This window comes from Rhipicephalus sanguineus, chromosome 2 (genome assembly GCF_013339695.2).
Source record: "Rhipicephalus sanguineus isolate Rsan-2018 chromosome 2, BIME_Rsan_1.4, whole genome shotgun sequence".
NCBI lineage: Eukaryota > Metazoa > Arthropoda > Arachnida > Ixodida > Ixodidae > Rhipicephalus > Rhipicephalus sanguineus.
The window spans coordinates 105,779,341-105,923,519 of record NC_051177.1 but is presented as its reverse complement, the minus strand read 5'-3'; the positions used below and the strand labels follow the sequence as shown (position 1 = coordinate 105,923,519).

Here is a 144,179-nt window from a genome sequence, read left to right as displayed (position 1 = left end):
GACACTGGTTTTGTTCGTGGTTATAGAGCCATCCGCTTGATGTCAGAACGAGAGGTCTCGGTGCATAAGGCTGACCGCAAGCGCCAGCTGCAAAATTTTATATATTTACGCGATCGACCTCATTCTCGGTGTAAAACTTGCAGTTATATACGCGCAGACGCAGGCAGAGAACGTGATAAGGGCAGGTGTCGCCTGCAAGAAAATGTCGTACAATCAGCGAAAAAGAGTGGGCACTAGCTTGCCGCGAATAGCGAAGAAATGGACTCTCCTTGAATTTTTAAACATATGTAATCCTTCGGAGATAAAATGTCGATGATGATTGGGGTAAACGTGAGATTCTGAAAGTCATATTCGTACCAAAGCACTCGCAAAGCTGCTTTTATTTTAGAGGGAAGCAGTTCTGCCTCAGTCTCCTCTTTCGCGCTCCTCTCCGCAATGGAGGAAATAATATCTGCGAAAACACATCAAGTAAATTAACGTGGAGCAAAAGGTTTTTTTTTCTAGTGTCAATATTTTCTCTGCTATCGAAAGAAGCGCCCCCGTAAATGAATTACAAATTTCATCTGGCCGCGCCGTCGTCGCCTCACGTTCATTCGCTAGTTCCACGACAGAGGCAACGTGGAGGTGGCAATTTTTTTAAACAAACGCCACGCAACCTTTATCTTATTTCGCGCGAACCCTCGCTTCAAGCTCAATCAATTTCGAGGAACAATTCAGCTGTCATTCCGCAAGCGAGAGAAATTAATTTACAAAAAAGAAAAAGCGCGTTGATTGCGCTACATCTGTATCTGCCTCGAAAAGTACACGTTCTCACGCACACAGCGAGATCAGTGGGCTGCCGTGGTTCACGGTCAGCGAGGAATTTTCTAAATGAAGCGCAAGCATATACGTGCAGGCAAAGCGAACGATTTAATGAGCATTCCTGCGCGTCGAACGTTGTTTCGTTATACAACAACAGATGCGTGCAACGGCAAACTTTCAATTTTACAAACGGCGACAGTATCCGCCGTGGTACAAGTGCGAGAAGAAACTCGCAGACTGGGCGCTTGTTGCGCAATGGAAATAACGAACGCGACGCTATCACGTGCGCCCCTGTACGGTTCCCGAAAATATACCATCGGCAGCAAATGAAAAGCGTAGGGACGGCGCCTCATTTAGCTTGCACTGCTGCAGCAGTGCATACGAAATACACGAGCAACCCCCCTGCAGCTGCTCGTTAATATTTTGTTTCCATATTAATTTTGTCTGAAGTGTCCCACAGCGATCATACGCTTGCTCGGAAGGCTTTACCAGGAACGCTCAGATGAAATTTATGCGCGCGGCGTGCGCGGCAGTCATTTCGCTCGGATATGTTATTGCGGCATTTTCGTTTTGCGTGTAAGCATGCTTCGGAATAATTAAGTGCTGGAAGAACTAGTCCACGAAATAATTACGCGGTAAATATAAAAAAGAAACAGGGAAATATTTTCTGTTAGAGAAATATGACCATGTTCGCACATGCTCTTAAGCCTAACAAATGTAAAGTGTAGCACATGTCGGGATTCATGGCATGCGCAATCTAAACAAAAAATTGGCCGCGTATCTGCGTGCTTCGCTGCAAATGTCGTCTAAAGACGATAGAAGAGGTGCTGCGTGGATATATGGACGCCATCTGGCAATACGTCGGGAAACATGAGTGCTGTGTTGCGGGCTGGTAGTCCCGGCGCAGCAGCAGGCAAAGACCGGGGGTGACCAGCGCGACTGGCGGGGACTCCAGCCAGCCCGAACACGCGGTTTGGCGCGAAGCGCTGAAGCAGAAGAAACGTCCGCACTCAACGAGTACTCTCCACACACTCTTTTATTTACACGTCGCCTGGGTAAAACAGGAATGCCAGAGCGGCGCCCCATGGCATTCGTACATTGCAATACATAACCGAAACCGAAACACAAATATGAGCTCGTTCAGAGGGCACGGAGGAAGGCAAGTTTCAGCGCAGCCGCATTTTCAGCGCAGCTTAAGAAACTAGGGTCTTTAGAATTACGTATGTATGCATTTTCTACTAAAGGAACACACCACCTAATACTTACCTAGTGATGTTGCGCCTCAGATATGCGTAATGTTTGCTTTTTGATCAACAATGTACACAAGTATGAACCTAGTCAGCCGTTCAAGATGGCTGGCCCTTGGGCAAGTAATTCAACTTTGGCCGAGTGGCTGAATCGAGTGACGTGCCGACAAACAGAAAGACAGAAAGACAGACCGAAATTTCTCCGTTTAAGTATCCCAAGAAAGACTATCGTCTTTAAAAAAATGCAGGTTATAAATGTGAGCTGGACGAATGAGACCTAATCCAGCACGGACGCAGAGTACATCTGTGGTTTCCATGATGCAGTGTTAAGTAGCATATGACGCTAAGTGCGCGTGCAGGTACACAAACTATAGCAACCATAACAAGGCCTTTCAACATTTTTCGAACATCTTTTAATTAGGTATACTGCAGTGAGCAGTTGCGTTACATATATTTTTTTTTCTTCCTGCATCCTCCACTAATTTTGTCGGGTAACAAACCAGGTACAAGCTGGCTAAAGTTCCAGCCTTTATTTGCGCTTTCTTTCTTTCTTTCTTTCTTTCTTTCTTTCTTTCTTTCTTTCTTTCTTTCTTTCTTTCTTTCTTTCTTTCTTTCTTTCTTTCTTTCTTTCTTTCTTTCTTTCTTTCTTTCTTTCTTTCTTTCTTTCTTTCTTTCCTATGACCTGCCGCGGTGGTCTATACCGGCCATGGTGCTCGTCTCCTGATCCGCAGGTCGCGGGATCGAATCCCTGCCGCGGCGCCCGCATTTCGATGGAGACAGAATTCTGGAGGCCTGTGTGCTTAGACTGAGGCGCACATCAAAGAACCCCAGGTGGTCGAAATTTCCGAAGCCCTCCACTACGGCGTCTCTCATAATCATATTGTGGTTTTGGGATGATAAGACCCACAAACAAATTTCGTTTCCATTGTTTACCTCTATCGACCTGAAACATCTATATCGACCTCACTAATGTAATTCACATTGACGCTGCAATGAGCGTAAAAGGTATGTCGGAAAAAACTGTTATGTATGGTACAAAATGAATTGATCCCAATGTAGTTCTCTTTGAAACACTGTACGTAATAATACCCAAAATCAAATGGTTTTTATGGATTCTTTTGAGCATGTCTGCGCTCAAGGAAGTTACACAGATAAAATGAACGGAAAGCCGCCTCAAGTTACTAAAACGTGTACAATTTCCGGACTGGATGAGACGCTAGCCTTGAACCAATATGTTACTGTAAGCTCAGCAAGGCATGATATTCCTCCTGGACATGGCCGTTGAAAATTACGGAAAATAAAAGTACGCTAAGAGGCAAGAGAGAGAATAAGAATAAAAGAAAGGCGGGGAGGTTAACCAGGGCTGGGACCCGGTAGGCTACCCTGCATTGGTGAAGAGGGGAAAGGGAATGAAAGCTAGAGAGGAGGAGAGAAAAGTCACTCTTTCAGCCGACGTAACAGTTCCGCGTTTGACATCACAAACGGCGAATCAATCAAGGCAGCGAAATGCCACCAACAGCTTACGTACGAAATTGTCAAGCTTCATCGCCGCGTCAAAGAAAAGGTTAGGAGGTTGATTTTCAGTGGTTACCTGGTCATTGCGGGATCAGTGGCAATGATGTGGATCGCACATCCCACCAAGAAGAGCACACCATTCCGGTTCCTCTTTCAAGGACAGACGCTGCGAGGCAGCTTCGTCACCTGGCAAGTAGTCTCCGTCTGGCGAAGTGGACACGCCAAGTATAAGATATACGAGACTGCACCAAGTAGACCCTGCACTGGAGCTCTGCCCTCTATCCCGACTTCGTCGACGTGAAGCTGCGCTCCTTTGTCGGCTTTGGTTGGGGGTTGCCTTCACGAACGCATAGCCAACATTAATTGGAGTGACCGACAGTGCCGTATGTGAGGTCTGCAGCACCGAAGAAGACATTGATCATTTTGCTATGCCACTGCCCTCGATTCGCCTCTGAAAGACGAACACTTTCTGGTGCGTTACGACGGTTGGACGATCGGCCGCTTTCTGTGCAGATGCTGCTAGAGGACCGTCCCCATCGCTCGTCGGCTCTCAAGGCAGTTAAAGCACTTTTGTGCTTTTTAAGCACTACGGGTTTGCGTGAACGCCTTTGATTATTGTGCAGTGCTGCCGTCACATCGCGAACTTATTGATCCTTTCCTTCTTTCCTTTCCCTTCTCTCTCTGCCTCATCTTTCCACTGTCCTTTCCCTTTCCCCCAGCGTAGGGTAGCCAACCGGACATGTGTCTGGTTAACCTCCCTGCCTTCTGCCATTTGTTTTCTTCCTTCCTTCCTAAGGATAATTAGAAGCTCCGCCCACAGCCATCACTGTCCCACCAATAGAGAATTTGCATAGACGTTCCATCCAATCACATCTGCTCATTTCACGTGACGTCAAGGTCTTTTTGCGTAATTCAGATAGTTGTTGTACCCATACTGGCACATATTCCTATCGTTTGTTTTAATGGCAAATTTCATCAGATATTCTGACATCACTGCTTAGCCAAAGGTCGTATTTTAGTGTATTTGTTGGGCTAATTGGTGCATGGCATCCAGGAAATATGTCGAGCCAAAAACAGACGAACACAGACAACGGTCAAGGAGACAGGTGTGCTGGATGTATTTACCCAGAGCTAAGAAAGAGTTGCATAGGCCAGACGGTTCGTTGTGTGAATACTAAAACCTGGGAACACTTTAAATCATTAGAAAAGGGTACAGGCTCGAATGAGGCGCTCCATTGTAAAGTGTGCAAATGTAAGCCTGTGCTTACCGAAATTTGAATTTTAGGCAGAAGTCATGACAAAATTCCACGTGAGATACTTGAGGCACTTCACACTGCAAAGAATGGCGATGAATATTGCAGTGAAAGCTCTGTGGCGTTGCACAGAAAGGAACAAGATTTACTGCAATAATTGTTTTTTGTAATAACGAAGATGACACACTGTATTTTTACGCCAGTTTTGCATTATGCCTTTTTAGTTGCTTAGGTTGATGTGAAGGAGATCGTGAAATGACCATGTGGCCGCGTGAGTGTATATATTTGAGCCTCGCTTTGGTGGTTAAAAGAGTTGGTAGTCTAGCCGCTTTCCTGCCTCCTTCACCGTTTTCTGTGTTGGTCTGTTTTTGGCTGGATATATTTCCTGGATGTCGCATTTTAAGTAGGAACGACGAAACTTTAGTTTTCGGTATGCGTAGTATTTACATTAGCACAGAAGAAGTACTTATGGCTCAAAAGAAAACTAGCCTGCATGACTCTCTTATACAGGTAATTTCGCAATCTTGGCGGATCTTGTGTTTGTTCTTAGGTAGGTTGTAAGTGGCTATAGCAACCAAAACACGAAGAGAAAGCTCTACAGATTTTCCACCCGAGCCATGCACTCGATCACCGCTGCCTAAAAAAAAAGAAGGACAACGCCCACCGCTCCGAAATTTTGATTACCGTAGGTAGCCCTTCAGAAACGTTCTTATTGACCAGAGACGATATAAACTACGAAGGAACTTCCCGGTGCTGAGGTTTAACCTTCTCGTGAAGTCCATAGGGACGTGAAAAACAGAACATGTGCACATCGTCATACGTGCTCGTTTTGGGCCTGACGCCCACAAAAAGAAGCAGTTATTTTCCAGTGAGGTCAATAGGGTAGGTCCGTTCTACGCTTAATATTCTGAGTGCTTTAAAAAAATGCTGAAACTATTTAAAGCGTGAGGCTCAACTTTTTTCTCGTAAACGGTCATTAAGAGAAGAATTTATAGCGTTCCTTGTACTTATGATGATCGGCTAGATATATTATGGGAGCTTCATAAATAAAAAGACCGAAAGAATATTGTTATCACTAAGCCGTCTGTTATTACCAGAAAATGATTTACATTTTCTATCGAAGTCTTTCGAAATGAGCCTTCTGGAAGATGATTCCTATCCCATTTTGCTGCGTAATATTAGCAATAACAACAAAAATAAAGAAATAATAATAATAATAATAATAATAATAATAATAATAATAATAATAATAATAATAATAATAATAATAATAATAATAATAATGCGTAAACACACAGGAGTTCTTGCTGTTCCGTTTAAAAACTTTCGCGTAAATTCGGTATTCGGTTTACCTTGACAGCTTCCATTTATTATGAAAGATTAAAAAGGAACTTTCACTTGTTAACGCACCGTTGATTGTCTCGGCCATATTCTGGCGCCATTTACAGCCAACGTAAGCTAAAGACCGAACGGAGTGCGTCTTGACAAATTTTCCTCAAAATCATACCGTGCTTAACTAAAGGGGCCTGATGATGAGACGTTTAACTGATTTGCCGTATTCGCTTAGTTAGAAACTCACTAGCAAACGCCGGGAGAATGAATGCGAGTGCTACATACGTCTGTTAGGTTCGTTTATTAGAAGCACACTGAGAATAAATGAAGTCAACGGGTCTGTTTTTCGGGAGAGGATAGCGTGCCTTCGGCGCATGCACTGCTGCTCGGCCCTCTGGCGGTGGAATCTCTTCTGGCCTAAACCGAAACTCGCGCACAACACGGAACCCGAAACTCACGAACACCACGCATCCCTCCCCACCCTGTCTGACTCACCACTGATCTTAGTAACGGTCGGGGGGACGGCTGCGTCTCGGAGGCCGCTGTCCTGGTCCTTGCAGAGCGTCGTCGGATGGGAGTGGCGCTGGCGTGGCACAGCAACCTGAAGCGCCTGCAGTCGGCGCCTCTTGCTGATTGTCAGCCTGGCTGTCTGGGAGGAAAAAACGGAAGCAGCGAAGACTGGCGGGGATTTCCCGATGACTCTGTTGTAGAAGCGTTGTCATGGGTTGCTTCTTGTCTCGTAGTCTGGGTATGGCTTTTGTGTCGTCCCACGACACCTCTGTCTGTGCTGACCAACCAAGACCGACGACCCACCTGTTTGATGATGGTTCCTGCCATCGATGCCGGGTAGCCTGCGAAGTTCTTCACGTAGACGATTTGACTTTTGCGAATGCGCCGTTCGTCCTTTCCTTCCTAGTGCATGAGCTGGGAGTCTGAGGGCTTGAGATATGTCAATGCGGTCGGGAGTTCACGACCAAACATCATCCTGGCGGGTGTTTTCCTCGTGCCGGTATGCGTCGTCGTGTGCTGCTTTAGAAGAAAACGCGAAAGCCGGTGTGCGATAAGGACGCCTTTCTCTTTTGCAAGCGCTTGCTTGAGTACGAAGACCATGCGTTCCACTTCACCATTCGTGGCAGGATGGTATGGAGCGCTCGTGACATGTTTCACTCCATTTCGCTTGAAAAAACCGAGACAAACGGCCCGTTGTCAGTGATTTTTTTTTCGCGGTACCCCAAAGGTTGCCAAAAGGCTCTTGCATTCCTTGATTAGGTGTTTTGACTGAATGCTCGTCACTTGCCGTACTTCAAGCCATTTGCTGAATGAGTCAACGGCAAGCAAGAACATGCTACCCTCAATGGGTCCTGCAAAATCCATGTGAATTGTCTCCCATGGTTGTGCTGCCCTTGGCCATTCTGGAAGCGGTGCCTTCGCTGGTGCCCTTCGGTTTTCCTGGCATGGTCTGCATTCTTGAGCAGTCCTCTCTATGTCTTTGCTGAGGCTAGGCCACCAAAGGTAACCTCTTGCGTAGGCTTTCATAGCGACGATGCCCCTGTGCCCCGAGTGAATAATCTTTAACGCTGCGGGGCGAGCTGCGATCAGAATTATTACACGAGAGCCCCTAGGTAAGCATCCCTGGAGCGTCGACAGCTCGGGCGCTAGCTTCACATAAGGTCGGAAGTCGTCGCCTTTCATTACTCGTAGCTTCCCTTGCTGGGCTGCCTGAATAACTGCCGAGAGAGTTTTTTCTTCCCGCGATAGCTCTGCAATGCGCTTGGGTGAAAGTTGGGGATCAATCGCACATTCTAGCATCAGAACATCGCCAGGAGGGGACGGCTCGTCGTTGGGTAGCGTGCCTTCGGCGCATGCGCTGCTGCCCGCGACCCTCTGGCGGTGGAATCTCTTGTGGCTTAAACCGAAATTCGCGCACCACACTGAACCCGAAAATCACGAACACCACAGCGAAATGTGGACGTTGTGAAAATGAGTGAGTACAGGGTCGACCTTAGGTGAAGGGCTGTGGCTGAACGACTTCCTGAGTAAGCGAAGGCATGCATACTTGGGCTGTATTAGCTTTGACTTTCACTCAATTCGCAATCTTCTACTGCATGTAAGTTGTCGTATACTATAGTTACTGCCCCGATGTCTGTGTTGTCGTAACTTAATTCGGAATTGCCAGAATCTTAGTTGACATTTTTGAAGCGATGGTTTGGAGGTACCGTAAACACGAGGACAGTCGTACTCTTCGCTGTATAATTGATATTCTCACACCTCCTTTTCTAGTACCTATTAAATGACCAAGAACTTTAAGAGAAACTTACGCCTATCACGTAAAATTCGACAAATTATTGAACAGGCAGGGCAAGGCAGGCGCCTAGGGAAAGGCATGGGAGGTCAACCAGAATTGTAGCATCCGGTTTGCTACCCTACATTAGGGGGAGAGGGAAAGAGAAAGAAAGATGGAAAGAAGAGTGAAGATTAGAGCAGGCGCGCCAAAACAAACGAAATAAAAAAGAGGAAGGTGTGGAGCGGGAGTGCCATAATCTATCCAATAGGCCACTGCCACGCATAAAGTTCAAGGTCTAGGATCTTCACTGTAACTCCCTTGTTGTCTTAAATCAGGCGTCATAGAGAAACGACCTCAGAGGCGAAAACTGATCAGTATAATACCACGCTTAGTTTCCGCATGACACACAGTACACGTCGCTTTAAGCAAGAGGTTGATGCTGCCTTTTATGCGAGAAGCCTGCGAACGCATTTACAGTCAGTACGCACGCTGCCGTTGCTTTCGTAGAGTAAGCATTTTTTTTTTACTTTTACCTCTTCGTCATTCGTCAAAGTGTTGATGAAATAAACGAAATAGATGGAATCACATTTTCGCCGCTTAACGAACTCGCTTGTCAGACGAGAGCGCATGAATGAGAGGTGCTGTAGCCTCAATTCCGGGCCGTGCACGTGACGGAAATGTTCGTCCACTCTGAGACGTTAGAAGAATAAAATAGTAGCAAATACGAAATGGGGACTTTGGCTATTTTTGAAGTTAGTATATAGGCAGCACTAAGGGACAAGAACGCAGCAGATGGATGCGTTCAAAAAAGCTGCCAGGATTTCAGTAGTCCCTGTTTTCATCAGTATTCAGGAGAGGCTAATTTTGGATAGAGCTGCCTATATTGATTCAATCGAAAAACGGGAAGAAGCCGTTTACGGATAAGGCAGACTCATAAATACAACAAAGGTGGCGAAATTCAGGCACGGCTATCTTATAGAGTTTTTTTTTTTTCGTTTACGTCAAGCTACATTTAGATAGAGGCAGAATGCTACAGGCCCGTGTGCTTAGATTGAGGCGTGCATTATAAACTCCCGGAGCTCTCTACTACGGCGTCTCTCATAACCATATCGTTGTTTTGTGACGTAAAATCCCCAACTATTATCAACTATTATAAATATAGATATTAAAGGTTCCTGTATATATATATATATATATATATATATATATATATATATATATATATATATATATATATATATATATATATATATATATATATATATATATATATATATATAACAGAACTGGAGCTTCCTGCAGTATATGGTGAGGGCGCCCCGATAAGCCCGTGTCCTCGAACTGTTAGCGGATACCACTTTTACCTACCGCATAAGTTGAGCTACTGGAGTACTCAGAAATGCTGCGGCCACAATTATCCTTCAGATCTCTTTTCTTCGCTGAGGCCCTTTGCTTGAAAATTTAATTTCATGCTTGTGAAGTTCTCTGCCCTGTCCCGATAGGCCCATTGATTTGTGCCCATAATAATCATTTAAGAGACTAACTGAAATGTTTCTGTGCTTGAGAAAGAAAGAGAGAGAGAGAAAAAAAAGAAAGCAGAAATGTCAACCAGACACGAGTCCGGTTTTCTACCCTGCACCGGCATACTGGTGCAAGTATCGGACCAGGCACACGAAAAAACCCCTAATTCCATGAACACGTACCATGTGCTGTGCATAGTGATGCAGAACTATCGGTAAATTGACTATCGATAGTATCGATAGCTTTTTTTGAAACTATCGACAGTGTAAACAAACTATCGATAGTGCTACTGTCGACAAACTATCGATAGTGCCATCTTTATTATTACTAGCGATATTACTGCCACGCGTGTTTATTGCTTTGTTTTGACGTATTCGTGTTCAGTTACCCACAAAGACTGTTGGCAATGTTTGACGCGGACCGTTATTTCAAGTATTTCAAGACCGTGCCATAATGTTTGAGAAGCTTCACATTTTTTTTAGATAATTCTGTTAAGACTACGCGCCGAACGCGAATAGTCAAGTTTATTCGAGAGCTTACGCGAACACCAGCAATAAAGCTGGAAGCTTTGATGACTTATGTATAAAGGACGACGCGTTCCACCGATGATCAGATTACTCAAAGGCTGACGACTGCTCCCGCCACTATCAGTGCGCAGCATATGTATCGCTTGTATTTTGAGTTTTGATTTTCTGGGCACAAGTTCGCCCAAATAAAGAGCTCCGTATTTCTCAGTCTTGCTGCAGCATTCTCCACCGTCACAACCACTTGACAATACTATCGATAGTGGTGTGAATAATGATGATGTTGCTGGCCGACCATATTGCCAAAATACTAGCGATAGCCTTACCACCTTCGCTTAATTTGTGAGCAATTTTTGGCAAAGAAATTGATTATTTCCGCCGTGAAAATGGCGGAATATATCCATCAATAAACTCGCATCCAAAAGCAACCAGTTACACCTTACAATTACCTTCTCGACATTTTTTTTTATTTTGAAATCAGAAAATGCAATATCAATTTGAAGCCGCGCAGTCCCACCACATGTAAAGGCTTCCTTTCCGCTACATCTGAACAGTCTGACTTTATGATCATGTGTGAGCAAAGCACTCTGGTGAAGAATACAACCATGTCCACTTTCTTTCCCTTCAGCCTGCTCCTACCGCTACACAATGTACCGCGCGCGCGGGGAACCAAGTTTATTCTGCAGGGAGTCCGCGCTGTTGATTTTATACTATCGATAGTACCATCGAATTTCTTACTATCGATAGCGCTATCGATAGTATTTTTCGCCATCGATAGTTCGATAGTGACTCAGCTATCGATAGTATCGATAGTACCATCGATAGTTCTGCATCACTAGCTGTGCAGCGCTTTCCCACCTTTCGAAAAAAAAAAAATAAGATGCCACGCATAGTTGCCTTCCTTAATTATCAGTGCGTACCCGCAACAAATAAAACGACTGCAAAAGAATAGCAAAAAAGGAAAGGAACGTGTGAGAACTGACGCGCAGCGACACGTACAAGATCGAGTCATTTTCAGGCCAGAGAGAATCGAGGTGGTGCAGCTTCAGCGGGAAGGTCAGGGGAAAAAAAATCTTCCGCTTCCCGCGGAGGTGCGCATTTTTATTCAGTTTTGTTTTTATTGATCGATGGATGGAGGGCCCATCGCCTTGCACCGACGCTAGAAGAGACCGAACACAGCTTCCTCGAGCTGCTTCGGAGGAGAAGAAGACGGGGAGCTGTTTCTTTACCGCGACGGGGGTTCGGAAGAAGGCGAGAACCGGAGGAGGAAGCAGCCCGGTACCGGCTATTATTGGTGAAATCAATCAGAGCTGGGAACGACTTCCGTGGGGCCCCCCTGCAGCACGTCCACACGTCTTCGAACTCGCCACGGCGGCACTAGAAATGGCCGCGAGAGACGTTGCCGGGGCCAGAATTAAGTCATCGCTCAGCGGTCAGTTCACTTCTCAAAGGGCGTCGTTCCCGATGTTCTGGCGCGTCTGTATCGTCCCTTACTTCATCTTTACTTTTTCATCGATGTTGCTTTGTCCTGTGCCATAGGGGATACCAACCGTAGCGTTCTGGTTCTCTTTTATTTTCAGTCGAAATGCGCCGTGTATGTACGTTTGTGGAAGCGGGAGTTTGTGGCGGATCGAGAGATTTTGTGTTTTTGCTTGACCGATGCTGCAATGCTTGAACGGAACGCGGGGGCCACGGGCCATTTAGTAACCTTTGTGGACCGCGCTGGGGTGATTTATGAATGTCCCTCTGTTGGTGACGCGCAATGAATGCACAAAAACAAATTCGATACGTAGGAAGATATATACATGCAGATATATATAACCATAGCTGTATAACAACGATGCGTGCCAAAGAACTTCAACACAAGGAACCAGGGTTCGAAGGGCTGTCAAAAGATCGGGCTATTGTGAAGAAGGCGAGACAGTGAACGGACCTGGATTGTGCTGTGCTGTAACTAGAGTTCAAGGACCGAAACGACGAAACGGAACCGCGAAATGCAAGATGTGTTGCAGATAGACGCTTGAATCGTTACTTGAACGAAATTTCAATATCAGCAGCAACAGAGACTGAAGGAAGTATGACAATGCTGAATTCTGAAGAAGTTGAAATTGTGTATGTAAAACTCCCCATGTTTTTTGACACCGTACTTTTATAGGTTGTTTTACGACAATATGGCGTGAAGGCGATAATTAGCACAAGCACAGAAAGCCCGACTTCACAGCCATAGTATTATTTGTAGGCTACGCAGATACTTAAGCCGATTGCCAGACAGACGCGAGATTTTAATCTACGGTGCTTCGCAACAGTGGCTACTTCATTAAACCGCACACCAGGTGTGTGTTTCTGTATGTGCGCTTGTGTGACACCATAACAGCCAGCTCTTGTAACATTTATTTATTATTGCGATAGCAATTATATGGACTCTCTCAGCAGATTTTTGCCGTCGGGTCATGTCCCGTATATGTATATGCATGCATATAGACATAAAAGCCACAAATAAAAGTAATTCTGAAGAAGAAAAATTCCGAAGCGCGCGACCGGGGAATCGAACCGGTGACCCCTCGCTCCGCAGCCTTTGAGAATTACGCCATGCATCATTTTTTTTCGTTATTACTGGAACGCCATGCGTCATTCGTGCTCGAGAATACTAACAGCAGAATACAAACGCACGCGGCGTTGTATGAAAAGCGCGGGCCGCCACACGTGGCTAAATTAAAATTATGCGAGACGTGGGCCACGCTTCATCGTTGCCCACGCTGTGTTTTCGTCGTATCGCTGGCGACCCACGCTAGTTTTCCATTTTGGGGTTGTAGCGCCGTGCCACTCGTGGGCACTCGGCAAGGGAAAAAGAAGAGCGTCTCGTGGCTCGTGATGGTGCGAGCTAGTGGGAAGGCTTTGCTTCTTGTAGGCCTATGCAATAGGAGGGAAGAAACGAGACGGCTGAACAGTGGCGTAGCCAGGGGGGGGGGGGAGGGGGAGGGCATAGCGGGCCGGGGCCCTCTCCCCCCTCCGAATTTTTTTTTTTTTTGCCATGGCATACAGAGCTCAAAATGAAGCTCGATCACATCTGCCTGCCCTACCCCCACTTCAGATCAAAGAGGGGCCCCCCTCCTCTCGAAAACAATTTCTGGCTACGCCCCTGCGGCTGAACCAGAATCACACTATATATTACGCCGTGACCAGATTACTGAGGCTAAAATTACAGCGCAAATGCACAAGACACCAACATAGAAAAGAAGCGCACGACACAAGCGCTGACTAATAACTGATTTATTCTTTCATACACCAATGCATATTAAGCCCAAGGCAATCTTACCGCACATGCGCAAACAACAATAGCTCTAAACCAAAACGTGTAACAAGGATGACAGTGTATTAGATACGCGAAGACATGAAATCATATTCAGATGGGTGCAGGGACAAAGAAGTAAAGAAGGAGTAAGAAGCACAAAGAGTGCGTTTGAGCTGTAATTTTAAACTCAGGAATATGTACCAACTAGACCCAAGTGAAGTTTTATTGTAGCGACGAGAATCGACGCCAGCGGGGAACGCGAGCCGTGGCTTCACGTGCCACTGCCAAGCGCCGTCTTTCTTTTCTTCTCTTGAGGTCGCGCGTTCTCCGGTTTTGTGCGCCGCCCAAAGCAACGTTAGCCCAAAGGAGCGTGCTACAGGGCCTTGCGACAACGTGAGCGCAAGAGTCCGAGAGTGGCTTGCTTTCTGCGCATGCGCCCTAGCGGATCGCAAATTTCTTGAGTCCGCAATTCTAAAGCTCTCTCGTCTTTCGCCGGAGTTGGGATGTGCGCCTCCGACTTGCACTTGGCATACAGGGCGTTGTCGACCGTGCTCGCCCGCTTATCTCATGAGGGGGAGTTTTGTACGTCTTGTGTTTTCACCGCAAAGTTTGCGTCGAAGCTGTAGACCGCCCGAAGGTCACTTTGCTCGCTGCAGCGGCCGCGTTTGCGAAAGGAGTGAGTTGCTAGCTAGAAGAGCCAAAGTAGGGTTAGTTGAAGTAACAGCTGTGACAGCTCTCGCTCGTCCTGTATATACCTGTGCGTTCTTTTCGTGCGTCCTTCTTTGTGGTTGAGCTGCGCGCTGTAAGTGTCGAGCTGTGAGAGTTGTTAATTCGCACTCGCCTCATGTGTTTTCTTTTCCTGCGTCCTTTGTGCATGAGCAGCGCGCAGCAAGTTTCTATCTGCTTGACGTTCTTGCTGTGAGATTCCAGTTTCTTGCTATCGCATTCATTGCTTCGCCCTTGAGACGAAACTGTGACTTTTTTTATTTAGTTTTTATTTTTTTTAAAGTAGATGCAAGCAATGTTGACCTCTTTATCAAAGTCCGAAATACTAGTTCAGTGTGAGAAGGCGAAGCTCCCGTGTTATTCACACAGTCGTATAGGTCTTTTGCGTACATCTGGTGGTTTCCGCGGGCGTTCAGCAACTTCATACCAGATGCGTCCGTATGTAATCGATGAATAACATGAATGAGTAAGTTAGTAAAACAAGGCATCAATGAATTATGGACCCAGTTCACAATTTCCAGGATCTCAATATACTCTAAGAAAAAAAGAAGAGTCATCTTGCTCTGTTTTTGTGTCATGACTTACCACGTATAAGACTCTCTATATTAAGAGACGTTAACTTTTATTATGGTTCCACGACACCCCGAAGAGTATAACGATGTCGGGAGAATGCACGTGTCTCTTCAAAGAGAGTCATATACGTGGAAAGTCAGGACTCACGAAAAAGAGTCAAAGGACTCTTTTTTTGTCTTGTGTATTTTGCACTGAAGGCGCCCCTGCTTCTGGGACGTAACAAAGCGCCAGAGAGACGCAGACGCACGTTGTCTCAGCAGTTCTGCACAAAGCCGAGTGTCGCAGCCGCCACACAGACTGCGCACACGCCAAACGCAGAACATCTGCGATGCGCCAGTCAAGAGCTTAACGCTGCACCGCCTGCGCCAGCAGGGCGGAAGAATCGGACACAAGGGGCGGGAGAACGGCTGTCACACCATCGCGGACAGGCACGAATCGCAGACAGGCTGCCAATAAAAGCGGTCGACTTCAAGTGTAGCACAGGGACGGGCTTAGACGCAGCGGCCGAGCTTCAGCGTCGGCTTCGGGATCCTTTCGATTGACCGAAGTGTGATTGTCCCCTCGGCAACCCTCAGCTGTAGCCGCCGTGAGTGGCCGCTGTCGTCTGAACTGGGGGAGGTGCGTGGTTCGATACCCTGACGTTGGGCTAATGTGATACTCAGGAGCATGCATACGGGAACGGTCGCGTGCGGTATCAAATCAGTTAACACGACCAAAGAAGCACGGATTGTGCACTGACCGTTGACGCATTAACTGTTTCTCAAAGTGGTGGAAAACCGCTTTCGATGAAAGTGCAAAAAAAAAATTGAAAAAGTACTTGTATTTCTAGTCACACAATTTTGTGTAGTGGTATTCTTTGGAAACTTAGGTACTGAAATGTACATCATAGTTGAGTACATGGTTGGTTTTATTGCAATAGTGTAAAGGCAAATGTCCACGAAAGAACCATTGCCTGAATTAATACAGAGTCACCCATTACGGCGTGGCTTATAATCGTGCTATAAGTTGTGTTTATCGTGATTGATGAGTGCTGCCGCACACCGCACAGAAGTCACTGAGCGTGACTGAATGTGAAGTTGTGTATGTGCTCCCCGTCTTTCTCACACTCGCTTTGCGACCTTAAATTTCAAACTTTCTCCGCCATTTATTTACTCAGTACAGGATAGCATACATACCGGTTTATTCGAAACTTGTTAACCTCCCCGCCTCCTTGCTCAGTCCCTTTTTTCGCGTCTTCTTGGTACGTAAAAGTTAGGAATTAAATTTTTTGCACACTTCACTTTAAATGTTCCCGCTCTCCAAATGTCTAAAAATACGCGTTCACATTTCCCTCAGCTTGCAAGGCGTATACGAGCCAACTTTCATTCCGCTACAGGAACCGATATTATGCATTTGCTTGCGTTTCTCATTGCGAAGGTCATTTGCCGTTGCTTTCTCATGGAAGAAGATCGCGTTTTTTTTTTCAATATTTATTTTCCTTGCGAGAACGAGGTTCAGCATGCGCTACTGTAGCGTGCGAACTGATATATGGAAGCGGCTTAGGCGACGGAGGCGCTATTGTAGGCGCCGGGCACTCACACGAACAGCGATGAAAGCGGATCTAGAAAGAGAAATCAATGAATAATAAATAAAAAGAAAAATAACGGAAAGGGCAGTGTTCTTTTAGTTACGTAGATCAGTCATTTCGTAGTCGAAGAAACGATCTCGAAGTTCAATTCGAAGACACGCTGTTTCAGAATCGATAGTCGAGACGCGCAGAAGCTCTTGCGCGCGGTTTAATGGGATGCGGGTAGGCATTCATCTTGATTTATTTGTATTTGCATCAAAAGAACAAGATTCCTTTTCTTTCTTTTTTTGCGAAAAGGGAACAGAGAAAAAAGGGCAGATGGACTATATTTCGATCAGTCTAGATGGAAACGATTTTTGTGGCCCCTTTCCCTGTCTCGCCCCGCACCATTCAGTACGAAAGTTTTGTTCTTTACTCGTCCTTGCCGAGGCCTTGAACAAAGAAGCTTGCTTTGTCAGTGCACTTTATCACCGTCGATATATGTATATGCGCACTTGTGAACAATCTTCGCAAAGTGGTACAGTCATAGGCATTGTTTGTTTGTTTCATGCCGTATATTCGTTTCTGTGTGTTTTATTGGAAGAGGGGGGAGGGTAGAGGGTGAGAGGAGGGAGGGGGTGACGACAGTTTCTTTCCTTCGCATAAAAAGCAAAACGGGTACGGATTTCGCATTGCGAGAAATATTTTTTTCCTATTATAACGTCCTCGCAAACGCCGTACTAAGCGAGTGCAAGAATACGAAGTAGCATTTTTTTTCTTCTCACATTTCAGAAGTGGAAAGGGCCTCGAAACAAAAGAGTGAAGCACTTCGCTTGAAAATGTTCAAGCCTCCGTTACACTGTAAATTGAAGAACTAACAATTTAACAATTACCTTTAAACCCGAATACTGGCCTCCTAGCCTTGCGTATACTAACGAAGAATACGCTGCTGAGACGAAAAACAACAACAAACAACTTAATCACATTAGTGAAACCTTATGTCCGTATATACAGTTGGCAACCTGTGAGAAACAGCCACTCGGGTTTTATACTGCGTATTTTAACATGTTTGAGAAATAGCGAATAAGTCTCGCGTAAAACGTGAACGAAAGTGTAACAGGCATGTTGTAGCCTGGTGAGTGGAGAAACGTTTCAATAGGATCGGCCTTGTTGTGAAGTGATTCCGATTCCGCTCAGTCATGCTCTGCCTAATCTCCATATCTCTACCTAATCTCAATCTAATCTGTAGTCATATTCTGACTGAAACAAGAAGTTGCGTTTTAAAAAAATTGGCCGCGTATCTGCGTGCTTCGCTGCAAATGTCGTGCAAAGACGATAGAAGAGGCGCTGCGTGAGATATGAACGCCATCTGGCAATACGTCGGGAAACGTGAATGCTGTGTTGCGGGCTGGTAGTCCCGGCGGAGCAGCAGGCAAGACCGGCGGTGACCAACGCGACCGGCGGGGACGCCAGCCAGCCCGAACACGCGGTTTGGCGCGAAGCGCCGAAGCAGAAGAAACGTCCGCACTCAACGAGTACTCTCCACACACTCTTTTATATTCACGTCGCCTGGGTAAAGCAGGAATGCCAGAGCGGCGCCCCATGGCACTCGTACAGTGCAATACTGAACTGAAACCGAAACACAACAATGAGCTCGCGCAGAGGGCACGGTGGAAGCCAAGTTTCGGCGCAGTCGCATTTTCAGCGCAGCTTAATAAACTAGGGTCTCTAGAATTACGTATCTATGTATTTTCTATTAAAGGAACACACCACCTATTACTTATCTAGTGATGTTGCGCCTCAGATATGCGTAATGTTTGCTTTTTGATCAACCATGTAGACAAGTATGAACCTAGTGAGCCGTTCACGATGGCTGGCCCTTGTGCAAGGGGTTCAACTTTGGCCGAGTGGCTGAATCGAGGGACGTGCCGACAAACAGAAAGACAGAAAGACAGACAGACCAAAATTTCTGCGTTTAAGTTCCCCAAGAAAGACTATCGTCTTTAAAATGTTATTGATATGCGTGTGAACATAGCGCAATATTATTTTTAGGTCCGCAACACCAAAACTGCCCAAAGACGTAATCACTTTTGAAGACGGTTCGTAAAGTTGCGAGCGTAAGAAACATTTTTTTAATATAAATGCCGCTCTTACATGCAAGAAGCAGTGCCTTCGTTTCGAGCAAAAGTGATCGTCTCCTGTCGTCACATGCAAATTGTAAGATATGCTTTGCTTTTGATTAGTAGCAGATACATATACATGTATGCATTACTGGGTGGTCGGTTGTCATGTACACGCTGAATCCCTAATTTAACCTTATCCCGAGGTTTCGAAAACAAGATTCGTGGTTTCTCGACGCTGTCTGCGTCTACACAATAGCCCATGACAAACCTAAATATCCATTTGTCTCAAAACATGACGGCAAGAACGTGATAACACCACTTTCTACAGTTCTGCGAGCATCTGTCATTAAAACAGCTGTTAAAATTGGCACCCACGCTTATTTCTTTTATTTTAATGTGATCGGTCTTCACCCACCAAAACCTGTTACCACTGCTCCTCGCACGACGCGCCGAAATGTTTGGAAAACTCTTAGATTGTTTGGTTAAGATTACACGCAGGACACGAGTAACCGAATTTATTCCAGAGCGAACGCAAGCACCAGCGATAACGTCGGAAGGTTCGATCAGGCATGTTCGATAAGGAAGCTTCGATATTTCATAGAATTTCACGAATTTTGTAGACGAGCAGATTACCAACGGCAGACGATCTACGGCAGCCGCTATCAACAGCAGCCGCTTTCAGTGCACAGAGGGCACTGCTTGTACTTAGAGTTAGCTTTCTGGGCACAGGTAGGACGAATAAACACTTTCGTCTCTACCAGCGTGACTGCCGTCTTCACCCTCACTACCCCGTGACAATATGTTACGCGACGACGTTACTTATTTTGTTCCTATGCATGCCAACTTGACTCTGTCGAGACGAAGCCACCTGGTTATGACTAGGAGTGGTTTTTACAAAGTATTTCGTTTTTCGAGTTCAAATGTCTGAAAAAGCCTTATGTGATGATGAATGTAGTTACGACGAGGCCATTTACCCTTTTATCAGTTAATTTTTATCGCTACAACGTAGGGAGATGAACTCTCTCATTGACTGCAGACTATTTTTTGAGAGTAAACCTTTTTGGAATGCCGCCCATCAGAGTTGATGCTGATTAAGGCACTGCTATGCAGTCTTAAAAGGGAACTCCGGGTATTTTTCGATATTCACCGATTTCAATTAAACTTTCAGCATATGTTTTCGTCGGTACCCTGATGATATGTGCCAAATTATACAACCGTAAGTCATTTAGTGTTTTAGAAAACGAATTTTAAAATTGGTAGCCAATTCCGGGATCACGCCTGTTAACGCGGGCCACCCTGTGTATGTGACGTAACGTGCCTACTCTTTTCCGACCCCGCCTCGCCCAGCAGACGGTTGCAGCACGCGCTTTCTGCCACGAGGCGGCGACGACGCGAGCAAAGTTGTTCGGCTTTGTTAGCTGCATTGCGTGTTAGTCGACTCGATCGTCGTTGACATCGGGTCTTACAGTAAGCACGCACAATATTGAGCAACGAGGAGATCGATGCGGGGCACGTCAGCTACTTCACGCGCCTGCGGATCGAAATCAAAGGACGATGTTTCCGCGCTCATATAGTAGCTGCAATAATCGCCGAACTCGTCACTGGTAAGTTGAGACGGGTTGCCACAGCTTGATTCCGCGTCGTATGACATCGCCAGCTTGCTTTTCGCGTGATAGATGAAGCGTGTGTGCTATGTTTACAACCTGGCCAGCCGTGGAGGCGTGTAGCGCACTTCGTGAAGTCATCGCATACCCAGCATGGAGCAACGCAGCTCCCTGTTTCGGTTTCCACTCATCGTTTATTGCTTATTTGAAATTATTGACGAGTCTCTCAGCAAAATGAACCACCCTTGCTTTTACAAAACTGTTAATGCTATTTGAAAACAGCATTATCTCAATATGGTCGAAAATGTACCAGAGTTCCCCTTTAACGAAGATGAAAATCTGTACAAAGGGCTGCAGTTTGAATTGGCGTTCATTGCGCAGCCCATGACCCTGCTCTGGGATGCAGTGCGGTGACCGACTGTGATCGCCTGTGTGCGCTCCAGATCTCTCGCTACTTTCATGTCTTTCAATTCCTCGCCTTTTAATGTGTAAAGTAGCGAACTTGCTTCGCTGTCCTGTTTAAAAAAGTCTGAAGGCAGTGTGAAATATGGTGAACAAAATATCACGGAAGGATATCACTATTTAGTCCACTTTAAGCGAACCGTTAGTACTCAGAAAAACTTTTTAACTCACTTGAAAACTGATAACAAGCAGATTACATGTAAAAGAAATAAATTGGTGTGACGAAGTCAAAAACGAAATTTAATTCCCTTAGTGTAACTCTGTATGTACAGTCCCCTAGGAAACTTCGAAACGCGATGTTATGAGTGCACACACAGTAAAGAAAGAGTTACACGAAGAGCCATGCACGATTACAATGTTAAATATCGTTTTCTTTGGCCCACAGAAACACAGTGAGAAGCTAACGATAAACTAAGAGCCTCCGATAGAGAAATAAAGGGATCTCAGAACAGAGAACGGTCCCACGAAGAAAGAAGAGTGCTATTCGGTGCCACTCCACAAATGGATCCGTTTCTCACTCGTCTTACTTTCGCTGATTGTGCTATCAATCTACCTGAGCCTCTTGGCGGACGCGTTGTCTGCTGTATTTCTTTTGGTTCAAATGGCTCATTGTACGAAAGAGTTAAGGCAACGAGGGAAGCCGCAAATAAACCAGGCGCTACTTCATTTCATCTTGTAAACGCTTCCTCGCAACGAATTTTCACAATCCAGAATGTTGACGCCTTTTCGGCGCGCCTTCTCTAGTTCCGTATCTCGATTAATGCCATATTTTGTTGTTTTTCATGCATTAAGAGTAGTTATCGTGGGTACCCGAATCTCAACATGGTTTAGAGATAGATTCTTACGATAAATAATAAAAAGAAGCTATAGAAACAAACTGTGCTATGACGTACGTCGCCAAACCAATGGACATTTGATTTGAATGCCACAAAACTTGCTGTGACGTTGCCTCTGTGCTAATGGCCTTCCGTGTAACATTACATTCGAACGAATGGTGTTCGATTTCTCACATATTAACAAAGACTCCTTTATATTTTTATGTTCAGTGTGTATTTATATAAAAATCTGGTGGTGACACTAATCCTTGACTTAAGTCTCTGGCAGTGGCTCTCGCATGTCGGCGTTGGTCTGCCCTGGCGTATCCCTAGCTTTAACTCTGTGTTTCGCGCGCTGTCGAAGCGGATCTCAGGGGTCACATAGAAAGAAGCACGTGGTTGAGATCTGCTCCGCCAGTAGCAGATCTCAACCTTTCGTTCAATGTACTCAATCAGTTAACGTTCATTAATTATTCTGACTGTTACTTGAACCTCACCTTAAGTGTTATGCTCCGATGTCATGTGCATTCAATATAACTCTTAAAGGGGCCCTGCAACACTTTTCCAAGTAATCATTGAATGGCTTCATTAAAGAACTTTATTGCCTCAAGAATCGACTGCCGCGAATATTTTTTTAGAATCCGTCAAGTACGAGTGGTGTTGCAGGAATTTGTCGCACGCTCTATGGGCTCTGTCTCTCATTTCATACGAGCGAGCGCTCTGAAAAAGCTACGCAGGGGTGGGTGACGGGGGGGGGGGGGGGGGGCAACAAGCTTCGTCAGTTCATCAGCGCGCGTCGTGACCTTGAGCATTTTTTTTTTCTTCGAACGAGCGGCTTACTTTCAGTCTGATCTCCAGCAAACGCACGGGCACGTAGCGGCATCTCGCGGTGGCCGCTGCAACTATGCAACTCACGATGCTCAAATCAGCCAATGGCCGTGGACTTCGGATTTATGGCGCGGTCATTTGGGTTCATGGCATCATTTGTCGAGAGAAGAGCGAACGATTGTTAGCTGACTTTAACCATTAATTAAAAATAGGGTGCGTGTTGCGCTATAATGCTTGACTCACATGCATGTGTTCGGAAGCCTCGACTACCGATCAGCAGCGTTTTCTGGCCATGCTGAGAAAGTGTTGCAGTGCCCCTTGAACTTGAGCCATAACGATCGACTTGTATTTTTGGAAGAGCTTTTATGAATATTCCGAAAACCGGAAGTAAGTGCTCGAACGGAAGTGGTCGGAAGAGAAAAAAGAGTGTCACTAAGGTACTCATGCCACTAGGTTATTCGCCGCTAAGTTATTCTAAGTTATTCGCAAAAACCATAGAAACGGTAGAATTCACTGAACTGCTTTCTCCGCAGTGGCGGCGCCTGGTCCTGTCCTGAAAGGGGACGAACCGTATGGTCCACGGCTGCTGCTCGAACCACCGAGCGTAGTGCGTTTCTCGAGCGAGACTGGCAGTGTCCTGCAGTGCACCGCCGATGGACGGCCGGTGCCTACCGTCTCGTGGGAAATGGCCGACGGCAGCCCGGCGCATGCTGTAAGGGCGGGTCTAAAATCACTCGTTCTATACGTCGCTATTCTCATAACTCTTAAAAAACAAGAGAAACGAAGCGTAGTAGACGAATCACCGTTCTCCTGAGATTTCCACTTGTGAATTGCTCCCAAGCATTCTTTCCTGCATAAACTGTAACGTTTCGGAGTTGAACGTACCCAAATTAAGGAGTGGAGTCTAAGGAACGTTGTAGAGGAGGGTTTGCAGTAACTCTGGCCATCTGCAGTATTTATTTCTTTTATACTGTGCACTCAACGCTCAGAAGACAAGCATTCTTGCATTCTGCCTTCACACCTCGAACGGAATTCAAGCCCACGACCTTAAAACTACAGAAAGTTGTGCTAGCTGGTACGGATTTATGATAAAAGAAGGTAGGTTTGCAGACACGGTGTTTCTCTTATCATGAACCCACGACCTTATTCGCTACAACATAATACCATGGATATTGATTTACAACGGCGGTTTACATAGAAAGTTCCCAGCTGCATCAAACTAAGTATTTCCGCGAAGGCCTACACGTTCTTGGTAAAGCTGAACAAGAATAAACTGTTCAGAGGCTGCTCGCGCTCCGTGGAACACTCATCGATTCAAGAGAAGACCATGGGCGCCAGGAATCAAGCAGTCCAGTTTCCCTAAGGAGGGCACGCGTTTCTTTATTCAACACTTTCTCGCGGCCAAGGCATGTCGCACTGACGTGCCCTGAAAGCTCGCTCCCTGTTTGGCGGCGCAGGTTCCGGGCATTCGGGAGTTCCGCTCGGACGGATCGCTGGTGCTGCGCCCGTACGGAAGTTCGCAGTTCCTGGCAGAAGTGCACTCGGCGGCGTACCGCTGCGTGGCTACCAACAACCAAGGGCGCGTCAAGGGCCGCTTGGTGCACGTACGTGGCGGTGAGTGCCAATAAGCATCCGTTCAAATGACGGGACAGTTCGAGTCTCATATCGCCGAACATTTATCGTTATTTTTATATCACTGAGAAGGAGCGAGTTATGGAAAGGCAGAGAGGTCGGCCTTACCGGTAGTTTGCTCTGGGCTACTATTCTGCGCTGCGTAAGGGGAACGGAAAAAGAGTAATGAGTAGGAAAAAGAGTAATGAATGACGATAGTAAGTATTGAAGGTGAGTGTATGCAGTGCCACCATGTTGGCGCAATGCTAAAGCCGTGCATCAAGTTCAGTGGCTTTGAGGAAGGCTACGGATGCTCTTACGACCGCAGTTGCCCCGGTGGAGTCGGGGCAAGGACCTATCAGTTAATGAGTCAGTCAATTAATGAGTCAGCTATCAGAGTCAGTTAATGGCCTATCATGAAATCGTTGGATAGAGGAAATCACTAAGAATACTAGATACGCCACGTAGTGACCTTGGAAGTAGGGCATCCAGTGACAGACGTTGGCACGTGAGCGTGTTAGCTTGCATCTTTTAGGCTTTACCCGCAGTGCGTAACGTGTGCGTAGCATATGTCTCTGAGTACATATATGTGCGCAGTACATATGTGTGCGCAGTGCAAGAGTGAACAAGCACACAGAAAGTATACTTTGAATTGTTTTTACTTGATATTGAGTGTCACGAAGCTTTCGGAGTCTCGTCATACAACATGCTTCGCTACAGTAAAAAATTGGGCCTAAATATCCACCTCACCTTATCCGCTGTCATTGCGCTTTAAGACTAACCTCGGGAGGAAAATTATATAGTCACCATTCGCTATATGGTGGGAAAGGAGCAAGAAGCAAACGCGACAAACTTCTCACAGCCCTCAACGCTTTAACGGCGGGGGCCACCTAATGACGAAGGGCTGCTGAGTCGCAAGCATTTGTAAAAATAGAAAATGCGGCAAAAAAATGAAACATGAGAAGAAAAGGGAGGACCGCACTTTTGTACAGACAGAGGCGTTTTAAAAAAAAGTATTCTCTTTCGTTGTCTTCAATTTACCCGAATGTTTGTTTGTTGCTTCTGCCTATAACGTGCACGAGTATAATCGGGTGCAGGAGAAAACGGCGCCTTCAAAGGATCAATAGCCGCTCGCTATCCCCCTCTTTATGCATTAACCGCCAGTGGGGTTATGAAGCTTGCCGTATTAAAAATGTGGTGTTAATAATTAGCAATACATAATTAAAAATGCATAAAGACGGGAGGTGGTAATTTGAGATGTGCACTCAGTGGCTCCTTTCGCCGACCAACTCATTAGCTGCAAAACCCTATGAAGTTTAAAGATACATATGAGCGCATGGGTGCCAGAATGAATACGAAAGGTCGAGAGGATAATTTTAGGGGAAGAAAACAATAACAAGACAGTTCGAAGTTCACTGCCCCGACGGCTATAGGATACCGCGCAGTAAATGAAGTCAACGAACAAGTTGCATAATTTGTTCAGTTCTTTCACTTGTTCTTTCTTTTTTTGCTCCTCCTGCTTGGTCTTTGGACTGCATTAAATAAATAAATAAAAATAAATAAATAAATAAATAAATAAATAAATAAATAAATAAAAGCGTTGCGCCACCGCTGCACAACCTACACAAATTTTAGACGCTTTGAAAGAAGAAATTTGATATACAAAGACGCTTCACTTATGTTGCTGCCTAAATGAAAGATATTCGCTGAAGCGATGTGACTTTCGTCGATATATACAGCGGACTCTGAAAAACGTTCGCTTGTAACTTAATTCCTTGATGTATAAGTACATATTTTCATCTGATGTCATGTGCAGTGCATGTTTCGATGGATATTTCTAGAACACTACAATAGATAAAAACACCCCTATTCACTCAGGATGAAAAGAATGGGAACAGTGAAGGTCATTTTCTTATTGGCCACGCCAGTATGAAGCCAGCACGCGATGAAACCAAGTAAAGCTTCACTATTTTCATTGCTTTTGGCATCAGTATTTGTTGACTTAACATGGCGTTAACTCAGTTAGCCGTACAATTGTCTGTCAGTGCAGGACGGCGGCTGAAATCACTTGGAAGCCTGCCCTCGAAATTCCTTAGGTGTACGTTTGCTCAGACAGTTACATTTAATATGTACGGGAGAATACTAACACTATCGAAACTTGTAAAAAAATCTGTATAAGCCGTCTCAGGTCTACAGTCGATAATGAGATTAGCGTTGAAGGAGTGCATTGACATTGTACTCTAACTGCATATCCGCGTCATGCGTGTAATGCAGCGAGCCCCCTATATAGTGATTCCCACTGGGCACGCACCGCTACCAAGTAGTGGTGTCGTTAACTCCACGCATGGTGCATGCCCTCAAGCACCTTTAGATAGGACTATTCCAACATAAACTGCGAGGGTTCAATTCGGCCCGGGAATCAGACCCTCACGGGATAAATATTGAAGAATAGCTTTTTTTGTCACTCAAAAGCAGCACATACCAAGTGACACAAGCTGGGGCCAGATAAGTTGATTAAATAGTGGCCGAAAATTATTACAAATATAAACACACAATTTGACGTTGTACGTTTGCTTTCGAAACCAGTTCTCTGGCTGATGTTTTACGCAGTAGACCATGAACGACTCAGTGACCGAGGTTGGCATGACAGGGTTACGGCCAGGCTCACGAACAGACCAACCGCAGGCCGACCGATCGAAAACCGGGTAACCTTCCCAAATAATGCGAATTTCTATACTAAAATGCGAATCTAATAATGCGAATCTTTATACTAAAAATTTTCAGCGAGTGTTACAGTAAAGCAGTAGCGACTCCAGAAGAGAGGGCGTGCTTTGATCTTGCCAGTCGAGTCAAGAATCCTTGTTTCGGATTGGGGCTTCTTCGTCAATACTAAGGCCAGGGTAGAGTCTCCTAACGCTGTGTTACCAGGGTGGCGTCTCAGTAGACGTACAATGTCTGCGACTAATCAAGTCGACATTACTCTGAGCGACATGGCAAGAGGCGAAAGTAGAGAAACCAACGCATCAGTATAACCAAACAATAGTGTAGTGTGACACTTTGATTACAAAGCCCGAAAATTATGCCGCAACAAGGAAAACTAAACAGCTTGTTCCCAATTTTTCTGCCCATGAATTCTTGACACATGCCTACGAAAAAACAAACAAACAATGAGATGTTGTTCCATTCAGAGGTAACTTTTATAATAACAATTACAAGTACTAATTCACAGTTCCAATATCCACAAATCGAACGTCGCTCGTTGTATCGAGACTGCCGCAGCTTAATTGGAACATTAATGTATCAACCGATATACACCGGAATTCGTACCTTGGGCTTCATGCAGCAAGGCAGAGGTGGACCGAATGGCCACAACGTTGCGGGGAAAGCCTTCTTTCATGCATCAGTACGTCGGTGGGAGCTGCTTTGCCCTTAATTACGGCTCCACCGACATGTGTATATCCTCGTAGCCACGGCGACCAATCTCCTCAGACCAGAAGGGTGTACGTATGCTTGGCACACTGAAAGACAGCAACAATGGATTCTCATCAAGATTTCTGCCCAGCCAACAAGCTAATGCTGCCGTTATTCTCTTCCCTTTACGTCCAGCACGCATCAGCGTTTTTCTCGCACAAAAGGCTGCCCGCTTTTTTTTTTCGGGACCAGTGACTTCGGTGCACCAAACAAGACAAGAAACAAGCAAACCAAAAAGCAAAAAAAAAAAAAACACACGAAAGGCTAGTCGAACATCTTTGCTGCCATGGTTGGGTCAGCATTTGTTACAGGTCGCTTGGCGTACTAACATCAGTAATCAGAGGCTAGCGAGCTGGCTCCTAGGCGGTATATACTGCCCGCGAGAAAGACTCCATCTCTACTTCGCATGGGTGAACGTTGCTGCGAAGCAACAACGATGCACTTCATGAAGGAAGCTACGAAAGAAATTGAGCCGCAAGTCCTTCTTACCCTACAAGAAAACGCGGCAAGAAATAGCCTTTGTTGTTGTGTTTTAACTATGGCGCCAACCAAAATGATCCGAGCTAGGCGAAGGTTCCCCATCAAAACTGTTTGATATGGGCTTATTGCTAGGTAAACTAGACGCTAAATATTAACGCACAAACATGAAATGAACGATATATAACTGAAAATGCACTGGGGCGATGTTCGACGGAGCCAACAAAGAAAAAAGAGAAGAAAACAAAGATGTGTGTTTATACTGTGTAAACAAGGTTTAACTTGTCAGCAAGTTTTGTGTGGTGACGGTGTTGTCGCGCGACCTCGCGCACTTTCTTTCGGGCAGGAACAAAGATGCTCGCACCGAAATTTTAAAATACCAAAGCGAGAGAAGGAATGGTCAATACGCGAGAAGCGTAGCACTTAACATATCTCGTCATAAGGAAACAGTAATTCAGGATGGCGTGCTGGGAACCATTAGATTCTTTTTACTTGCATTGATTTTGTCAATAGGAACACTTTGTGACCGTAAAGAGTACAATTTTCAATTTTGATGAAACGTCAAAAAGAAAAGAAAGAACTGAGGGAGCATCTTTTCAAGGACGGCCATGGGGAATAGACTACTCGGGTAGGAATAAAATACGAAAAAAAGAAAGAGCAGAAACATACAAGACATTACAAATATAACCACAGATGTAGGGTCACCACAGCCAACCCCATTGCAAGCACTGAGAGCTTAGGACAAACACCCATAAGAAAGATGTTGAATGTGGAATGTTTATGCTGGAGTAAGAAAGGGAGAGTGTGTTCCCTACGAGTATTTTAAAGTAGACAAAAGACTTGTGAACACTCTTTCTTTCACCCCCTCCTGCCCCCCTTCCCCACCTTTTTTTCTTGAAGGGTGATTGTCTCATGTCCTTCCCGCTTACGATGTGAATCTAAACAATCACCATTGCAACAACAATAACGAGGGCAGAACAGGCCATTGTCCGAGAGGGGAAGAGAAAGCTATTTATTTATTTATTTATTGTTTTGCGAGTGCCAGTTTTTTAGTTTTTTTTTTAGGCCATTGAAAGTACTTACGTGGGGGGTTACGTATAGGCAGAGTTATACAGAGAAGTTCCTTAGTGTTTACACTGCAATGAGACCTCTTGTTATAATATACAGATAATAATCAAATCAGAAGCAAAATTTCAAAACACATCCATACAACAAGTGCAGAACATAGGAGTGGTAAGATGGCAAGTAATCACAATAAAAGTACTCGATACTAAAATACACTTACAAAATAAGTGAGTAAATAAGCAAATGCTAAGAAAATGTCACGGAGACAATCATTAAGCTTTTATTACGAACAATTAATTCACATGAAAACAAAATAAACTAAATGAACCTAAATAAGGGACGCACGAAACCACAGTGACATATATATATATATATATATATATATATATATATATATATATATATATATATATATATATATATATATATATATATATATATATATATATATATATATATATATATATATATATATATATATATATATATAAATCAACGACTGCAGTAATGGCAAACTGAATGTTTGCAAGTAAATAATGAGGGCGAGATTTTAGCCTCAAAAGGCAGAATGTTCCACACCTTGATGACAGAGAAGCTTACTGTTTTTTGTCCGTAATTATAGTGCCTGCCCTAGGCAGCAAAATATTACTTTGGAAGGAGAAACGTGTATTATTAGAGCAAGTTGTAATTTTTTTTCTTACGATATAAAGAAGATTTGTATTACCTACGATGCGGTAGGCAACAATTTCTAAGTTAAAGAAGATAATATTTGAAATGGGAAGAATACGTGGTGAGGAGAAAAGTGGAGCTGCGTGAGAGGGATAAGCACAGTCTCAACGGAAAAAGATTGGCACAAGGGACCGGTTGCCGGAACGGCAAGAATGCAACACATGGCGCTGTTTTTCCCGAGCACCCCAATATCGAGAGTGCCAAGCACATTCCATTTTCCAAAGCAGGGGGGGCCGGCAGAAAGCACTCTAATAAAAAAACTGTTTCGGGGCAACTGCGATAAAGATACGGATGCTCGTCATTCCAGCGAAAAACGAAAAAAAAAATTATGTGCATATTCACATCTGCCGGTAAGCAATGAACAAGCGTTTCTTAACATATGGGCATTCGGATGGGCCAACAACAAGATGGGCTGCTTTCCGCCGGTTCACCGGCCACCCCTGCTTTCGAAAATGGAATGTGCTTGGCAATCTCGCTGTCGGCGTGCCCGTGAGCAACAGCGCCGCGCGTCGCGATTTTGCGCCTCCGGCCACCGGTCGCTTGTTCTAATATATTTTCGTCGAGACTGTACAGCCAACCACAAACATTACGGCCCATTCAATTTGAGAAAAAGCCTGCAGCCTCACAGTGACGCCTAGTATTTGCATTTCGGCTTTCTGCTAGAATATGCCTACAACGCTGTCGTACAAAGTTTTACTGGCTACTGCTAGAGCCTGCTCGGGCATTGCACGTCTTCTGCAACACCGTGGTCCGTAAACCATTGTGGTTGACTGTACATGTGCTTAAATATACGGAGTATCCGTTTTTGGATATGCTGTAGTGGGCTTAAGTGAGTTTCATATAAGAGTACCCAACATTCAATGCAGTAGTTCAAATGACTATGAAGGCACAAAAATAGAGAGAAGTTAGAGTAGGGAGCGTAAAATATTGACGGGCTTTGAGGAGAACGCGAATGCAATAGACGGTCTTCCTTTTTATTTGATTCATATCTTCGCTAAACTTCAAGAAATAGTCTAGTTCGACACCGAGAAATGTGCATTTGTCAGATGGGGACATTGCATAATTAGTGACATACACCGGGAGGACGCTACACTGTTTTTTAGACCTAGAGCTGAAAATAACAAACTTTGTCTCAGGTGGATTAATAACAAGCTTGTTTTTATGGCACGAACAAATAACGTTCTGAAGATCACTGTTTAGCTGGGAAGATAAGGCTGTAATGTGGCATGTGCAGTGAAAATGGTGATGTCATCTGTGTAGAGAAAGGATTCAGTGTGAGTTGACTAAAAAGCTGATATAGGTCGTTTATGTTGATAAAGAATAGCAAAGGTCCTAATAAAGATCCATGTGGGACCCCTATATTGATAGTTTTGGTGTCTGTGACCACGCCTGAAATAGATACAACCAGTGCTGGGCAGTATCGAAGATACATGTATCTTCGATACTATCTTAGATACACTTTGGGTATTTTGTATCTGTATCGCGATACGTCTCGCAAAACAAGTATCTGTATCTGTATTTCCGATACTTTGAAGAATGTATCGTGTATCTTAAGATACAAGATACTGCGATCGCCCCACAACCGTGAATGCACTGCATCTCTTCTCCCTTTTTTTTTTCTCTTCCCTCCTCTCTATTTCTCGTCTTTCTATTCCCCTTCCCCGATCCCCCATTGTAGGGTAGCCAACCGGAAGTGTTTCTGGTTAACCTCCCTGCCTTCTCCTTTTTCTGTTTCCTTCCTGCCCCACCACCATGCGAAGCTATAAACGTTGGCTGAGCTTCGCTTCTCAAGCTGATACTGCTGCCACTAAGTCACCAGAATAAAACTAAAGGCAGGTACATTATTTGATATTTCCGCAAGACTTTTCCAGCGAGGATAGGCGATAAGCTCTGAGCGTTCCTGTATATTGGTTGAGTTACGAGGTGGCACTCGTGACGTCTCGACAGACGAGCGCGCGAACATCTGCGCCCAGCCGAATTTTTGTTTAATCGTTATTTTTTTTTTTAGTATTGGTCAGTGCCATCACCACTTGGCATTTAGCCACTCTCCTTTACCGCGTACTACAATGCGTGCGGCGCCTTTCGCACACATGCTGATGACGCTGAAGAGTCATTATCGAAGTTCCTCTTGTGTGGTGCTTCGTTACGAAGTCTGAAGAATGCAAGAATGGCGGGTTGTTTTGCGGCTCGTGGCTTTCACACATCGGCGATTTGAAGGATCTCATGGATGTAAGTTTGCATTACATGCGATGAGATTGACTAATATGTAAATAAGATTCCAACAGCTATAGTACCAACGGTACCGATGTTGGATTTAACAAAACAAGCATTCACCTACATACGTTATCTTGGCGTACGTCTTTCTTTCTTTTATTCAATTAGTTTTTTAAAATCATAATTTGATTGTTAGCAGACGTTCTCATTTAGCTGTCCATTCCACACATTACCTATGACTATTTTTTTTCTGCCGGTCTGCTTACTGCGATATGCCTTTAACGTGCTGCCAAGGTAAGCTCTCTGCTTTATTCCCAGTTTTAACTGTCTGCGTCGTTTCTGCTACTGTTTACATATTTATATTCCACTTGAATTTACTGCTATGTAATGGTGATGTTGAAAACAAATACATAATAATATGGGCGTGCCTTGAGTATACAGTAACGATAATTCAGCTTACTGCTAAGTAAAATAGCAAAATTGAGTTGGCATTATAATAACGTAAATTATTCAGCGCCATCTTAAATACATTCGCAAAGGTATTCGAGAAACACTGTTATACCAAATTCTCCGTTTTTCTCATGAGCGTCCCAAAGAGTCGTTTTACACCATTTTCCATAGGCACTGAATTCAATTTTGTCGTAGTTGTGAGGGGTTAACCGCCACAGTTGTCTAGTAGTTAGGGTGCTTGACTGCTGGCCCGAAGGACGCGGTAGCCGGATTTGGATGCAGGGAAAATGGTAAAGGCCCGTGTGCTTATATGTAGGTTTTAGGACCCCAGGTGGTCAACATTTCCGGAGCTCTTCATACAGCGCCTTTCATAACCATATCGAGGTTTTTCGACGTAAAACGCAACAATTATTAACTCTTGGGGGTGCTTCGTGTATCGTGTTTCTGTACTTATTCGCTGTGTTTGATAAGGAACCGCTTTTCTATTTTACTTAGATATATTTGTTTTCGTTGTTTAGGCTTCCCTGAATTCTATTACTGTTGCTGATCACCAGGTAATCGGATCTAGTATAAGTGGCAATAGTGTGAATAACGGCAGTGTCCTGCAGCGCTTTGCGCAACTGTACAATACGTCTGAAACGTTTCTGGGCTGTACATGTTCTTTGGTGACGTACACCTGTCCGGTGATCCGTTATTGCGAAAACCGTAATATGTTTACTGGAGGTAGAACTCCACAGCGGTATTTGCTCCATCGCGCGGAGGCTTCTTATTGAAGTTCATGTGGTTAGTTGACAACCCGCTTACTGGTCAACAAGCAGAGCAGCGACTCCCATGAATTACAAACGCTACAAGTAAGAAGCGCTATCAGCGAAATGTATAAAGAGCAGTCACGTTAAGCAGCTAACACAACGCCAATAACTTGTTTCGGAAAGAAAGCAATATATCTTCAGCAAGAAATACAAAACTTTTGAGATAATAACAGTTTCCATTCAAGTGAAATACAATTGGTCGCCGTTAATAAATTTGGAAGCGAACATTGATGTGCATAGGCGTTTAATGCGGCATTATACTATAGATATATAATAACAAATTTGAGAATGTATCGAAGTATCTTAAGATACAATTGGAATGTATCGTATCGGATACAATCAGTGTTGCAGTATCTTGTATCTGTATCTCAAATACTTCTTGCCTGAGTATCTTGTATCGTATCGCGATACAATTTCAAAGTATCTTTGCCCAGCCCTGGATACAACGTAAGTATTATTAAGTAAGTAGCTGTAATTTAGCTCTCATGGTGGGCGGAGAGTTTGTACAAAAGAATAGCAGCATTATTGATCGAGTCAAAGGCTTCACTAAGTCGATGAAGACTGATCCAAGAAACTTACCATCGTCAATTGTGTTTCTGATATTATATACGCGCACATACATACGCGTACCCAAGGCCATTATTATTGTTTACCAGCCTCTACTTCTATGAACTATTTGAACGTGATAACATTTTTTTGTGAATTTAACCCATGCTATTTACCGCTGCAAACCTGCGCGGATATTACGGGAGCGATATCGTAGGGTTCGCAATGCGGCAATTCTTCTAACAACTAGTCAGCATACTAAAAATAGCTATACATGGTCACAATAGAATGGGCTGGATACTAAAGCAAGGACAGCTCTCTCTGTGTGAGCCGTTTTCTTTTAACAGCCGAGCTGTTTAAGCTCAAAGTTAGACCGTGCAGAGTGAAGAAAAACTATCATCACCATGATCGGCCTCTTGCTTCTAGCGCGTTGCTCGGCCGGCGCGCGCTCTCTTTGTCCTCTTCTTGATCTTCTTCGTTCCCAGGACACGTGCGCCGATTGGACCGGCGTGGGGAGATACAATAACTCGGATGGGTGAGAGAACGAGTACAGAGAGAGAGAGAAAAAGAGAGAGACAAAGAAAGAAAGATATAGAAAGAAAGAGAAAGAGAGAATAAGAGAGAAATAAAGGTAATAAAGACACAAAAAAGAGATAAAAAAACAGAGAGCAAGACAGAAAAAGAAAGAGAGAGAATCAAACAAAAAGATAGAGAAAGAAATAGAGAGAGAGAGAGAAAGAGGAAGAGAGAGAAAGAAAGCATACTATAGCCACGTATGTATGGTATAGTATACCGAGGAGGTGGGAAAGGAAAGTGAGGGTGAGGACTATGGAGAGGAGGGGGAGAGAGGCTGAAGCATATAGCATAGCCATGCATATAGTGTAGTATAGCAAGAATGGGAAAGGGAAGTGAGGGCGATGGGGAAGGAAAGGAGGAGGTGACGCCCCCAGCGCCTCTCTTTCCCCAGTATCGCCCCACTAGTGCGTAGCTACCCGATTTCTTAAAATGTTTGTACGTGTATTTGTGTTTTCAGATGTGGCTTTGCTTTTACACAGCGAGAAAGTAGGGTCGAGGGCTTCAGATGAGATCCCCCAAAACGGCTGACCAGCGAAAGAGATGAAACGGTCCGAGGCAATCACTGCTCTGTGCGAGACACGACGTCTTTTTGATGGAACGGACGTGTGTGCGAAAAAAATAAAATAAAATAAAGCCCTCGGTAAGAAACGCGAAATGACAAGCGTAGCGTCAGTTCGAGCTGACAGATTATGACGCGAAGCAAGAAGGAAGCTGGGCGTCCCTACAAAATACTCGAAGCACACGCGCGGGTGACAGCTGTCTTTGGTTGTGTTCTTGTGGTTAGCAAAAGAACAAAGGCCAGCTACGAAGCAGCCAAGAACGCAGCATCTGTCTCTCTGCAGGCTGCACGTAAAAGTGTAGCATATCTTTCTTTTCAGTGTTTCTCATTTTTTCCGTGCTTTGCGAAGATGACGAGAACTGTACTAATCGTACGTTTGATGACTTCGCGATGAAATATCAACGAACCAAGGATCTTTGCGCAAGTTACAAGGTGGCTAAATTTAGTCTCATTCTAGGTCTTGCAAAGTGTTGTCTCTGTCAGCTTTCCTTCTTTCTTTTTTTTAATGTTATTTCGGTAGTAGCTGGACGCGCGAATCTGTGCAAGTAATGTGGTTAACTGAATATTATCATTTATTTCTAGCGCAAACAAACAAACAAATAAATAAATAAATATTAAACTACTCTACTTGCCACGATTTGCAAAATCCCGTATCAGGGAAGTTGCGATGAATTTTGACGACCTTATGCTTTCTAAGGCTCATAGGCAGGACGTAAATGTAATCAGCTTTGACAGACATCTGTTTGCCTGGGTGAACGACAGATCAAGTACACGCTTCACTCTCGGGTGTGTTTGTGGGTGAAGGGAGGCGGAGGGGAGTGAGTGAGTGAGTGAGTGAGTGAGTGAGTGAGTGAGTGAGTGAGTGAGTGAGTGAGTGAGTGAGTGAGTGAGTGAGTGAGTGAGTGAGTGAGTGAGTGAGTGAGTGAGTGAGTGAGTGAGTGAGTGAGTGAGTGAGTGAGTGAGTGAGTGAGTGAGTGAGTGAGTGAGTGAGTGAGTGAGTGAGTGAGTGAGTGAGTGAGCGAGCGCGTGCAGTGTGGGCGACCTTTTGTTTACATAAACTTGGTGACACAAGAGGCAAGTACTACTTTTTCAGTTATGCTTAGCACCTGTACCTCGTCGTGTCACGCTATTATTCAGAAGCATGCTGTGTAAATAGGTTGCTTCCAGCGGTGTGCGTTCCCGTTCAATATCACTTTAGCAATCTCGTAATGTTCAAAACATGGCCCTGGCTTCTTATTGATCTCGTGTCGTAGCCGTCCTCGGACTTATATGCACTATTAGCACGCATGTTCTTGTTCCCTTCTTTTGTGTCGTTCTTGAATTTCCAACGCGCAGAGCAAGTGAGACTTTTTGAAACAACAGTGCCTTCAAACGATCCGTTAAACGTTGAAACTGTCCTGTCGGAAAAATACTTTCAAATGGCCCGAATTCCGCGTTGAGCGATCGCTCTGAGCAACAGCAGAAGCAGCTGCATGCAAGTTTCAGCCAGTAACCGAGGACGCGAAGAATAAGCAAGATAGCAATCTCTCTAGACGCCGCAGACTGAGCAGCTTCACTACTGTTTACGTGTCGACTGCCCTATTTTTTGCCCTTTAATATTCGTTATGATGACACATGGACCTCTTTACAAGATTGATCCATCGTGTGACTTCGATATGCCGCGAGACCTAAACAGACAAGAGGAAACATGATTGCACCGCATCAGACTAAACGTCGCATACACCAACTACTTTAGGAGCAAGATTAAACTGTCGGACTAGCCAATATGCGTCCAATGTAACGTCCCAGAAGATCCGAATCATGTTCTTTGTGAATGCAAGCGATACGCATCAGAGGGACAGTCTCTGAAGGCGGCCTTGCATCTTCAACGGGGTTCGTGCTTACAGTTGCGACATAATCTGGGCCCATGGCAAAGCAGCATCTGTGCGCTACGTGCCACGAAAGAGCTGTTGGCTTCCTTGCGGGCCACAAGCGTGAACGAAACTTTGTAAACAGTGTAGTCTGCGTGTGTGTGGCTGTATGTGTTATGTGGTTATCAGTGCATATATCATAATCATCACCCAGCACCTGGAGTAGCATGTCAGGTGAACAGCCAGGCAAACATCTCCAGCTTTCCGTTAAAATGTTTCTCTCTATCTCAAAAATGCAATAATAACGAAAAGAAAAAAAAGAATTTGTTGAGACTATCAGTGAAACGTTGGAGGAACAGTAAATACATGCGAGAAAAAAAAAAGTGGGATAGAGCGAAGAGGTTGAAAGTGTTGCATTGACATACTACCAGTGGTGAGTTGAAAGATGAAATAAATAAAGTGCTATGAGTTTATAACTGTTCGCAACAAATATAGTTTTGAATGAGTAAGCAACGAGCAGCAAAGCACGTGTTTTCCCGAGGGTTTTTCATATTCTCTTGCTTGGCGAAGATGAGGGCTGCTTCGCGATGCCGATCAGAGTTTCTGCCAAGTGTTAAACGTGAAAATGGAGTCGAGAAAAATGTTGTGCCTTGTGCAAACGTTCACAATTTTTGTAGCGCTCAAGCAGAACTTGCGCTCTTTGGAAGCCGTGGACAGCGCTAAGATCTCTGAAGGCACGTTAGGGGCACGCAGGCGAAAGAGCGGAAGCTTTGACGGCAGGCCGCAACGATGCGGGTGTTCGCGCTGCATGCATACGGTCGCGTTTATAACCTGGAGACTTGTTGATAGCGTCTTTTCGCCTACGGACCATACCTCTAAAGACAAAAAGGATCGTAAAGCTGGAGTGGTCTGCCTAGGCTCGGCTTGTCTTGGCTGTATAAGGGAGCTCCGTAATCTCCCTCGCAGCCACTTGGTAGCGGGACCGGTCCGTTCCGCAGACCGCGAAGGGAGAAAAGGAACGCGTCTGTGTCAAGGCTGATAAAAGCTGCCCTGATAGATGTTGTGGCTGGGAAAGCCATCGTGAGCAAAACAACAAAAAAAGTTTATAGAAGAGGGCAGGATGCTGGGATAACCACCTTCCTTCTTGAGATAGCGCGGGAAGCTGTTGTCTCCTTTATTCAGCCAAGACAGAATAAATAAACGGTATCGGGTCTGCAGATCCCCCGTATAGATAAAAGTGACTTATTTAATTAGCACGTCGTCGCAGAAACCTGCTATCTCGCATCTCAAGTACTGATGGTTGTAGTAAAACCTCTGCAAATACCTATAAAACACTGTGTTTCTAAGCTGTGATCGAAATTACCTGTTAACAGAGCCAAAGTAAAAGATACTATTTGCTTCGCATGTTTCGTAGCGCTTCGTAGCGCTCTTGATATACCGACGCATGTGTGTGAGCAGGTCCGTATGAGGTCCGTATATAGCAGGGAAGTTTTGAGCAAACTTTACTTTCGTCATCCAGGTTGCCCTTCATATTGAAATTTTAAGTTCACTGCGCGAAAGAAACACCATAATAGTGTTTTTATTGTCGCCTTATGGTGTTTCTGTTGCGCAGTGTACTTAAAATTTCAGTACGAACCAACTAGCTTGCAAAAAAAGTACTTAAAGCACTTCGTAAATTGAGCGTTCACTATCTCGAATTTTATTTGTTACGTCAGTGTGACGTTGGCCGCGTCATAACTTGCGTACTCTCTATTACACTTTCTTTCATTAAAGGGGTAAATATTCAATAATTAGCTCTGACAGGGAAATCCACTGAAAAATGGCAAGTACACCTTTATCGGTAGAATTCAGAGTGCGTGTCGTGCAAAGCAGTAAGAACGTCATTGATAATGCACGTTGTAAAGGGCCTTAAAGCGTAGCCTGGTGTCCTGGGCTGATCATAACAATTGTGGCATCATCAAAAGTAATGCTTGTATATTACATTTAGAGGATGCTTGCTGATAATGAAGTAGAACTGTCGAGAGAAAACAGTGCACACAGTGAGTACACCAAGTGTAAAGTATATACAGCACCATTTAGGCACTGAACTATAAATTGTAAAATTTTAAAATTACTAATCTACAAGTAATTTTTGTTGAATTAGAAAGGGCCATTGCAGGCCTTGGAATATTGCGCTCAGGCCACAAGTGAAAGACAAGTGAGATAATGGATGGCCAGATGCACGGGTTGGCAAGAAATTGTAACGAACGGAGAGCAGACGCTTAAGGACAGTCGTTACACATAGATCTCACTTCGTAAATGAAAACGTTTTTCGCAAAAATGTACCATTTACTTAGTAAACATGAGAAAGGACGTCAACAGGATAACGGTGAAGGAAAAAGCTAACGCCCTGTACCGTGCATTCGTAGCCTTCCACTCTCCTAGGCTATCAGGCAGTACTTCCGCGCACCTCTATAGGACTCCGCTTTCACAATGCCATTAGAGCAAACGCCGTAATGCGAAGTCTTCATGGTGTTCCACAAGCAACGAGCTTTCGCACGACGGCGTATTTCAGAGAACAAGGAGCACAGTCGCGATCACCATTTAGGAAAAAGTATCTTTTTTTGTAATAATCCACACTTAAAGAAGAAGCGATCTGCAGGTAATGTTCTGTCTCTTGCAGAGAATGCGAAAGAACGTGCCAGCTACAATGACAGCCGTTTGTTCTTGGCGTCGTGCTACCTCGGCGATTCCTGAAAAGTGTAGCCGCTGATAGCAGCGATGAAATTCGTAAATGAGCTGAGATAATCGATAGCGCACGTGGCTTTCTTGACTTTGTCGAAGCCGGAAATTATGTCTACGTGAGACACTTTAAGAAAGCCACCCAGACGAAGATAATCTCTCGCGCTACTGTATTTCTTTCCATTGGGTATTTCGTTTCTTTCATGAAACAAAGTCCTTCTTCCATTTCCGGTAAGCGACTAGGTGGGTGGTGATAAAACGAGTCCCATTGCCAGACGCTCGCTTCTTCTTAAAGCGCTCTTCAATGACACCTTTCCCGGTTATTACCGACGCACGACATTCGTAATAAAGTAAATAACCGTGTCTCGCTGTGAAACCGTTATCCCAGCCTTTATACTTCCTTAATGAAGGCACATATGCGTCTCGAGTAAATGCCAGCATTACTACTGGGAAGTTCACAGAACCACTAAACTACACTGAAACGCTACAACATTACCGACAAAGCCGTATGTACCTCCCACCACCACACAAATCACTCGACCGAGAGGACGCTGTCACCTGGCGGCAAACTAATTCATTCCCCTGCCTTTTCATACTTCATCTCTTCCGCCCCACACAATATCCCTCATACTGCACCTACTGTGTAGCGAAGCCCACCGTGTACCACTGCACCTGGAAATGTCCACAACCACTGGGCTACCGCCCTATTTCTTCACCCTCACATTCCTCCTGAGAGACTACGCTGACCAGCTCAGAGCCGCACGAGCAGCGTCGGCTGATTCAGCGGGCATGTGCTGTGGCGCGAGCCAATGGGGCCCTGAACTAAGGGCTCCACCCAACGAGAACGATCCTTCAGGCCTGCATAAATTAAAGTTTTCTTTCTCTCTCTCTCTCTTTCTTCATAGCATGCACGTTCTTCTCGTTTTTCCAGTTCTTAAGTGCTAAAACGATAGTCAAATCCTCCCCTATTTCTCATTTAGGTCGATAAATCGCGCAGATCACGTACATTTTAAATCAAGTCACTAAATAAGTGGCCGCTAATTTGTACTGTGGAATTCCACTAACTCACGGCTTGAGTAGACAAGGCATTTTCGTTTTCCTACTTGGTTTACAGACTGATGTTTTTATACTATTCCACTGATATTTAGATTTTGGTACATTTACAATAATGGCAGCGTATGTGTGGAGATTTCTTTTCTCTGGATTTGTTTCAACCGATGACCTAGGTAAATCTATCATTTGCAAAAAAGAGCGGTTTTGGAGAGCAATCGTACCACGCCTCCAACTAGCTGGTGCGGGTTATGTTATTTTTGTGTATGTGTGTGTGTGTGTAAATGGAACTTTCGTGTAAATCTTCGGGCTTGGTCATATTGCCTTTTTTCATCCCGGCTCTATTGTATTTTCTACCGCAGTGGTACCGGAGAGCTTCGTAGTCTCCGTACCAGATGTCTACGCCATCCGAGGAAACGCTGCCGTGCTACGTTGCCACTTCCCGACGTCGGTTAGAGATTACGTCACAGTGACGTCGTGGATCCGCAGTGATGGCCTCACAGTAGCCAACGTTGCCACCCTGGGGCCACAGGGTAAGTGTGAAAGCGTGGAAAAAGCTTCATTGAGTGAGCGAGAGAGGCGAGTGAGTCTGATTGCCCCATAATACACTCAGTAGACAGACTGAGATAGAAGGAACACAATGTTGCTGCTATACGAACGCGCATAAAGCGGACGTTAGCCGATATTAGCCATCAGTGGCGAACTCTATATGTAAAGCCAAAACTAGCCAGCAGCTATCTAGCATTTAGCGAAGATAAGCCAGTGCTAGCCTATATTAATCAAGTGCTGGAAGTATGTAAGTACATAGGATGGCTCTACTTGATCAGAAACCATTGGGCGCAGGGGTGCCCCGTAACGGAAAGGGAGTGGAAGAAGCCGAAAGAAATTATCTTTGAATAATAATGGTTGTGTTCAGTGCGTTTCCTTATCGCAGGAGCAACTAATGAGAAACGCTTGACACAGTATCCTAACGCTTGTTTCTTACACACTCTGCAAAAAAGAAAACACATAAAGAACCTTAGTTCACGCGGATACAATCCAGCTGTCGCAAAAAAGTTTGCAAATAAAGTGCGGTAAATCTTAGAAGGAAACAACTGGTGCTGTTTATAGTCAGCTAGAGTAGGGCAAGCATTCATAATGGCAACTAGAACTATCGAGTGTCAGAGCTAAGTGCTTGTTTCCGAATTTCAAGTAAAACAGTGACTGATACCTATTTACGCTGCTAACATATTGCACTCGCTATGTAAGTCTACGCAGACTGCTTCTAGAGCGCATTTGCCATCGTCAGGAAGGAAGTAAAATAGGAGAGAGAGCGAAGGCATGGATGTTAGCCGGTTTAGAATAACCGGTACGCTACCCTGAACAGGGGAAAGGGTAGGGGGAGTCTGAAAGTTAGAAGATCAGGAAAACAGAGATATGGAGGGCATATACACAACGTCACATTCACAGAGTCAACATTCCTAATGGATCTACCTAAATAATGTTTCCTCAGGTTGGAACTCAGATACCCAACTTTATGCACCGTTCCTCTGTATCCGAACAGTGTTATTGAAACAATAATACACGATACTACGAGTGCACAATACTCTCAGTGCAGCAGCAGATTGTTAATGACAGCAGACGGTTGTTGGGCAGTGTTTCGAGAGAGAGAAGCTTCTGGAAGAGCGGCTTCCGATTCTCGCTCAAAGGCACCCTGCCCGCGATCATTGATCTTCTCGGTCCGTCTCACCTCGAAAAGAGCGTCTCGAAACGAGCGCCGTAATTAGGTGTTTCTGCTCCGAACGTGGAACGCTCAATCGTTGCGATCAAGACGGTTCTGTTTTGTTCCCTTCTTGGTCCTGATACGCTTGTCTCTACTTCGTATAACAGCGGTGCGCGGCTGGTTTCCGGCTATCAACTTCGCGCTAACCCCGATGGCTACGGCAGGCGTGTCACTCGCTCTGCCAGTTCGCTTGTTCTGGACCAACCGGCTGAGAAAATGGTCCGCAGCCTTATGCCCAGCGAGGACTCGCAGGCACAAAGCGTTCCGAGAGAAATATAATCAATACCAAGAATCGACCAAGGGCGAAGCGCTCGATACGAAGCTGCCATGATGATTGACGCTTTGTCTTATAAAAGCTGATCGGTGCTTCGTTCTTGTTGTGATTTCTTTTCTCGTGCGAATTGTTCTTCACGTTTACCGTGGCTGTATGTCCGTCGGAAACGATTTGCTAGATCTTGGACGCAACTAGCAGAAGGTAAAAAGAAATGTGCGAGTGGAGGCTAATGCTACGCATGTGTAAGCATCTTGACGGCGTAGAATAAATGTTTAAATCGAGGAGCGAACTTCTGAACAGCGTCTCACGCAGGTATGAAAACAGAATGAACTTTGTAACAGTTCAATGTGCATTGAACGTATTTGCTTGTTTAATGTGACCGAGTGAAAATACATGTTTTGACGATCGTTGACTATAAAGGCCCCTGTAATAGGAGGATACGCGCTTGTTTATGCACATATGTGCTTGCAGCCTGCAGCAGGAACTGATTTATTAACAAAAATATTCCAGATAGCACGTTCTAATGTTTACTAGGTGTTTATGCTATCAGAGCTATCCAAGAGTTTAATCAAGTGCCGTAAACGACCTTTTACAGGGATTGCGTTAAGGTGTTGAAGAAAAGAAAAGTCACTAGAAACCACCGAACATCACAGCAGCAAAAGTTTACACAACCTAACGAAACTAAACCCAGAAAACAAGGATAACTGAGAAAAGTATGCAGATTACCGTGAAAATGAAAACATTCACGCAGACGAGGCATCTTTTTAAAGTATAAAAGATGAGTCATGAAGTACAAGATAAACAATACAGGTCGTCAAAACCGTATCAGTGTACATCGAACTCTGACTTTAGTTTGTAAGCCAAGGCTGAACCTCATTATAAAAATACCACTCCGCAGAAGCACTGGGCTTTTTTATTATAATAATATTACTAAGACAGCCAGAAAGTCGAAAACACATTTCTTCTATTCAAAATTCGGAAATTAGCTGTCCATTTTAGGCAAACGTGAATAACTTTAGTCAAATAAATATGGAAGTTAGCAAAGTATTTTCTGTTACATAGAGCTGTTTTCGGTCCACTCTTTGTTAAAGACGGCAAGCTTTTAAGCTCTCGCGAGGACATGAAGCCGATACGATATGAGAATTTACATTGGCGAGAAAGTAACTTTGTCTATGTTTGGCACGGTGTGATTGGGCGTTTGTTCTTCTAATTACGGAACACGCAGAGATACGATACCAAAAGCTACATGCCGGCAACAGGAATGGACAAACAAAAAAGGTAAAAGCTTTCGTTAGAGCTAGCTGCCTCAAGTGAAGAAGATATAGGTACCAGTGTGTGTGCGTCTTTTCCATGGAACTCCTTCACTGGCACATTTTACGCTAGTGCGCATGACACCTGAAAAGCACCTCGAAAATGCCCCTGTAGTAGATGTTTCTACATTCAAAGTCCTTAAATCACGTGCATAAAAAAAATGTTACTATGTTGTAAACGACAAATGAGATGCAGACGCCTGTCGAGACAGTTGAACTGAACTAAGCCGCTTACTAAGTTCGCAACAAAACTAGCCTGACGACAGCTCCAGACGACAAACTTCGATATATCACTGCTCATGTTCACCAACGATATGACACTTTTAACTTGGTAAATTTGATTTTGGCATCTCAAACTCACAGCCCACCCCCTCCAACCATGTACGTTGAAAAGAAAACCACGACGATGTTCGTGAGCGACCTCTAAGAATAAAGAACAAATTTCTCGCATCAAGGCTCGTTGCCCGAGGAAGATGGATGAGCTTACGTGGTTCAAGGATTCCCGCTTAAGCAATAAACGTCGTGCATGTTTTGTGCAGCGCGTAAAACGTAGCCGTCAGCACTTTGGCGCTAGGTCAGTGTTATAGAGTGACCGATGTGTGCAACGCAACAGTGGGCGACAGGGTGCCGCGACAGTAGTTTTGCTGTAGACGCTACAGTTTCAGAGACACCACAACGATGTCATGTACACCCGCATGAGACTTCTTTAAGATTACGTAGTGTGGAAACTCACTTTTTATATCAAGTACATCAATTCGCCTAAGTAGTATACTGATACTGTAGGCAAAGTCACGGCGCACACAACAAAACGTTATTTTCTAGCGGAATTCTTCGGTGTACTACAGCAAACTGCAAAACAGAGACAGACTACGTAATTCTAAACTCATATAAATAAAATATTACTGATAATCAGAACGATAATAATCTCGCTATCCTAAAAAAAAAAAAGGCTATCGCAGCCCCCCTTCGGAAGGACCAGATCCAAAACGAAGTAACAAAAATACACCAAGCCACAAAAAATGGCGTTCAAGGAGCGCGGCCAAGTAATCAGTCTAAGTGGACTACACAACAGCGGGGAACCGCGGAGGAACGGATGCGGTCCGTCGTCGAGATTGCAGGCAGCCCTGCGATCCAGAACAACTACATCAGTTCTCTATGGGAACAACTTGCTGTCTACACAGAGCATTATACACTTATTATTTGTCTTCACAAGCGTGAGACTGCAGCCAAAGGCTTTAGACGAGAAGGACATTCACTTCAATGTGGCGGCGATACGGTCGTTTGGTGGAGCTCTGGCAATCGCTTTTACAGCTTCCCATATCCCTACGCTCTTCTACAGAATTCAAAACCTATATCTCTACATTCGAAACAAGAGAGGCCATCGGAAGGATTGAAAGTAGGACGCAGGCAGTTAGGGAGAGTAATGTTCAAATAGGGTTACAAGGTCAGACATGCCAGCTATAGCAAAAAAAAAAAAGAAGGAAAAGCGCGAAAGCTGCACGCGATATGCTCAGTGGTATATAGATTACTACGCAACCGATGAAACTGAATGACATTGTAGAATGGTGATTCACTTTTAGTAGAAGGGCGAATGTGGTGCCACCCTGTTTAGCTTTAACGATCACATTCAGTTTTTCCTGGAGTCACGCTACTTTGAGTTTTGATGTGTTACGGCCATTAGGCGACTACCGTTATGGGCCATGCCGGACGCGTTCAGCTATACCGAACGAGAAAGGTGCTTTCGCTGTAATATTCCTGAAAGTTCCGCGCGCCAGCAATGCGGAGTGCGCGAGTATTTCGCGCTTAAAATGGAAGGAAGATGCTTAACCTCCAGCTTGCAGTTTGGTATTTTGTTTGATTCTTTGTTTACCGTAATTCCCGCAAGGCATCTGATATGCTGGTATAGCGCAAAAGCTAGTACAAGCGGAAAAGTCTCTAGCATCTGTTCGCCTGCATCTTGATTGACCAGCCACCTGCTCCTTCGAAAAATACGACCACCAAAAACGCCGAGCCTGCGCACCTCAAACAGTGAACTTCGCTACCGAGTGTGCGCTGACGTAGCATATGCAGCAGCACGTTATTGAAGCAGCCCATTTGATTTTTTTTGTTTCAGTTCTCGTACGTTCTTACAAATCTGGCTAATTAGGGTACCATACTAAATCAAAGCTACACTTTTTTTCCCTTATACTATAAATATCACTAACATTTAGCTCTAACGTGTCTTCACAAACGGGACGACGAAGTGTCTGCCTAACACAACGCTTTTCGAGCATCTCTTGCGTTTTTGCGCAATAATATGTGCACCTCGTGAGGGTTAATACTGTGTTCATCGGCGATGAACGCGGACCAGTTCGCACATCTGCCAGACCCTGGGGCGTCTGTCAGCGGCGGCTGCGTCCAGGAAGCGGACGGGCCCTTACTGCGACAGCGAGGGTACTGATGTCTACTCGCTGACAGGCGAGGGGCCACATGACGACGACTTCGAACTTGTAATAAGCCGAAAGTCGAAGAGACGTAATGACAATGCATCTTCATCCCAGAACACACCGAATAAAAGAGCGCCGCAAATCCCGAGGTCAACACCATCATTTTCGTTCTGCTGTCTCCAACGGCCACGTGAAGTGCCTCAACGGACAATCCGTTTCGGCGCTGCTCGAGGGACTGGTGCCATATGAAATCATCGACATCAGAGTGAACCCACGTAAGAACGACATGGCGATTGGTGTTTCGCATGCCGCCGCTCTGAACATACTACACAAGAGCACAGAGCTGGCTGGAATCAACGGCCGCACCTACATCCTGTGGGCGGGCTCCAACGTCGTCACCGGCGTCACCTACGACGTTGACGCTGCCATTCCCAGCTCCGACTTGTATTTCCTTGTCAAGCCAGCTAATGAAGCTATCGTGATCGCCAAGGTTGTTCGTTTGGGTGCCTCACGCTGCGTGAAAATAGATTTTAAAGGCAACTCTCTACCTTCGTATGTAAAGGTGGGCCACTTCCGACATTCTATAAGACGTTTTGTGCCGAAGACACTGCAATGTCACAACTGCATGAAACTAGGTCACGTGAGTAGTGCATGCGATGATAAGCGAGTATGATCTCACTGCGCTGAAACCCATTCCGCGGGCAATTGTAAAACCAATGTTCTCAATTGTTCCAATTGTAATGAACCCCACGAAGCTTCCTCAGAAAGGTGCCCAAAATTAAAAGAGAAGTAGCTGTATTTAGAAAAATGACGATGGACCATACATCGCATTGTGAGGCCGTTGTAAGCGTCAGAAAGCGGCAACATCGGCGCCGAAGTTCATCAAAGAAAACCAATGTTTCTGCATCTGCAGCTCCCCTTGGACGCCCTGCTTCACCACCTCCCTTGTCACACGGACTACTCGCGGCCTGTACGAAACAAAGTGTATTAAACGGCACAGTTGCTGTGGATTCCACTTGGCCTACATTGCCGAGGCCACAGCTACACAGGCCGGCGACGGCCGGTACAAACCAAGAACACCAAGGAAGGCATGGACACAACTGACGCAGCTTGGCCTAGGCTGCCGAAATCACATCGAGATGCAGATTCACAGTGCCTGTCGGCAACAGTGAACACTGAATATCCGACTGACAAGTTGTCAGAAGAAGACCATATGTGCGCTCTGTTAGACACCTCTAAGAGCTAAAGAGTAGGCGGCGCCTTATTTGTCCACCAACATCTCCTTACATCATGTCAATAAAAAAAAAAAAGACAAACCAATCCTCATAGTGTTTCAGTCACTGTTAGACACACTTCGCGAGTGCGTCGGCAAGCTTAAATCACCATACGCTCAGTACGCACAACCGGTACTGGATGTTCTATGTCTACTACTTACAAGCCTTCACTAGGCACCAAGACTGGGCTCTCTACAGTGAAACGTGATACGCCTGAGATCCCGCGTTCAGTACTATGGACCGCACCATTGTTGTTTAAGCTCACGCGAATTTTTGTATGCTCACTTATTTCTATGTTCCTATCCTTTCATCCATTAATCCCCTTCCCCCAGTGTAGGATAGAGAACCGGACACGCGTCTGGTTGACCTTCCTGCCTTTCCTTCCTCTTTCTCCTCCTCCTCCGAATTCGTTTCCAGCTCAACCGTGCAAATTATAAGTTACATTATGTCACGAACGCTATTTAATAATCGCCTATGCCCAGCTGCCTCCGAAGAGTATTCTGCAGTCTGATATAAACTATAAAAGAATGAGTCAACGTTCACACGCGTTAGACCTTCTTTCTGAAAGATCACGGGGCTTCAAAAAATGAAACAATAGCATTAGTTTTCTAGAGCACCTGTCAAGGCTAACATTAAATTCGAGCGCTTTTAAGTACACGTCACAGAGAAACCTGTTATATTCCATATTCCAGAATAAATGATCTAAATCAAAGGCTGCATCATGCCTTGTCATCTTTACTTAACACTCTTCATTAAATGCCATATTTATTCTCTCTAAGGATGCGCGTGTACTAGTCATACATTATCTTATTCGTTTGCCTTACTTGTGTTTTTGACGAACATGCATTTCAAGTTGAAAGTGCATGATGATGGGTTTCAAACTTCGTATCTTCATGAGTGCGATGTTTAAGATACAAGTGCTTTTACATAATCTCGAGTTTGTAGCTTTTTCCCTGAAAGGTGCATGGAACACGGTATTTTGGATACATGTCAAATATTTTTATCCACAATTTTATATGTACATGGTTCTTTTTTCTCTGTACATGCACCTGTTCACGCGTTGTATTTTTGCTTTGCACGTTTCCTGCCTGTTGCCAGAAATGGACACAGACCTAGTGAAGCCGATATGTGGCTTTTTGGCTGCGTTCATGTTATCTGTACCTTTGTACAGATGCGAAATCACGTTCAAATTTCAAGTTTTACCGCAGCTTTCATCAGAAAAGCTAAATTTTAACAAGTTCGCAATCGCACGGCTAGCACGGACAGTAGAAAGGCGAAATCATCGCCTCTCTATAGTGTTTGTGCAAAGGAGTTCGTTTGCATGAAAATTTCTTGTTCCGCCTCATAATGGAGACACGAACTGCAGGCCGTATAACATGGAGACATAGCACGCATAGAGTTAGCATCCTGCAAGGAGAAAAAAAGAAAAACATTCATTCAAATTATGTGCTTCCCTCATTTTCGATCAGGTGGTTCTGAAAGCAAGTACGTGATGCTGCCGACGGGTGAGCTGATTATGCGCGAGGTGACTGCATCTGAAGCATTTCACAGCTACCGGTGTCAAGTGCTCGATGCCCTCACTGGTCACAGCCACCTCAGCAGCGCCGCAGGAAAGGTGATTGTCACAGGTGAGTCAGAACGCATCACGTTGTAACAATTTAGGAATAGGTTTATTCTAAAGCGATAGCGCTAAAGAGCTCGTTTCGCAGAAGTGATCGGCGGCGGCGTGGTTGGTTATGAGCGAAAAATTGGCGTTCTCGGTGAGCGAAAATTTGAGATAGATGCAAATAAATAAATAATAAACTATCTTTGGCTTGATAAAAAATAAATAGAAATAAATAATAAAATATCTTTGGCCCACGCAGGCCTTCTGCATGGCAAACAGGTGTCATACCACGGAGCCGCGCCAGTGCTTGAAACTGCTTGGTAACAAAACGCTATAAGAATTTGATGCAGTGGGAGGAGTCTCCTTAACGCATGTAGTATTGCGTGGAAGAATAGCGGAATCGCACCGGGTGTCAAAACATGCGAACTGCGCAATGAGTGGGTGGCTTAAAGCTGCTGCCCGCTCATTACTAAGTGTGCAGCTGCGCAAGTGCGCGTGGCACCTTATATACGGACGCGTAGTGCATACTTCGCCAATTCGCAAAAGAAATAATTATGGGGTAGTGGGCACTCCGCAACTGTACTTGCAGTAGGCATTCTAGGATAGGTTGAAACGGCCACTGTTACGCGCACAAACGCGCACAAAAGCACAGACTCTAAGGACGCGGGTTCGACTTCAGCCGCGGCGGTCGCAATTTTTGATGGAGGCGAATCGTTAGAGACTTGAATACTGTGGGATATCAGTGCACAATAAATAACATCATCAGATGGTCGTGTTTTCCGGAGCCCTCCACTATACAGCGTGCCTCATAATGATATCGTGGTTTTGGTACGTGAAACCTCGGATATTATTATTATTATTATTATTATTATTATTATTATTATTATTATTATTATTATTATTATTATTATTATTATTATTATTATTATTATTATTTAGTCAGACTTGCGCTCTTTTTCCGAATGGTGCAACGGTAATAACCTTTCTCTGAATACCTCGAAGACAAAATTCATGTCTATCACTCGCAAAACATCTAGCGTGTCATTTCAATACTCTGTCAATTCTGTGTCCTTATGCAAGGTTTATGAGATCAGTGATCTCGGTGTTGTTGTTGACAGCGCGTTAAACTTTTCTGCTCACGTTAAGCGTGCTGCTATGCGGGGCCTTCGTTCTCTCGGATGTGTTTGTAGAATATCTCGAGAATTCAGGTCTCCCATGGCCCTACACAAATTGTACACGGCAATATGTCTTCCACAACTTGAGTATGCGTCCGTGATATAGAATGGCATTGCTCAATCCAGCGGTAACACCACTGAACGAGTCCAGAAAAAATTCCTCAGCATATAAAACCATCGCTTTGCTAAAAATGACTCTGGATCTCGTTCAAATACTGCTGAATTATTATCACTGCCATCACTTCACTGCCGATGAAATCGTTCTGATCTCTTATTTCTTTACGAGCTAGTCCACGGCATCATATCCTGCCCTGTAATTCTTAATTGTGTTAATTTTCGAATTCCGCGTAAGTTAACCAGAGAGAACAGACCGTTTCATGCACCGGCCTGCTTCTTCCAACACTCTACCGTTCACAGAATACAAAGTCTCTATAATGTTAATTTTCTTGATCTTGACGTTTTTCATAGTTCACAATCATTGTTTTTATCCGAGCTTTGCACTGTTTTGACATAGTGTGGCACAATGTACAAAGTCTTCCCTTCTCAGTCTTTCCGCATAGTTGTATATATGCAATCTAATTTTTTATCCCCGTCAATATTTCTCGTGTGTTTATTTTACTCCTCCACTTTGTGTTCATTCTCTTTGTCTACGTGTTTTTGCTCTTTATATTTCTGAAAACTGTCTGTAGTGTATTGTTTATTTTTATTGTTTTTTTTTGCGTGCGCCTGCACAAAGACCTTACGGTTGTTCCTGGGCACGTTAAATAATTGATTGATTGATTGATTGATTGATTGATTATTATTATTATTATAGTTTAAATATTTACCTAAGCTTTACGAACATCTATCTGAAGGGTGGAAGTATTCTCCATTACTAAGTTAGAAGCATCAAGTTATGAGCCGAACTACTGTTGCGAAATAATAAGACTCCTTTCAACAGCATAGCACTTTTAGTTCTTACAGAACGGCAAAATAATTAAAGAATCTACTTCAAAAACTGTAGATAATTCCATTACAAGCCGTGGCGCGGTAACATCAGCAGTGAACCATCTTAACAAACATCACTTTGGTGAACTATTCGTTGGCATAAAAAAAGATAAGCAGCAGTACAGAAGCAGATCGATGAAAGAAAAGCAACCTCGTGCGTGCAGCTGTCGTGGTTCAGTCTAAACACTGAATCATCGTTGTGAGGTTCATTTTTCTACAATCTTTGTTCATCGAACAAAAAAGCGGCAGAGCGAAAGGTCAATAAAAAAGAAGGTCTATAAATTCACAGCGAATATGTTATGAGAAGTTCTGCAGCTTTTTTCAACGTGCTGGTGAAGCGCAGCGTGTGGCGGCGTGGTTCGTAAGTGCTTCTCCTCTTTTGATTCATTAATCTATAGTAACTTCACTCAAAGAAGCAGGAAATTGTCTTTTTTTTTTCTGTCAGCGCCCGTTTTACACACTGCTACATTATCAGTAGGCTATTATTTTATCTCATGTTATAATTCATTAACTCCTGAAAAAAGTTTGAGTGGCGTACTAACCAGCGAAAAATAAAGATCGCCTCCAGCAAATCTATGAACTACCGGCCCAAAACAAAACAAGGCTATCTCAGCGCGCCAATTTTCACCTAGACATACGGATCATGTATTGCCGTATCTGCATCGTGTCTTTTTGTGTATATATGTGTGGGTGACTGTACGTATATGCGATTATCGTATATACCATAATCAACACCCGACACCTGCAGTATAGCAAGCAAGGCGATGAATCAGGCCCACACCTCCGGGGAAATCATTAAAAATTGTTATCTGAGACAATGAAGGGAAAGGAAAATTCTTCAGAATCAAATCTGATGTCTCTCGTGAGATATTGCAGAATACCGCGGATTCATCGGCCGTCGCCGGCATGTTTCCTTTGTCATGTGTTCGACTCATCGCTGGTGTTACCAGTGGGTGCCTGCCTTAATATATATATATATATATATACATATATATATATATACTATATATATATATATATATATATATATATATATATATATATATATATAATATATATATATATATATATATATATATAGTATACAATTACTGCTATTAAATAAACATGCAGAAACACCTCCCCCTTTCTACAGCTGTCCGAACTTTATGTATCGCTAGAAAACCAATTGCTCAAAACGTTGCACGAGCCATACTGTACACGCGTTCGTTTTGAGTGCTGACATTTTTGTTTTGTCGCACGGATTACTTCTGTGTTGTTACGAGGCACATACTTGTTCATAGAGCTTTTATGCCCAAAAAAAAAGCGAAGAACCGAACTGCGAATAAGATTGATAGGTCAACACAATTTGCTTTAGTGCCGTTTCCTTTATGTTAAGATGGAATCAGGAATCAAAGGCGTAGTGGAAGTCTGCATACGAAAAATACAGGCGCCTACTCGTCATAGAGGTGATCCATCATTTCCTAGAGGAACAAGGCTGCTGCCATAGAACCAAGGGTAGCGCTTTGTTGCTTTTATTTTCAGCGTAATAGAGAGCGATGACCTGCCAGAGAACAGCGTAGGCAAAAAGAAAGCAGTTAAAACTTCCTAACGGAAACTGTTTCTCGAAGAGTGGGCGAAACTTCGGATATGTAATAACAGACAAGTCAGCAAACATGTCAACTATAACGGTAACGCATGCAGCAGCACCTGGATATAGGTTTTGATGAAAACGTTACGCCCTACCGTCAAGTACTCAAAAAACAAAAAGAAGGAAAAGCAAAAGCTATCGAGTAAGCATGACCTTTGATCACGTACATACACATTGTTCAAAGACGACGCAGCTTTCAGAGGTCGATATGTGAGAAGGGTGCTCCAACGCACAAGGCCGCTACTTGATCGATCACTCAGCTTCCGGTAGATTCCTGTTTTTTTTTTTGCTGTTTACGTATTCGACTGGAACACGATAAGCACGTTATTAAGTTAGTTTCAGGATGAATGATTGATTACTCCCAAGTTTCCGACGAGCTGACCAGTCAGGTCGAAGTAAGCGCAAATGCAGTTTCCGTCAAAGTGGCTTAATAACCGACCAGGCTGATTGATAAGGCGTTTTAGGAGTATTCAAATCAGCCACGGAAGAACGGCCACACGGATACAGGTAGCGCAATGTAAGGGCGATGTTGTGAAGGATTAATAGTGCCACGTAGTTGTGACCGTTAACAATTGAGGAGCCATACAGGTCAACATTAAGCTTTTATTGGGCGACTTTTTGCCCAGCAAAACAAATAAAACACTCGCAGCACAAATATAACGGCGAGGATGGTCGTCGGTAGGCGAAAAACTTATTTTGGGACCTAACGAGTATGCGATTCATATATTAGTCGTAATACGCTCCAGCAGAATCACTGGAGGTCGTATCCGTTACGAAATGTGTTCCCCTGTTCGCTTCATACAAGCAATCTCATCGGAACATTCAGAACCATTCAAGAATGTTCCGATACATTATGGCACGTAAGGCAGACGTTCAGGAGAAGATGGAAGTTTGAACAGATGAAAAACCCTTGAACACGGGCTGTCGCTGGAGCCAACGTTTCGACGAGTGATCTTGTCCTCTTGAAGGCAGCAACCGCCTAAACCTTAGCGCGTGTAGGCAGTTGATGCCTTCATGAAGACAACGCCAGCTTTCTAAGCATTGGCTCCATCGACAACGCGCGTTCAAAAATTTTTCATCCCAACACACGTAATAGTTGTTCTGTGTTGTGAAACACGGTCAGTGTGAAAAAGAAAACTCCGCGTGGCTGTAAAACAAGGTTATGTTATACATGTCCTTTCTTGCTTTCGACAGATGCGCTGGTCAATGGTCGTAGTCTTCGGCTTTCTTCTATTGATTTAGATAACGTATTTTTTAGGGGCGAAGCTCCTCTTTGTCTAACCTTGTCACGCGTCCGGCATAAGGCGTAGCCGGCCCATCACCGATCCTTTGCAAACTGCCCACTACTTCGTCTTTGCAAACATCCCACTACGACCCATCACCGATCCATAACTTCAGCGACCATAAAGCCGTTATAATGAAGGGGGAACGGAAGCCACGTCTAACTACCACTTACGATTAATAAAATTTCTTATATAAATATATACAGTGTTTGTCACGTCTTTGATGATGTACTGAGCTATCGCTTTGATTACTGCTGGGCGAAACCACTGAAGATTTCATGGTGTAACCATCATTGCTTCAGGAGCTTCGCCCAAGCTCTTCATCATTCACCCGTGCATATGCTGTAAATTTTTTTGTTACGTATAGCGGTGCCTTGAACTTTAATACGATTGTCTGGCTAATGCGAAGAGTGTGAGCTCTTAGAAAAAAACATTTCACCATCTCCCCCTAAAGGGAACCATGTGGGGATGCGAATGAGCGCATGGGTCGACTTAAAGTTCCGTTCATCACGGGCACCTTGCCCGATGTTAAAGAGTCCTTGCCTGTGGAGCACACCATGAATTCACTGCAGTTGCTGTTGCTGTTACTCGTCCCGAACTCTTGTTGGAGCACGCCACGCGGGTTCATCGCGCGTCTCCAGAATCTCGTTCCCCGACGCCATCACGTGATTGCTGAGAGAATGTAAGGGGGAGAGGCCACAGCGTCTTACTCAGCCCCTTACACAGGCCCGAACGCGCTAGCGCGTGCCAGACCACGTGGTTGTGTCTGCGTTACGCCAAGCTAGGACAGCATACGGCAGCCCGGGCCCCTAAAGTGCTCTGCACGTATCATCATTAAGGCGGTCGAAGAACAAGACGAAGACTTCTCGTTGGCGCGAGCGAGTGCTCTGCCAGCGCCTCCTCTATTTTTCAGTGCCTGGGCGAACGCTCTCCTCGGGCCGTCGCGCGCGCGCTCCGTGTCCGCTCGCCGCTGCCGCGTGATGGCGCTGTGCAAGTAGACTACGGGAAGCTGGCGCTGACCGGCCGCGCGTATCACGAAGCCCACGAATTCGTGTTTGCATCCGAGTTTAATTGCATTTGTGCTTCTTGCAGGCTTTCACAGGTACAGGGGCATGGAAAGAAACGCGAACATAGCGGCGCGCTGTTTTCATCACGCTCTAACCGTGGTGGCAATAAAACGATGCTAGATGGTCTTTTATTGTGTCATGGGTGACGACATCTTTTCAGTAATCATCCAGGCTATAACCACTTGAAAATACGGTCAATTTTCACGTTTGATGAGGCATCTAAGGCTTTTGCCTTAATACACTGTTCGGCTGTCTTTCCATGAAATTCCAGCTGCCGCTGGTGTTCGGTAGAGGTGGCTTGCAGTAATTAGGCGGGATAATTGGTCTTCTGATACATCTTCAAACTACACAAGAATATGCAGCCGTCGTTTACGACCACAAGATATCATAGAATATAAGAAGGGGCGGCTTAAGAAGGATGCAGTAGCGTCACTCTTTGCAGAATACCCTTCACGTTTGCAGCCCAAGGTAACAACTGAACCAAGCATATCAAGTATCCCTAAACGTGACCGTGTTGCGTCCGAACAGTCAACAAATGCATTTAGTACAAGTAGCAACGCTGCCTCGCGATCGCCGCCATGTGCATGTAGCGCTGACATTAGGTCCCGAAGCTGAAGAATCGGAGCCCATGGACACCACATACGCTACCGACGAAACAACCGACAATCATTATGTACAGTGTCGCAATAAATGACTGCACGAGGCTGAGCAGGCTGCTCCATGCGACAAAAGCGTCCAGGTCGACAGCCATTCGGCATCTACTTTGCTCACTACCGAAAGGGCCAAATGGAAGAGAAAAGAAAGATACCTGAGGAGCCACATACTGAGGCTACAACAATCCGTCTACAAATACAAAGACGAGCTCGTGCCACTGACAACACGCAGCGCCATTTTTCACGCCTTTCACATTGGCTCAAGTTGAGAGTCGGCACTACGACTTTATACTTGAACGACAGCGTCTGTTCACACATCGGTCAGTGTTGCAGGAAGCGCGCGGCATGTGCAGCTGTTTTTGTTTGTTTTTCGTACCACCACGATTTAACTGGTTTAAGCTCTGAAATGGTGGAATCACTTGGCATAGTTCTTTTTCTGGCACCAGCTGTTGCTTTCTCCTGGTGGCAACAAACGTAATTCTCAAAAGCTTTACGAAGGGAACGGGCAATCACGTATATCCCCGGAAGCAGTCTAGTGACATTTTATGCTATTTAGCGCATGAACTCCAGGCTTGCTTGTAGTGTGCTACAGCAGTAGACGGTAGCAAGCATCGGGGAACTTTAAGCGCCCAAGCTTTCAGTATTAGCTCTTAGCAAATGATGCTTTCGAAAATCGACTTTCAGACAGTCAAAAACCGACTCTCAGTCAAGCGAACGTAACGGGGACAAAACAATTTTCCGCGCATCACTGGCATGAGCTCTCTGGTATCGGGCTAGCAGACGACGCGCGAGCGTCTCGATCAAATAGCCGCGAAAGACACATGCCTCCGAAATTGGCTGGTTGCCCAGAACGACAAGTGCTTCATGATTCCAGTTTACAAGCCTTCATTATACTTTAAACAAGGCGAATATAGCTGAAAACTGAACCATACAGCAGCTTCGAATGCAGCCACGGCATTCGTTTCCGCGAGCGACGAGCGACAGCTTGTCTACTACGGTGGCGGCGCTCGGCGGCTAAAAGCCGCACTAACGCCGACGGTCGGTTCCCATTGCGCTCCGCTCCTTCGCCCAGGCACAGAAAAATAGAGGAGGCGCTGGCTCTGCATGTATCATCATCAAGGGGGTCGAAGAACAAGACGAAGAAGTCTTCTGCTTGGCGCGAGCGCGCGCTCAATATGCAAGGATCAATATGTTACAGATGGCTATGGTAGGTTTTAGCAAGCGGAAGGTCGCCAATGGAACCACGGACAAAGCCCAGCGCAAAAGCTGCTTCGCATCTAAAATTTGGGGAGGGGCGAAGCATGCAGGGAAGCGTGTTTCAGCTCCACTAACGTGAAACCTGTTTAGAGGCGAAGCATGCAGTGTGCGCCGGTGTTTCCCACAGCGATATCACTGCTAATGGACAATGACAGACAGAAGAACGATTAGACACAAAGACCCGCAGTCGGCTTTTGGTTAACGTGCACGCTGCGAATCTTTATTGTTCAACTACACAGAAGAGAAGTATCCCAGCGGCACTGCATTGCAGGTCAAGGTCAAGTGCTATATACGGGATGGCCGGTGAACGGTTGTGCAGCGCGAGCAGTCGGTTTTTCAAGAAACTTGCTAGCAGACGCTGCCTGCGTCAGCGTTGTCTCTCGCGGACGAGGGCGCGTTCTCGTTCCTCGCGAGCTGGTAGTTCAGCATTCATCGCAGAAAGAGCGCTTCCATAGTCAACGCGCGCCATTCGCTCTCTCTCGCCGCACGGCGAGCGCTGGCGCGCGCTCTTGCGCTCAAGCAATTGGACAGGACACGACAATGCAAGCAAGCAAATGGGTCACGACGATGCACGCGGCGACGGCACACGACGATGCACCGCCGACAAGCCGAGACCCTCAGGTGCTTCGCCCCTAAAAAAATAAACCAGAAAATATGGGTCCGGTGTAATAGCAACTGGTTGGGTTCAGGGAAGTTGAATGATTAGTTGCAAGGATTGCGAGCAGATGTTTCGCTACGTTGGAGTTTTTAAGTGACAATGCAATCATGGACGTAACTTACAAGAAACGATTGAAGACGTTACCAATGATCATATAACGATAGGTTTTTGAGGTTTCATATGCGAACGACTGACGTAATTTTGGATAACCTGAATAAGAAACGACACTTCGTGACTCGTGGTTATTCATTAGAAGCAGTTCAGAGGATCATTTGTTAGTCGCTTGAGAGGTACTGCACACAATACGCAAAACGTAAGAGGTCCATATGGGTACTTGGGACGACTCGCCGTTTTCCTGACCATAATCTGCTGCGACGCGCCTTTTTAAAAAATTGTCACGTGAACTTCCGGTCTGGCGCAGCAGAGATGACGGATTTCTTGCGCGCCCATTGCGCTCAGTTTCGGTTTCGCCTAGATCGGGGCCTTGAATTTCGGTGATTATTATCTCAAGTTACATGTTTTTCACGATTTAAAAAAAAAATGGGCATGTCAGAAATTGTCACGTCCTACAGCTCTTCCATATAAACAACGCCGCTGAAGTTAATAAGCAAGAAGTAAATTAACGAGTTATTGTTAATTGCCATTTCAACGCAACTTTAGGTGCGGGAAAGTTTTTGCCCCTCAGCGTAGTGTTCGTTTACGAAGACAAGGGCGTGACTTTCATAGCATTTTTATTAAAAAATCTGTAACGTTTGCAAAAGCACACCCCTATAGTAAAAGAATACAGAAGCGTTCCCCACCATACGGAATAATACAAACGTATATAGCGATCGAATGTATTTTCGACCTTTCGATCAAGCGTAAGGACTGTTTCTCAAAGAAAAAGCCTATCTCAAGAAAGAGAAGCCTTACCGGCACGCAGTTAGCAAGTGCGAACTTCTAATCGAATTATAGACTTCTTTAACGTGTCGAAAATGCGCGAATAAATGTCTTGCGTACGTCGATAACGAAACCGATTCCACGGCCAGCAATGCATCGATAGCACAAATCTCCTTCGTGTATCCTAATGAGCTGTTTGCGCGCTGCTGTTTAAAACGGCTTCACACTGACTGCCATTTTCCACGGATCAGGCTTATACGCGCCTAAGCTGACTGTGCTGTGCTCAGTTGAACGAAAGCACCGAAAGCCTGCGCGGCGGCCGCTTCAAATGGATTCCTCGAAAGGGACCTGCTGCGGAGAATGGGTCCGGGTGGACCATTTGGCTTTCATGGAGAGACTATCAACGAAGCACTATCTGCGATTCTGGTGTCATTAGTTGAAGGGGAACCTTTTTTTTCCTATAGAAAGCATACGGAAGAATTCGCTTACGGGAAATCCGCCGTACCTGCGTAAGGAGGAGAGATTAAACTAAACGACTAGAGGAACAGCGAAGTTCACGAAGGGCCCCATTTCACTGCACTAGAATACCCTTTGAAGCGATGGCTTGGCTTGGAATATTTTATTTCGCCGTGGGATACATTTCATTCTTGCCAGTGAAAAATGAGAGGGCGAGGTATTTCGCGCAACAAAATCTGAACTACCGGACTCGAAATGTTCACACGAAGTAACAAAAAAAAATGATATGAGTGACAAATAATAATAAAGGACACAAGAAACAAATAATGAATAGAAGGAAGGTTAACGGGTGCATACATCCAAAGCCCTATCCTACGCCAAGGGAAAGATACAAAAGGAAGAATGCGGGGGAGGGATAGTACAACAAAACTAGAAGGAAGGCATTGCGTCTTCTTCTTTTTCTTTGTTTATTTATCGAATAAAGAGGCCTTTCCCTCCATTGAAAGCTCTAATGCTGCAAAACTGCTTTCATTCTGTAATTTATCACTTTTGTGGCAGACATTATGTTATATTATTGTGCCGCGCTGCCACAGCCGTGCGTGTAATTGTGCTTGCATTAGTCGCCAACGGAGTGAACGCACTTCTAACAAAATAGCTTCTTTTCAAAATAGGTAGAAGACCCTTAAACCGATGAGTCGAAGACAGCGCCCGAGAATTCCACATATCCAATGCAGTGTTGGAATCTAAATGACACGACGGCTTTTTTAATACGTGATGCATTCCAGGCGTTAGAGGGCGTATCGAGCACAACCTCGTCGATTGCGTACTCTCTCGATATCGCAAGGATGAAGGAAATGTATGACGCTTGTTCAGGACTCGTGCAGAGAATGTTGATGAGAGGTGAATCTACGCAGAGACATGTCAGACGCCTAGTAACATACATATCTATTAATTACTCCTGCCCACCAACACCAAGCATCCCACATATCGAGCGATACACTTACACGGGGATCCAAAATGCCGTCTACTTCGTGTAAGTTCCTCTGATTCCCTTATTAATGGAGCCCTTTGTTTTAAAGGCAAGTTTTCGTATAGGAACATTCCTAGTGGCAAATTTCTTGTGGCACATGGCCAGTGGTACATACGCAATCGCCCAGTAAACACGACAAGAATGCGTCCAGTACTCGCACAGAGAGAGAGAGAATAAACTTTTATTAGTGAACGTACAGAAAAACCGTCGTTGGGTGGGGCCCTCAGTCCAGGGCTCCATTGCCTTGCGCGACCCTGCGAGCCCGCTGGACCAGCTGCTGCTGTTCTTGCCGGCGTAAGTCGAGCAGTGCCGACTCCCAAGAGGTGGGATTGGGGATGGGAGGAGCGTACCCGCACAGAGGGGAAGAAAAAGAAAATGAAACTTTCCCACGAAGAAATGGAGTCCTACATGGGACGTAAGAGTGTTACTGCCGCAAAGATAGCTGTCTCAGAGAAGCTAAAACTAAAGCTAAAATAAGGAAGCTTTAGAGCAATGTGCGTGAACATAAGTGAGGTCGGAGTTCTTCGCCAGTAACGGGAAAAGCTAAACGCTTGTTTGTTGCAGAGCCACTGGGCAAGCTTGCACCGCGCATGATGGAGTCCCGTAGATCGACGCAAGCGGAACAAGGCAAGCAGGCGGTGCTGCCATGTGTTGCCCAGGGTCATCCGTCTCCTCGGTATTCCTGGTTTCGCCTGACGGGTGATCATAAGAGCACTGCGGCACAGAGTCACGACGGCGAAGTCCTGATGCCCGTGAAGGCCTCCGAGAAAGTGTACCTGTTGTCGGGAGGTGCCGTGCTGACAATTCACGCAGCAATACCAGAAGACGAGGGAAGATACGTCTGTGTGGTCAACAACTCTGCCGGACAGGATAAGGCCTATACAGACCTTATCGTGATTGGTAAGTGTGCTGGAGCTACCTTCATTAACCTTGTGATTATGGTCAATGAATGCGAGCTTTGTGTAATTCTTCGCGACGGGACAGCACGATGAAACGCTGGTCAGCCAGCTGTATTTTGCGAGTGATCCATAATAAAAGGGACATTCGATAAGAAGATAAAATCAGCGATTAGCTGCTATGCGTGGGATGGGACCTCAAAGGGGGGTTTGCGTGACGTCACATACCGAATAACCAAATCTGCCAGCGGATCAGAGTAAAAGATAAATGAGTAGGCATTCTAGCGAGTGAAGGTTATGAGAGTATCTAAAACTTCGCAAAGTATATCGACAATTGCTGCACCGGAACATATACCTTTTTAAGCGTGGGGATAAACATACCGCAAACTTGCGGCATAAGCAGGTCCACACTTATCAAGACCAATCCAGGCTATCCTACAGAGCAGAGGTAGAATGATGAAACGGGTGCTTGGGCGAGTTGGTTGACACTTCGGAAATATAAAGGACCGGACACACAGAAGACGCTATAGAATGCTATAGCTGTCAGTCTACCATTTCACTAAGCTAGCAAGCCTACCATATTAAGCGCGTTTTTATACGTTTCGCAGATAGTGGTAGACGTTCCATGTCTTGGAATAAGGTGGTGACTAACAAGTTTCAAGCGTCCCCGCGAGATGAGACGGGGCGACATAACATACAGCATTGATAGCACACACCTGCCGCCATTCTTTTCATCGTGTATATCTCGTAACGTTGACAGAAATGACAACATAGAGCTGCTGCGTCTCGCTATCGGAAACACTGCTTTTTGTTCCTCTTACTTGCTTTCTGTGCAGCCCCACTGTCGGCAACCATCGATCCTCCTCTGCAGCTAGTGGACGCAGGCCGGAGTGCCAACTTAAGTTGCAAGGTGTCTGGGCGTCCTGTGGATGGAGTTGTGTGGACCCACGATGGCGTGCCACTCTTTGCTTCTTCCTCGTCATCCGGCAGCACTGGAACCGGAAGTGGCAAGATTACTTCCGTTTCCGGACCCGCAAATGTGGTTCTTCTGTCGCGTGACGTTCTGCGCGTCGCACCAGTGGAGCGCAGGGACAGTGGAATGTACCAGTGCCTGGTCTACAACCGGCAGGACTCAGCTCAGGGAACTGCGCAAATCATCGTCACAGGTTCGCCCGCGCATGGCTTCTCGATCTTTTTTTTTTGCTTGACTCGACTACGAAAGAATGTGTTAACTGCCAGTCTATAAATATGCGTTTTAGAAATCGCGTATTCGAGGACACTAATTCATGAAAGACAACAGAACCCACCAGAAAGCTCGATATAGAGAGACATAGAAAAAAGTTCAACCACCGAATATTAACGCCGAGTGAGTTGGCAATAGCCAAGAGAAGCCGTGTCATTGATCTGGCATTGTGTGTGGCGAATATTACCATGTCAAATAAAATAGGAAGCCTTCTGTGCGAAGGAACTGTAAGTTAGCAGCGACGTAAAAAAAGTACTGCCGTGTTTCCTTTCTGTTCTAAATAATAGTTTTCTAATGATTATATAAACTAACGATGACATACATTTTTATTATGATATGGCAGATGATTTAACACAGAGTGAAGCATATCTTATATTGTTTTCTAGTATGGCGCGGATATTTTTATAAAAGTGTTTAGCACACTATCTATCCCCATCATTACTCCTCGCATCCTTCCTTTTCCTATGCCCTCCAGTGCCTGCCCTCTCCCCACCTAGTCTTGGCGTTTCCTGAACAACTTCTGCCCTGCAACTTTCCCTCTCTAGACATTAAAAGTATTGCTACTCAATAATGCAACCGACGCATTCGTAGCAATCTCGCAGTTGCTTTAGCAAAAGTACACGCGCTGGCTAAAAATACCAGGGTTAAGTTTCACAGAACTAAACAGGTAGTAGACAAAATCGCCTCGCATTTTTTTTTTTCTTTTGATAGAGTACGCCCTGCGGTTCCACACTCACCTGAAGATCACGCGTGAACTTTCCTTATGCATATTTATGGCACCAAAGTTAGCAACCGAGTGCTAGTGCTTCGAACGCTGCGTCATTTTAGCCGTTATGCCGACCGAATCAGACACGCCTCAGTGGTTGCCCACGCCATTTTGTCTTGGCCCCTGCACGGCCTGTTCAACTATGCACAAATTTTAGGGCGCAGTGTCACCAGAAAGAAGCACACTGCCGCGCAGCGAGGCAGTCTTACGAAGGCGCCGATGGTGCGGAAGAGTATAGCGAGGCTGCGCTCAGTAGAGCGTCTCATTTTTATTTTTCTACAGTTATTTTCCTTTCTCGCTTCCTTGCTCCCTTTATTCTTGTGACTGACAAGTCAAGCTCTCGCCTGTACGTCGCGCTAAAGCGTGCCTAATCGAATTTACAATTTAGGCAGCTCAAGCCGTTTTTTATGCCCAGGCAGACATTGTGCCTGGCCTCACATTAGCCTCTTCAGTCGGGTGTGAGCGAGACAACGAGATTAGCAGCGGTTCTACAGCACTGAGACTGTTGGCCACTGAAGCCACTGTTTTCCTTGCATGTACACACAGGTCACACGAATGGCCGCTGCAGAGCGTGAGCTCAGCGACTTGTCTGTCGCTTGCGAGCAGTACCAAGTGCATGTATACTGTCCTAGAAGTGAGAAAAATGGCGCGCCGTATACACTGAAGGGCATGCATCGTGCGCTGGTGTCCGCTAACCGCTATCAATGTCCTCGTACAAAAGGTGCAGGAGTACTTGTGTGAACGAATATTTTGGGCTCTTGTGCACCACTCTAAACGCACAACTCAGTTTTGACGAAAGTTGCAATTTGAGTGCGAGTGTTAGTTTCTCAAAGCGTCGAGCTTTTTTTTAACGTGAATAGAAGTATTATGACGCGGGCGGCTTTCTAAGACTGCGTTGAAGATAGACACGCACACGGAACACCGTTGTCGATGGGGAATAGGTTGGCGGCATAAATATAAACAAATAGATACTATGAGGCAACAAAAATATATAAATTGGTAAAAGAAGCTTAAGGTGAAATATTCGGAAATGCTTCCCGCTCGGATACAACCAATGTCTAAGGATTAAATAATGAGCAAACTAGCAATGAACAACTGCGCACAATCCAATTAGTAAAAATAATCTAATGAAGCTATAAACAAAGGTGATGCCGAAAGACGTTTGGTAAGCTGGCAAAAAATACTGCCAGCGTAAGGCAGCCGCTGTGACCATGCGTGTAATAAATCTACGCCGCAGCAAATTAGAGCAAACGGGAGTGTCCGATATCCTAGTTGACGTTAAAAGGAATAGATGGAGCTGACCTGGCCACGTAATGGCGCAGAACAGATAAGCTGTGGTACTATAGATACCTAATGAGCGCCAAGGGAACGCAAGAGCGCAGTTAAGGGAAAAGAAAAACAAGAACTTGGCGGTCTGATGAAATTACGAAATATGCAGGAACGAGACGGGGTCACCTGGCGAAAAACACGAGTAATTGATGATTGTTGGTAGGGGCCTTCGGATAGCATTAGGCACAAAAATGATCTCACGATAGTGAAGAAGAAAAAGAAGAGAAAAACGAAGGAGGTGGAGGACAGAGTTGGCGTCGTTGAGCGTCCTGTCAGAAACAGGACACGCACACTGCGACTAATCGCAGAGCCTTCCAGCAACAGGAAGAATCGGCACGTTCTACAAGAAGTGACAGTTCACTTCTTGTAGTACTGTTGTATAAATAGGACACCTTGAGCAAGAACTTTAAGAACCGTGAGGTGAATAAAAGTGACGTATAAAGCCTAAACAAATAAATACGGCAGCTTACACGTACTTCTTACAAATATTGACTCTCCATCGATCAGAAGCTGTACGCATTACGAAGTGCTTATGTCGCACCACTTCTGTGACCTTGATATCGAGAGGTTGTACTACATCGTAAAACGAAAGATTTCGACTAACATAATAACCCACTTATCGACATTTTACAGTAGAAAATACCTTATAAGTGTGGCTTCACATCTTATTAGCCCTGGGAGCCAAACTGAGCCACCCTGAAATAATTTTGAAGGCGACGAATTTAAGCGGCCGGACCACGGTTGAATAATGCTTGTGAGTTGCCGTATTTATTCGAATCTAAGCCAAAGTTTTCTTTTTTAGAAAAAAAAAACGATGTGGGAAATTGGGGGGGTCGGCTTAGATTTGAGTACAATGATTAGATTTTTTGTGTTTCTGGCCTTGCGAATTTCAGGGGTCGGCTTAGAATCGGAGCCGCCCTAGATTCGAGTAAATACGGTATACGGACTCACGCCTCCTCTCTCTCTATCTCTTACTCTCTGTTCCCCTTCCCACGAGTAGAGTATCAGAGGGTAAGGGAGAGGTCAAGTGGACAAGGTCAAGTTAACTTCCCTGATCTTGCGTCATTCCCTGTGTGTATTAAATGTTTAAGCTAAGTAAAAATTTACAGTGTTTAAAGAGAGACAGCGAGAGAGAAAAGTAGAGGAAAGACAGCGAGGTTAACCAGGGAAAATCTTCGGCTGGTCAACCTGTTCTTGGTAAGGGGAAAGGGGTCCGAAAGAACGAAAGAGGAAAAGACGATCTGTACGACACTACAAAGTCATGACAACAGCACTGTCTAAAAAAAGGAAGTGACGGAGCTGGGGGCGACCCTCCTCTTTTTCCTCCTGCTCACCCTCACTTTCCTTTTCCACGCCTTGCTGTACTAGCTATACAAGACAGCTCCACTAGCGTGAAACCTGGGGAGGTGCGAAGCACCGGCATTTCCCATATACACGCGTCAATGGCAATGAGAGGACAGCGTCCTGTCCTTGCTACAGACAGCGTCCAGCGCAGGAACAGCTTTTTCTAGGTCAACGCGCCGTCTTATTCGCCACTCAGAGAAAACCACGTGGCGTTGTCTCTCGCGGGTGAGTGCGCGTTCTCGAAAGCTTTTCCTGAGCGAACGTGCCGTCTTATGTGCCGTGACGGGCAATGACAGGAGACATCATGACGGGCTACGAAGACAGGAGACGCCGACAGCCCGAGCGTATAAGGTGCTTCGCACCTAGAACAACACTTAAAAAAAAGCCTGACAATGGACTAGTTGGTTAAACGTGATCAACACTCTGTGCGCAAAACAGCAAAAAGTACTGGACACGGCGAAAAAAGACACATACAGAGCGTAAAAACAACACATCAACATAGTTACCGAACTGCCACAACGTGTCGTTCCGACCTTTTTCTCTGAGAAACCGCAGCAACGTCCTCATAGCGGCTCGCGTTAAAGCCCGAACAGGCCAGTGAACTAGAATTCTATTTTCTGTCAGAGGGAGGTTGTCCAGCTGGCATGGTGCGGCTGAGAGGGCTGCTCTTTGTATGTTAAAGAGGATGCACTCGCAGAGAAGGTGCGCGATTGTTTCGCGGCGCACGCAGTGTTCACACAGTGGGCTATCAGACAATGCAAACATTGGTAAAGTACGTATACTACGTCAGTGCCATCGTGAACGCCGGCCCCACTTTCGGAACAACATTTTTATTATACTGCTAGTTTGTATGTCTTGCTGCTAAGATTAGTTTTTTATCTATGACGCGAATCCTATAATTACTGCACTAACCTTTAGCTGCACATATTTATGTACAATTCAACTTCATTATACCAACAGAGGATGCGCCAGTGCTAGAACACGCCTTTCCCGAGGTCCAGGTTACAGCCGGTAGTAGTGCGTCACTCAAGTGCTCCGCTTCGGGAAATCCCCTGCCCCAAGTGACGTGGACCCTCGACGGAGAAGTGGTTCCCGAACATTACCATGTCCGAATTGGAGACTACGTCAGCAGCGAACGGTAATCTATGTTGCTTCCATTTCGCTCACAGCGTTGAAGGTAAACCCTGTAAACATTGCGCTACACCGGGAGTTCGTTCAAGAGCTTGAAACCTTCTGAAGCCGTTGCTGTGGAGACATTGCAGACTATGTCTTGTGTGTATGTGTCGCGCTTCTTTCTAGGGGCGCTCCGCACCAAGGAAATCACGGATAGTTTTACCGTATCCATTGCCTAATCATTGCAGCTGTCTCTATATGACAATTTTACCGATTGTGCGCGCAGCCTCTTGCATAGTCAAAGAAATCTGTGAGATGCATATCCCCAGCCTTCAAAAAATTTTTGGTTTCAGTACGAAGGGTTTAGGGCCACGAATATATTAATGGATCTTACAGCAATATATCTTCGTATGGTGCTCATATATTTACTTTTTCCTTATGACCCGCAAAGCCCAACCTTAGTATTGGTACTGTGCCATATGCAAATCCATTGCGTGTGGAGTGACCGTTCAGAATGTTTTGTTCGCATGATAATCTATAAGCGTTTCTCGCCTTTCGCTCTTTGATGTTCGGCGCCCATTCAGCCTCGTACACAGCTACGTGAACTTGACCAGCGTGCGCGTAGAGGACGGCGGGCTCTACTCGTGCGTGGCGCGCAACAGCGCGGGCCAGGCATCGCATTCGGCACGCCTCGTCGTGCCGGGAAAGCCCGTGGCACGGAGACCCACAGCGAACGTCACGGCGCTGGCAGGCCATACAGTACGCCTGTACTGTCCCGTGGCAGGATACCCCATCCAGAGCATCGCTTGGCAGAAAGGTGCGTAACCTTCGCACACGCTCGAGCATCAACTGCGAACATTGATCAAAAGGGCTCGGTCGCGAGACTGGCGCGCGCGCCATCTCGACAGACATCAGGAGAAGGCTCGCAAACGTGCTGTGCTCTCATGCACCGCTTGCTTCGCGTTGAGAGGACCGACAGCACGAAAACTGCTTCGGTCCCTGGAGCGGCCGTATTCCAATACACCAGCGTTTTGTAAAGTTACGCGAGATCGAACCTTAGAGAGTGAGCTGCTAGCCTTACTTCTGATTTGGAATGTTACTTCGTATAACAATCCGATTTGTTGCTATCGCCTTCATTGCTGCGCCCTTGTGGCGGAACCGTGATTTCTTTCTTAACATATATATTCTTGACACACATATACATTATTAACATATAAAAGCTGTTCCAAATATCACACAACACGATTTAAAAAAAGAGGAACGTCGATACGCGAAGCGCACCGAGTGTATATTGTTCCCAGTATACTGCAGTAGCCAGTACTAATTTTTCGTTGTTGAGGCTTAGTTAACTAGTTCTAATTACATTTCTAACACAAGTACTCATCTAATCATTAAAATATCAATGAGGCATACGTAGGCATGCACAAATGAAATCTAACTGCGCTATTTTCAGCAACGTAATAATTACGTGCTCATTTTTTTCCGGCTCATAAAAAAAACATGCGAAATATGAAAAATAAAACGTGACTACGCTCCCGCCCGCAAAAGGTGGGAGCGTAGTCTTGACTTGCGACCTCACAGTGATCCTGTTTGAGGGCGCTGCTTCCTGCGCTGCAGTCTAGTCACGCGTCATTTTTCAGATTTCGCGGGCTTTCTTTATTAGCCAAAAAAGCGAGCGCGGAATTAGTACGTTGTTCAAAATAGCGCAGTTAAATGTCATTTCAACATGCCTACATTTGCATCATTGACATTTTAATGATTACGTGAGTAGTTGTCGAGTTAGAAACATAATTAGGACTAATTACCTAAACCTCATTACCGAAAAAGTTAGCAGTGGCTACTACACTATACTGGGAACAATATGCACTAATTGTGCTTCGTGTAACGACGTTCCTCTCTTTTTAAATTGTGCTGCGTGATAGTTGGGACACCCTGTCTATTCTTCGGGAAATGCGTGTCACAATTCATTTTCTCATATGTTGCTCGCGTGATTCGCTATCCGTTGTTATGCAGATCTGTCCAGGACTAATTTATATTAAACATATATAAATACGCTAATGATACTTTGAGTGTGTTTTAAAAGAAATACAGACAAAATTATTCAAATAACGAAGGACTTTACAAAATAAATGACATATCTAATTTATGGCCGACAACCGATGTCTTACCGTACGGCAATGAAAAAAACAGTTTTAATTGAGAAATAAACACTTCCACATTAATTATTTTGTTATCTTAGTTTTTGTGCGAGAAATAATTCTACGCAGTGTTATATTTTTGAGTTGCTTTTTTTTATATAGAGTCTCAGAATTAGTTCCATACACCAGAATATACTATGTCCGTGATGAAAATTTAGTGTGCTCAACTCTAACTTACGGGCGCACAAAGTACATCAAGTGAGATGCAGACAGCTGTACTCGATGTACAATTGAGGTGGCGTGCTCTGTAGTGGCTGTAATCGTAAATGCAGCCTGAGTAAATCTTGTTTTTCAACTGCGCGAAAAATAAACTCTCAGAAAACAAGTATTACGCTTCAAATCTACATATGCTAAGATTTTGGAAAAAGAAAAAAAAAGTACACCTTTAGGCAAAACTCGCGCACTCATTCGAAGTGTGTCGTTGTGGGAGGGAGCACTTCTAACGAGAGATCCCAGCGGCGATATCCAGACACGCTTGCAAAAGGTTCTTGTACTACGCCTGGACGCACTTCTTTTTCGTTGTTTCAAATTTTATCGTGAACTGTGCGAAACGAGCTTCATTGTTCCGTGTTTTCTTTGGCATTGCTGCAATTTAGCTGTTCAATATTTGTAATTTTGATAAGAGAATGCGAAGAAAATATTTACTTCTTTTTTGATGTGTTTAGTTTTTGTTTAATATCCTTATCGTATAGTCCCTCTGCTTAGACGATGTTCTTTCCTTAAGATGTATGCCATGGAACGTGCACCAAAACTAGTTTTTCCATCTGGAAGGTGTAATTTTCCGTATTGTGTTCTACAATCAGATATTGCACAACGCCACCTTCGCAATATGGGCGTTCTTTGTGTGTGTGTGTGTGTGTGTGTGTGTGTGTGTGTGTGTGTGTGTGTGTGTGTGTGTGTGTGTGTGTGTGTGTGTGTGTGTGTGTGTGTGTGTGTGTGTGTGTGTGTGTGTGTGTGTGTGTGTGTGTGTGTGTGTGTGTGTGTGTGTGTGTGTGTGTGTGTGTGTGTGTGTGTGTGTGTGTGTGTGTGTGTGTGTGTGTGTGTTTGTGTGTGTGTGTGTGTGTGTGTGCGCGCGCGTGTCCGTGCGTGTGTGTGTGTGTGTGTGTGTGTGTGTGTGTGTGTGTGTGTGTGTGCTATTACCATGGCTGCCTGAGGCGTAAATAAACTTGAGGAAGAACTTTTTATATATTTGCCTTCTGAAGTCTCGTTCAAAATAGAGGGCTGCACGTTTATGTAATATGTCTTTTACGCATGTACTCTGTCCTAATTTTATCCATAGTACGTACTCACAACAATACATATTTCTCCTGGAAACGTCATCCTGTTTCCATAATGTCTTTTTTTTACCATAGATTACGAGCAAAGGCGCGCCAACGCGCAGTAGGGAAGTAGAGCCAACGCACACAACCGCAAGGGTACTTCTACAGTATGGTGGCCCTGCTTATTAAATATAAGCGCAGAAATTGTGCTCAAACACTTGCGTGCACATATAGGAGCTCTCCCAGGCGGCTACATTTATTACAGCAGCTGAGTGATCCCTGGCTGAATCTATGGACACATTTCTTTACCTAAGGACACAGAGTTGCGTCGCCTGTTTATTTTTTTTAAATCATTTCGATCATGGGCAGGTATCCGAATGCAATTTTGGTGACAGTAAACTAAATTTAGGCAAAAATTTAACTTCCTCATGAGGGTTATAATAGAGGCCAGCAGACACGAATTGATTGCGAAAGCAGACATCTCTCTAAATGTGTCACGAAACTACAAAGAAATCCATGTGTCTTTCAGAATTCTTCGCAGTTGAGAAAAAAATTCACCCTGCTTCTTCTTAGGTGTGAATTGTAGAGCGATTACCTATGAAGAAGTGTTTACCCAGTTTCGGTTGACAGACCAGGACGAATTTTTCTTGATGGATGTCCCTTGTCGGTGTGAGTACTGCTGTTTGATAGATGCCCATATTCTCTTTCATGGTTCCTGGTTCATTCCGCAGGCTTCCGAAAAAATGAGTTGCCAGACCTGAATCTGGACTACTCGTATAACTTGATAGCGTCCTTGCTGTCTTATGAGAAAAAATCACAGCATATCCACGGGGTGAATGATGATGAGTCGGGCGAAGCTCCGGAGGGAATCATCGGTAACCCGTGAAACTCTTCCGTGAAATTCGCCCAGTACATCATATAAAGAGTGTGAAACACCGCGGTGAGGTTATTATCGAACCAAAGTCGATCACACACGTCGCAACTGTGGCCAAATGAATGAGCGAGAAATTCCCGCTCGAACCGCGCGTCGGCCCTTTGAATGTGAGACCGCTGGCGCCGCTTGGTCGCCGCTTCCCGCGCACTCAAGGTCTGCCAGGCGTCGCGCTCGCTTCGCCGCCGCTTCTCGGGCTCGCCTTTCGGAGTCCGGTGCTCGGAGTGCACGTTGCGCCGCGGCGTCATTGGCGCGCACCGTCGCGGGAACCGCCAGGCGCCGCGCTCGGTTCACCGCCGCTTCTCGGGCTCGCACCGCGGGATCCTGGCGACGAGCACGAGCCGCCGCGGCCCTCCACACCCGCCGCTCCGCTTCGTCCATGCCCCACCAACGATCCGACACGTAGGGCGACGATCCAGGAGACTGAGAGAGGCACTTCCCCGCGCACCCAGGCACAGCCCGCGCAGCAGCCAATCTGAGAGTAGCGGCACTTCCACCGCCATCCAGTGGCGATTCACACAAGCGTACTATTGCACACACTTCTATTGGACCAACGCCATCTAGGAAATGAGACGAGAAATGGTGATGACGACACAGATTGTGTACAGCGCCATCTAGAATATCATCACTCAACTGCAGTTTGTATGTACTTCTATGAGACAGCGCTATCTATTATACTGTTCGGGAGATACTGCCGGTTACGCCTGACGCCGGACAAGGTTAGACTAAGAGGAGCTGCGCCCCTAAAAAATGGCCTTTTATGGCATTCTTAATCTTTGAGCTCACACCCAATCTGCAAGTATACAGAGAAGAACGCTTGCGCGTTATTGAATTGGTTACGGTGCATGGTTTTCATGCATACGTACGTACTTTCCATACGCAGCCGCCATCTAACCATGTTTCACACTTCGTCACTGGCCTTCTTTTTCACGGGAGACGTAATGACCCTAATATCATAATATACATGTATATCCGGGCTACTTTGAAAGCGTTCATGCTAGCAGTGATCTGACAAAATATGATTCGCCCGTCAAAACAAGTGAGCGAGTTGATGTGGCGTAGCCATAATCGTGGGGTCGACACTTATTATGCACACCGGTCATATGATTGATCACTGATGCTTTTCTTCTGGTACAAGGGCCACTTGTGACCCAAAGAGCACGACGAACATGATGCTAATGAATTCACAATAAAATGATACATGCAGTACAAATGTAATATGACTGTAACTAGGAAATAAGACGCCGCATTAATTTTACTGTAAACTGTATGCATTGTTGGTATAGTTTAGTGTTAGTCAGTTTCCCTTTCCACTTTTTCTCGGTCGGTGCACAGATGGCCGCTGGCTTCCGCAGAACCATCGGCAACGCAGCTTTCCCAACGGCACCTTGGTGGTGACGCAAGTGCAACGTAGCCAGGACACCGGCTGGTACGAATGTACGGCTCGCGACACGCAAGGGAACACAGCACGGGGGCAACTTCTCTTGCGTGTCATGAGTAAGTAAGCCATATGGTGTATCTCCACTCCATTTCCTTCTCCACCAGTGTGTTCTAGTTAACGCTGCATATCCGAAGACATGGCGCGCTCGTCTAAGTCTGCTTAATGTCACAGCGGTGACATTAAGGGGAATTAAACATTAGAGTGATGAACAGTCTCAGAGTACATATGCGTGACTGAATCTGACCAGCAAAATATTTACTGCCACGCCTGCGCATGCATGGTCACTAGTGGGTCTTATCAGAAGTCCTGCGGCGAGCTGACAACGCTATTTCTTAAATTACGTGATGAGATAACTCTGTAGACAACAACGGGGCGATGCACTTGCTCCTTGCAATGTTAATTTATTTGTTGACCAGATGAATGCTAGCCTTGCGATTACACATGTTGTTGCCATGGTGACTCGGCGCTTGGTGACCATTAAATTGTGGGATTGCAGAGTCGTGACAACTAACCATTGCACTATCTCGTTTACGTCTCTTCCCCTGACCAGAAGTATGGCGTGTTTGCAGTCATTAGGCCTACATGAAATACGCGGCTCACGTCACGGCTCTGTTTCGACATTATATATAGCGCATATCTATATAGACAAGGGCGGCTGTGCTTCAGAAAAATCGACAGTTAGATTGACGAAGCTTTTTGCCGGCAACAATACGCAATTGAATGGGTGGTCTTCATTTATCTGAAAAAGTCGCCTAACGTCCGCTACAAAGTAGCGAACGTAGTCTGTTCGCAAGAGCGGCTTCCCGATTGCGGTCCCGATTTCAGTGCAATATTAAGGTGAAACGCGGCAGTTGTCCAGTAACAGGGTAACATGCGTAAGAAACACGTCTCGTTTCGTAGAACCGTAAGATGGACAGTGAAGTCAGCTGCAATGAAAATGATAGTTTGACGGTTCTAACACTTAAACAAAAAGCAGTGTCACTCACTTAAAAGCGACAGTATGCTCGAAAAAACAAGAAAAAAATCGGTATGCCCGCTACAACGAGAAGGGCATATGACAACACTATGTGCACACCCAGAAACTAGCTATCCTATATATTATTCAGAACTCTGTGTGTACATGCACTTCCATATATCATGTAAATAACAGGAACGATGACGTTAATTATTCCGTGCAGTGAAATGTTTGCAGAGCGTTACTGCCCGGTCACTTGGTAGTACGTCGCTCATTATAAATTTAGATGTGAAGCGGAACCAGTTTGGTCGTTTATGTAACTTCAAAGTAACTTCCTGAGGGCATAGCTGCTTAAACTAAAGCTCATTTACAAAGTGCTGAGCAGGAATAAATACGATGGAGTGGGGTTTGCGCTATGAATTACCGCTTCCAGGGAGTCATAGGAGGGATGTATTTATCGTGCTCCAGCCCTTCATAATTCTTTCAGGACGTTTCCTGTTTAAATACCACGAACCGTAAACAACACGTACAAGGCTGCAATGAATTCGGCAGGGCGCAGTTCAAACATCCATGCTTCCTTGTGGTAGAGCGCGAGCGCTGAATTTGCTAGAATGTTTGCCGAACTCAGGCGCACACATTCGTACGCTTTTTCTTGAAAAGATGTCTTCGTTAAGACTTTAAGGCGATCGTAAAACAGGAGCGCTCGAGACGTAGTGAACTACATCGAAAGTGCTTGTATGTGTGCCGTGTTACCACGAAAACTTTAGAACTCACCAACTAGTGAAATAGTGGAGTGTCTATATATATATATATATATTCTATATATATATATCTATAATAATATCTATATATATATATATTATATCTATATATATATAATATATATATATATATATATATTGCTGTCATGTTTTTTCTTATCCCGACAGCCCAGTGGAAAGGGCTAGCTACCGCCGCGAGATGGAGATGACTCCTTGAACTTTTTGTTTGTTTCAATAATAGTTTTCGTGCGTTGCGCCAAGGCTGTTAAATACATATCACTCTTCAAGGTGTATATTCGTTACACTGGCATTTTAGAATTCAGACAGCAAATCGAGAGACACCGCCGCCATAATTTTGCGCTTAACTAATAACGGTTAGCAGCAACAAGATGCAGGTGAAGAAATTTCGACGAAGTCTTTGATCACTACGCCTAGTTGCTGGCATTCCATAATTGAATAAGAATCACTCCACCCACTCACTCACTCTGCTCACTTACTCTTCTCGCTCCCTTACTCACCCACCTCACTCATTCACCTCACACAGGTCCCTCACCCACTCACTCACCTCGCACATCTCACTCGCATACTCACTCACTCACTCTCCTCACTACCTTAATCACTCACCTCATTCTCTCCCATCCACATCACCCACCGCACACATCTCGCTCACATACTCACTCACCCACTCTGCTCACTTACTATCCTCACCCTTACTCACCTCATCCACTCACCCCATACATATCACGCGCTCATCTCACTGTTTAACTTACTCTCCTCACTCCCTTACTCGCTCATTTCACTCACTCACCTCACTCTTTTACTCACTCACTCACTCACTCACTCACTCACTCACTCACTCACTCACTCACTCACTCACTCACTCACTCACTCACTCACTCACTCACTCACTCACTCACTCACTCACTCACTCACTATCATTCTCGCCGCCGGGCTTCGCGATGTTTTGTCGAGCGCCACTCACACGGACACATTATAGGAGCTCAGCGCCTTAGTAAAAGCTTTTATGGCATACTGACTTATATGCTTATATGACATTTCGAAGATAGATTACCCCTATCTCCAACTCGGAAGCACCCCTTGCTTAATGCGCACCAAACATTTGACACCGTTGCCTGCAGCTCCACCGGTGGTGAGCCCTTTCAACTTCCCGGATGACCTGACCGAAGGCAAGCGAGCTGGCGCAGCCTGCATCGTTTCCGACGGCGACCCGCCCATATCCATCGGATGGCTTAAGGACGGAAGGCCCATAGACGAGAAGGCGTTGGGTGCCACCGCGTCCCGAACCAACTGATTACACGTCCTTCTTGTCTATCGTCGCCGTCCGCCAGGAGCTCCACCGAGGCCTGTACACCTGCGTGGCGTCAAACCCGGCAGCTTCGGCCAACTACACGGCACCTATGCTTGTCCGCGGTGAGCGCCTGCTTGTGCCCCATTATGGAGTCCCACCGATAGACAATTTAAACCTAAAGATTGGATAGCAGCAACGTCTTATATATTGGCGCGCGTACGAAGTAATTAGAGAATTTGAAGATTATTAGGTGTTGAAACCTCGTTATTAAAGAAGACCGGCTAATGGGAGGAGACGGTGTAGAAATGAAGTCGTTTTGGCCTTTTATTAGGTACCGCGTAAACCCCATTTACATTAATTAATTCGCGTCTATTGCGAAGAGCAGGGTAGTGTAGTGTATGTATGTATGTATGTATGTATGTATGTATGTATGTATGTATGTATGTATGTATGTATGTATGTATGTATGTATGTATGTATGTATGTATGTTTAATCTTCAACATATATCGCGAAGATGAAAGCACAGCTCGACAAGAAAATGAAGGAATCATGATCATGACACAAGCAACAGTACCGGTAACTCGAAATCGAACTCGAAATGTCTACATATGATAAGGGGCCGTATTGTTGTTTCGACAGGTCGGGTAATTTTAATTCGAATATTAAATTCCATTCCAGAATCAATTTCATTACATTGAGAGTTCTGCGAACCATTCGCGCCAAGTTTCTTCGGAAAGTTTTAGAAAAACTAAATGGATCGCAAGGACGGCCACTATCATTAGCAAGAATTTTGTATCTATTGCCAACGGAAACTGTGCAAAATATCGCTGCGCGCGCATTAGTAGATATGTTAGAGGAATCAGAAATGTCAGGAAGATTTTAAATCAGATAAATAATATTCCTTCGGTCGTCAACTTATTAACAGCGACTTTTGTCCATATGTTTCTCGTGTTTTCCTACCCATTACCATTTGTTTCATGACTGTTGTGTTTAAAGTGCGGGCAAGTGCGGGCAAGTGCCCAGTGACTGTTGTGTGATCACCTTGATGAATTCTGCTGTAGAGCGTGGACGTGTTCGGTGTGTGAACATTTATGACGTCTGGACATTTCATTGACGTGGAAGGAAGGAAGGAAGGAAGGAAGGAAGGAAGGAAGGAAGGAAGGAAGGAAGGAAGGAAGGAAGGAAGGAAGGAAGGAAGGGAACAAAAAGGCAGGATGTAGGGAGGTTAACCAGAACAGCTTTCCGGTTTGCTACCCTGCACTGGGGGCAATTATATTGCAGTACTGGGATTAAGGATGTGAATGTCCATCCATGTGTAAATTTTGTACTGCTTTATGGTTATTGAGAACTTCACGATGCAAACTGTTATGTAAGAGGAGAGTAGCCGGAACCACACCTATGCTGACCAACGTTTCCTTAAAGATGTTTATTAAAAAAACAACCCTATTTTAAAAAGTTATTTTTATAGAAAGTGGACGTGCTCTACATGCAATGAAGGAAATTTTATATAAATATATATATAAATATATATATATATATATATATATATATATATATATATATATTATGTATACTTGGTAAAGCACGTACCGCTTTCTAATTCTCTGGTCGAATTTTTTTTAGTCATATTTTAGCTCATAATGTCTGCTGTAATAAGTATTTCTTCTGTGCTCTGCAGTTGGCCCACGGTGGCGGCATGAACCTGAAGACAAAGCCGCCATACTGGGTCAGCCTCTCATATTTGACTGCCAGCGCACGGCTTCCCAATCCCAGTTATTCGATGGAAGAAAGAACGCTGTAAGTATTATTGTCATACCACTACGCTGTCAGGCAGTGCCTTCACATCTTTCGTTGTTTTTCGCATTTTTTTATTAGTCATATTTTTCGAGTGACTGCGTAGGTGCCTCAGAATTCTGTGGACACAAAATATATGACGTCTTTGCAGAGTTGTCGAATGTAGTCCGCGTTCTAAATACAATAACGAACTCACTGAACTAAGGAAATCTTAAAATTGTTTTGCGGTTGTACGCGTTTTGCAATGAATAAAACTAATATCCGCTTAGACGATATAACTCTATATGTGCAAAATATTATAGGCACTTGCTCTCACTCTGGAGTAAACATCTGTCTCTTTCTTCTATGCCAAACATTGACTTCGTTCATCATTGGCTTCCGTTCTTGTTTTTGTTTTATTTTGTTCTTGGTTTTAGTGTCCGAGGACGGCAGCCGCCAGTTCTCCACCATTACAAGCAGCTCGCGCTCCCGTGTGCTGGAGAACGGCTCGCTGGTCATCAACGAAGTTCGAGCGTTCGGACGCCGGTCGATACCTGTGTCAGATACAGAACGGCGTCGGTTCCGGCATCTCGACCGTGGTCAAGCTTGAAGTACACGGTATGTGTCGATCGCACTGCTCCATTATACTGGCACACATTTATGGTTGGTAGTGTTGCATAGTTATTAATGTTCACGTGAATGCTTCGACGATGCTTGTAGGGTATTCTTTTTCTTTTGTGCCTCATATCGCTTCCACTTCACCAGCGGAGATTAAGAGTAGCGAATAAAAATTAGACACTAGGCATCCACCGTTACAATATAACTGCTAGCAATATACGGCAGTGAATGCTAAGAGGCCAACCAGCAGGACCCTTGTGTCACCATGGCACATATGTTGTTACCATGTGTGAGAGCAGGTAGCGATATGCGTCACGTTGAGAGCTGTTCGTTACATTTGTTGCATTTTGTTACACAAGAGGGGGGGGGGGCTATTTATTGTTCATATGGAAGTATTTTAAAAGTATACTGCTTGACACAATAAGAATACGATATAAATGGCCTTCTGTACTCTAAGTGCACACCATCTAAAGGCAGCAATTAACTTACATTCTCAGAATCGAAGGTAATCAAAATTTAGTCTTTTCGTACAGACATGGTAGCAAGGTGTAGATAAAGGTGAATAGCCTTCTCGATACCACAGAGATGACGTTAACCGCGGCATGACGGCGACGGCGTAACGCAGGTAAAGGGCGAACGGAGCGAAAAACATTCTGTAGGGCTGTTAACTGCTGTCCCAGCGAAAGAAGAAAAAGAAGGAAACAAGAACGCAATGCCAGCGCATACACACGATGCCAAACATGGCACCAGGGTTCCTCTTTTCGCGTTCCCATATTCTCGCCGTTCTAGAAAGTGGGTCACCGAACAGCAGCAGCGGCAGCGGTGAACTTCATCGGCGTTATTAGAAAGTTCGCAGCGCTGTTCCGTGTACTGTCAGAATCCACATTTGGCGCATGCTTCCTTCGTTCCCCATCTTCATTTTCTATTTATTTGCTCGTTTGTTTGTTTGTTTGTCGTGCCCGGCGTTTTACGTCTTCAACATCGTAGCTCTACTTTACGATACGTCTTCCAATTATGCCAGCGCTTGCCTTAGATTTCCGCGCTTCTTCTCTTTCTTTGGGGAAGATTTTTTTTAGACAGAGATGGAAGACAGTAAAATAGATTACCCCTCTTACACGAAATGACCGAACACGATTCGGTCATATGGGGACGTCCTTTCCATTTTAAAGCCTCACGCGCTGACATTATATGGGGGCGCAAGGAATGCACCGTGCCGACTGTAAGTGGGTCCCGTGACGCACGGGAACGGCTGTTGTGATATTGACGGCTGGCCACCCTTCCAGAAACAAAAGCCCTCCCCTATTGGATTTTCAGTCCGTCTATGAAGCTTATATTGCCCACTTAGACTGATTGCGTTTGTGTGGTGCCGCTTACTCGTCTTCGTGTTTGTTGTTGGATCTGCTTACCGCGTTTAGAAGGGAGATTGGGATTACATGTACGTTCGCTGGCTTCTGTGTTCATGGACGAGTTAGTATTGTTAATATTGTCCATTGCGGCGTTAGTGCCTCGTAAAGAATGGCTTTTACGACGTCCTTTAAGGTCGTCGATGTGCAGGCGTGTTTATAAGTGTGCGTCATCGCTTCCTTGGGCGCACGACCGATTCGAGGAAACTCGATACCAAACCCCACGTATACACCAAGTCAAAAAAAATAAATAAAAATAAAATTTGGAGTAAGAACTAACGCGCAACCATTTCCACGTGTTTACGACCGTGCGACATCTCTTTCTAAAGGTTACGGAAGAAAAGTCGCATAAAGTCTTAGCTTCCTAGCAGCGCTACAGGTATTTCTAGTTTTGTAAGCTTAGTTTTTAATATAAGTCACTATTTTTCCTATGCTCTTCTTTTGGTCTTTATTAATGCCGGTTATGAATGCCGTGGTATTCAAGCGTAACTTATATAATCACTACGTAGGTCTTTCGCTGTGAGGATTCATGCATGTAGTAAAATACATTAGATGGTCGTCTCTTTCACCCATGGTAGAGCATCGTTATACCATGGGTGAAAGACGCAAATACCGACATGTAAATTTTTAGTCATTCACAGAAAATTTTATGCTTAATAAGAACAATTATGGTTATGTATTTCTGATGTGAATGATTACCATTTTGCCATTTCGGTGTAACATATGTGCGACTTTCACGTTTTAAACTGCAAAATTACGATATTATTGAGAGCAACCATGTGCATCTTTTTGCTATTCCTGTGCCAATGTGTACCAGAACACGTTCATTGCTAATAAAGATATTAGTTTCCTAAATTAGTTTTACTCATATTTACTTTCAATTCTAAACCAATAAATCGAGCCCTAACCCCGCATGACGCTTATTCTGTCCAAAGGCAAAATTAGAAACTGTGGACTAAAATACGCCCCAAAAGGGACAGAAAGGATTTACGCAAGCCATCTTTCTTGTTGCATATAATTGAGGAGGTCCAGGAATGTTTGCGCAAGTCCAGCAATTTCTACACTTGGCTTCATAGCAGGGAACAGCGCAGATACACGAGACAGGAGAGACTGGCAGGACTTGTCTCGTGTATCTGCGATGTTCCCTGCTATGAAGCCAAGCCAACAAGCTCAAGTTTACACCCTTTTCTAGACTTGGATCCGCTAGGAAACCTTCCCGCGTTGCATTGCACGTGACTTACAGCTTAGTACACATACCACCTCAAGAAAAAAAAAGGACGATATTCAGGACGAAGCTTCGAGAAGCAAAAACATAATTTAACAAACAGAAATATTTGCACCAATTCGCTGCACCGAAGATGAAGCTTATCCGTGATATAAATCCGATTCGTAGACTACCACGGTATGAAGACCGTATTTATTTAGTACAAACCACTCGACTGAAAGGTCCATCGACAAACGGACAGGTTCTGCTTTCTCGCCTTACGCAATAATCTCCCCGGGCCATCACTTCAAAGCCACCAATGTCAATATATATTATATATAGTATATATATATATATATATATTATATATATATTATATATATATATATATATATATATATATATATAATATATATATATATATATTATATATATATATATATATATATATATATATATATATATATAGCGTCGCCTCATCGCTGATTGCAACTGCCTGCAGCTCGTCTCCCATACCGAACATTGAGGCGATTATATACAGCACAAATACATCGAGCTGGCTTTTAGGATAAATCGTTCATCGTGATGGATACTTCGTGTCGTGTACACTTTGCTTCAGTTGATTCTTATCGTAGACCAATCAGAAGCGCCGGCCGGCTTGTATACAGCGTGCGGTTGCCACGCTATACCTCCTATATAGACGCATGGCTGGATGCACCGAAACAAGCCAAACTGGCCGAGCGAACGACACGCTTGGCTGCCCGTGATGGCTCGAAGTTTCCGGCGAGAAACGACTCGTATAACACTCTTATTCCGCGCCAGAAAAGCCGAGGCAAAAGCAAATGCTTCCAGGCAGACCGACAGAAGTGCCTCACTCGCAACGAACGATTTATAGTGCTAAGCGTTGCGAGTAGCGGGCCCTAATTACGGCTCTCTTTTCGAAACGCTCGCTATAGGTGAAACAGCGACGGCAAGATGGATGACTGAACCTTACACGAGGCATCCTTTAAGCGAGAAGTTGGAAACAATTTGACAGTAAGCTGCGTGCAACAGTGTGTATACTCCATGATTCCGGGGTTTTTTTTTTTTTCTTTACAGTAAAGAAAAAAAAAAGATAGACTTTTCCCATTTAACATTAGGCAACGTAATAATCCTCATTGGTGTACGGGCCACAATACTGCTTTTCTTTTCAAGTTAATGTACATGGACAGAGACCCAATTCTATCGTGTTCAGACTACCGGAAAAAAAAAAAAGAAACTTTAATTCAGCGCTTTGTTAAAAGTGAGAACGATAAGGCTTAGTTCTAACAAGCTATCCAATTAGTTAACATAATTATCCTTCATCCGTGATTGCAGCTATTTTGCTACAGGTTTTTGTTGCTCGATGTTCGTCTCGTGTTTGCTTGCGCGTGCATGTTTTTGTATGTATGTATGTATGTATGTATGTATGTATGTATGTATGTATGTATGTATGTATGTATGTATGTATGTATGTATGTATGTATGTATGTATGTATGTATGTATGTATGTATGTATGTATGTATTATGCGAGCGCGGGAGCGTGTGTGTGATGAACTGCCTTGGGTCAAGTTCATTTTTCTTTCGTAATAAAAAAAAACCTTTCCATTTTGAGACTTTCCTAAAATTGACGATCAATATGTCATTTCGCCATATAGAGATGGAAATATCGACCGAAAATTAAACATTCCACCTCGTGGCATGGGTCGTAGCATATTTCGCAAAGCATGTCAGTCCAAAAGCCGGGGGCGCAGCTCGCAAGAGCTGCGTTGCAATTCTCTGCTCCGAAAAGCTACGCTAGCTTACGCCTTTCCCCCGCAATTGGCTTCCTCACATAGAGCAACAGTTCGCATTTGTATCGAGTTCGCGTTTTTCGGTTCTTCCTGCAACTCTATGGATGTTATACATAATCATGCACAGTCTGCACTATTTGTTATCTTGTTTTCCCAAGACTAGACGTTTCAAAGCAACGCGATTACTGTAAGCTCGGCTAGAGTTCCCTCGGCTAGCTCGTATTTTGTACCTTTCTGCTGCTACCGCCTCGCCTATGGATGCTTAGCGATAAATGTGACCCTTACATTCAGACTCGGCAAAGCTGCAACTCACATTTGGTGTGGTGCACCATCTAACCTTCAATTTAATTTTTTTTTATTCGAAGACTAGCGACCATTTTCATTCGTGCATTAGCCTATCAAACTCTGCAAAGATGTGTTGGTGTTCACTTTTTTTCCCTTGCAATTCCAATAAGTGTTTTCACAAGTAACATCAATATTTGAGAAACATCAACGCGCAACGCAGAAAACTCGCTTCAGATCCTCTATAAGTATTTGCTTGTTTTACATTGTAACATGCTACTTTATCGCGTATTCGATAAAGCGTTAAATCCATCTTCCACATCGTCATAAACGCACAGTTTAAGTGAATAAACTCATAACCATTTTTTTATTCAGAAGCTTCATACAAACAGTTAATCAAATCAGCATCTTGTTTCTCCCGCTATTTCGGCAGTGCAGTGTGCTTGCGCTGCTTGGTGCGTTCGCTCTTTTGCCAGTTCACTTAGATGCGGTCACCTTACTGCGTTTCAAAAAAGAAATGCGATCTCCTCGGCACTCTCATTTTGCACGCACGTAGACAAACTTCTGCGGCCAAGAAGAGCGCTAGGCGCGTGGTCGTTCGCCACTGGCGTCATCTATCAGAACTGCTGTTATCAGCGCCGTTACAGACGCGAGCTTACGCCTCGTCTGTCTCGCTGACCGTGAAAACGCGCTGCACGGGCAAAACAGAGAACGCGAAGGATACCGCAGAACTCGTGCCAACTCTGAGAATAGCAAAGTCGTTATCAAAGGGAGATCTTGCCTCAGTGGGAATAGCGCGCTTGGTAGGCTTCGTTGAGAGTTTCAATTTGTGGAGGAGAGAGAAACGAACCTTTAAAGATAAACCTGACTGATTGCCCGCGGTGTGTTACTCCAGGTTATCGTTTGCAGAGTAACATCTTTTCGCGTCATAATTACTGCGGGTGGGTCTACGAGAGCGTGTGCGATCAAACTTCATTAGGCTAGTTCGTTCATTATTAATGTAGGGCGTAAGCGTGGGCAACACGGACGAAGAAAGAAAAAATAAGCAGAAAAATATGGAAGAAACGAAATGTCACGGAATACTGGCATAACATGATGCAGAATATGCATAATCGAAGCCCGGGCCTTTGCCAACAGGCCAATGTCTAGCCAAAGCAGATGTTATGATGGCAGCTGCTATCAGTATTGTTACTACAATACAGACCAAACAACATAGTACATTGTACCCTTAATGGAGCAGATCATTACAAACACTAGAAATAAGGACGACAAGCTTTGAAGAAGTTCCCACCAATGAGAGTACGCAAAGGCACAAAAGAATATTCATGAATGGTCGTGTCCCGAGCCAGCAGGCCTGCAATAAACCGCTTGCAATAAACCGTAGTGCTCTAGAGTCATTGATGATGTCCGCTGAACAACTGACCGGCCATTTTTTTTCCCTGGCATAACATATGCACGTACGTGAAGTAACTTCACGGAAATTTCATCTGGTATTAACCCTCCGAAATATTGCTGACGGCCCACTCGGAATTATTTCGCGCACAAATGAGGCCAGGGAATTTCATGTGAGTGCTATAGATGGTTAGAGTTCAAGAAAAGTTTTACCGTAGTAATGAGTAAGTATGGCATAATACAAATTACAATCACGCAAGTGACAGACGACCAGTAAAAGAAGGGCACATATGGCTCAATACAGTGTCACGTGGTTGTGAGTCGGTGTTCTTGTCCGTGTCCTTCTTTCCCTGGTCTTCCGTCTTTTGCGCTGTTTTAATGTCTAGTATGTAGTACCAACTCGCCCGAGAATCCACTTTAGCTGTAAGTGATGACATAACAAATGAGAGAAGTGAATATCGTTATGCGTTATATTCATCTCTTAAATCTATACTTACTATACGATGAGAGCAACTCATTGAAAGACGACATGGTACCGCACCATCAATGTGTTCGACCTAACGTAATTCCAAGAAACTTGCGCGCTCACACAACAGGTACTGCACTCTCATTGGCTTTAAGTAAGGCGCTAGCAAGATGTCTATTTGTGTAGGCCGGCGCCGCCGACATTCGAACAAAGGCATCCGTGCCACATTCTAACACTGTGCTTAAACATGCATCATGGCTTGCATTGTGTGCTGGCGTTGTGTGCTTCGACATTTGTGGTCGCCGTAAAGAAACGGCGATGAGAGCTAAAATTAAGCTACAGTTTTACACAAGTCGTACACAACTTTCCATACGTGTAGCTGGAGTTGTTTAGGGGTAGGTTATGGGACAGCAGTGTATGCTTGGTTAACCGACCGAACGCCGCATCTGACTCAAACTCTCCGTGCCACTCTTGCTAACGCTCTCCGCTCTTTCATGCTTTCAAATTTTCTCCTTCTCAACTTCTGATTTCATACAGAGACGCAGATGCTCCTTCGCAGCCTCGGTTCAGAGTCAAGACCACTCACACCAATTCCTATATCGTAGGCGACTGTACCTAGCGCTGTTTGCTTGATCGAAACAGTTTTTCATCGTAATGTTTCTTCTCGCACCCCTTGTTCGGTATGAGAGGCGGCGCTGCGTCTGGAAAAGTATAAGATGCTCGGTGACGCAAAAACGCGCTCGCGAAGGCGCCCCGACGGCGGGATCAATAGGAAAGCCCGGAACCGTGTTTTGAATGATCTCGCCTTTCTTCCAACGATATTGAATTTGAACGAGCAGCGACACGGAGAGCCGCCACGTCACGCAGCTTCTCCGAAATAACAACGCTTCTGACATTGTGGGAGCAAAATCCGAAGGCTTCAGCAAAGATGAGACGCAAGTTCGAATGAACGCTTGGTCTGGTAGGGGAGGCCTTCGACGTAGACTCGAAAAACAAAACTGTGTATAAGTTTGTTTCGACGAAGCTGTACTATGTATCGTTAAATGATCCGTATGTGTCTTATGATAAATATACGAAAACCAGCACCACAGGACATCACAAAACGAGCTAGCACTCAGGCACTGCGATCCCTTCATTTGTCCTGTATGTATTAATGATCTAGTTTCCGTGGTCATGACCTAAATGACCTTCTAGGGTATTGTTACTATTAGTGCCCACATAACAACACTATTAGCCCGCAAAAACTGTTGAGTTCCTTCTTGCGTTCCTCATATTTATAATTAATTCAGGATAGGCTAATTACACTACGTGAGTTGTATCTACAAGACGAACCTTAACGAGACGATAATGAATCCAAGGGTGGTATAGGCAGGGCTGGGCAGTATCACGATACAACAGTAAAAATATATTTGTATCTCACTAGTAAAATACTTCTACGATGTATCGATTGTATCGCGATACTTCGTTAAGCGCGGGTATCTCGTCACTTTCTCGCGACAAAATCACGACCACACTAAAATACGAAGAAACACGTGTTTCTTCGTATCTCCTTAATTTTTTTCAGAAGGGATCACACGTGTTTGCAAAGTGGAAAGGAACACTTTTTTGTGCTAAGCAAGGGAAATGCGCGCCACCGGTCGGCGACACAGAGAGGGTGGCGAAGGGTTCCCAACACGCACAGAATGGCCCATGTGGTAAAGCGCCCGACACCGCTAATGGCACAAACGCGGAGGCAGTATTGTCAGTCTTGCCAACAAAATCGCTATCGCTCAAGGCTGATGCAGCACCCGTAATTTTTTTCGGCGGCCAGCCATTTTGCGAGTTCGCGAGTCTTGTGTTGAAGCCAAACCAACGTTGTCTAGTAGATAGACTGAAAAGCTGATGTTGCCTGAGTGCACTGAACAGAAGAACCTTCTCAGCAAAGCAGATCTTCAGTGTTAATTAAATGTACGCTTTCTCTCAATATACGGATGTTCGTTAGTTATTCGGGCAATATGGCTATAACTTGCAAGTTTCAATACGCTGCTACATTATTCACAATATTATGCTGCACTTAATAACTGTCTTTTTCGAAGTAACAGCATCCCCGAAATAAAATGTATTCCAGTAACTGTATCTGTATTTCGGAATACTTTTTTCGTCTTTTCGCAAATGTATCTCCGAAATTTCCCGTTACGTCCAAGAGAAATGTATCTCAGTATTTGTATTTTGGACTTCCAGCGCATGTATTTCGATATCTGTATTCCGGGATACTTTGCCGAGTATCTCTGCCCAGCCCTGGGTATGGGGTACGTTAATTGTACTCTCCAAAATGTATTGTAACAATTGTGGTATAGATGTGAAGAAAGTAACGTGGGCGAGTAGGCGAAAAGACAACTTGCCGCTAGCAGGGAACGAATCTGCGACCTTCGGAAGGTCGCAGGTTCGGTCCCTGCCAGCGGCTAGTTGTATGACTTGTACGGCAATACTTGGATGCGGGTCCTGCTTCAGGGAAGTCAGTCGCAGTTTCAGAAACATACTTCTGAAACTACGAAGGACCCCAAGTTAAATGAAGAAATACTGATAGAGTTACGGTTTAGGATAACATAGGATTGGTCTACAAAGAACGCCCAGCGTCGGTTGAGGCGAAAGGCGATACCTACATTGCAATGCTTAGCTCGTACCAGCCTGAACTACCGTTTTTGGTCCTATACTGTGCATCTTTGTATGCACTTGTGGTGATCGCGCAGTTCTTCATTCTTCTTTTGTATTCTTCCGTTCCGTTCTCTCACCCCGAGTACAGCGTGGCGAACCGGATGGCCATCTCGTTGATATCCCTGCGATTTCTATCTGCTTTCTTCCGCCTTCTCTGTTCACGAAGAAGTCAGAATAAAGGCCTTCGCCAGAGTAAGATACAAGTACTGCAGGCGGAACGGAGCCTCCCCTAATTCTGCGAAAGTGGGGCCACGGGATTGGATCAGTGTTATCTGATTAGCGATATCGACGCGGTGAGTGGTCTGTGACAAATGCTACCTCTCCTGCAGAGACAGTTGATAGGTAAAATTATTTTGTACTTACATCACTGCAGTCAGTCAGCCAGCGATACACTGACCAGAAAAAGAGAGTTCCTAGCTGCGACGGTACTCCCTAATGTAGTTTCATCCAACGGGCAGACAATAACAACGTTAGGGTTTCGCGAGCACGAAAAGCTTGATGAGCTTTGAATGCTGATCACTGACAAGTTCTCCGAAGAGCATTTTAGCCGCTCTAAGGGGGGTGATCAGCACAGTAGCCGCTTCTACCTCGTTGAAAGCTGCGACGACTCTTGAATGTTATGTTTTTCTTATAATAGAAAGTCGTTGGGAGACTTGGTACATAATCGTGAATACAAAGAAAAAAGCATGGTTGATCCCTCCGTCATAGGAATCAGATTAACACGAAAGTAAAACGTGCCCTTATAGAAGTAACTGAATGTTTACTGTACATTGATATAAGAGTTTGCACAATGTATATTGATGTCTGGCAGCTATAGCACCGTTTAACGTGGATGCACCCACTTTGATGCTTGGTGGCACATCTCCATGCCAGCGACGAACGCACATGTTCAACGAATAAAGCAACCCTTGTGGTAGCTGTAGTAAACGGTGAAAGCGTAATCAGAGAACGAGTTTTGATAGCCAGAGTAGCGTCGCATATTGGACGCAGAACTTGGTCGCCATCCTGCGGCATGTTAAAATGTGATTGAACACCACGGCCGCACTAGAGGGAAACGCAAAGAGCGTCGTGCCGCCCCGGTAGCCCGGCCGCAATTTTTTTCGGGGCGAGCGCGTAGGGGGGGAACACGGTGTTAGAGCCAGGCGAGGCAGGCGCGCGTCGCAGAGCTATTTTTGGTTTGATTAGCATGATGCTATGAGCGAGGCAGACGCTTTTACGACGCTTGCGTTAAGCTCGACCCCTCGCGGTGTGTTAAAGCATTGACAAAATTGCACTTCTCGTGTGACGCGTTGCAGGTACTAATCGCGCAGGCCACAGTAATGATGAATTACTTTATTTTGCCGCTCCCAGAGGGCAACACCACCCTGCCGACCGGGAGAGTGGTAGATATAAAAGGCGCATTTGTAAAGCCTGTAGAGTCTGTGACCGTGGCACAGTGGATAGCGCGCCCGGCATATGTTGTTGCGGACCGAGCGGTCGTGGGTTCGATGCCCGTTGACAGAGCTTTTTTTCTTTGCCATCTGATCGTTTACATTTTTTCGACGTCGTTTCCGTGACGGAAATACGTCACTGAAATCTTGGTGGACCCCGGCATAAAACACTTTCGTGTTAAAACAAGGACGAAATAGGACAGAAACGGGGAAGCCGGCAGGACAATGTCACTGTGCTCACTACGGAGCTTTGTTACTGTGGTGCCCAGGGTGGATTAGGACATTTTTGTGTCGACGCTGGAGAATAAGTGCTCACTATAAACCCCTTCTTGTTCAAAATGTTCCTACGTGTGTAAATGGAAATAAAGAGAAGCTCTTTTAGAAGACAGAGATCTTCGCCAGCATGTATATGACCAAGAGCGTAGTACTCTGCATAAGAAGAAGCTAGAGGCTACCAAAATTACAGAGGAGCATCTCTTATTGTGAGAAAAATCTTGTCATCATTGTGTAGACTGCCATTTCGACAACGTTTAGGTCAATTTTTGTGCCATCTGTTATGTAATGCATATTCAATTTCAAATTACGCTCCCTTATGAGCTTGAATTCTGATTTTGTTTTCCCGCAAACGCCATTGACTTTAACCAAGAGAGAAAAACGCTGTTACGAATATCTCTCGCGGTTTCTTCTACAAGAAACTGCGGTATAAAGAGAAATGTTGTGCATTAAACATGCTAAACAATCTAAATGACCGAATTACCGTATATATCTAAACGGAATCTTCAAAATTAAACGTAAAAGCTACTCAACATTGTAAGATAGTATAAATGATAATAGTAAACCTTTTTAAGGAATCGTGAGTTTTTGTTATTTTGTGGCAAGGCGAAACATCTAACAAAGAAGGGAAGTTCAATATGATATTAAGGAAAACATTCAGACCTAGAAACTGAATATTAGCGAATGCAGAGAAAAGACGAAGTAAAACGAACTTTTGCGTAATCTGGAGGAACTGAAAAGAGCGTGGGGCCTGCCCGACTCATAGTTTTAATTTTGTGTGTTCACGAAATGAAACATATGTACCCATTGGAGGAATCTTTAAATTTGTCCTAGCCAATGGGCAACTTTGTGCTAGTATCGACGGCGTGTTTGCCATTTTGCAGTTTTTTACGTTTTCGCGTCTGTCTGCTTCTTTCGTAACATTTCAATCTGCCACCCAGGCGACGCATGATTTCAGCGAAACTTTTCTTTCTATGCAGAACTCCGAAGTTGCGTCAATGAAAGTTTCGAGCGTCCTTTTTTTTTTTCGTATGCTCTTACACGTGCCGATGTGCGTTTAGCTCCATACTTCGCGCATAAAATTTATTTTTCTTCGCGTAGCAGATCATTCTTTGCCACAATGTTCCAACAAGAACTACGAAGAAGGAATGAGGCGCAGTCGAGGATTTTCTATACAGAAGTAAGAATATTTGAAGCCTTCTTGTTGCGAACTCCAAGGATTTCCGAAATGGACAACGCCACCACTCACACGATTCCATTCCATGCCCCCATGAAAAGGCCTATACTGCGCATATATTTTCCTGATCTACGATCGACCTACGGAATTGCCACACCGAAAGATGCGGTTGGCGTTTGACTGCAGAATACATGTCCCGTTCACTCTTCTTATTATTACTTTTTTTTACTTCCGTCTTTGTACCTCAGAAGCACAGTGACTCGAAGAATATCTGTCACGGCAACACTTCCCTTGTGTGTCACGAGTAATTGGCAGGAGTCACCAAGATAATTTATGCTCATAACAGTGATCGCTACCTAAATGACAGACGCTAAAACCCACCCAGTGAATATTCGCTCTCACGTAATTCATAACAATACAAACAGGGCCACACAGGGCCACACAGAATAACCACAATAAATGTCAGGTCGGCTGCTACCACTGGAGGGGAATAGAAAATGGTGGGAACTATAAAGAGATATTAAAAGAAGGTACGCGCAGAGTTTACTAGAACAATCGCGAGGAAACTAGTGCGCGGCAGCGGCTACACATGTTGTCACACAGTGCCACTTTATAGCTAAAAGAAAAACGTAAGAAAAAAATAAAACGAGTGGTTTCTGTGAAACAAGACATGAGTAGCCTGAGACCTTGGCATAATAATAATTTGTCTTTTGATCAGGACGTGTTATAGTGAAGCTTGTCGAACGTGGTGAATGCAGCGTTTGTCTTTGCGCAGTGAAACGAGCACTATCACACACAAAGTGCGCACACATCTTTTCACTTGCATCCACAAATTTTAAGTTCAGGTTCAAGTTTGTTCGTTTTTATTGCACGTACGAATATGGGCTTACATAACTTCCCAAATTAGGCAATTTTGACGTGGAAGCAGAAAGGTTTTGTGCGTACAGACCCTGAATATTGATTTGAATTGATATAACTATACAGGACTTTCCAAATTTCATGAGCGTATTATCGATTATATCTTATTACCTCGCGATCCCCCATTTGCCATTCGGTTTTTTGTCTTCATAAGCACACAAGCGTCTCCTTTGTATTTCTACATAATTCGGTAAAATTGCGCAAAGAATTGATTCAAGAACAAAAAAATCTCCGATTGATCGTAGATAATTTCGTGCGGCGGTCCTAAAATTCATGTTTTTGGAGGCAGTGGAGCTTGAATATTGACGCAGTGAGAGCCTGTTTTCATAGCCTGAAAACTTTTCATCAATGCGGGAATCAAGAGCTGCGATGTAGTGATATTTGTAGTATCATTACCTATTGTGATAACACCATTATGAATGTATGACAGTGAGTGAGACCAGCTAGTTGGTAATTCATAGCGACACTGATGGATTGCTGGCGATAATAACAGCACGTGCCGTCGGCAGTGTGCATGCCTCATCACATGCGCAAACTGCACACGCCTAAGCGGGTAGGAGTTAAGTTCGCTCGCCAATACTCCATCCTTTATTGGAAAGAATGACGACTTCGAGCGTTTCCTTCGCAGAGTAAGCCGTCTAACTTCACTCCTCCGTCTTCTCAGGTGCGCGTGTATGCAAGCTCCTTAAGCCTTCATGGCTAATTAGCTACTCATTCAAGCAGCACGTTTTCCAGAAGCCTGCCTGTATACGAAGCAGCCCGTTCTAATTTATCATACGACTTCCTCAAACAATGACGCAAATTCGAGAGCTGGTAGCTTGGCAAACATTCAGCAAATAATGACACTGTACGACTTTCGCGCTTCGGTAACAATTAGTACGGCAAATGTGAATAGCAATTGGTAAGATGAGCCAACTGTTGTACTTAAATACAGCTGTTTTACGGATAAGTTTTAGAGCTGTACTTGCACACACTGCAGAATGGGACGGCGCAAACATATAACAAACAGATCAAAATGTGTTACGATGGCTTCAGCCGGACTGACTGATTCTGATTCCACAGACGCAGCTCTTAGCAGAAGGGTTGGAAAGCTTTACCAACCGATGTATAAGATGTTTCGAAATTGCACAATGTGTATATTTCTTTTAAATATACTTGTATTTGAGCTTGTAAAAAAAGTTCACCAGTACCAAGGCCCTGTGTCGTTCATCGGCACTTCCATAAATAAAGCAGATGTGATGACCCCTCCCCCCGCCTCCGCGCACTTAATACGTAAGTCACATAAGGCACAACAGATGTTGATATGTTTATAGTTGGTAATAACTACTTAAAAATCAGGGGGGAAAAGGAGCCTTCGTGAATGGTTTACTCACTTAATAACGATAGCGAATTCTTCAGCCGAAACTGTTAATTTAATCAGAAGATTTGGGTAGAGTTACATGTTTGGTTCGTTGAAATTGTTTTACTGCATAACTATTAGCCTTAATTCCAGTAGCCGGCATCTCATAGTCTAATGGAACCTAACTATCGACGTAATCTCGTCGTGAATGTGGCACTTTCTTTGACAAATGATATTCTCCAATGAAGTACGGTTCTCGTAATTTACTCGTGGTGGCAGACGAACTAAATCGTACAGCTCATGAATTTCAGAAACCGACCAAATTGGGACTGTTGCGGCGTCGCAGCTTACGAGATAAACGTAAAATTTGTAATGGGGATTGCAGTCGGAAGAATGCGTTCGGATCCATTGCTCGACTCTGATGGAATCGGTATTATCACTTTTAGATGTTTATAGCTCTACCTTGGCGTTCGTTGCTTCGGGCATTTAGCTAATTTTCAATGTCCACGGGGCATGTTATCGACGCGAGCGATCAAGGTTACACGCGCGTGTCACATAAGCACTGTCGAAAGAGCGCATAGCCATTACTGCCGTTACGTCGTACATTTATCCCCTACAATGCGACCAAACGTTAGAACTGTCGACGCCACGAAATATCTCGTGCGCCAGTAAATGAGCTCTGCATACAAATTCGACTCATTACCCGCATAAGAGCGCGTCTATCACTGGAGTAGATATCCTTTTTCCGCGCTCTCATAAAATTTATTTTTCGCGAAGAGCAGTGTCTGCCTCGGGCACTGAGCGGCTGAAGCACTCCCTCCTCGTGCAGTGACATTCTATGTTCAATCACTCGTGACTACGGCCGTGTTACCGGAGGGGGTTGGAATGAGAGTGGCATAAAGAGCAAAGAGAACCTTTCCATTAATACACAGCGTACCTTAATGAACCCAAATCACTCAAGCCCTCCGCTACACTCTTACTCATGGTCGATAGCCAAGGTGTAGCTCTCGGACATTTAAGTCCAATATGTCAGCCAACGACTAAAGAAATGTGAACGGCAATTAACTTGGAAAAAACGAGAGCGACGCCACACGGGGAATTAAATGAAATTGTGGCTCTTAAAGCGGAGCCACAAGGGTGCGAAGGAACTTCCCGAACAATCGATTTCCGGTATCATTCGCTTCACCGACACCGTAATCTAGATCGAAGCTGCGAAAAAGAGGTGGTAAAAAGTAAGTAAGCACAAGGCCACCATCGAAAGACTGATAGGGCTATCAGCGAAAGTAACTCGAGCGAAAAGGACCTTCATACGAGCAATGGCCAGAGACTTTTGATCAAAGTATATTTTCGGACAAATTTATTTTTCCGCTCACACGGCCATCTGGATCTCGCAGTTTATTGAGCAGCTTGAACTGTGAGTGAAACGAAGTGCCTGTAGAGAGTGCTAACGTTCGCTTTACGAGGCTGCTTAATCAAATATCGCTTCTTTTTTTCTTTCAGGGTAAAGTTATATCTCACGTGTTTTCGGGAAAGGTACACGCAATCGCAAAAGAAAAAGTACCGTACATTCCAGTACGTTGAGTAGCAAGCATGCCATTGACTTTCCCTTTTTCGAAAAAATTTCTAGCTAAGCAGTTTTTAACGCTCGCGACATGAAACTTTAGATACAGTGCAAATTGCTATAAAAATCTAGAAATACTTTTTGCAATCTAGGCAGTGTCCTTGCACGACACCATTTTGTCCTACAAAAATTGTACTTGAACGCTTTGTCTATGTACGAGTCGTTTATGTAGAAGGATAAACATAAGTACAGAAATGCTTTCATTTTTTTTTCGCGCCTACAACTTTTCATATAGAATACGTTCGTAAAATTTCGTAATTCTCTTACTCTTACGCAAGCCGCCATCATCCGGGTTAAGGTTTCTGCGGATTGTTTGCTTGGGTGTCCATTCCAGTAGCAACTTAAAAGTTGTGTGTTCGCGTTTCATGGGCGTGTCTCAAAGAAGCATAATTTACTCTGCTCCGTTGAAATGTTCTAAGCTAAATTTCTCACGGTTAGGCGACAATAACTTTTCAAAACTTAATTCCTTCGTATTAGTTGAGGCAGAAGCAAATGAAATGTCAGGCGATGGTGCCCGCGAAAGTGCGCTGCCCCGGCCGCAGCAGAAGAGCCTCTTTTCCATCGCAGCAATCAGCGTTTGCAGGTGACAACTTTGCCGTACCTTGCGTAACATAAGAGCAAAAGATCCACCTGACATTTTTGTCACGAGCTCAGCCTTGTTTTTCCTTTCTTTGCTTTTCTCTGCGCGGCAGATGCACGAATAGAGTTGCGCGTAATCTCTTTCATGCGTTAAACTAGCAGAAAAGCGAACTCAGCGTACTCGTAGTGAATCTCAATTCTGAACAGCATCCGTCAGGAGGAAAAACATAGCAAATTTCATTGACCTTGACTAAATGTGCAACATAGTGAAATACGTGGTTCGACCAAAATTCTAAAAGCTATGATTCGTGTCATATGAATCCACTTATTGAATTTGAAATTCCGTTATCTTTAGACAGAAGTGTGGGAATCCTTATTCACCGGTTATGGCTAGGCGCTGCCTAAACCAAGCATTTTTTACACGGAATTGGCCGCGCTGAAACTCCTGAATGTGAATGTGGATTCGTAGATGAAGACATATGTCACCTCCTTCTAGAATGCCAACAATACGGCACACAAAGAAGGCGACTCAAATCATCGGTAATGACATTAGACCACAGACCACTAAGTTTAAGGAAACTGTTGGGCCTGTGGCCAACAAGAGGTTTACAGAAGTGTGCTTTAAAAGCAGTGAAAATTTTTCCTCAAGACAGATGCATTCTTGGCCGTTGCTAGCGCATTTAAGCTTTGTTTTGTATTAACGTCACAATGTATATTTAAGTGCGTGTTGACTATTTTTGTCTTGGTTGTGCTATGGAACGGTTGCTCTTAATTTTTTTTAACATCACCGTGTGTACATATATATACGCGATTGTTGAATATGCTGTTCCGACTGTTATGTTATGTTTCGACTGTTATGCTAAGTTGTATATTGTATGTACTACGGGTCAGTTATGCTTCGAAATTTGGACCCTATGTACTCTATGTTAGACACCTCCAAGAGCTAAGGAGTTGCCGGCGCCTTATTTGTGCACTAAGTTCTCCTTGCATCATGTCAATAATAATTTTAAAAAAGTCGATATTCGCGAGGTCCAGCCGGCGTCAAAAGTTTAGAGACCACTAGGTCTGAGAAAAATTTGGAATGTCCCTGCAATCTGTGACTGCATTCGGTCGAACTGCACAGTACATGTTGTTAACTTGTTTTAGAACAAACCGGAAATCTAAATTCGCGTATACCTGTCCAAGAAGCGCGAATATTCAGCTTCTTCTTGTTTCCCGCGGTCTCTAAACTTTTGATGGTAACTGTACATGTGCATGGTGATGATAATTTGCACCAGCGACTGGCAAAGGCACACTTTTGTGGTAACCAAGTGGAGAGTCTGTTTACGGCGTTCAAGGTCATAATAACTACATACAAGTGGACAAGAAAGTGAGGACTTATCGCGTGAGGCATCCACGCCCTCTTATTTCTACAACGGATCGAAAGTTTTGTCACATTTACGGAGCTCCTCGTTAAATGAAAACCGTATGTCTTTTAGGACAGTTGGAAAAAGATAAAAGAAGAAAAAAAAAACAGGAACGTCTCTTTCTATTGCAATGGATCTCGCGTACAGCCGCTCCTCCATGCCTCTGCTATCGATCGCCCAGCGCTGGCTGTTCGAATTGGACTTCAAGATTGTTTCGACGAGTGAGAAATGAGCGATGCGTGGCTTAAAAGCGCAGTATTCCTTCGTTCCCTCTTACTCTTCCGTCGGATTCTTGCTTGAATGGCCTGCGCCTCCGATGGCCCCTTCGTCGGCTAAGCCATCCCGATATGGAAGTTCTGTTGCTATACAGCAGAGCGCTGCCATCTCCGTAGAAAAAAGAGAGAGAGAGAGAGAGAGAGACAGTAGAATACGAAGGAGAAGACGATAGCGTTGAACCTCGAACGCTATTGATTCCGACAAAATAATCGTTCGAAAAATAAACGAAGGCAAAATATTACCGCATTCAAAACGACCTAAGAACGCATATACGGCTCCTTTTATCGGGACCATCTGAATGCATGAAAGGAGGTTTTGGTGCTCACTGCGAACATTTGTCTTACTGCCGGGATAGGAAGCGCAGTGTTATGAACATTTACCAGCACGCGCTTCCGGAACCGTTGTTAAGTATGGGAGTTTTAATATAATGCTGCTTGTAAACATCGTATTCACATGTATATGACTATTTGCAATCGTAGATGCATTTGCGACCGGACTTCGAATATGCGGCTCCATCAATGCCGCGCTACCTTCGATTGACGCCTTTGTTTTAGAGCGCAGCTCTTAGGCGCCCGTTCCTGCGTTGAGCGGCGTTGCCGTTGCCGTTGTCGGCGTAACCGATAGAGCGAGCGAGCACGACAGAGAGCGAACGAGGAGCGCAGCGAGCGGACGCGTTAATGTCTCGGGCTTGCTCGCGCTTCTGGCGACAGCGCAACGCATGGCTCTCGCGTGCGGGCACGAGAAAGTGGGTTGACCCGCGAGGCTTGGGAAAAGAAGAAGACGAGCATGAGTCTCCGAGCAAGGCTCAAAGTGACGCGTCTCTAAAAGGTGCAAATGGAATACCCAAAAAACAAAAGAAAATCGACGCTCAGCCATCCAGACGCATAATGACAGACGTATAATGGCGTTTGTTTGTTTGCAAAGCATAGAACATCTCCGATTGCTACTCGTCGTAAAAGGAAGAAAATTATGTTCTGGGTGTTAGGAACATTGAACTGCTTCTTCATGCGAACGCATCTACTACAAGAAGTCTCGCTATAGCTTCCACAGCGTCGCACGTGATGTGTGAAGCGGAGCCTGCAATGCACAGAGTGGTGTGCGTAGCACTCGAGCGCTGGCAGCCTCTGTGGCAATATGCAACTAATGTTACATTCATACAACTGCGGATAGCCAAAACTTCAAACACAGTTGGTGTTGTCTCAACATGAAGCTGCGATCAGAATTCGCATTAGGCGGTATCGTAATCGGCGGTGCGTGTTTTCTCAAGTTCGTTTTTGTGCGTACGTTAATTTCATTTGATATTTAGATCACTTTATCCAATTTTGTGCCAAGTAACTGAAATCGTTTATTGTATTCCTATACTATAAAGAAGTACAATTCGAAGCCATACAAAAGCGTCAAACCATATCTCAGATTAGCTTCGAGTCGCAGCGCATGAATGAGAGGTAATTCAATTCATAAATAAAGCGAGGCTTCCTTTGGGTGTATTAGCTCTGTATTCTTACCTACAGCTTAACGGCAGCGAGCGGACATCTTTGCGTATAATTTTGGCTCGCCTGCAGGTACAGTCGTGAACACCCTTAGTGCGAACATGGAAGCGCGTGCCACACGGTGCCATCTTTGGGGCCTGCCTACCTGTGCACCAACGCGAGGATCGGCATATGCGCAGTGCTTTAGCTGTGAAACCATTTTACCATCGCGCGCACCATGTCATCTTGGTGCACCATTGTCAAAGTCGTTCACCGATGACACGATGTGCGCGATAGTGTAATAGCCATGCCGAGAACGAACTGCGCATGTACAGAACTTCGTGTCGGTGTTGGTAGGCGTCGCTCGCAGCGCCGTGCTGTCCGCACTCGCGTGTTCACGCTAAACGGGCTCACGGCTGTACCTATAAAACGCACTGAGTACTTAAAATATTACTGATATTATACGGCATCATTGCCTATGTTAAGCAATTGCACTGTATCATTTCATACGAGCCGATCGACATTCTTGGGTCATTGAGTATATGTTCAATACCATGCCTGTATTTACGTAATATGCCTGTACATTACCATCCGCCATTGTTAATAATGCTTTTTGTTTGTTATTCAAAGCAGGTAAACCTAAACAACAAGATTAGTGATGCATTGTATGAGTGCGCATACGGTTTGCAACACAGTCCGTATTATAACCAACACCATTTTCTGCCTTCCCGCTATTAACGTCGACACACTTTTCCAGCATTGTTAACGTAACAACTCGTACACGGATCCTTCTTTAACGAGAGTCGCCTCTACACCGCCGGCGAAATAAAGCCTCTCAGGATACAAAGTGACACGAAAATGGCGGCTCTCACGCGCACCTACATAAATTGGTACGGAGCGCTCGTATAATGACTCTACGAGCAAGCCGCGCAACGTTCGCTTACAAAGAAAAGCCCATAGACACACACAGAGAGAAACGAGAAATTGCCGGCAGCTTCGAGACAGGATTTGCGCGTATACAGCAGCGGTCGTAGTGCGCTAAAGGGTTACGGGCGGCCGCATTCCTCCATCTACCCACGCGTGTCTACATTATTCCTGTAGCCGTGGCAAGCACGTGTAATGACACTGCGCTCTGTCTTTCGCTGAATTCCACGTCGAGAATTTGTTTACGCGTGAATATCGTGTCCCCGTTCGTAAACAAACAAACAAAAAGAAAGGAAGCTTGCATGGGCGAAGCTGGAGGCTCACGAGAAGATATTCCGGCTCAGGCAAAGCTCGTTAAGCCTGGCCCGCAGCACTGCGCTTCATTTAGAAATTCCACGCTGACTGAGAAACGAGCTATACGTGTTCCACGCTTTTTGTTTTATTTTATTTTTTGGGGAGAGGTGCCTTTGACAAAAAAGGCTGCGCCTTTGTGGCTTTGGTGCTGACATAAACATTATACTATGTCGCGAGAGTCATTTGCACAAGCTCGGAAAGAGCTTTTATTTATATTTTCCTTCGAGAAACAAGGCTAAAATGTTCTGCCAGAAGTAATTGAGGTTTGTCGGAAAAGATAAAAAAATAAGACTACATAAAATATTTATGAATAACGCTGTTTCTTCTCGGTTGTGTAAGTAAAGCGAAGTGAGAGTGGAGACGGTTGCGGAGATTAATCTGGATTTGCTTTGTAGGGCCCTTCTTGAATGAGAGGCAAAACCTCGAGCTCGAAGTGAAGCGTAATTTCAACGATCAGTATAAACAACGTGCGCAAGGATAAACGCGAATTCATGTTCACTGGGCACATTGACTATACTCAATCGTAACGTGTTGAGAAAAATCTGTTCATGGATCATAGGCTGATTTGCTTTAACGAATCTGTTGAAATAGTGATGTGCAACACCGATAGGTTCTCTTGTCGATATATAACCGTAATCCGCTTTATTCAGACGGGCTAGACCTTATGTTTGTGAGCGTTTCTTACTGCAAAACGTACAGTTGTGACCCATATGAAAGGCATCACCGAATTCGTGCTTTAGGAACAATTACTCATGATGTACGGGCAAGAGTAGGATCTGCTTATTCTGTAAAGGTGCATCTCCGCTTGAATACTTATTGTTATGAAAAATTTTGTGCTTGTTTACCGAGTTTATCTGCTGTCGCTCCTTGAAAACAATTTCAGTGTTCCATTTTATACTGTCCATGGCTGTACGTAGCAACAGCATGTCACGTGCGAATGTAATACACGCACGTACAAAAAAAAAATAGTATTACTAGAAATACTGCGACATATAAATTTCCACACTTGTGTATATCACAACATTTCTGAGAGCCCGATCCCATCGTTATACGAAGTCAACTGAGCATCGAAGTTTCGCTTTTTCTACGAGCAAGCTCAGAACCATCAAAATAAGGTACGTGTTTACGCTCTTTCTGTAGCAGAATTCAAGACGGTTCAGATGCCCGCCGCACACCCTAACGACGAACCACTGAATGAACTCTGTAAAAAGAAACAAACTGAAAATATCGTAGGTGGTAGCCAAAGACGGACGCGACCCACGTATTAAGTATGCGTGGGCTCACAGTATCGATTCTGTAGTCTTTGTAACGCTCTCGGTCGGCGAGCAGAATCTATGTTGCATGATCCTGCTGTTTCGCTTGTATATACAGAAGCAGTGTGCACTAAAAATACCTGTCGGCGCTACAGAGTGTAGCAACAGACGTTACGTGCGCAAGGCGGCGAGTTTGCAGAGAGAAGCAGCGAGGTTTCCGTCTCGTGGTCACGTCTGCACGGAACCGTGAAATCGGGTGAGCTCGATAAAGATGAAAAAAAAAGAGAAAAAGAGGTCAGACGACAAGGATATAGTGTAGCAGCTTGAAATAGCGGATTGTTGGTGTGTTTCGCACACGTAGAATCCTGTTACTTTCAATACGGCTCATATATATAAGTACGGCTCGCTGACCATTGCTTGTGAGTTGTCGAAGAGACTGAATACCGCATGAGTTAACACCCACAAACATGAAAAAAGGAAACGTTAGTTAACTGCACACAGATGATGGTAAAGACAATGCGGAATCGTGTATAATATATTCAGGTTTGTCGAATTTCACTCTATACATAAATTAATCCTCAGATCTCTGCCACGACTTGGGATATTACCTCTTGCACAATTCCCGGCTATTATTATAAACTCTTGGTCGTTGTATTTCCACTTACTGGTAGTTTTTTTTTTAATTTAAATTCACAGTTTCTCTCAACTTTTTCAATGTGGGCGCAGTCGGACTGATGATGATGATCGCTGCTTACTGTCCTGTTAAAATTAGGCGCAACTTAGCACTCCCTCATTCACACAAAAATTTACACACGCAAGTATACTCACGACCACGGCCCACAAACAGCACTCAGAGCCCTATTTGTGGCGTGTGGTTGTGAGTACGTGCGTGTGTGAATGTTTGCGTGAATGAGGGCGTGCCAAGTTGCGCCTACTTTTCACCATGACATAATACCGAGTAGCGCAAAAGCAAGTTCTAAAAAGCTGCTTACTAATTCCGAAAATACGCGCATTTATATTGTGCACTGTCGTCTGGCCTGGAGAGAATCAGCACGCCTTCCATCTGCGTAAGGAGTAAAGACATGGGCCACTTTCAGGTGCCGATGTATGGAAAATATAACACATAACAGAAAGTAACCGTATACTTCGAAATGGCTCAAATGCTTGCTACCAAATTGAGCATCAATAATAAACGAGTGCTTGCTAAGTATATTCAATAGAAATACTAGACTATAATCTTCTAATCATAGTCGTCGACAATGAAAAGAGCGAGACAGAGGGCTTTGCGGAAACTTCGCCGAAGTATAACGTTTCGGGGCACATCATCAGCGCAAATGGACCGCGCGAAGCCGAGGGCATTCACGAACCAACAGCCGGTCTTTCAGGCCTGGAGCTGCTACGCAATGCTCCGAGCGAAACCCGAGCGTAGGGCGGACGACCGCTAGGCCGCTAATTTCACCAAACGTTGCGCTAGAAACTCCGCAGGCCTCGGGTGCGGTGCCGGTAATGAAGCTCTGTCTGTCCGCGAGGACCAAAAGCCTACGCGCGAGAACGTTCCACTTTGCGCGAGTCTCCACTTAGCGCGGTTAGCGCATATCGCCGCTCAGCGTACATCAGTAGCGCTATACGTGTGACTCGACGCACGCTGATACGGTCAGTCACACTATGTGCGATCCTCATTTCCGCCGCTAAATGTCGCCACCGAGAAAGGAAACGCGCAGTCCCTTTCACGCTCACACTCGTCGTGGAAGCTGCGTAGTGTCTACAGGGGTTAGTGCGAAGCTGTCGTGCACGGTAGCATGCTATGTTTAGAGTACACGTACGGGCAGTAGAGCTACACTTGAAATACGCCTGCTATGCGCAGTGCAAGCACACGTCTGTTGCAAAGGTACAGTGGGTACGTTTGTAACACGTGCTTCCTGTGCGCTGCGTATTACATGTAGAGTAGACGAGCTGGATACAGGGCGGAAGGAAACGTCGTAGACAGGACGGACGCTCACTCACAAGTGAAGTTTAATGAAATGTTTCCAAGGAAGCGGGATAGCGCACGTGTAACACCATAAAAAGAACTCATGTGTTACCGAATGCAAAATTTTCAAGTATGCTAACGCCTAGTAAGCTAGCAGAGTTTTTTTATCTATCAGCACAACTGACGGAACGCTGATACACATGTCTCAGTGCGTCTATTCGGCCAGTCTCAATGATTTCGCTCACCAGTATGTCACGAGACTTGTTTACAATTTGCTGCATTGTTATAGGGCAGTGTGCAACCGCAATCTTTGATGCGCGAAGGTAGCTGCGTAACACTCACTACAGCCTTTAGGGACGACGATTGCTCCCGACTACGCCGCGGCGGCCGCATTTCGATGGAGGCGAAATGCTAGAGGCCCGTGTACTTAGATTTAGGTGCCCGTTAAACAACACCAGATGGTCTAAATTTCCGCAGACCTCCACCACGATGCCCCTCATAATCATAACGTGGTTTCGCGACGTAAAACCCCAACAATTATTATTATTATTATTATTATTATTATTATTATTATTATTATTATTATTAGTAGTAGTAGTAGTAGTAGTAGTAGTAGTAGTAGCAGTAGTAGTAGTAGTGGTAGTAATAGTAGTAGTAGTAGTAGTAGTAGTAGTAGTAGTAGTAGTAGTAGTAGTAGTAGTAGTAGTAGCCCCAACCAGAGGCGTCCGCAGGGTTCCCCTTCAGGTCCCCCCCCCTCTGATGGAGAACCCTGCGCAATGCCCCCCACCCCCCGACCACAATTTCAATGCTAAATATGTCGCTGACAGCAAGACGGAACGCAGCGCAGCCGTACTAAGGTGCCTGAGGTGCCCTGATAGAGCGGATGCGTTTCCCATAAGCTTAGCTGCAGTTAACGCTAGATTCCTTCGCTGTGTACGCAGAGGCGGCTCACTTCGAGAGGCGTTTCCATGCCGTTACGGCACGGCGTGGTGATCCGGTGAGCCTCACCTGCAAGGCTCAGGGTGAGTCACCAATTAAGCTCACCTGGACACGTGACGGCCACCATTTCAGTCCTGCTCAGGAGTCGAGGTGAGTGTAAGCATTGGCAAAGAAAATTTGTTCCCGTGTAACATTTCAGATGTCTTCATCTCATGGGGACGATACACTGTGAACTGAATTAGTTCGTTTGGGAAAGGCCGCGGATTCTGTTCTGTGCAATTTATTTACGAATACATCTCATGGTTGTTCAAAATGTTTCTGAAACGTCGAATCAGGAATGATAAAAGAAATCAGGAGGGGCGTATAATTATCCCGTATACTTTGTTGCGCTCATAATTAAGCGTGTGTGCGTGCCGATCTCTGAAAAAGATGTGTGACAAATTTAATTAATTAAAAAGGAATCCATCTTCAAATTTTCACAGTACCTTAATGCGCTCAGTTATAATACGGTGCGCTTTCCTTAATTATAACTGCTTTGTTCACGAACGTGTATCTGTCTCCAGACATTTATATGAAACGCCTTTAACACTGTGGAATACGTTGAGACTCGCCGCTATACCACTGAATTCTGCTCTGTTAAAAATTATCTATGACAGCACCTAGTCATTCAGTGTTTCGGTCTTTGTATTGTCACGGGGTCGTAACGTCGACGAAGGCAGCAGTCGGCGTGTTAGACTAAACACTTTACTTGGCCGAACTTGTGGCCGGGAAACGCAAAGTAAAACTACAGCAATACACACTGCACACTTAGCGGCGAACAGAGCGTTGGTCGTTGATAAAACTGATCTGCAGCAAGGCGCGTCGGCATTTATACATGCGGCATCGAACATTCGAGCCTTATCGCTGGTGGCCGCGTTGGTTGCAGACTAACCTCAGCTGTGCGCGCTTTCGCGCTCAAGCCTATATGAAGACTCTAACAAAATCTGGAAGGTTCCGAGACATTAGGGCGCGGCTTGCGCAAGGCAGCGGCTACGCGTGCAACGGACTAGTTACAAAAAAGTCACAGTTTTGCCGCAACGGCGAAGCAATGAATGCGATAGCAATAAATTGCAATGTAACGCGAAGAACGGAAAGCAGCTCGACATTGACAGCTCGTCGCTCGAGCCCAAAGGAAGCACGAAAAGAAAGCACACAGGACGAGCGCGAACTATCATGCCTCACAGCTCGACACTTGAAGCGCACTGTTCAAACATAAAACAGGACGCACGAAACGAACGAACAGGTACACACAGGATGAGCGCGAACTACATGTCACAGTTACTTATTTCTGTTTGAACAGCGCGCTCCTTTCGCAAACGCGGCCGCTGCAGCGAGCGAAGCGACCCTCGTACTCTCTGTGACTTCAGCGCCGACATCGCGGGGAAAGCACAAGACATACAACCGCCCGCTCCACCCTTCCCCACCGCCCGGCCGCCCCCTTCTTTCCTCGAGATAAGCGCATGAAGGGGACCACGCCCTGTAGAGCGAAGAGCAACGTCGTTCGCAGGGGCGGGGCGACGATCTTTAAAGCGCGCAACGCGCGCACATCGCGCTATCTATGTGGTAACCTGGAAAGCATGCCGCAGGAAATGGCGTATATAAATAGCTCGCCGTTAGCAAGCTGAAAGACGGCACTGTTGGTGGCGTAACCATCTAACGCCGCGCGTTGGAAATGGAGAGGTCGCCCGTTTGATTCGGCGCATCGGAAAGTTTTTCTGAATTATTTTTCTTTGTGCCTTTTATATATATATATATATATATATATATATATATATATATATATATATATATATATATATATATATATATATATATATATATATATATATATAGACATATACATATGCGGTGCATGACGGCGGCGATGGCAAAACTCAGCCGAGACTGTCCATATAATTTCTATCGCAATAACATAGCAAAAGAAGCACGCGTGGCAATATTTTTTTCGCAGGTGATTATAAACTAGCAGTCTCATTCTTCGCTATATTGCGTTTCAGAGGTGTTATCGCGGCGTCGCTAACCTTCCGCTGAGCTCTGTGCAATTGTCGTTGCTTGTTTTCGGCCGCAGATATTTGTTCCAAGAAAGCTCAGGCGACGGGTGGTCGGAGTCCGTGCTGCGCATCACAAACTCGGACCGTCGAGATTCGGCTGCTCTCACCTGCCACGCTGAGAACCCTTACGGCGGTGACGACACCATCTTCCAGCTCATTGTTCAGGGTACGTGTCCCGTGATTGGGCTGTTTTGCAACTTTGAACATCGACCTATCAGGTGAATGTAATGAAACGGATCGATATTTTTCATACGTTCACATATCAAGGCGCGAGGTAAACAAAAAATAATACACTGATAATTTTTGTGATTCTGTGTACTCTATCTGTACATGAACATGAAAGCATCACAGTCGAATGTATTCTGACTATGATTAATTCATTATATGTATGCGAGGCCTACAACACCCAAATTGAGCGCTGTAAAACTTGTTATTCGACTCCACTGCACAGCCCTTGAAGAAGCTTTCAGTGTTCCATCCTTATAACGATAGCACGCTTGAGGCGAACACTGCACACGCACAGGAGTATACAATCAGTCACTAAAGCCTGTGCTCTTCTGACATATGCGACTTCAAAGCTCTGGAATTCGACTAGACCTTTTCCCTCAACCCCGTTGTAGAGTGGAAAACCGCACGCTTGTTCGATTGACCTCCCTGCCTTCTCCTTCATTTCTATGTGCTCCCATACCCCACCATCCTGTTAACATGGATACTATGTTTTCCTGTAACACTGACACTGGGGCCACTGTTGAAGCAATAATTTCTATTTAATACTAACGTGAAGCTCGTGCTACTGCATGAGTTGCATTAAATCACTTATTTTCAAGAGAATCACCAGCGTATTTTACTTTACGAACAGAGCCTCCTGGAAAGCCTCAGGATCTGCAAGCAATGCAGACGACGAGTCGCACCGTCACACTTACCTGGTTGGCGCCGTACTCTGGAAACAGCCCAGTGTTGAAATACCTGCTGGAGCACAAGTCTTCAACCGGTAAAGTGCACACTCCTTCAGCAGTCAAGATATATATAGAATGCGCTTGCATTGTGAGCTCTACGCTAAACATCGGACTCGCTTGGCGTTTTCTTGTAAGAATGACTTCAGTAGCATAAAACGCTGGAAAACGATGCATGTCTTCGATGTGAAGAGTAAGTAACCTCTAATAGCTTTCAGTACATTTTGCCTGTCTTTCATTCCAGCGAAAATGTATGCTACGTATAGACGTCAGCGATAAGAGAGGTCAACCAAAGTTTCTAAGGTCCATTAATTTGAACGTTCCTTGAACGTTCAAATTAATTTGAACACCCAGCTGCGTTTGAATAAGGTGCTAGAAAAAATAATGTTGGTTTTAGCACAAAGACAGTTACTGTGCAATGGTTGGTTGAAGAGCATAGTTAAGTAGCTATTAGTCTGCGGACAAGCTCTATATAATGTGTGGACTAAGAATACAGCGACGGAAAACTGACTGCCGTCATAAATTGTCGCTTTAAATTACGACTATATGTGATCGCGTTAACTGGTCGGAAAGAAACGAAGAAACCTAATTTCCCGCTGCCATGAAGTCGTGAAGTATGAATAAACTAACCAAAACTGTATCTGCAAACCGAATGCGACAGCTGTTTTATTGAAATCACTTTAAATTATCACATTTATTCTTTGTCTTGACAGGTTCCTGGGAGTACGACACGGAGCTATCACATGAAGACGCCAGCAAGCCCTCGTACCTGGTGACTGGCTTGCGGCCAGCAACCAGGTACGAGTTCAGGATCCGCGCTGGAAACGCGCTCGGACTGAGTGATCACAGTGACCCTCTGGTTGTGGCCACGGACCAAGAAGGTGCCTACGCCCTTTTTTTCCTTTATAAACATTCCATTTATCCTGAAAGACCCTCGAGGCATTTCTTTGCACTCACAAGCGTTACGAATGTCCATGGGTAATGGGAAAATTTGTGCCCACTGCCTAATGGTTCCATGGGCCATCACGCATCAAGACCATGATACAAAAGCTTTTTGAACAGTACCAGAAGGCATTTTAGTTTCTTAGGCTACATTCTCAACAATGGGAAAAGAGTCAAGGCTTCCGTTATGCAGGTTTATATATGAAGGAAGGAGGAGAACCAGCGTTTAGCGAAAAGCTTAACCCCTGTATAACTTCGCGACTATTGATATGAAGAGGAGTAAAAGCAACACAAGGTAGACGTTCAAACAAAACAGCTGATTGACTTCTTTGAACGTTGCATTGGTTGTCAAGTTTTAAGTTTATTTTTGAAATTATTTTTGTCCACAGGCTCTCATTGCTCACCAATCAATGAAGAATTTTTGCAATGAATGGAAATAAGTACATGTTCGTTTTACGCGTAGCCCCAAGCGGCACCCCTCGGGAGATCCAAGTGACGCCGACTGGTTCTCGGAGTCTACACGTCACGTGGAAGGTAAGGAATTTAAACTGTCTCGTTCTGCAGGCTCTAGTGTAACGGTAAACACTACACATTCATGTCGTGTAATCATTCCTAAATTGAAAAAAAAAATGCGGGTCTCTGCAGTAAGCGGCAAACCTTACGAGAAAGTTTTCTCTCAGCCTCTTCATTCGATACACACTGTGATCGCATGACATTGTGTTCTGCGTTTCCGTCCGCCGTCATCCGCTAGGATTATACAGCACGTAGGGCATTATCTACATTACTTACATCACTACAGCATGCTAACCTGATAATACGCGTACGCTGTACTACTGTGAAACATGTAAAAATGGTTCATTAGTGAACAGAACCAGCAGAGTTCTACCTGAGAAAAATCACTGCTGCTACTTTCGAACAACAGATTTTTTTACCAATTTCATCTTGGATTTTTTTTTTAATATAAGTAGATGCAACACAGTTCGCATTCGCTTGCGAGCGACGTGACCTAGAGCTGCACGAAAACGATGAGTGTGTATCTTATTGTCTCACAACTTGCGGCATTATTGTGCCCGGTTTACTCGCACCGCTCAGCTTTAGCGCGGCATCCGGGCATTCTTCGCATCCGGCCTTGCAATAGCAGCCATTTCAGTGCACGATCGCTCGTGCGCAATTAAATTATGCTCCGGAAGGGAGAACTGTTGCGATACCGGGGCCGAGTGCCGGAAACGGCCCGTAACAGACTTCCTTTTCCTGATTTCAAGCCCGAAGGAAGGAGTAATTTGCGTGTTAGTTGAGGGTAGGATTCGAGGGGAGCTGTTGGGGAGGGGGCGAATGGGAGACAGCGTAAACTCCGCCAGCGCTAGGGCGCTGGCGGAGTTTACGGACCGGATGTAACTGTCATTACAAGTATTATCGATGCATGAGAAAAACTACTATGTCAAATTATGCATTCACGCTTAAACTCGCAGTGTATACATACATACATACATACATACATACATACATACATACATACATACATACATACATACATACATACATACATACATACATACATACATACATACATACATACATACATACATACATACATACATACATACATCGCCGATATGTGCCAAGCAAGTTTAAGCATCGCGTAGCAAGTTATCGAAGATATTTTCCTTACAGCAATCGTGCGCGTGCTAGCAATACTGGGAACTTCCTCAAGCGGAAATTTCTCAAGAAATTAGCTTTTAAATAAGGCAGAAATTACCTTTCTCGCTTATAAATGCAAGAAGTTTTATTCAACTGGCTAAAGTGCTTGCCTATAATGCGTATAGGTTTAGGTGTTTTGAGCGTATTGTGTAAGGGAACTAGGGCATGTCCGAAGCTAAACTGTCTCCTTAATAGGTGCATGTTTTTACAAATATTCTGTTGCAAATAGGGGGCTTCAAGTTAGATTCCCGTGTTCTAATTAACCGTTCACGTAAATTTAGTTTAAAAACGTGAACAATCGACAGGACCTCCACAAGCATTTGACATAGTGACATGATATGAAAAGCTGCATCTCGCGATTAGAACGAACAGAACTGTAAGAACAGGGGTCCTCGCCTGCATGCGCCTTCGATATACAGAAACGTAATGTACTGTAAAATAATTCTCTTGTCTTTCGCTTTACTTTTATTTATTTATTTATTTATTTATTTATTTATTTATTTATTTATTTATTTATTCATTTTCAATTACTGTTGGCCGTCATAGCCGTAAAAGGGTGGGTACAGTGAATTTACAGATAACACAGAACAAAGTAAATACAACATAGTGTAAGGAAAACAAAGCTGTAGAGAAATACAGTTTTCAAAAACCAAATAAACTGTAGAAAAAGAAACATACAGACATACATTGTGTCAATGGTATAGTACAGAATAATTTCGAACGTAATGACAATGTACGTAGAACACTAGCAATAATCAATTTTATATTAGATTTTTAATTCGCTCTCCAAAACTTCCAATGCCCGTTGAAGTCAATACAGACACTGGCAAATCGTTCCACTCTTTTATCGTTCGGGGAAAAAAAGAATACGCGTACACATCAAGACAGCATTTTGGCACCGAAAACAAAAATTGATTGCTTGATCTGACGTTGCTCGTTTGCCTGGGAATAAGATAAGGTCTAGTTTATAAATTAAAGTGTCCTTTTGATAACAAAAAAAGAAATTTAAGTCTAGCAAGTTTCCGGCGTTCTTTCTGACGACCTGCTAACTTTGCTGAACGTAGACTTGTGCTTGAAGAAGGAGCTTGAATGTAGATTTTGGGCGGCTATAGACGTGACAAGAGACCCAGTGCTATACGTTCTCCGACAAAATAACGTTTTGTGAGGACTCCCGTTGTTTTGCGATCCGCACGTGTCAAACATCCGTCGAGGCGGCCGCGAACGGCGCTGATTGTCGCGGCAGACCCAACTCTGAAGAGCGTATCCCCATCCTGCCGAGCAAACACGCTGCTGGAGCCACCACCGTCTCCGGTCTGCTACTCCGCTTCCGTTATCGCTGTTCACCGAACCCGTGGCCTCGTCTCGTATTACTCGGTTTTTGCCGCTATGAGTTCTTGCTGAGGAGTGCAAGCTCACACAGGAACGGCCATGCGACGTGTACGACGGACGAACCTCGGATCGGCCCTGCGGTCAACGTCCATTGAAAAGCTGCGCCGGTGCGCGAGGTGCGTTCACTTCCGTTTATACCCGATCTGCAATCGGGGCTGTTGCGCTGGATTATGGGGAGGCCCGTAAATTTCAAGATACCTGTGCAAGCGACCTGCCCGCGGGGCTTGTCATCTAGAGGTACGTGAAGAACGATCTACCCGTTTAGTGCATGAACATTCTAGTACAATATTGCACGAACTGTGAGAACGAGAAGCGCCTTTTGTTTCGTTATTGCTAGCTAAAAATACATGCCAGTTTACAAAGCCGACTATACGCCTGATCTCAGCGTACAAACCATAAGTGTACCAATGCAAAGGTGTCGCAGCTCCTTGAACAGCGGGCATCAGTGATAGAGGGAGGCATCCCAGAAAGCAAGCACAAACACGATACGGAATCGCGGTCGTCGACACATTAAAAGAACACACGTAATTCACAGTTCTGTTTATTCTACCATATATAAACGGAATATTTGTTTTTTTGTTCAAGTACCTGTGTTCTCCATTGGAAGTGTACTCTGTTTCGCCGAGTCTTGTATCCTGCATTCTGCACCTGTGACAAGAGTACGTTGTCAACATGACATAGGCGTTTTTGTTCAGTAGTGGCGTACTTGTCCACACAAGAATGCCGGGGGAAGATTGTTTGCTATAGGCGGATTTAGCTTTGCAAAGTTTACAAGCAATCGCTCCAACCGAGCGCCGCGTCTCAAACACAGCAGATTATACAATGATGAATATCGTGTGAATACTACTAGCGTAAGAATGCCAAAGGGTCGAACCAAATATGGTGGATTCCTTTCAACTCATAACTATCTCTTTCACTGAGCTATTCCTATGCCACGCGTCGGGTATGAACGATGTCTGAAGAAGAAACGTTATAATGTACTCTGTCTGCACTCGAAAACTGTCTCACAAGTTAATTTATTCAATGCAAGTTTCCTAAAGCGCGCTTCGGCAAAAAAAAAATAAATAAATAAATAAATAAGAAATAAAAGAAGGCGTCTTGTGGCTTTGTGTACTTCCGTGTAGTTCTGTTTCATTACAGCTTTCGTGTGGATGCACCTCAGTAAACTTTCTTGCATGCTTTGTTTTCAGTGAGAGTGACTGCCGCTATCGCACTCACTTGCACGCTGGTGCTGTTCTTACTACCGCGACGCGGTGCTTTCAAGACAGCGCTGGAATCCGTGAATTATGAAGATATCCGCGTCAATGTGCTCGCCCTCCGTGACCGCACCGCGAGGAAGGAAAACTACGACACCACGCACAGTGTTGAAGAAACTACAACACTGGCTGTGAACAGGCGCTTCATTGTGAACACAGCCCAATGCAAGATCCCAAAATTAGATCCCCTCGACCAGTCCATAGCCGCCTTTGTGAGCAAGTCGCCACCCGTGGACTGTTCTTCGGATTTTCCGAATATCACCTTTGTAAAGGTAATAACGTGTCAACATTCCTGTTGTGTAGACAACTATATTGTACTGCAGGGATTAGGACTGTGAATGGCTGTAAAATTTGTAGTACTGAGATTAGCTTTGTGAATGTCAACTCATGCGTCAATCGTGCGTCAATTTTGTGTTGTTTTTGTGATTATTGGCAACGTCGCGATGAGAACTATGACGTAACAGAAGAGGAGTAGCTGGAGCCACACTTAGTCGCCAACCTCTCCTTCAACATATCTATTAAAAAAAAACGTTGAGCAATATTTTTGATTAGCAACTACGAATGGATGTTCTTTTCTTTTTCTTGGAAATCTTAACGCTGTATCATTAGCGGCTATTCTAACCTAGCCTAGCCTAACCTAACATAACTTAACTTTACAGCACCGAAGATACGCCACATAACTTAGCGGTGTGTGACGTATCTTCAATGCTGGAGCCCGTGTTAACGTCTGCTACTCAAAATTGTTTAATCATAATTTTGAAAGAATCGTCTCCGCTCATTTTATTCTAGGATAAACGGATATATATAAATGCAGCTGTCCTAGGGCGAGTACTTGGACAGCACACCCCGGAGAATGTCCACTGCTGCTATCGGCCTTTCTTCAGAAACCTCAAACCTCAAAGCGACAATGACATAGTGTGAGCCCTTCTCTTACTATGATATGTTTGCTGTCGCTTTCGGAAATGCCAATACTTGCTGTCAGTAAATGTAAGCGCTTCTTTATATAAAAAAGGTGTAATTTCCTAAGAGGATGATACAAAAAAATTACCAGCGAAATATTTATAAACAGCTCGTAAAGCAACAATCAAAAGGGTGCGGTTTAAGACAATGGAAAAAGCACTGCTAATAACCTGAGCGGAATATTTTTGATCAGTAGTAAGAATATAATACCCATAAGACGAGGCGGACAATTGAGGATTGGTAGTCGCGATTAAAAATTGAAGTTCCCGAAGGACATAACAGTAGGTGTGTTCTAATTATAGGCACAGTTTGTCCTTAAAACTGCTGGCCGATAACTAAGCGAAACCAGTATCATGACCATTGGGGCAAAACAGCGCAAAAAAAAAAAAAAAAACAGGATAGTGGACAAGGAGGACACAGCGCTGTGTAGAGGGTTCGTAGGTGGGCTAGTTGGTGTTCACTGTCCCATCTTTAGCGCTGTTCTGCCCCAATGTTCATGACGCACATGGAGGAAAGAAAAAAATATAGGAGGGAGCGCGCCTAGCGTTCACAAGCCAACCGCCTCTGAAGCCGCGCCATTCCTCTTCTGAAGCTTTGAAGCCGCGCCAACCTCCTCCGAAGCCGCTGGCTCGAGGCTCACTTCCCATGATGCTCCTGTTTCGTTTCCTTTTTTGGTGGGCTCATGAACAAAAAACAAAAATTGACGAGCGCGCGCGTCTAGCGTCCACAAGCCAACCTCCTCGGACGCCGCTCCCCCCCTCTCACCGCTTGCCTATCACGTGAGGGTGCTCATTTCCCAGCACGCCCCTGTTTCATTTCTTTTGGCTGGGCTTCAAAAATGTCACGTGACGCTCCCTCCTGGTTTTTTTTTCCTCCATGATGACGCACCTAAGAACCCTTGAGAATAATGGTGTCTTCTTTGTCTATGAAAGCGACATATTGAGCAATATTTCACTGTGTAATTCATGAATATTTCGTTCCTTTCTTTCTGGCAGGTTCCAAAGTGAATGTATTCTTTTCCAAGATGGGGCTAAGGCACCTCACGAATTTGTCAAAGTTGAGTGCTACAATAAGGAGGCTCTTTTCTACGTCAACTACCACGCTTTCGTTTACCCCAAGAAATCGTACCAGCGTCGATTCAAGGAACTCTACAAACCGGAGCACCCCGGATACCAGTACAGCGTGCTCATTACCGGCGTCGACGGCGTGTCCCGCCTTAATGCTCACCGCCAGTTCCCGAAAACTATCGGATATCTCAAAGAACGCATGGGGGCCGTCGAAATGTACGGCTACACTAAGGTGGGCGACAATACTTTTCCCAACCTTGTCCCGCTGCTGACGGGTCTTACTGAAAAAGAGTTGGCCTTCGGAGTCTGGACGGAGGGCGAATACCTCGACAGCCTTCCCATGCTATGGAAGTCTTTTGCGGCGAATGGCTACAGCACGCTCTACGCCGAGGACAATCCGACGCTGTCCACCTTCAACTACCTCAAGCAGGGCTTTCTCGCCCAGCCTACGGATTACTATTTCAGGCCGTTTTTGAGCACGTGCGAACGCGAGATCGGTCACCGCAAGCCCCTCAACTGCTACCACTGTGTCGGCGCTCAGTCCGAAACCGAAATCGTGCTCAATTGGCTTCGTTCGTACAAGGAACTGATGCTCAGGTGGCCTTCCTTCGCCTTCGTCTGGATTAACAGCGCCACTCACGACGACTTCAATGGCGGATCAAGCGTGGACCATCTCTACAGGTCTGCTGATTTATATAAATACAAGTTAGAAAGAAAGCCCTGGTAGCAGTACAATTCAGAAAGTTTCCGCTTCAGTGCAAACTTGAAAATGCATACTGGCGGCACGAGGTTGCGACCTCACTTTAGCATAACGTATATAAAAGATACTTTATAGTTTAACAGCAGGGAGGGAGGGGGATAGCTTTGAAAATGCATTTTCTTTTCATGTAGCTTCTTTTTCTCTTTTTGTTGCTGTTCTGTTCATCTGCCTACGATTACTAAATCTTTCAAGTTATTTGTACCATAACATAAGTGTTGTTACATTCGTTTTCTATCTTTCCATGTCAACATATGTCCTGTTATACATATTAGGCAAACCAGACTACAGTAAATTACAGCGAAGTCAATGAAACTTCCCGCGTTCTATAGACATTACTGCTTTAAAGCATTTAACATGTAACCCACAATATTACGCCGCAGGTAATTAACTATTAGCTCGAAGTGGTTGCTCGGAACTTTTTCACTCTTAGAGATAGCGAAGTGGTAGTGGTTACCCGATAACTTCAGAGTACCATTAAAAGCACAATTGAGACACAGTATGGTGATAAGAGCACTAACGCTAGAAGTACACCACAGAATGACTTCCCTGAGTAATCCCGTCATGGTGTAATATTTGCAAGGAAAGTGAAACCATTGTCTCAACTATAGTTGTTTTTCATAATAGATTTTCACGTAGCAATATTACCACAAAAATGACGTCATAACTTTTGTGTAACTATCGCCTCCTCCAAATAATGATATCTGACAACTGTTTTCAGGTCGTTCTTGGAAACCCTACACCAGGGAGCCTACCTGCAGAACACAATCGTGCTCTTCATGAGCGATCACGGCTTTCGCTGGAGTCCCATAAGAGAGACCCACTCCGGAATCCTCGAAGATAGGCTTCCTTCGCTGTTCATTAGCTTTCCCCCGACGTTCCGACGCCATCACCCGGACATAATGAGGAACGTTCACGTCAACGCCAGGCGCCTAACGACACCCTTCGACCTGCACACCACGCTGGCGAGTCTGGGAAACTTCGACGGCAAGCCGAGACCCCTCGATCTGGACGACTACCCGGACCATCTCCACTCGGCCGTGCTCGAAAGGACGATCAACCTGTTCGGCGAAGTTCCGTACAACAGGACTTGCGAAGAGGCCGCGATCGACGGACAGTGGTGCGCCTGCCGAGAGAGCTCTGCCGAGGATCCCAAGAGCGACGCCGTTGCACGAGTTGCGTCCGTATTGATCGACATCATCAACGGATTCACTGCGCCTCACAGGAACAGGTGTGCGCGTCTCAAGCTCGCGGCTGTGAAAAGCGCTCGCACGTACCTTCGATATGCGGCTGCAACAACTTCTCTGGACTACGTGCTTCAAGTAGACACCGTGCCAGGAGGCGCAGTTTTCGAAGCTACTGTGCGAAAGTATACCAACGGGACGCCTGCGAAGTTACTCGGTGACGTGTCGAGATTAAACTTGTACAAGGGAGCTGCGGACTGCATGGAAATTGCGCACTTGAAGAAGTTTTGTTCTTGTACCTCGCTGATCGAGAAACAGGGAAGATTAAATAATGTAGATAAAGACTAAGATGGCGTGTCTCGTTCGGAGCTACAGATTAGTGGTGATATATGTGGAAACTGAACGTACATTTATTGACAAATTCATTTATTTTATTTCATTTCATTTGATTCTGCAAATTTCCTTTCGAAATAATGTGGCTGTGCCGGTAAGACTTCCTGACTACATGACACTTAAAGAAATTTCTGAGGAACCTTTGTTTTTTAACTGGTGGAGTCGATCAAAGCAGTTTGTTGGTTCGAAACCTTGGTCACATCAGAGGACTGCTGAGATAATCGAACAAAGCGTGGGTATTTGGCACTTTCGCCTTATTGAGGCATTGAACTCTTACCGTGCAGAATGGGTGGATAATGCTTCTTGGTATCAACACAAGAGCACAGTTTCAAATCGCGTTACCATATAAACATATCTTAGTATTTGTGGACGAAATAAAGCTAATTAACAGACTTCGAATAAGGCAGAATGACGGGATACGTTCTATAAAATCGGCTTTATCGTACAGTTGTTCTAGTTATACGTATTTTTAGGAATAATAAATGCCGTTGTCAATTTTGTTTTGTTTTTCCTGAGTCATGGTTTGCACTATACGCGTTCTGACTGTAAATATTCTAATGAATGCTTCCCCATTTATTCATGTACAGATAATCTAAATAAGAGAGTCGATGGAGTTTATTGCTTTGACTAGCGTTCGGCCTAATCTAGACAAATGAATAAAAACGTCGTCCAACTACGTTTAGCTATACTTGAAACATACTTGAAGTAAAAAAAGAAAAAAAAAAGCGATGAGCAGAGCAGCGAGACCTCTGAAACATATTTTGGCGTCTATGATATTTAAATAACTTAAGTACATTTCATATGTCTCTAGAGTCTCTTGACCAGATCGAAAGTTTGCACAGAATTATTAGTGTGAGGAACGTGTGTCGTCGGAATGTTGAACGTTTGAGCAAGTGAATTCTTAGAAGGCAACGAAAACTTTGAAAGACAAGTTCCAATGGAGAATCTGATTAAGACTTCCCGTATCATTCTGAAAACTTATTACAACTGAGCTGTCGTAATATGACAGCTGCGATGAATTTCCGCGTAATATAAGTTCACTGCGCATGATGTCCAGTGCTTCACACGGCGTATCTCGACATTTGACGCGTGCCACTGCCGCTACCAGCTCATGGTCCCGCGAGCTCACGAAAAGGCGATACTACAAGGCGCAATATATGCATTCAGGGGGGGGGGGGGTATCAGGGCGAAAGCCTTCAATGTATCATACTTGCGTCCGTACGTCCGTGCCCTTGCACGGTGCCAGCTGTGGCCTCTCCTCCTCACTCTCTCTCAGCAATCACGTGATGGCACAGCGGCGCATAGCAACAGTAGCAACGCAACGTGGCCGCGGCGTCCTCCCGTCAACGCGAAACAGTGGCGCGTTGTTCCTTCCAACTGTTGCGCAACGCGGCGGTGGCATCCGTCGGCGGAGTCCAATGGCCACAGGCTTTCGGCGAACACACTTCGGAATTTACAAAGTGTTCTTCAATTTTTTATCTCTATCTTCATGCCCGAGATTAGCACCACATTGCAGTCACAAGGTTCCACGCTTCGTGGTGATCCGCGGTGGGCAGTATCTTCCAATTCTGCCTTGACAATGAATGTCGTGGCAGCTGAACCTAAAGAGCGTACCTATATTTTCGGGTTTGTTCCAATACACTTCCACGTGAATATACCAGCGACTTGGCGGCCGACGCAAAGATCTTTTCATGGACATGCAGATGTGGCGCCCACTCAGAGATAAGGAACACTTGTTTAATCATTCAAAAATTCGCGGTGGTTTTAAATGGCAACGAGGTTGCCGTGCTGGTCGATGCCTCGTTTCCTAGCTCATGTTGTTGAATTAACAGGTGGTACTAAACTTCTACGATACACCCATAACCGGTTGGTTAACAAAGATCCCTGGTTGAACAACGTACTGTCACCCCCAGTAAGATCTACAACTCGAAAGTCAATGGGCCCTGAGACGCACGGCTGCGCCGACACATGAAAGGGCTTTGGAACCCCTATTTAGAACGCCAGTTTGTTGTTTACTTTTACTGCGATAGCAATAATATGGACACTCTCGACGGATTTTTGCCGTCGCCGTCATGTCCCGTATATGTATCTATATATACATAAAAGCTACAAATAAAAATTATTCAAAAGAATAAACTTCCGACGCGTGCGACCAGGCATTCGACCCTGCGACCCTTCGCTCCGCAGCGTGCTGCCTTAGACAATTACGCCATGCGTGATTGGTTCTCAAGCATGCTAACGGCAGAATACAAATGCACGCGGCGTTGGGTGAAACGCACGGGACGCCACACGTGGCGAAATTAAAATTATGCGAGTCGCGGGTCATGCTTATAGTGTACTAGAATAATCGTTGCCCGCGCTGCGTTGGCGTCGTATCGCTGGCGACCCACGCTAATTCTAGCTGCCTTCATGTGACATTCCACTTTCTTGCTATCTCATTCATTGCTTCGCCCTTGAGGCGAAACTGTGACTTTTTTTTGTATGTCGACGCAGCCATGTAGTTTCAAAGCAGCTTGTACCATGGACCCTTATACTGAAGCCATACTGCAGTGTTGTGCGTGATAATTAAGCTAGCTGATAATAGCAGAGGTGATAGATAGACTTGGTCCACAAGATGCATCAGGAGTTACCTTAAGAATCGATCTTCTAAACAAGGCAGAACTACAGGAGATGAACGCTGGAAGCAATGAGAAATTGGCGAACAAGTAGAACGAACGTTTCGAGAAGGGGAAATTCATTCGCTCTTAGTGCTGCCCTGACGAAAAGGAGTTTTCTTACAGGAAAAATGGCAACAGAAACATCACCTGTTCGACGAGTTCTGAAACATCCTAAAGGCATGTTGCATCTGACATTCGCAGAATCTAGCCGTAAGTTAGAAGGGCTACGATCTCTTCCTTGTCCAGGACCAAATATACCCGTCATGATTGCGTTTAAGGCAATCACCATTAATGCAGGAGTAAGCACGGATGTCGGCAGCAGACGTTATTTCAGCCCATCATAGTTTTAACCCTTCCTCTGTTCAAGCGGGGAAGAGTTAGCACTTACGGTTGTGTCTTGTCTTTCCGTGTACGTGCTAGTACTTCTATACCACGAGTTTGAGTAAATGGGTCCGAAAATCGTAAAAAACAAGGAATATGAAATATTTCCTCGCTCCCTTTATAATTAAATTTTCTGTAGCGGGAGACACCTTAACATTATTAGAGACATCAATAACGACACTAATTAAAGAAATTATAATAATTAATTTTAAATAGTTGATACGGGTGGTCGGGTCCAATGAGAGAATGGTAGCCCTTCCCGCGAAGAACCCATTGCCATTTTGATATTGTGCAAAAGCAACCTTAGGTAATTATTACGGGGTAATAAAATTCGACCAAATTCACCGGCGAAACCGAAACCGAAGGGCCGGTGAGCGCGACCAGCAGACGACCAGATACGACGTCACTGTTCATGAGAACGATTGCAGTGGTGTCGGTTCTTCTGCATTCGTTAAGGTACGTGCGTGATGCATGCCATAATCGCAAGCACATAATCGCGTGCTGTAATCGCCAGAATTTTACGTAGTTTTCGGTAACAGCTTTGTAGGCTGGACCACACATAGTGTACACTCTGATACTTTCGGTTGTCTAAACAGACTGAAATCTCTCCGCTTAGCGCGCTTCTGGTTTTTTTACGTCCAGATAATTAAACAATTTGTGTCCGAAAAGTGGTCGCTTTTGTCGTCTGTGGCAATACTGTCATCTGGTCTAGTTCGAATTTGTGCTAGTTTTCTCAAAAGCTGACAAAAGAGATTTGACTAAGCCGCTTTCACAGAGTTCCACTGTGTGCGATTTGCATAATAGTTTGGGTGTTACAATACGCAAGACTTTGGAGGTTGTTAATTGAATAGAAGCCGTTGAAAGCAACGTGCCGTATTACGAACAAGGGATGTTTAAAGAGCATATAAACAAAAAAGGCTAATTGCTGATTTCTTAATACTGTCTTCGCCCCCAACACCTCAGGAACCACCGGAGGAAAACACGAATGGTCCTGTGCAAGGTTACTACGTGGGCTATCGTGTTCGGGGTAGCGGCCTGCCGTATTCGTATAAGACACTGCAAAACAGTGCTCAGTCGTCTCCTGGCGAGCAGCAGCATCAAGAGTGTCACCTGCGTGAACTGCGACCCCGCACCCGCTACAGCATCGTCGTGCAAGCCTTCAACGCCAAAGGTGCCGGACCGGCATCAGAAGAGGTGGCCGCGCAAACGCTAGACTTTGGTAAGCTTAATTCGCGTGTACACAACTTTGTCATAAGAAATTAGGCCACATCAATGATATATATGGTGACGTTACACCGGTAACGGTTCAATTTTCCTGAGGCATGCAAATGTGCGTCTGCGTGTTTGCTGCGTAGATAAGCATTTCAAGACACTAACAGTTCATGGGTGACGCTTGCGTAGCTTATACAGTCGAGCCTAAGCAGCCTACTATAATGGCACATAGACGGCGACTCGAACAGGAACTTCACACGCGTCACTCTGAGCGAACGTTTTCGTTGGCGAAAATACTAGGCCCATGGCCCTCTATGATAAACCGCAAAACAATAACAGTGCTCCAACGTTTTTTTTTTGAAGACACCAATATTTGCGATGGTTACTGAGCGGACGTAGGCCTGTATATTTTCGTGTCTTAATTTTTATTTTAAGAACTCTGTGGAAAGGGGTAGCGGTCACCAAACAATAGTGACAACTCCTTAATTTATTTTCTATTTCAATAAAAAGTACGGGCGAATGTATATCGATTCTTAACCTTGCGTAAGACGTATTGCTACATTGTCGTAGCTCCGCACATTTTCAAAACGAACACTTTTGTCTGCCTATTTTGCCTGCTTTTATGGTAGACGATATGTGGCCCGGTGTTCACCGCCTATACAATCTATGCAAACAACACGTGCTCTCGCACAACGTATAACAATTTGAAAAAAAAAAACAAGACATGCATCTGATGCTAAAGTATGATAGACACATTTAAAAAAAACCTAAAATCAGCATCTATGATACTGTCAATATGGCATGAATACGTATTTGCCAGTCTGTTCTCGTTGTATGCCTGTGGTTTTCTTTCATTAAATGACTTGCCTTTTCAAGCAGCCTGTTCCTTGTACGTCACTCGAATGCTTTTTTGTACGCGTAACGATTAATGAACACACGTAGCTTAACCGTATAAGCTGGCAACGTGTGTAATTTTTGCATTCTGTACAATATTCTTTCGCAGATCGACCTGGTGCTCCTCGGCTAAAGTTAGTTTCATCAACCTCATCTTCTATAAACCTCAGCTGGGATGTGTCAAACGACCAGCCTGTCGACGGTAAGACCTCAGGACGGACCGCTGTGTTCGTTTACACTTTTGTTTGTTTCGCTAATTTTTTCGTTCTGAGTATACGCGTACTGTTGAAAGGGTAAAGGCAAGGACTGCGGCCGCAAATGTCACGTGTGGCGCTGTTGGCCATTTAGATGCTGTGTAGCAAAGGTACTACTAAAAGCTATGGCAGGTCACAGTAGACTAATGGCAGTTATCTAGATTAGACAAAGTCCAGATGTGATACGGCACTGATGAGGTTGGTCTAGCTAATAGAAACACAGAAAGGTACTCCGGCAATCTGACGTTTTCAATATGGATCCCGTGGCATGTCGGGCGAGCTTGCGAAGCTTAGTAGCTGCATCTGTTCATGACAGCGAGATCAGTCACTGGATGGCAAATTCGCGAGAAATCCCGGTAACTTCATCAGCATGTTCATTTCCCGTCTTCGTGCTGAAGTCAGAAGAGAAACAAATAGATCAGCAACATTTTTTTAGAGTTGCCGTAATTTAGGCTTAACGCCCACCGTTTTCGTCATGTCATTTGGAAGCTATTATTATATTAGTCAGCACTACCACCGACTTGCAATGCAATGAATTAAATGCATAACTTTATGTTTCATCGCAAAGAAACACCAAGGCCCAAATGATGACGCGAGGACATAGCCCTACTGTGTCTTCTAATCTGTAGCGCTGTGTCATTGGATTTATTCGCGCTAAAACTCAAGATACGCAGTGCAAGCTAGCCCACCAGTCTGGTTTGCTGAATTACAGGCGCTGTAAAACCATTTGCGCAGGCTACCTCCTCTTCAACAAGGCCGAACCGAGTCCAGAACGACGAACCCCCGTTTCTGAGAAAGCGCCGACGTCATCGGATTGGTCTTCCGTACAGACAGATGCCGAACGATCGACGCACGCCTTCCGTGGTTTGGGCTGCGGTCGCAGCTACGCATTCTACGTGGTGGCCTTCAATGGCGCTGGCCGAGGAGCCCGAAGCAACGTCGTCTTGGCTAAGACGGATGGTTCAGGTAGGTGGTATGAGCGGTGCCGTCCTCGGCATTTGCCCGGGTAAGCTTTGTCACAGGAAGTAGCAAAAAACGCGAAAAGTAAATGTTTAACAAAAACATTGTGTGACAGGAAAGAAAAGTGAAATGCAATCTACGTGCGGCCACGAGAAACTTTTGTTGGAATACGTTTGCAGTTGACAGCTCCGACTGCAAGCGTAACTATTTCTCAAAGCTGCATTTTTTTCCAGGTCTGCGAACAGTCATACTCAAGGCAAAGTATAGTACCTCTCAGTATTAGAAGCCTATTTTTTGATGTCAAAGTAATGTAGCTTCTATTCTATGTGCTTTGATAATGTAGCATTGTCACCGCATTTGTTGCGATTAGCCTACTCTCTTCCATTTTCTACCACTCTATTTCGCACGCGTACAGAATACAATCTTCCATACACATCGATTACAGCCAGAACCACTGCTGGGCAGTATCGAAGATACATGTATCTTAGATACTACCTTAGATACTCTTTGGGTATCTTGTTTCTGTATCGCGATACGTCTCGCAAGACGAGTATCTGTATCTGTATTCCCGATACATTCAATGATGTATCGTGTATTTTAATATACAAGATACTCCTATAGGAACACCACCGAACGAAACAACAATCGCTGGCTCATCTCCTCTTCTCAAGCTGGTACCTGCTACTTAACCACCTGAATGAAACTAAGCGCAGTGACATAATTTTATTTTTCCGCCAGAGTCCACCAGTGAGGGCAGGCGATGGGGTGTGTGCGTCATTTTTGGTGGAGCAGAGCAACATAACAGCGCTCGCGTAGTCTCGAAAGAACAAGCGCGCGAACGTCTATGCTTAGCTCACGTGCCTTTTTTTTCTCGATTTTGTTTCTTTTTATTTGTGCCAGTGCCATGACACTTACCCTTACCCACTGTCCAGCGCCGCGTATCACAATGCGTGCTGCGATTATCGCGCAAATTCTCATGCCGCTACCCTGCGTAATGCTTCGTTACGAAATCTGAAGCATATAGGGTTGCTTTGCGTCTCGTGGCTTTCACACATCAGCGATTTAAAGGGTCTTGTCGATGTAAGTTCGACTTATACCCCTGACACACGGGCACTCTAAAGTCCTTTAGACTGGGGGACATCTTCCGGAAAGGCGTTCAGGCGCAGTGACACACGACAAAGGAGTAACTCCTTTCTGGCAAAGGTTCTTTTCCGAAAAGCAGATGCCGCATCTACTTTTCGGGCAGTAAGGGAGTACTCTCGCACACAGTGTGCAGAGCTGATCAATAGAAGAAAGCGTGTCACAACGCTAGGTTGCCCCGTGATTTCTTCCCCTATAGAGAAAATGTGTTCATTTCCAGTAGTGAAGCGATTTGTTAAACAGTAAATGTTTACAGTAGCTATACTCTCGCACGCCCGCATCACGTCACTGGCGCCGCCACGTTGGTGTTGACAGTGGCACAGTGCGGGCTGTCGCCGGTTGTCAAACCCACACGTTGTGTGTCGTCGCGCGCGTCACGCTTGTGTTCCTTGTGTTTACAGTAACTATACTCTCGCACGCCCGCATCACGTCACTGGCGCCGCCACGGTGTCTTCAATGTGTGTTGTCATCACTGTGCCTGCAAAACCCGATCTGCAAGGTCAACTCACTTATCGAGGAACACGCGACTCCACGCTACCTGCGAGTGCGCTGCAAGGGACGCTCATCGGCGTGCTTGCCATACGCGGTCCACGTCCCACAAGAACGCTTAGCGAGAAGCGCGTCGGGTGTGCGTTGGCTTCGGTCGCCTCTGTTGTATGCATTTGTTCGCTCGTGTAATGTGAAGGCGCGTCTCTGCGCTCTTTTGTAAAGGCTCTCGCGAGTAGTCGTTTGACTTTCGCCTGCGCTGCGTTAATCTAACCATCAAGAAATCCGAGAGCAACAAGCGTCAGGATTACCGCAACTCTTCCTTTATCGCTATCGCTAATTACTCCGCTAATCCATCACGTGATCACAGTTGTGTGAATAACGCTATGAATAAAACGCGTCACGCCGGCACTTTGACACAAACGTGAGAAAGGACGGCAAGAACGTGGGTACCAAAACACCGACTGTTCATAGTTGCAAAACCAATCGAGGTCGCTGCTAAAATGCAAAAAAAAAAAGAAAAAAATATACGAACGTGAGCAATATTATAAGCCGTCAAACATTAAAAACAAACGTTTTCGAGTTCTGGTAGCGCTAAAAGTGATCTACATGCGTAGCTTTTTTAAAAATACATCGCTCGCAGAAGAAGCGCCATTTATTTTCGGCGTTCTTCTGAGGAACCACCTGAAGCACTAGTCCGGTGCCGTGTGTCATCGGCGCAACTTCTTTCTGAAAATGGTCCCTTTGGGCGACAAAAGTGGTTTACTTCAAAGCACTTTACTTTTGCCCGTGTGTCAGGGGCATTACATGCGATTGACTTATGTGCAAATAAGATCCTAACTATAGCACCACTAGTACCGATGCTAGACCTAATAGCTGAAGCGTTTACCTAGCAGAAGATATGTTCATGTACTCTATCTTCCTGCTGTCGATCGAATCCCGGCCGCGGCGGTCGCATTTTCGATGGAGGCGAAAATACTTCAGGCTCGCGTACTTCGATTCGGGTGCACGTTGAAGAACTCCAGGTGGTCGAAATTTCTGGAGCCCTCCACTGCGGCGTCCCTCATAATCGTACCATGGTTTCGGGACGTAAACCCTAACGATTATTATTATTATGTTCCTGCTATATTTATTCAAAGAGTTTTTTGAAATCATAATTTGATTGTTAGCACGAGTGCATTGTTGGTCCATCTTGTGCGTCCCGTACATTACCTAGGACTCTGAACGTTTTTTTCCCGGTCTGGTAACAGCAATATGTCTCTTGTAACGTGCTGCTAAAATAAGCTCTGCTTTATTCTTACTTTGAACTGTGTGCTTTATTTCTGCTACTGTTTACGCATTTATATTTCACTTGAGTTTACTGTTCTGCCAAGGCGACTTTGAAAGCAGATATGGAATTATGTGGGCGCGAAGTGAGTATACAGTACCAAACTTCCTGCTTATTGCTTAGTAAAACAGCGAAATTGAGCTTGCATTGTAATTATGGAAATAATTAGGAGCCGCCTTAAAGTTGTTAGGAAAGAGATTCGAGAAACATTGCTATACCAAATGATCTGTTTTTCTCATGGGCGTCCCAACAAGCCGTTTCAGTCAATTTTTCATAGGCACTAAATATTTTATTGTCTAACATTGACAAGTAAGTTGACGATACCTCATGCTTACTTGACGTAGCTATTAGGGGTGCCGCCTGCATCGTGTTTCAATACTTATTCACGCTGAATGTTTGACACAGAACGGATTTTCTATTTTATTTACATATATTTGTTTTCCTTTTTTAGGCCTCCCTAATTTTTTTTCTTTCTACTATTACTAATCGCCAGGTAATCGGAGCTATAGGTGGAAATAGCGTGAATAGCAGCGGTGTGCTGCGACGATTTGTACAACTATACTGCCACGTGCTCTTATTTCTTTATTTTGGTGTGATTGGGTTTAAACCGAAAAAAAATTATTAGCAGTGCTCGGCTCAAGCCGCACCGCGATGTTTCGGAATCTTCGCGGTTGTTTCAGATTGTTCCGTTAAGATTACGCGCAAATCCCAGCCGCAGCGGCCGCAATTCGATGGAGGCGAAATGCTCGAGGCCCGTGTACATATCTAGGTGCACGTTAAAGAACCCCAAGTGGTCGAAAACCCCAGGTGGTCTAAAACCCCCAGGTGGTCGTTTAGAACCCAGCGTGGCCCTCCACTACGGCATCCATCGTAATCATATTGTGGTTTTGTGATGCAAAACCGCAACAATTATTATTAAAATTATGCGCACGACGCGAGCACTGCATGTAGTTCATTCAGGAGCTTACGCGAGCACCAGCAGTAACGCTGGAAGGTTCGATCGCTGATGTGACCACGCGCTCTGCCGATGATCAGAACACCGAAGGCCAACGACATTTATTGCCGCTATCAGTATACAGCGTTCTTTTGCTTGTACATTGAGTTACTTATTTTTCTGGGCACAAGTTTGCCCAATGAGCAGTTTTGTTTCTACCAGAGCGACTGCCGCCTTCTTCATCGTCACCACCACGTGATAATATAATAGGTATTAGGTATTTCTGGGGTGCACATGTTCTCTCGTTGAAGGAAAATTGTTAAAAGATTGTACATTAGTGAGTATATTGATAACGAACGCTTTACGCCAGCAGATAAGTAGAAAATGAAAAGTCATTGCAGTTTTATGAGCTATACGTATACACAATGCGTCACGAAAAAATGTTGCTAGCAGCGTTGTCGCTGCTGTACACCGGCGATTCGGTATTGCGTAAACGGTCTTTTACAGCCAAGGGAAAACTCCACACCGGTATTTCCGCCATCGTGCGAAGGCTTCTTATTGAAGTTCTTGTGATTAGATGGCGACCGGCTAGGTGGTCGGCAAGCGGAGCAGCGACTCTCATCAATTACAAAAATGACAAGCAAGAGCCGCTGTCAGTGGACAGCTGTCCTGTTAAGCAGTCGAAACACACCCCAATAAGTTATGTTGGAAGTAAACTAATGCGCTTTGAGCAAGAAGGACAAAACTTTTGAGACACTAACAGACATTTCATTAAAGTGAAACAAAATTGGTCACAATAAAGAAGTTTTCAAGCAAAGGTTTTTGTGCACAGGCGTTCGCTACTACATTATGGTGGTCTATATTAACAAATTTGCGAATGTATCGAAGTATCTTAAGATACATTTGGCACGTATCGTATCGGATACAATTATTGCGGTAATACCTTGTATCTGTATCTCCAATACTTCTTGCCTGGGTATCTTGTATCGTATCGCGATACAATTTCAAAGTATCTTTACCCAGCCCTGGCCAGAACCATCTAGAAATCAGCAATTATTATTGAACGTCTGTCTTTTTCTTCAGCTTGTGGTTTTTAGGGCGCCGAAATAGTCTTGCCATCAGTGTACTTGGATTCTCATAAACACGAAAGATTTCCTCACCGCGCATTTACGCCACCTCAACGTTGACTCGTTCACAGTTCCCGTGGCACCAGACATGCGGGAGTTCGTGGCCGCCAACGTAACCTGGGTGACCCTTCGGCTGAGCACCTGGAGAAGCGGAGGCTGTCCAATTTCATCCTTCACTGTCCTCTACAAACGGCAATCGTCACCAGATGACTGGACACCGGCCGCCACGAGGCATGCTTCGGAGCTTGCGTTGGCGCACGACACCCATGTGACAATTGATGACTTGGCGCCGGCGACTTGGTACCAGCTGCTCGTCACGGCGGACAACGAAGCTGGCTCCACGGAGGCCGAATACGTCTTCGCCACACTTACACTCGCCGGTGGTACGTCCGCTTCCTTCTCGCACCGGGCTTCTTACACTAGAGATATTCGAGTGTACCTTCTACTCCGCACCACGCCCACACGATGCTGCCATCCCTATCGGAAAACCCAGTGGCACTGTCCCAGTGCCATACCTGCTTATTGGACCAGTGTGGCGCTGGGTACTGGGACGCTGGCACGCTGCACGAGGCACGCTGGACGCTGGCGCACTGCACACTACACACTGGGTCACCCGTTACGGGCCGAAATAGGGCTTTTAAATTGTTTTTAAAAACTGTGGTCATACCCAGACCGTAATTAGGGCTGATACGTGCGCACTGCGACAAAAAAAAAGAACCTCAAAAAAAAAAAATAAACTAGAGCGAGCGGGATCGAACCCACCACCTGGACGCACCATGTATCCTGAATCTGACACGTTACCGCTGCACTACACCTGGAAGACGAGAGACGATTGCTTTTTACTTCACCTTTCAACTACGTCCGGTAGCCATTATTTTCATTTTTCTCGTTTAGAAACGCAGATTTCAGTCTCTTCGTGCTCGCGATAACCTAAGCGAAGGTGCTTAATTTGTTTTTTATGTGCTACCTAGAATTAAAACGTCTATCTGGCACGTTTTGCCGCAAAAAAATATTATCGTAACCTGTGTTGCGGCAATCGCACTCACTCGCTAAGCAGTTAGTCATACCTATGTAAAAACAATGTGCAACTGACCTGCACACTGAACACTTTAGTTTTCGTCACCCGTTTGAACACATTTTCTGTCCTTTCTGTTTACGTTCCGTGTACTATATAGCCACAGTACTCCATCCTAGCCGAACCGACCGTTAGGCTTAGAGCTGTACTCCGTGCGCCACGATCGCTGTGAGCAACGTGGATATTCAATTACGAAGAATCTAATAACCATTCAAATGTAATTTCGATCATACCTGACTCATGCGTCGCCATATTTGCACATTCGACTACATGAATCAGAAGCTAAAAACGCCGAGATTCAGCGTTACATTGGCTCACTGTGGCCGGTGACGTCCAGCTTTCAGCGGTACGAGCCCATATGAAAGGACTGGCTGCTAGAGTAGGTTTATGGTATTATCAGACTGATACTAATGTCATATTGTGTTGCGAATGATCAGTTCTTTCGATGCAGTTATATGAACTACATTTACGACACTCGATCACACACTTCTGAGAAAGCGGGCGCGCTCGGCAAATGATTGCTTTAGCGTATACGTACGTCCGTCGCTTAACTAAAACTTAAGCTGGAGATGTGTAGGACACAGAATAGAATAATATTTTTAAGATATTCGACAAGTTTTTCTTTCGACTTCTCGCGAACCAATACCAACTCTTATATGAATTGCACCCGGCGCGCCCAGTTTTTTCCAATGTGCTGCCAGTGTTCCAAGTGCTCGGGCAGACACTGTACAGCGCGGCCAGTGCCTCCCAGTGCGCTGTAAGACACTGGCCACACTGTACAACATTCCCAGCGTCTTTCAGCGCACTGGGCGGCACTGGCCACGCTGTACAGTTTGTCCCAGTGCCTCCCAGCGCGCTGTAGTACACTGGGACACAATGTACAGCGTTTCCAGTGCCACCCAGTGCGCTGAAAGGCACTGGGAACGCTGTTTTTTCCGATAGGGATAGCTTCCACAATTTGCCGCTATAGAAGCTTCCGCCGGAAACACAGTGGGATGTCTGCTTTCCTGCCCGGATGTACAGTCAGGTCTTCGAGGTGGTCCTGTACTACCTTCAGGACAAACGGCTAAATAGATGGTTGTAGGAACCATGTGTCCCTCGCCACGTACCGGACCCAAAGGCTGCGCTTCCCTCCATCTTCTTATCTACCTGTTCTCATCTTTTCTTCCGCAACTTCCTTCTCCGCAGAGGCTGAGCCGCGCTCCTGGCTGCAGAAATACCCTCATTTGCTCACCTCGTTCACTCAACCCCCCAGCCATACACAATAACTCTAGTGTGTGATCTGTGTTCACAAATATGCATTCAAGGCCTGGGCATATTTTCACTCATCGATCACATACTTTTGCGCAGGCACCGTGCCGCCACCTCACTGGATACAAGTGATCGAGTCCCAAAGACGCAGAATTCATGTTATCGTGCCTCTCGTGTGTTTCCTAGTAGTCACTCTGCTGGTAACAGTGGTTGTGGGCTGCACAGTCTCGCGAAGAAGACTTGCAGCACTTCAGCGACGACGTCTGCGTAAGTTTATGCATTGTAGCTTCTACAACTTAGTTTAAATAATGTACATGATTTATAATATCTATTCATCCACGGCAGCTCCTAATCAAAGCCATGTGGCAGCGTCGTGACCACTGCCTAATAATTTCAACCACCTCGATAAAGTATTGGCAGCAGACACCAGTGTGCGTTAACGACGAAACATTTACCAGGCATTAACGCACGCGGATTGTGCAGCTAGTACACTTCTTATCACAAGCTTTCTTAAAAGATGCTGAACTATTTTGGAAATCAAAAAGAACGCCAGGCCTGTGTGGAACATCCAGTGCAGTCACAGCGCAAGCTGGAGGAGCGGCCTAGTTTCTAGAGCCCGTTGTAAACTATTTAAAGGATACTACTACAAGTGCATTTGAGTGGTACCCAGCCCCTTTATAATCTTCATCAGTTCTCAAAGTAGCGAAGTACCAGTACGCCAAAATTCAGCATTTTGCGAAGTAGCCAAGCCAGCATTCAAACGTCCACACATGTCGAGCAAAGACAGCAGGTCTTTGCATAATATGTTTTATGACACCCTGAATTCGCGTGTTGTGAACACGTTACAAATTGCGCCATTAGGAAATTTCAGCCCATACCCAGGGCATTAATAATAATTTCTGACGTTTAACGGGCCCAAACCACGATAATATTATGAAGCATGTCGTAGCGTAGGGCTCTAGAAATTTTGACCATTTGATGTTCTTGAACGTGCAAAAACATCGCACTGCTGTACACGGGTCTTTGGCATTTCGCCTTCACCGAAATGCAATTGCCGCGGCCCGGATCAAACCCGCGACATTCAAGGCGGCAGACGAGCACCGTAACCACCCCTATACCACCACGGCGGACGTCCTTAGGGCGTAAAGGCGGAGTTTACAGCGCTAAGTCATTGCGTGCTTTCTTTCAGTGTGGCGCCCGGGAGAAGCTGGTCAGGCTTCAAGAACGACTACAAAGTCAATTGACACGGTGCCCATGACGGTGTGGGAGAAAGCAGGACTAGAACCGGCGACCACGGGACCTCCTACGGAGAAAGTCTACTGGCCGTCGCCACTGCGTTCCCAACCGACGTCGTACAACGTGCCAGCGGATGGCGATGGCGGGCGCTGCAAAACGTGGGCGCACAGCCTGGCCACCATCCACGAAGATTACAAAGTGGAAGCGGAAGCGAGCGGTGGGAAGAAGCAGGATCACATGTACGCCGTGCCTTTCGCACCGACTAACACAGTGCAAAAGGTACACAAACACTTTGAGTAATGGCTGCGTGTAGGTCTCGTAACATCAACGGTTTCGAGCTGCCTCAACTGAAGTGACCTGGACAGGTTTTTGTGTAGAGCGTTACGGTTACATTGAAAACATCTGCTTTTAATGTTATTGCGGAACTACAGTGGGGACAAGGCGTACTTTTAAAACGTAGGAAGCAGATGTACACACGTATGCATGCATGTAAACTACATACATGCTAGACAACATATCCTAGAAACGTATATACAACATAAAAGGTGAGTTATATGATAATTCGGTTGCATCAACCGGGCTGTAGCTTCACATGTCTCTCGTTCAGAAAAATCTAATCACGAGGCCGTCAATTAAACCTGCAGTCGTACACCGGCTTGAGTGACCGTCTTGTAGTCTTCATGTGCCTTTTGTAACATACGCTGGTTCTTCTTAGTTCCTATGTCGAAATTTTTATGTCGCCTTAATTCTGTATTCCCGCCTTTATTCTTCCTTACCCATTCGTATGAAAATTCATTTCGCGATCTCGGTCGCCCCTCTTACCACTGAGCCTAGATAAATGTACTCTTTGTAAATGCATCAGGATCACTATGGTTATGACGAACTCCGTGAATATTGAACAATAATTCGCGCTTCGCAACAGTAAGCTTCGTAGAAATATTAAAGGTTTTATAACGTTACGATGTACACCTAATAATCCTCCACTTTCGCAATGTTCAACATTGTGAGCATCCATGAATTAAGCTAGCAGTATTCAGCAGGAGGGATTACCACATTATTATACAAAGAAATTCTTCATAAACGCGATTACAAGATCGCGTTGTACAAATTTGTTCCAATTCTAGACGAAGTCGGGCTAACCCTTACGTGATCGGCAACAACTCTAAATTGGTAATATCTTACGACTATAACAAGCTCTGTCGTCTTTGAGAAATACTGATTTTTTTGTAACGTTCTCTTATATTCTCTCTGATTTTTTTTAGCTTGAAGAGCGCGATGACCTTCTTGCTTCTGCTGAAAGACTAGCAAGTTGCATGTCGCCGAGGCAAGGTGAGTAAGGAATCCAGTAACGTCAAACATTCTTAGTATAGGTTGAACTTGGGGGTCGGTAAGTTTTTTAGGCGCAGGGCCGAGTTAAATAAAGGCGAGACAGCGGGGGGGGGGGGGGGGGGTAGGGGGCAATGAAGGCCCTTCCTTGACCTATAGACCTTTGCAATGAAACAAAGTGAAGCCGTTATCTGGATAAGTGTGAAGATGGGAGACAATACCAACTGTATGCCATGTTTCTTTGTTCCTGTCTAACCCCATTTGCGGTCACAACTACCACATTGGCCTTCAGATAGGAAGTAACAAGGGAAGGGGGGGGGGGCACTGACGTCGTGCAGGGGGCCGCATAATACTGCCCCGCGGGCCGCAGGTTGCGGACCCCTGGTATAGGCAATTATAAGTTTGGGCACTACTATGGCCTACATTTGAATTTTTTTACATATTCAGGCAAACCATGGTTATGCCCGCGTACCTCACTACTGAAGCTTTCCAAACCAAGCGCTGTATTTACGGTGCCCTTTCGCCTGGAGAACCACTTGACCTGACTAAGAATATTTGCGTGATTGCATATCTTAACATTGTCCGCGCATGCGTGCTATCATATATTGGTCTGTGGTGACACGTGAGTCCGATGCGAAAATATTCGCGGTAAGAAAAAAAAACTCATTTACGTTCAAAAAGGGGCTGAAGAAAATATGTTTTCAAATCTATTTGACAGTTTTTGGTCGCTAACGTTATCGGAATAATCGAACCACGAATAAGGAAGTCTGTACTACTCCGTGAAACGTCGTGGTGCCGACGACATTCAAGTTATCCTAAATCAATTGAATGACGTTACAAGAGATAAAAATGGGTCCAATTTTGTGCTGACAATCTCGCAATCTTGTGGAATTGTGGTCTACTAGTCAAATCTTTTATGGCAAAGCAAAAAAAAAGTTCCTTCAACCGACATGCGATCGCAGGTATTGAAATACCTACCTTGTACCCGGCAGATTTGTCACGGACGACAGCGAGCCTCGAAACAAGCAAGGAGAGCGCCGAGACGGAGAGCAGCTAGCCTTGCATCACGGGAGGTTCGCTGTAAGTTGAAACCTGTAGGCACAGGTAACTAAACCTAAACCTCCACATGTATAACAGAGGCTTCAGTTGAAGAGGAGTTGAAGAGGGCAGGAATGTGCTTTTTACGCCCCCTCGCCCTCCCCGCGACACCCATGCAACCCCCCCCCCCCCCGCCTTACGCTGTTTGACCAGGGCTCAGGGTGAAGCCCGCCTGTCTAGCCTCGAGTCGCATACCTTAGCAGTCCCAATTACCGGTTTCGTTTATTTCTAGGCAGGTAGTATACGCTAAGACGGGACGAAAAATAGAGGCGACAAGACAGGGCGCTGTCTTGTCGCCTCTGTGTTGTGTCCCGTCTTCGCTCTGGCCTTGCTTTTCGGTATACAGCAACAAGCACGCATTAACGCTATTGTTCAGGTGGTGTACTGCTGGGATGAACACCTTCTAAGTAAACTTCAAAATTTTGATCACAGAAAGGACGGATTCATGTTTTGTGCCTCCCTCGATGCACAATTAGTCTTGTTCCGGGTGACACAGCCCCCCTCCCCTCCTCCCCTCCATCACCACCAGGAGAATGAGAAAGCTACGCCTCAGCCTATACATGCCCCTTGCAGTGCTTTTCGATCCAAACACAAAATGATTCTGTGTTCTTGCCCCTATTATTTTCAGATGTGTGAGTCGTTTCCAGCTTTTACTGCGGCATCAACAGAACGAAAGAACGGTTAATCTACTTTAGGAGCGCTTACCAAGACGGAGTGCCTTACAGAGAATCCCCACCAACAGAACAGGAGCAGAAAGTGAGTTAGAGAAGATATCTGTAGTTTAAGTAACTGAAAGGCAAAACGTCCTGCCCAGACACGACACTTTAGGGTAATATATTTCTGCAACGGTGATGTGAAAATTACCAGCGACGTATAAATATACGAATACAAAAAAAAAAGCCAAAGGCTTCAATTGACGTAGTTACGTCCCCACCAAGCTTCGTGCAATTAATTTGTAAACAATCTGGTAGAACACAATTTGACTTCGCTTGGAGAAGCGCACAGCAACTCCAAGATTGCGCTATGTGTACGCGTTAATATGTCGAACGAGTACTTACAGAGACACGAGAGGGTTATATGGAATAAGTAATAAGTTAACTATGAAGGAGTCGATCAGCAAAATATGTAGCTAAAGTTAACTATGCCTCGTATAATACAAGGCAAAAGTGCACATTGTAAAAGATGCTGAGGCTTTTCAAAATGTTTTACAGATGCAAGCAGTCGTTTTGATCGTCTTTTAGGGACATTTTTGAGCACGTCGTCTGTTCCATTGGGGCAACTTTGTTTTTCGTCTGGAGCCTCACCTTATTTCATGCTTTCATATTATTACAATGTCTTCCTAACAACAATAACTCATAATGACTAAACAACGTAGGTAATGAACGTCTGTGCAACTAAGTTATAATCTCGAAGACTTTCCCTCACCTCGTATATAACGGGATAGGATAACTGATAGCAGGCACAGTGAAGGTAATGGTGAAAGCAAAGTCTTGGTAACCATAGTAGATGTGAACTTGTTTTTTTATTCTTCTCTCGTGCAGGTGTGCAGTGGCGAAAAGTGGTGCCACTTCAATTCGGACGCTACATCGGTGGCTCGCCATAAACTTCTGTAATGTGATGAACGACTACCTCAAAAAAGAGAAAAAAAAGATCCAAGTTTGACCTCAGCACCAAATTTCTGATTGATTCAACGGCATAAAGTTGCGGGAGCGCAGAGAAGAACGCTCGCATGGCGCATCGTGAGAGACCTGCACGCCCTGAGTTGCAGTCTCCTTCCATGTGATTCTGAGAGCAAAACATGAAGTGTCTTTTATTTTCCCGCACTGATGATTCTGCTTTTCTTTACTGATAAGCTACCCGCAACCTTCCGTACCCTTCGCAGCCTGCCTCCAGCAAAGTTGTGTCGCGCCTCTGTGCATCTCTCAAGACTTTCATGGCATGGCAAGAGGAAAGAACCACATGGACTCTTCTGCAGCCACTTGGAACTATGATTAGAGGATTAGAGACTATACCGTCTAGTGCCTTTGGACAAGCTGGTCTTCGACAACGTGCACTTCACGCGCAGCACATCAAGTTCTTTTGTGAATGAACCGATGCAGTGCACTGATCGTGCCGTAACTAAGTGATACCGCTTTGACAAAACTGCTGGGTTGGCCCGCACGAAGCACCGTGACTTGTTGCTACAGAACTACATCGGGCCCAGCTTGAAGACGACGGTAACCGTTATTCTACCGCGAGCATGTGTCTATCGATGAACTTCAAACAGTGACTTTTCTTTTTGTATGCGCAAGTTACGCGCCGCCGTAGATTAGATGAAAGATTGGAGAAAGTTCTCATTTCGGCAGCCACTTGGGAATCCACAATGACAGAGCTATGTGCTCCAAAAACCATCAGCTATATAACATCAATGATGGAGCACTTTAGCGGACGTTTCGATCTTCCGCAGTGAATGCAGTGATGGTAAAAGTAAGTGTGTTCTTGTGCAAAATTGCAGTCATATTTAAACTATGATGGGCCAGTTACTATTTCTCCGCCTGAGTTAACCCTGTCCTATAGGACAGGGTTAACTCTGGCGGAGAGAAATTATCTTGTTGCTTAGCTACAAGCATTTGTCTTTTAGATGACTATGAGCGCGTTTTAACGATCAGTGTGTATATCCGAGATTGAGAACATTAAGGTATACAACACTGGTAACGTCTACAAAACTAAAATTCTTAGATCTTATTACGCTCACGAATTTGAAGTAGTGTGATGTTCAATCTTTGCGAGCATACTTTGTAAGCGTCATTGGCACGCAAAAAAAGACGTAAGAGTTCAGTCCAAAAAGATACACGTGCCGGAATGAATAATAATATGTGGTTCCTATGTACATGCATTGTGCTCTGACGCTAGCGCATACAGATATGCGTTGTTTTAAACAACTACATGGTTTATTAAAAGACAGCCCTGCGGAACAAGGGCGGCAGCTTTTCTGGAACGGACGTGAATGACGCCTCACATGAAGTTTCGTTAGAAACAACCAAAATCGGCACTACAACCGGAATCCATGCGAATTTCGCCGATAATAAAAAAGCAATAAAAACGAAAGGCGTTGTTCATGATTTCTTCTTCCGCTTCGTATTACGAGACGGGGACGAGACGGGGACAAAAAGACAGGTGGTACAACCACCAACTAGCGCAATTCATCGCTCTGCGAAATGCGTTGCTTTACTCTTTCGGCAATTTCCTATCCGTATAGGTGCCACGAGAGACGAGCGAAAACGATGCGTTAGGGGGTTATACGGCATTAACAACGACTTCCTTCTTTTGTGCATTCAACATGCAAACATTCGTACTCATAATTTTAAACTTTGTTCAGCGAACAAATGTAATCTTCTTCAGCACGAACCTGCATGCCTCTCCGGCTGATCTTCCGTTTCAAGTCATTGGTAAGTACACTCTGCTCTATGCTGCAAATGTTCCAATGTAATTAATCCATATATGTATGATATTAAACTACCGGCTTCCACGTAACCGTTAGTAACATTACCGCATGGAGCTCGGGGATAAAAAGAAACTAATATCTAATCGCTACAAACGTGAGCAGACTTGCACACGTTACAGAAATTAAGTAACCGATTACAAATACAATTACTTCCTTTAAAATGTAATTGATTACTGTGGTCAATTACATCCCCAGAATAGCAACTGGGCAATTACAGGAATGTAATCGATACTTTTGCGTTCCTTTCCTTCAAACTTTTATTGCTCTAACACAACACCACAAGTTTACTCAAACTACAGCGAACTACTGTGGCTTGCATGGTAGAGAGAAGGCTGCAGGCTTGCGGGAAGGCTGGGCGGCTTACCGTGGCTTCTCTGATGTATTAACCGTTGTTAACTTTCAACAGCATTTGTTTGTCAAAGTTGTCGTCGCTGATTCTTACACGTTTCTTCGTTAAGAGATCAGCTGCTACACTGAACACTCCCTCAATTCTTGCGCTGAAGGGAAGGGCGGGATTATAACGCAGGAACACCTTGCGCACCAGATCGTAGTTGGGCAGTGTTTCGATGCTAGCGTCCACGTCCTCTATAAAGCGTCCTGCCTCGCTGTTGCTGGCGCTCGGGTAAGGCGTTGCAGGTAAGGCCAACGGGAAGGTGAGAAGAATAGGCTCTGTAGGGAGTCCCCGTCTGACAGGCCGGGAGGAGGGTCCCTGCCGAGCGGTCGCATGTTTTTCGGGACGATAACTGCCGTAAAATACTGGTTACAACTTGATTTTGGAAAAAAACGTAATTGATTACCGGTAATCAATTACATAAAATTGTAAGTGAATTACCCAGAACGTTACAGTTTCGAGAAAGTAATCGAATATATTACAATACAAGAAAATGTAAGTGATTACAAGTAATTGAATACCGGTAACGCGTTACGTACAACCTTGAATGTGAGTGAGGGGAAAATGTCGTTGAGGACACACGGACGTGCTGCTGTGGCACTTTTACAGATTACATTTTTTGTAGTATATACGGCAGGCGGCTGCATTTTCGATTGAGGCGAAAATGTTTGAGGCTCCTGTACTTAGGTTTAGGTGTACGTTAAAGAACCCCAGGTGGTCGAAATTTCCGGAGCCCTCCACATACGGCGTCTCTCATCATCATATCCTGGTTTTGGGACGTTAAACCCCAGATATTATTATTAGTATATATGACAATAATAAACACAGCACCTTCGGTTATGTCGAGCCACACGAGTGCCCCCAACTAAACAATGCCTAGAGGCGGAAGCTCAAGACCCGGGCTCATCCAGCCCGTGTTGGTGCTGCCATCGCGTGTTTCCTCGCCCTACCACGTTTCTCCTTGTTGCCATTCTACGCAGAAGGCGGCGCAAACAGTCGCCATCCGTAAATGTGCGTACGACTTTGCAATCCGCGTCCAGTCAATTGTTTTCAACTATATATTTGTTGTTGTTTTTTTTTGTTAGTTTCGTGCCTTAGACAATGTTTTACAGCTTGATGGGCGATCACTACGCACTAAGCGCAACGAGATGGGATGCATAGTAAGCAAGTACAGGCACATAAAAATGTACTGCACGCATAGTGACACGTTTGTGGTGATTGGAATGTTGTGAATACGCAGAAACAGAGCTTGTAAGTTGCTAGCGTAGAAGCTTGAACGAGACGGTACAGAATGTCTGCCAGCGTGCTTAAAGAACGAAGGATCAGGAAAGAGAGAGGAAAGGCAGGCACGTTAACCCGTCTAGAACGTCTAAAGTGATGGCGGATATTGAAGTAGGTGTATAGAAAGAGAGACATAGTCGCAATCCTCAGAGTCACGACGCCACTATGGTCTTAACCAGAGTGCTTAAAACATGCTACAACTGCGTTCGGTTGGGCTCCCACTTATTCTTGTCCCCTGTTTTTCCAGTGTTGAAACCTGAGCCCGAAAGTAAATATGAAAAAAAAAAGAAAAACGTCTTCGTGCAGAATCCAGTGAAAGTCATTTAGACGGCCGTCAAGGCAAACACGCATAGTTTTTTTCAGGGGCGTAGCCAGGAATTTTTTTCGGGGGGGGTTCAACCATACTTTCCCTAGCAAAAATGCCAATAGGATTTCCTATTGGTCCAATAGGAAATCACTATTGGTGATTTCCTATTGGTTCTATAGGACAGTAACTATTGGTTCTATAGGACATCTATTGGAGCTGTATTGGTTGTATAAGACTTCTATGGGTACCAATAGACACCAACAGCCACCACCTATTGGTGTCTTATTAGACCAATAGAAAATGTATTGGTCAAATAGGGGCTGCCTTTTGGTGTCTTATTGGACCAATAGGAGTTGTATTGGTCAAATCGGTGCTGCCTATCGGTGACTTATTGGGCCAATAGGAGTTGTATTGGTCAAATAAGTACTCCTATTGGTTTCTTAATGTACTAACAGAAGATGTATAAGGCCAACAGGAGTTTTATTGTTCAAACAGCTACCGCCTATTGGTAGCTGTTTATAACATCTTATGACTGATTGAGCGCGTCGGACCCGATCCCGATCAAATTTCTTGATCATGATTGGCTATATTATACGCAAGCTGCAGACGGGATCAATTCACTTTTGATAAGTCTGATCCCGATTGAGCTTAATCGTACACCGTGAGGCACCGGTGCAGTTAGCAACTCACGCGACTAAAAGAGTTATATAAAAAGGCTGCGTGTCAACCACGGCGGTACGGCGTCTCCGTACATGCCGTGCGGTAAACGGGCACTATAGTAAAACACGCTAAAGAAGAACTTGCGAAGGAATCGACAACACAGACACCACAGAATAATAATAAAGAAACCGCCATGAGATCACAACCGGCATAGAACCAGCCAGGTGACGAACAAAAAAAAAAAAAAGTGAGACGGTGCGCGGCGTGGCGACGCTGCATGTGTGAACATTTTTTTTTTACACGTTCCTTGGTTAAGCAGGCTAAGCCATGTGCTAAGCTTTAAGATAAGCTTTGGATAATATGTAAAGTTTATAACTATTTATGCTAAGCAATATAAGTAGTGCTGTAAAGATACAGGAGAAAGAATTGTGGATCTGCAAACGCGACCGACCGTGCGTTTGGCGCGCCATCCGCGCTCGGCCGATACGAAGACAAGCCCAGCCTGCGGCCAAGCTAAGCCAAAACGTTGTGTCTGTCGCCATAGCGCGCGCTTTGTGTGATCTCGATGCTTCACGTAAGCCTGCTTGCACTATGTTTGCTTTAGTGTGCTTCCGCGACGATAACGTGAAGACTGTGTTCAGCGTGCACCAGATGGAGACGTTCTGAGCCATAAATGTCTTGGATTTCGACCGATTTCGACTCTACAAAGTGGCACCAAGAATAATGGCAAGACGAGCAACAAGGCCCATGTGCTCCGATTGTTTGGTGAGTTGAGTGGGCATGGTAGTTACTCCTATTTAGTATTTATTTGATATCGCCTTTTTTTTGTATTCAAACTTGGGACGAAGCTGAAAGGTCGGGAAAACAAGTCCCTCGTCCTTTGTCTCCGGTATTTGATGACAGCGAGACCAGCAACGCCTCGATTGCAAGTCCACACGCTCTCAGAAGTTGAATGATTGAGCGCATATATTATTGCAGTTTGTTTTTGTGTTTGTCAGTATGCACAAAAAAACGCAGCATAGATTAGAGGCAAATGACAGGCGCCCTGCTCGTGAGTGTAGTTGGAGTCTCGCAAGCCCTTTGTAAGTATTTACAACGTGCGCGTTAAGCCGAAAACGCGTTTATCGCCTCATAGTAAAACGCTCTAGTCGATGCTGTTTGTGTGTTGTAGTGCGCGCCAATCGGCGTATCATACTTGTTCGACAGGATGTCACAAGAACCACAGAAGGCCACATGATAATTCATTATACAAAATGTGCATAGCATATGTACTGCACTGGTGCGATTTTTTATTTCATATTTTTTTTTATTTTTACATACTGCAGCCCAATTAGGGCTATCGCAGGAGTGAGTTTATTAATGTTGTTGGCTTAATTGCACAAGCACGTAACATGCAGCACGTGTGTTCTATCCAACTCATTGCAGCCTGACTGCTGTGTTGGGCTTGCAACGATATGGAATCTAGGCTGCCTTTACTACTGTCTTACATATTACCGTTGCCTCATCGTGAATCTACCCTAGCTTAATTTATTTCATGCCATTTTTAAGTTGAGATTTAGTGGCATGCTCTAGTATGATAGTCGCACCACCATCGTGAAAAAGAGCACGTCACAGATAGTAAGTGATTATTGAGTTTGCTGTAATTTAAGGAGGAGTTTGCAGTTCATTCTTGGGTACAGCTCAAAAAACACAGGACGCAAGCGTGTAAACGGGATAAGGTGCTGCTTAATTTTTTAAAAAATTTTGCCCCTTTCTTTTCCTTCCTTTTTTGCCGCAAAATTTTGCCGATATACTGTTTTCTTCCACGCAATAAGCCACAGTTGGGTGTGTAATATTTCACTCAGTTTTTTGCTATAGTTCATCTCCTGCAACATTGTGAACACGTGCAGTGAATTAATGTCTAGATAATTTCTCACTGTGCCGTCTACTTTCTATACATTGCTTTGAAGGTAAAATTTAATTAAACATGTGTTACTGTTTTCTGATTTCATGGCTCTGTTTATTTACAGAATCTTTCAGGCACTTCCTCGAGTGCGGATGAGGCCCGCAAGATCGCCAACATCGTCAAGGGCCAGAAGAAGCACTTGTAGTTTTGATTATGAGAATATATTTGAACATATGTCTCATTCATCCACTGTGATTATCATTGCAGGAGCGCTGCCACAGTGTGGGCCTTCTGCATGACGACAAGACACCCATAAAACACTTGCGCAAGACTAATTCTAATGGGGCTGAGAAGTGGGCAAATACAAAACTAATACAATGCCAGCAGGCAAATACAGAACCAATAGGCCAATATAATTCCAATTGGCTAATAGAGAACCAATACACCAATATAGGTCCAGTAGGCTGATATAGAACCAATAGACCAATAGCCAAATACAGTTCCAATAGACCTATAGAACCAATAGACCAATAGGTGTCAATAACCCAATAGGCTATTGGTTTTTTATTGGGAATTTTTGCTAGGGTTATGTATGTTCCTGCGTGCGTTTGTATGTGCACGTGTATATATGCGCAAGCAAAACTGAAAAATTTCGGGGGGGGGGGGGGGGGGGGGTTTGAAACCCCCCAACCCCCCCTCCCCTTGGCTACGCCCCTGGTTTTTTCAAACAGCGCAGAAACGGGGCACCGAGAACAGACCTGTGTTGTGTGCTCTAGTCTCGGTTTGCCGCTTCTGCGCTGTTTGAAAAACTATGTGTTCGAACCAACAAGCCCGTCTAACCACCATCTTGAAGGCAAACGTACTTTCGGTGGTTGCATGTCGGGACGAGCCGCAAGCTGTCATGATTAATGACAGCGACGTTGTCCCTGTCTTCCATAGCCTTCGGTAAGGTTCTAAGTCACACCACACCTGCCGGTCACCATATACTGCGCCTTCACTATTTAGATCTCAGGCTCAGTCGATCGATCAGCCCGTAATAAAGACAAGAACGGGTTCATGTCGCACAAAGTTTTCCTTTCGGTCCCTTCATATTGACTTACTTCCCGGGAATAGAGAACAACGTTTTCCCGACCATTTCAGGGTAACCCATTCGAAGTTACCGCTGATTAACCTTCCCACATTTCTACACATTTCGTCTCCCTTCCCAAAGCAACAAAAGCCTTACCGACAAGGAAAAAAAAAATTGTGAACCAAGATTGGCTAACATTCCACAGTACGTAACATCTCCGTATTCGATCCCGATGTACTTGTTTTGAATGTTGTTTCTTTACAGTCGCTTTCTTTCTAAATGACGCGCAGTTTTTTTCGCTGTTATAGATAAATAAATAAATAAATAAATAAATAAATAAATAAATAAATAAATAAATAAATAAATAAATAAAAAAGAAGCGGTAGATGTGGTCCGTCAGGAAGATCCAAGGAAGGCCATAGTTGGGGAAAAATGGAAACTTCAAGGAGCCAATGTTTGAAGTCTTCTTCAATATCGAAACATTGCTTCCTGTGACATTCCATTTTCAATAATTGTTCATTACTAATAATAAAGGTCACATAGTAGCTATTGCCGAGGACTTCGCAACAGTCACACACACAGCAGTTTAGAACTAAAGTTGCAACATCAAGGACTCTCAGGTGGGCTAGTTCTGCCACAATGTTTACAAATCACTGCTTACAAACCATACTTTGTGTATGTTCGTGTGTGCGTTCGTATGAGTTCGTGCTGCATACACACGCAATATTGAGAACATTCGGGGAGGGAAGGGGGCGTGGGTTGAACCCCTCCTGTCTATGCCAGTGCTACGGTGCTAACGTCAAAACCTCAAACGAAGCATGCTGTCTAGCCAAGCCAGGCCAACAAGTTTGAATTTTAAAGGAAAAAAGTAATAAATGCGCCTACAGACAAGCGAACGTCGCAGATGCGTTTTTACGTTCGAGTGTGAAGGTCAAGAAGCCGGTATAAATTTAGATGCTGAATAACCACAAGCGAGGGCCAGCGTAGCTTGCGCTGCCTATTGCACGATATTGAACCAAAGACCGCAGCCTCAGAGATTTACGAAGTCAGAAGCGTCGAGACGATACCATACATTTCGGAGGTTGCCCGTTGAGAGACACAGCTTGAGCACTCGTCTAGAGATGGCAGCACTGAGGTTTATTTCGGCTGGCGCTGACGATAGGTGGGCGCTGTCGGACTATAGAGGCGGCGAACGACGGCCACGTCCACAAACCATTTTGTTGTTAAAATACCATCTGTGTTACTGATAGCCAGAGGTTACAGGAGTGAACCACAAGGAAACTTTCTGCGTAGCGATTGCGAAGTTATTGCCATGAGCAGCAGCACCGATTGACGAAGTGCCTTTTTATAAACCTTTACCAGAGTCGCACTCCGACTTACTGCTAGCTTAAACACAATGTTTTTTTCGATTGCATTAGCAACCTCCCGCTATACTATGGCCTGCAATGTACGTTCATGTAACAAGATGCCACAGCGGAAAGAAAAGAAGACGTTGCTGTATGCAGACGCCTGTCACAAAAAGAAAAATTTAGCTCGACCAAGTTTGGACGCAACGCGATAACAAACGCAAGAAAAAAAAATCACAGCATATCCACGGAGTGAATGATGATGAGTGGGCGAAGCTGCGGAGGTTCATC

The 144,179-nt window shown here is 44.8% G+C and overlaps 1 protein-coding gene across 1 annotated transcript; it reads left to right on the top strand.

Moving 5' to 3' along the window:
• Nucleotides 1-23,006: 23,006 nt before the first annotated feature.
• Nucleotides 23,007-136,541, top strand: LOC119381787 (Down syndrome cell adhesion molecule-like protein Dscam2). The gene is made up of 30 exons (XM_049412896.1): nucleotides 23,007-23,158; nucleotides 23,904-24,060; nucleotides 40,937-41,107; nucleotides 49,090-49,248; nucleotides 60,866-61,201; nucleotides 62,034-62,363; nucleotides 66,840-67,017; nucleotides 67,577-67,809; nucleotides 72,716-72,877; nucleotides 75,677-75,750; nucleotides 75,809-75,968; nucleotides 77,526-77,644; nucleotides 78,058-78,238; nucleotides 103,421-103,568; nucleotides 105,526-105,674; nucleotides 106,368-106,499; nucleotides 107,175-107,342; nucleotides 107,867-107,937; nucleotides 110,507-110,606; nucleotides 111,681-112,018; nucleotides 120,109-120,364; nucleotides 121,361-121,453; nucleotides 122,241-122,471; nucleotides 127,551-127,862; nucleotides 129,905-130,072; nucleotides 130,995-131,320; nucleotides 132,304-132,370; nucleotides 133,360-133,447; nucleotides 134,094-134,221; nucleotides 135,007-136,541. The coding sequence occupies exons 1-28, from the start codon at nucleotides 23,132-23,134 to the stop codon at nucleotides 133,422-133,424; spliced, it is 4,911 nt and encodes a 1,636-aa protein (XP_049268853.1). The 5' UTR covers nucleotides 23,007-23,131; the 3' UTR covers nucleotides 133,425-133,447; nucleotides 134,094-134,221; nucleotides 135,007-136,541.
• Nucleotides 136,542-144,179: the final 7,638 nt, after the last annotated feature.

Excerpts from the sequence above, each read along its gene's own strand:
- LOC119381787 (XM_049412896.1), top strand. The coding sequence starts at position 23,132 with ATGGCCGACGGCAGCCCGGCGCATGCT. Across the intron at positions 77,645-78,057 it reads TCGATGGAAGAAAGAACGCT|TGTCCGAGGACGGCAGCCGC; the intron begins GTAAGTATTATT and ends TCTTGGTTTTAG. Across the intron at positions 127,863-129,904 it reads CACACTTACACTCGCCGGTG|GCACCGTGCCGCCACCTCAC; the intron begins GTACGTCCGCTT and ends ACTTTTGCGCAG.